Source organism: Vicugna pacos, chromosome 2, assembly GCF_048564905.1.
Source record: "Vicugna pacos chromosome 2, VicPac4, whole genome shotgun sequence".
Lineage (NCBI taxonomy): Eukaryota > Metazoa > Chordata > Mammalia > Artiodactyla > Camelidae > Vicugna > Vicugna pacos.
Genome location: NC_132988.1, coordinates 106,082,441 through 106,226,619, shown reverse-complemented (window position 1 = coordinate 106,226,619; position 144,179 = coordinate 106,082,441). Strand labels below are relative to the sequence as shown.

General features: G+C 40.7%; 1 protein-coding gene across 2 annotated transcripts; it reads right to left on the bottom strand.

Annotated features, from left to right (window-relative positions):
* Positions 1-41,822: 41,822 nt before the first annotated feature.
* Positions 41,823-140,951, bottom strand: ADGRA3 (adhesion G protein-coupled receptor A3). Of its 2 annotated transcripts, XM_006207017.4 has the most exons (19): positions 140,381-140,951; positions 118,661-118,732; positions 106,371-106,442; positions 101,501-101,572; positions 96,319-96,390; positions 93,829-93,989; positions 93,061-93,274; positions 88,767-88,931; positions 85,951-86,152; positions 84,868-85,023; positions 76,540-76,701; positions 73,978-74,181; positions 65,983-66,196; positions 65,566-65,774; positions 56,261-56,385; positions 54,855-54,978; positions 46,985-47,130; positions 43,550-43,645; positions 41,823-43,407 (listed from the first exon to the last, which is right to left on the bottom strand). In XM_006207017.4, the coding sequence occupies exons 1-19, from the start codon at positions 140,620-140,622 to the stop codon at positions 42,165-42,167; spliced, it is 3,951 nt and encodes a 1,316-aa protein (XP_006207079.2). In that variant the 5' UTR covers positions 140,623-140,951; the 3' UTR covers positions 41,823-42,164. The 2 variants fall into 2 exon arrangements, with proteins under 2 accessions (XP_006207079.2, XP_031542462.1); XM_031686602.2 differs by lacking the exons at positions 118,661-118,732; positions 140,381-140,951 and adding an exon at positions 107,744-107,856.
* Positions 140,952-144,179: the final 3,228 nt, after the last annotated feature.

Sequence of the window (144,179 nt, the reverse complement as noted above, 5' to 3'; positions counted from 1 at the left end):
CTATCATTTTTATGCTGCAAGTACTATTTTTGAAGATGTATCTGAATTTGAAGGGCAAAGAAATGAGAGGCAGGGAGACAGATGGGGACAGTAATGATTAGATTCAGGTGTGTTGATGTCTGTACAAATGTGTACCCAATGGGACTTGAAGAACTGAATCCAGGAGATAATATATAAGACTGTGCTACAGTCTGAACAGAAGGGACAAGGGAATGATGGATGGGAATACAGGGGAAGAAATGTGGGAGATGAGGGTGTAAAAGACAGGCACAAGTGGATGGCAGAGGAGTCTTGGTTAAGCTGGGTTTGTTGAATTTTATACAGTGGTTGAGCTTTTGCATTAACATGTCCTGTGATCATTTAAAGCCTGGTGCTTAAGTAAGAAGTGCAGCCTTGAAATCGGGGTGTCACTGGGACAGAAGTGATTGTGTCGCTCTGGAAACAGATGAGCTCTGTGTAGGGAGGGGATGCAGAGACAAACCTGAACTCTCAGAAACCAAAAAAGCTAGCAATAACTAATTATCTACCAGAAACAAGAAAATAGAATAATTAGACTTCAGATGATAAGAATGTCTATGCCATTAACATCAGACATTCGTTATGGTTATAAATTTCCTGGGAAAATGTAAATGGTAATTCGAAGAAAAAAAAAATCCCCTTCATTAAGTCTCCCACAATGCAATTTGTGGTTTCTAGAGAGGTCGACACTTCTGGCTTGGAAGAGGCCAGATCCCATAATTACCTGACAAATTCTCACAATTCCTGGGAAACCAGTAAACTCCCCATAAAGCCAATGAGAAGATGGGAGCGGATTTATTTCCAGTAGTTCCATAAATCATGAGAAAACTTGAAAGATTCAATTAAGGACAGAACTGACCCCCTGAAAATTTAATAAAAGTGTGGGTTTGTTTTTTTTTTTTTTGCAGATCCCTGTCCCCGTTGGCTCGGCTCCCTATGTTAACATAGACTCCGGTGGCAGATAATTAAATGAGCTTTTACTCCTGAGACTCTTGCTAACGGTTTGAGATTTCATCATCATCGAGTATGTTCCGTATATACCTTATTTGCCGGTGAACTCTCCTGACCCCTCTTCTCAGTCACACACAAGTGTGCACACACACATCCATAAAAGTATTTAAATTTTAAATTGCAATTTCACTTTAAAAAATATCAGACAGTGCAGGTTTAATTGGAAAGATGTAATCCGTGTGATAACTTCTGAGGGTGGACCCAAGCTCTGACGTCCAAAACTTTAAATAAAATGAAAACTTGTTCCAAGGGTTAGTACTTGGCTTAGTCTGGCTGCACTGAGTGAAGCATATTTCAATCCATACTCTGCCTGCTTATCAGGAAGTTAGTCCCATCAGAATATTAGCCGTGGTGTTTCCAGTTCCTTAGCTTTACATTTCTTCCCCATGAGAACATTTGGGAATAAACGATAGCTTATTGTTCTAAATTCTCACTCCACCCTCTTGGTCTAATAAGATCTTACCTAGTTCTAATGCCATCTTCTCTACAAAATCATTTATTCATTCATTCATTCATTCATTCATACAACAAATGTCCAACGATAAGCACTGGGTGGATCGAAATGAACAAGACAGAAGAGGTCCTTGATCTTGTGAAGCTTACATTTGCATGTGTGTAGAGAGGGCAAGGGTGAGGAGGGACTGGGAAGAAAAGAGAAACAAATGATAGAAGAAGATAATTTCAGATACTGGTAAGTGCTGTAAAGAACTAGAAAAAAATTAAAAAGAGCGCATTGATAGAGAGTGAGAAGGTGACTTCTGAGCTAAGATCTGTGAGAAAACAAGGAGCCATCCAGGGGCAGATTTGGGGGAAGAGAATTTCATTCAGGAAGTTTGAGGTGAGAACAAGGTGGACATATGTTAAAAACAGGAAGAAGGCTGATGTACACAGCTGCATTAAGATAACTTGTAGCAACTGAGACGGTGCTCTAATTGCACATTCCACAGCTAATTATAAAGTGGAACTGAGCAGAAAAGGGAAGTCAATGAGGAAGGGAAAGAAGGCTTGGGACAAATCATGTTGGACCTTGTAGGTCAAAGTCCGATGCTGGGTTTGATTTTAAGTGTAACAGGAAGCCACTGAAGCACTTGAGGCCGTAGAATGACAGAATTTATATTTTTCCAAATTTTCACAAGTCGTATTTTCTGTTGTGTGGAGAATGCACCATAGAGAAACAGAAAAACAGAAGCAGAGAGACCAGGGAACCTGGTTATTGAAGACGACCAGAGGAGACTGGGTGGGAGCTTGAATCCGAGGACTAACAGTGGGGAGAGAGAAGTCTTGGCAGGTTTAAAGCATAGCTTAGGGGAAGGGTTTGGCTGGACCAGCTGGTGGACTGAATGTGGGAGACCATGGAAAGGGCTGATTCATGGATGATGCCTCGATTTTTGGCTTCATCAACTGAGAATACCTGGGGAGGAGCAGATTATTTGGAGAAGTCACAGCAGGAAATCAAGAGATCCTTCCCAACTCTCTCTTGACCATCAGTAGCAGCCTCCTTAACACCTTAAACACAAATCTGTTGCTGTGTAGCCCATGATTTATTGTAATTTGTATGTTTAATGGATTTTGAGTCCCTAGAGATTACAGATCTTGGTTTACTCATATCCCAGATACTACCAAAGTGTCTGGCCCATAGTAGGTGCTCAAAATATACTTATTTACAACACATATGAATTGAAGTAAAATATTTCAAGTCCAACTGCTTGTATGTTTGGAAAAGTAGCATCTTGCATAATTGAGTATATTCTTCTACTTTGATTTATGAACTATTTTACTCACCCTGGAAAATACACAGCATATAAAATAAGAAGAGCTATGATTGCAATTTGGATTGCCATAATTAAAAGAAACCTCTATTTATATGTAAAGCAGATTGTACTTTATGTAGAGAAGAAAGCAAATAAGTTGTTTATGAACAGGGACTTTTTGGAGCCCTGTATGGGTGAGGTACATCCCTCCGAATTTAGTAGGGTTTCAATATTTTATTTAATAAATGGAACTGAATGCAATATTTTACCTAAAAGCTTTCATTGGTCTATAAAAATTACAAATGAGCAGAGTACTTTGGGATAAACTATTAAAGTTTGGGGAGGATTTGTATTTATTCTATTGAGAGAGAGAGCCATTGGTATGTAAAGGTCCTACTAAGGGATCAAACAGTCACTTTTCATGTGAATTGCCCACTGGGGACTGTACTTTCTGGGACTGACAGCATTTGCTATTTCAGTCCAGCGTTCATCCGTGTAACTTAACTGTTTTTGTTGTTGTTGCCTCACTACATCTCCTACTTAAAAGGGAAATGAAATGTTTAAACCACAAAATCCCAGGTGGTTCAGCCAACAGGTGTAAAAGGCAATGTGACACCGAAATAAAACATTAAGTCAGTTTTTGCTTAATGGGAGAAGTTCTGATGTAGCATGCAGCCTTGATGTTTTTTTTCCCCTTTCCCAAGCCAGAGTGTTCTATAAAATCCCCACCCACACAACTACTAGCAAAAAGCACAGAGAGAAACAATTCTCTGATTGCATTTGAGAACACATTTGGAAAAACACTGGTCTTCCTTCAGGGTCAGCATTGCAGCAGCTAATGGACAAGAAGAAACCCAAGAGCTAAGATGGAGAAACAGGGATGATGACAACTCTGTGGTTTCTACTTGGAAACGTGAACAAATGCAGGCTGTGGATTCCACCTTTCTTGTCTGTCAGGACCTGGCCAATCTGCCCCAGGGTCAGGTGGGCCACAGGAAAGGATGATGAAGGGACACCACCACCAACAACAGGCAACAGCAGTGTACACGCGGTCTCTCAGCAGCACGATCTCGGTCACACACGCACCATCGTAGCCTTCGCATTTCCCATCACCAGTTCTCACAAGCACCCCGCAAGGTAGATTTATCTCACCTGAAGAAACTGCAATTCAACACTAGTTGATAAACATACTCAAAACTGTATTTCTAGTAAGAAGCAGGCCAGAATCCAAACCCAAATACAGCCGGATCCAAATACACCGCCCTGAAGTAGTATTAATGCAGAAACAGGTGGCATCTGAGGACCAAACACCTCCCTTGCCCACATCTGTGAAAGGTTTTGCCAGTTCCTAAGGGAAAAGGAACTGATTTAACCCGAGAAGTACACAATGAGAATATAGCTGTGATGGAGTTTTCATTATGCTTCGTTTATTTATTTAGTAAATACAGCTTCTTTCTAAGTTTAGGTTCCGTTCTTCTCAATTAACCCTTGCAGTCTTTCTGATGGACCAAGTAAACTACAACGTGGGGTATTACTGAGAAATGCACCTGAACTGAACTAACCCATCGGATCTCATTCCCAGGGGGGCGGAGCAGGTAGGCATACCCCCCTCAATGTAACAGAGTCGATGGTTACCTGTGTGCCACATGTTAGAATAGTTACAATTATTCTACCCCACCCACCAAATAACCTTTAAAGTTCTGCAGCACGTAGCCTGGCTAGCTCCGGCCTCAGCGCACCTCCTTCGTAGGGCTTTGCTGAAATGAGCAACAAGAACACACACCAACATTCTGCATGTTCTCCTTTTCCTTAAAGCTGCTGGCTTGGCGTGTGGCCAGGTTTCCAAGGCATCACAAAGAAGATGACTGACCCTTGGCCACAGCATACAAGGGTCACCAGCTTTCCAGCCTGCACATCTGTGCCCTCGCCATCACTGCCTAACCACTAAGCCAACGTGGCATTTTAGGTTATGTCCAGGGATCCCATTTAAAGTGCGAAATTCTGGATAAGGGGAATGTTGAGGGGTAGAGAGGTAGGGAATATTGTGGAAATCAATTAATTAAAGTTTCTTACCTCAAATCTGTTTATTGTGAATAATCTAAATTTAAAGTGCTTATACAAAATAATCCTTAACAATAATGAAGATAACCACTCAGAATGTTTCCTCAGGATCTTCCAACACTTTTTTCCTCTCATATGATCCAAAGTCCTTCCATAGATTTTGTATATTTTCCCCAAATTGCCCTGAGTCGCAAACCCCAAGTTTGTTTCCCCCTAGCAGTTCACAGCACGCCCTGCATGACGGAGCTGTGAAGTGTCTTCGTTCATGGGTGCGGCCCTGGCTCCTCGGTGATGTCCCTCCAGCCCTCCGCTTAGCCTGGCTGGGCGCCTTGAGGTTAAAACCCAAATTAGGTAAAACTCTAACTTTTCACTTGGGTCTTGGGAGTGACATTGGGGCTTTATGAGCGTGTGTGTGTGTGTTCCTCTGACATGCAGCAGACACTCAATAAATACTTGTTGGAAGACTCATGAATCTCTTAATTCCAGCCTTGATGCCAAAGGAACAGATTTCAGAACGTGACCTACTTCATCTTAAATCACACAATGTGGGTTTATCATTCCCTTTTTCATAGGTAGATAGATAACTGATAGATAATAGAAAGGTGTGAGAGGTGTGTGTGTGTGTGTGTGTGTGTGTGTGTGTGTGAGTGAGATCCGCTGGACTCTAAATCTGGGCTGGGTCGTCCTGGATGAAAACCTGTTTTGGTGCCGGGGCTCCCAAGAATGCTCCTGTCTCCCCCCTCGCTCCCTGTGAGCCCTCTGACCCTTGTCCACGCTCTTTCTTTCCCTTCCAAGCAGCAGACAGCAGCGGGGCTCCTCTGGCAGCCGCGGCCTGCTGTTTCCAGGACTAACTGACCCTCTGTCTGCTTCACCCCAGCTGCTCCCCGCTCATGCGCCCTGACTCACTTCGCCCCGACAGCAGAGGCCCGGGACCTTCTGCACAGTCTTCTCGCGGGGGGCACCGAGCCCGGGACTCACCCAGGCCCTGCCTCTGGCTTGGTGAGGGCAGCGGTCCGCGAACTGCAGCTGCCAACTGACAAATGAGCTTTCTGTCCCAGGCTCGTCATCTTCTCCCCACCATCCAGGGCGAGCCATCACTTCCAGAAAACACCAGCCAGGAGTCCTGACGCTGCTGAGCCCGCGGGCTCCCGGGTCAACAACAGGAAAGCAAGGGGAACCACCAACACCGGCCCCTGATGGGAGTGGACCCCTGGATGAAGACCTCTGATGCTCCATCCACGAGACCTGTTCTTATGGGCAAGAACCTTAGTGAGAACTGTATTAGACTGGTTTCTTCCAACTCATGGCTACAGTCATCTTCATGGAATACTGTTTCTGGGGAGAGAAGGAAATATTTGGAGGACGTGGGTATTTGAGGAAGAAAGTTTAAGTCCTGGGTCAGACTAACATAGTACCTTCTCAAGGATGTGGGAAGCTGTTTTTTCTAGACCGTTTTAGTTCTTGGTGCCAGAGCTCCAGGACTTGGAGAGGCTGGAAGAGAAGGGATCACGTCCTTTCACTGCCTTCACAGGGTTTTCTTTCAAAATCAAATAAACCTCACTTTTCATTTCTCATGATTTCTACTCAGATTCTCCGTCACTCATCCGACTCAGGCCACTCCAGCCTCCCTGACATCCCTCCCCGTCCGAGACATGCCACCTGCCTTCGCAACAGATCACCACTTACCCTGGCCCTTACAGGTCTTTCCACAAATGTCACCTTGTCATGGGGACCTCTTCATCCTACCCCCATCTCCAAAAATTCCTGCGGCCCCCTTCCTAACTTGCTTTTCTCTTTCTCACGCAGTGTCACCTAACAGGTTCTTCACACGTTTCACTTAGTTATAAACAGACTCTCACCTGTTTTGCTCCCCCTCACCTCGCCCCAAGCCTAGAGGAGTGTCCGGCCAGAGCACTTTTTGTTTGTCTGACTGTTTGTTGACAGACTCCATGAAAGAATGAATAAATGGTGGCCTGGCTGTCAACAGGGAACCCATTTCAGATTGACCTGTCCCCTCTCCCTTCGAACACTGCGGTTTGACTTTTTTATGCTCATCAGAATCCAAAGTCAACATCTTGATCACCTGTTTCTAAAACCACAGAAGGTGTCGCTTTTACAAGACTCTCAGCATTCCACTAGGCAGAGCAAGGGAAGGGAAGGTTGTAGATGAGGGTTTGTCCATCTGGGATGTGAAAGGTTCCACAGCCAGCAAGGATGAGGTCTAATAGTCACCTGCACGCCGGAGGCCCCCTGAGCTGCCTGCTGCTCCTGCGGCCCTGGCTGACATCACAGGTGTGGAGGAGAGAGAACGGGGAACTGGAACGACCACGGTGCAGGTGTGTAACACTGCGGGGCCGCCAACTCACCTATGCAGCTTCTGCACCTGGCATCTACCTGCGCGATTCTGATTTCCTCCTTTGAAAGATGCTTAGGGGCAACTTCGATACCCAGACAGGATTGAGATCCAGTGGCTTAGGGAAACAATCTATTCCTGTTCTTTACCTGCAATTCCTCCCGAACAGCTGTTAAGAATCAGCATAACTTCCGTGTGCAGGTGTGCGTGTGTAGGCAGCCAGCGTGTGAAACAGAACCTGTGACGGGTAAAGGGACACTGCCAAGGTCGCTGTCAGACTTTCCAGCATTTTGCTTCAAGAGGGCCCAGTGCCCAGGAAAGTGGATGACACCATTTATAACATTGCTTTTATGTAAAAAGATACCCTCATTTCCAAACAATAAGATCACAAAATAAATTTTGAAATAAAATTGGTTTATAATTTGGGACTTTCCTGTAATACTAGAGATTTAAATTTTTAAACACAAGGCAAATCACAGATCACACTGACAGAGACGTGTTCTGACGGGTATACCAGACAATTTGTGAAATGTTTACATTAATTTTCTTGAAATACGGGCAGAAGGTGTGGTTAACAACTTGTGTTCCCCAGTGTGTAGTGAGAACTTAACTAATGGTAGCTATATCTCAGGAATGACAGGGGCCAAAGACTGTGGTTAATGCCTGACATGGAAAAGCTAAGACACCGCGGTGGTGATTTTAGAAACTGAGCTTCATAAAGATTTGCGAATTGTTACTCTATTAGTTACTTAGGTGTAAGTAGGTATTTTTTCCCTATGCTTTCAGCTTCTTTTCTGACTTTGAATGGGATCCCCTGTGAATCTGCCTTTCGCGTCCTCGTCTCTGAAGGAACTCCTTGCTAAGGGACTCTGAGGACGCCCATTCCTTCATTCCAAGGGGATTATTTGCACGAAAGGGCAGAGGTCTTCTCGGTGGTTTTCAAGTCTTCAACCATAATAAATACATCAGATTCTGGCCCTGCAGCCTAGACCTGGCGTGGGATGCACACCCACATTTTTTTTTTGAGGTCTAGTGGGGTAATGTTAACATCCAAAAGAGTAAATCAAATACTTACCTCTGCAGCAGCCCATTACCTGGGAAGTGGTTGGGTGCAGAATCGCTGAAGAAGAATCTGGATAATTACGGTAACAAGACCATCTTCTTCACTCCTCTTCCCTCCACAGCAGATACATAGACCTCACCAGCATCTCAGGTCTGCAAAGGCTTTTCTCAGTTTACAGATTTTCCCCTTCACCCCATTCCCTCCCCTTTCTTTGGTCCCTGCATCTCTAATGTGTATGTGAACTTAGGAACACATACATCCTTGGAAGGTTACAGGGGTTGTTTCATGTGAACATGTGGTCTCACTCTGCATGCATTGCACTGACCTATAAATCTGGTTCTCTTCATTAGTTTCCACTCAACAATGTACTCTCAAGATGTGTATAGTTAGCTACAGTTCGCACCTCGATCACTGCTGTTAAACGCCACAGAATAGGTCCCTGTGTGCATCAGCGTCACTTTACCTGTCCTTTCCCTGGTGACGGTGTCCTCCAGCATCTCGCCACCACAGACAGTGATGCAGCAAACGCTCTCAGACATGTCGAAGAGGAGTCTGTAACCGAGAGCGGGGTTGTGGGGGTTTTAGAGTATACACGTGTATTATTTCAGGAGGTATTGCCAGATTTCTTTCCCCAAGGTTTCTATCAGTATATACTTTTTCCAGCAGAATAGGATGGTCCCCATTTCATTGCCATCACCAGTGTGTGCTAGTGGCCTAATTTCTAGTCACCCATCTGAGGAGCTTAAAGGACTGCATCAGCATTATATGACCAATCTGAAAAATATAAAGTTTTACTTTTTAAATTTGTTATTATAAAATTTTTGAAATTTTATATTTCTCTGATCATTACTGAGGGTAAGAATCTCTTATAAGACATTTAGGTTTCCCTGTTTGTGAACTGCCAGTTCACATCCATTGATTATTTTCCATTTTATTTTATTTCAACTGCAGAGCAACAGACATTTCTGTATGCTCTAGACAGTAATCTCTTGGTTTTCAATGTTCCAAATACGATTCTTGGTTCCCAAATTGTCCTTTCTTTGTTGCCTTCAGTGTCCTTCACTGCCACAAAACCCTTAATTTAGATGTATTCACAATCCAACCCATTTTTTTCCTGAGGTCTTTAATTTTTTTCCATATGTATATATTGACATCCAGGAAATATGTTCACCACATATTATTAAAGAAGAAAGCAAGTTATAAAACAGCATGCATACTATGATCCATCCTATTTATATAAAATGATTCACAAGGTCAGTAACAAGTATGCCCTCTTCATTGATTTGGGCATAAAAGAGTCATATTTTTTTAATTGTTCAAATGATAATAACCCCAATCCTATTCTGCTCTGTTTAGTGGAAAGTACAATTCTCCTTCCTGGGTCTCCTGCCCCCAGATTCCTCAGTGACATTTCTCAATGTCGATTTTGTTGATCTTTTCACAGAACCGACTCTTGGTTTTGGTCATTTTTCTCCTATTGTTTTTCTATTCTCCATTTTATTTATCTCTGCTTTAATCTTTATTATTTCTTCCTTCTTCTAACTTTGCCAAATCCACTTTTGGCTTTTAGGGTGTGTGCTTCAGGGGTTTGTCTTTAAAAAATCATAGTTTTTAAATTTAGCTTTCTATTTGGTAGAGACTTTAAAAACACTAATGTTTATTTTTTTTCACCTAAAAGACCAATTTCTTCCAAATATCAACAATAAGTCATTCCATTTCCCATGATTAGTAGTGAAATTTGTATCATTTAATAAGGACTAGATTCTAGGATCTCCATTATATTTATTGGCCTTTTTGAATTCATTTATCCTATTATCCATTAATTCATTCAACAAACATTTATTGAGCACCTATTATAACCTGGACATTATTTTACCTGGGAAAACAGACAAAAGTTTCTGACTACCACAGAGTATATCTTAGAGTAGGTAGATAGTGTAGAACCTTAAAGGTCATTATAAGGATTTTGGCATTTACTAAAATAACAGTAACAGCTGACACACATCTTGCCTTCCTATTTGCCAGGCACTGTTCTAAGGGCTTTCCATGTATTAATTTATCTATTTCTCTTAACAATCCTATGAAATACTATTATTCCCCACCTTACAGGTGAAGAAACCATGGTACAGGTAGCTTAAGTAATTTGCCCAAAGTCATAGAGCTAGTGAGTGACAAAGCTGAAATTCCAACCCAATCAGTCTAATTCTGGAGCCCTTGCTCTTACACACGGCCCAGGCTGCCTTTGAGTGAGATTGGAAATCATTGGAGGAGGACCGTGATTGGCTCACGTGTTAGGTTTACTTAAGCTGATGTGTTGAAATCAGGCTATAGGTGAGTCAAGAATAGAAAAAAAGAGACCAATTAGGGACTATTTCAACAGTGTAAACAAGAGATGATGGTGATTTGGATGAATTAGTAGCAAAGAAGGAGGTAAGAAGGAGTCAGTTCTGGATTTATTGACAACTGGGCAGTGGAGTATGGAAGAGAGAGAAGGATCATGGATAATTTTAGAGTTTTTATCTTGAATGACTTGAAGGACAGAGTTGCCATTTCCTGAATGGAGAAGACTACCTAAAGAACAAATTAAAAAACTACCTTAGTCTTTTAGAAGTTATTAGACACTCAAGTGAGATTTAAATGGACAGTTATATATGTGAGTCCAGGGTTCAGAGGCAAAATCTGTCCATTAGATATAAATTTGAGAATGTCACCATATAAACTTAAAAGACTAGAATAAGTCACCAAGAAAGAGAGAATAGAGGGAAAAAGAAGTCTAAGGACTGATCCTGGTGTACTGCAACATTACTCCAGAGAGGCAGAGGAAATGGACAAAGAAGATTAAGAAGAGGGGCTAGAGAAGGTGGAGTAAAACTAAGAGGTTACAGTTTTGTAGAAGCCAAATGAACAGAGAGTTAGAGGAGGAAGTAATCCACTTTATCAAACACCAATGATAGGTCAAGTTAGAAAAGACCTGAGCATCAATTACTGGATTAGCTACATGGAAGGCATTAATCATCATGAAACAAATAGTGGAAGATTGTGGGTTCAAGAGATAAAGAAGGGAGAGCAAGTGGAGATAATAAGAACAACACAACTCTTTCAAAGAGCTTTGCTCTTGAGTGTCACAACAAAATGGAGTGGGTGGGAGTAATCAACACATGCAGGATTCTTTTTAAGGGGTGAGAACTTGAAGAATGTTTGAGTACCGATAGAAAATATTCTAGAGTGAATAAAAAATGGAGAATTGTAGTCTGTTTGAATAGGTGAGAGAGACTAGAAGTGACAAGAGGCACAAATATTTTATCCATAATAATAGGAGAGAAGGCAATGGACATGAGCACATGTGATGTTCAGTACTACTGTTTGTTTTTGTAAACTGATCACATATTCAGCAACATTGCTACAAGACCTTATTAGTTATAATTATTTGGCTGTAGGTTTTCTTGTATTTTTTGTTGGTTTAAGTACTACTCAGAAATCTACGAAAAAGGAGGGTTTTGTGTCTTGTCCTCTTTTTCAGTTAATATGCTTCTGTGGTAGTCCTATGTAATACCCACCAATATTTCCATAGCTTTCCTTTCTGGGTCTATACTAGGATTTTACTTCCTGGGTCCCTTGTTCTTGAGTGGGGCCATGTGACTATTTCTGGCCAACTCAGTGTTGAAACAATGTTATCACTTTGGAACCAGAGCATTTAATTGTGGATACGACTCTCCCAAGTAGTCATGTTCCCTTAGATACAATGACCAGAAATGTTTAAGATGATGGCTATTCCACCAGCCTGCATGTTTGAGTGTTAATGAGCCCAGCTCCCCTGCCAACCCAGGAAGAACATTTAACATGAGCAAGAAATAAGCTCTTGTGGTTTTTAAGCAACTAAAATGTTTGGGTTTTATGAACTGCAGCATAATCTAGCTCATCCTGATTGATATGTCTCTTATTTGTTTATCTTATCTGGTTACATCGGTCAAGCACTTCCAATACCATGATGAAGAGTAATGATGGAACTGGGAATCCTTGTATTATTAAATGGCAGTAAGTAATGTTTGTACTAGGTTTTTATTAAGTTAAGTAATCTTCCACTTATTTCTAGTTGTCCAGATCTTTTAATCACAAATAGTAATTGGGTGCTATCAAATACATTTTGTACTTCTATTCAAATAAATCATGATTTTCTTCTCTAATCCACTGGTGATGTAGACCTTTGCTACTAAATTATATTTAAATTCCAGGGATAAACCATGCTTCATCATGATATGCTATATTGTTGGATTTAATTAACATTTTATTTTGCATTTTAGCGCTTACATTTGTAAGCACAAAGGACTTAAAATTTTCTTTTCATATCATTTTTATATTTGAAAGAATGCTTTTTCTAGTCTCATACTATGAAGTTGGCATATGTATGTCTCTGTTTTCAGGAAAAAAATTAGGGTAGGAGTCATCTGTTTCTTGATAATTTGATAGAACTCAACAGAAAAAAATGTTTAATGTAATTTAATATTTTTACATAATTATTTAAATTTTTGGTTCGATTAATGTTCTCTACTATTTTACTCAATTTCATTAACTTCTGCATTTATCTTTATTATTGTGGATCAAGTGAGTTAAGCATTAATAACAATGTCTGGGTCAATAAATATTCCATATAAAAATTGGCATAATTTTAATTTTCTTCTTTATTTCTTACTTGGGCTTAACTATTTTGTACATTTTTAATTCTTTTCAAAGATGAACAATCAGTTCACTGGACTTTAGTTTTTATTGCAGTAAATGGTTTAAAGCTATAAGTTTTCCACTAAATACTGCCTTTAACTATATTCCATAAATTTTGTCATATAACAACTTCATATATCAGCTAGTTATTATTTCTAATAATTTATGAATAACACTTCATAATTATTCTAATTATGAAATATCTGCTCAATTCTAATTATGAAATATTCAATAGCATAATTTTAGTTTCCAAACATGGGCCAGTTTTCTAGCTTTCCTTTTGTTGTCAATTTCTAATTTGATTGAAATATTCTGTGTGGTGTTGGTTCTTTCATTTAGCAAAACTTCTTTGTCACATAGTATTTGTATAGTTTTGTGAATGTTTTATGGGCATTCAACAATATTAAAAATTTTCTATGCATATTTTACATTTCTGTATAAATCCATTATCCTGGGTATATTAATTATGCTATTCACATCTTCTCTTTTGCTTAATGTCTGTTTGATTAGTAAGTTTCTGAGAAACATGTGCTAAAACGCCACTCCACTGTCTTATATGCAGTGTTGCTGTTGGAACCAATCTCTTTGCCTGCTTCTGCTGTTCAATGCTCCCAACCTAAGCTGAATTTCAGCACCACTTACACAGTACTCCATGAACCCAGGCCAAAGATCAGCTGGACCTGTGGATTTGGGGCCTCACAATGGTTCAGGCATAAACAACAAGCCACCAAGTTAATAAGAGCACAAGTCAAAAGGATCCCCCAACCTCCTTCCCAAGCACCTTGTACCCTTGCTATGTCTCCCAGGAGACTCACAGTTTTTCCATTTGTTTTTCCAGTTCCTAATACAATGCACGTTCCACAAAGGTTCACATTCAGTGGGTGACAGTCAAACTCCAATAGGCATAGAAAGGCCTAGAAGGTGACTAAACAAAGTACTGAATCAATTTCTCTGAAATCTATTCACCTCAACAGCATGTCCAGATTTGAGTTCAGAGTAGGAAGCCATTGGCACACGTAAGTTCACCAATTTGTCATTTACAACACTTAGCAAGTTTCTTTTCACCTATTTCCGAGCAATAAGTGCCTTTATTGCAATACCATGTTATTTCTCCACTCTGAGGCCTTGTTCCATGAATCATGCTCTTTTTCTTTGCATCTTAATTCTCTCTACTGGCTTCCTCTTTTCAGCCTAAAAACATGTTCAATATCCTTCTGCCCACCTTTTTATTTCTTTCAGTCCCTTTCCTCTGGAACTTCATTAAATTATGTTTTAATGACTGACTCCACCACATCACTCCTAGTACCCTGTATTTGGGCTCAAGCAACAAGATGCGGCAATAACAAAACAAGAGTGGAATCAGCCTCTAATGAGATCCTGCACTAGTCCAGGTGGAAGTGAAAGGGAATTTGGATTCATCTGGTGGCGGTGAGGATGGAGGAAAGGCCTAAAGGGCAGAAGAAAGGATTATAGTTGAGACAGTGGAGGAAAAGGTGTGAAGTGCTCATCTCAAAAGTAAGCATTACTAATGAAAGCCAATAGGATTTTCCAGCAGTGTTGTGTATCCACTTGAGTTTGATGATCAAGAACTTATCAATTTATCAATCTACCCAATTGTGTGATTTCCTCTAACAGGTTTCAAATGATACTGCCAATCATGAAATTAGTAAGTGATTTGAGAACCCACGACTTGTTAGCCATCTCTTCTAGATTAAGCTTCTTAAATTAGAGTTGGATTTATTTACTCTCCACAGAAATATGTGCAATGATTAGCTATCCAATGCCTACAAAATGAAATTTACATATTTCTTAGCCTGACATTCAAGACCTCACCATCATCTAGCCAAGACTAAAACCTTGCAGCCTGACTTCATGTATAGTTAGCTGTGTCCTTGACTTGTTGGTTAGTCAACAGCACATGACAATACAAGTACAAAGGATCTGTTGTTTTGCTTTATTTTCTCCCAGAGTCCATCATCTCCCTTTCCTCTCATACCTACACTTAGATTTTCCTTTGGGAAACCACTTCTGCTAGGCTTTTAATCCATACAGTTTTGGGAGAGCACTCTTTTGATGCAAGGGATACATAAATAACCCAGGGCAACACACAGAAATTGGCTCAGGAAACAAATATGTCACTGAAGCCATGGTAATTAGAATACGTGAGCATCAATCTTGGAACTGTTTCTGGAAACACAGAAGAGGACAGCCTCCTTACTAGTGGTGGTAAGCGCGCAGACTGTAATTCTGAAGCTGCGAGCAGTCGGGCCCACATTCAGAGGAACTTACTGAGAATTAATCCAACAGCAGAAAGCAAATCCAGGATAAAGAAGGAAAAATATTCTTGATAACATCATTTGCATCCTGTTACAGACATGCCGGAAGATGAACTCTTGGGTTTTTCAGTTATATCACCAATGAAGTTGGTTTAGTTCACCTAAGTTTGAGTTTCATTTTTGAATCCGTTAAGCTCTGTAACCTCTACAAATAGCCATCCACAACATTCTGTCCCAGCTCCAGACCCCTGAGGCATCATTCACAGACCCTGAATCCAGACTTCCCGGGATTTAAATCATGGCTCTGCCTTTTACCTGCTGAGTGACAATGAGCAAAGTGTTTCACATTTTTGTGTTCCTGATTCATCATCCATAAGATGGGAATGAGAACAATGGCACCTGAAAAACAAAAACAAAACAAGCAAAGGAATGGAAACACCATTTAGGGTAGTTGTAAGGAGTTAATGCATGTAAAGCCCTTAGAAAAGTATCTGGCACATCACACACACCATACAAGGAAGCCCGATGGGAGTTCGAGCTATTTTTGTTACTATTAGTATCACAATGGTGATGATTATCATTATTATTATTTGTAATCCTGTTGCCTACTGCAGTGCCCCTCAATTATAAAGAGTGAATCACTTAATTATTATATAAGAGGATTTTAATATAGTACTTGTTTGTCTCATCCTGCAGTTTTAACATGGATCAAAAAACCAAGGCATTACAAGGCAGCCCTGTCATCTCAACTCAGAATACTGTGAAAGCCCCAAATCTTCCTGCCTCATTCCTGCTACTTCCTTCTCCTTCCCCTCCACACCTCCCTGTACTCAGTTCCTGCCCTGTTAGTGTCATCTTTCCTGCCCAGCATTCATCCAGCAGGCCCTAGAACTTGTTGACAGATTTCTCCTTGGTCATTTTTGGATGCCAACTTCTGTCTTTCCCCTACCTCTCCATCTTATGGTAGTTTCTCTGCATTACTGCCACTTACTAGAAGAATATCCACTCCACTTCAAGGCTTCAGAACACACTCTAATCAGGATCCAAAATGTAACCTCCGAGACACAGGAAGTTGCTAATACTATGTATTTCAAAGGGGTAAGAATATAAATCTATCTTCTCTTCAACTAAAAACTCTTCCCACGTCTCTCTTCCCTACAAGTTCAAGGAAAATCTCTAGATTGGGTAGGTCCATTCCATGTTAACAGCAGTCAGTCCCAAAGTAGGATTAGAATGACGATGGGGCCACATTAGTCACTTACTACCTAAGGAAGATGACGAGAGGGAAGAGGGGCCAGTTAGTTTGCAAATCGTGGGGATTATTCAGCTCTATTTAAAGAATGCAAGATGTGGTTATGACCTGGCCATTTTGAGAGCTCAGCACCATCACCAGCCTGGATACAGGAGAAACCACCATCACTCAGAATGCTACCTGAAGCAAAGTGGGGGATAAAGTAGCAAAAGGCTCAAAACCCACCCCCCCAAAAATCTATGATTTAAACATGAGACGTTTCCAATATACTAAATTTGGAATGATTTGCTTATCTGTGGTCCTGCTGGAGGAAATAAAATGTTCAGCTTGGGAAATGAAGAAAGGAAACATATCAGTGATTTGCTCATAATGCTGGAAGAAATGGAATTATCTCAACCATGTGGATTCAAAATGTTCCCACTCTAAAAAAGTGTACTTGCTATATTTGGAAGACAATTTAAGAACTTAGAATTTCAAACTCCTAGAAATTTAATAGTGAATTTTTAAGGCAATTTCTAGTTTTCATACAACAAATATCTATAAGCTGTACTTTTATACATGGACACACTCAGTAGGAAACTCTTTTTCTACATGGCTTGCTACAAAAATTCTCACAGGTCAAATAAAATCTTACGAAAAGTTACAGAACAGAAGGCATCCTAACATGACACTGCATGTAATGTTGGTCATTGATTTTTTTTCCCCACCTAAAACGAGGTAAGAAGGCACACACACCATGTTAAATATTGAAAAGAAACTAACGTGTACTTTGAAGGGAGACATTAGCATATTCATTAGATTTTATTGTCTCATTTTTCCTAGGTCAATTTCCCCAGAAGCAGATCCTGAGATGAAGGCGCATATGCAGTGATTTATCAAGGAAATCTCATTAGTGAAACCAATAAAAGGCTGAAGGAAGCAAGACAGTGAAGAGAATGAAGCTAAATAAGGGTGTGACCTCAAGCAACATCCCACACAGGGTAGCTCCAGCCTGATGCCACAGAAAACTGAAGAGGAAGTTACACCTTAGAATTATCTGAGTCAAAGGAACTCGGCTTACAAACTTCTGTACCCATAGGAAAGGGTCATTGGCAAAAAGGTCAACCCAGAAGAACATAAATTCCCATGTGTTCAGTCAAAGGCAGCTCTAGTAGACTGAAGAAAGTTCTCTCCAAGGTTGATAAAGTTTATGAATGATTTAATAAAAGCATATTAAAGTCTAGGGAAAAGGGATATTAGGGAATGTGGATATATTTTTGACATTATTTACTACTGGTTCTTTGATGATATTCATTTATTCATTCATATTATTCATTGTTAATGATATTCATTTATTTATATAACACCTTATACCATTATTTTTATATTTTAAAATACAGGATAGACACACTTTGTATAATTCAAACACACGGTGCCTTTCCAATATGAATGGATATTTAATTGCTTATATAAATGCTTAAATGAATGGATTTAATTGCTTACATAGATCAACTCAAAACAAGTCTGCATTCTGTGATCCATCATTTTTATTTATCTAGTCGTTCAAAATTATGCATTGATTGGCCACCGTGGAGAGTCCATTTAACGTTGTTGTTAATAACCTTGGAGTCATCAAGAACTCGTTTTAAATCCTGGCTCCACTGGTTACCAACTGCATGCTTTAGAGCAAATAATTTAGTTCTCTAAGTTCCTGTTTACAACTGTGTAAAATGGGGACAGTTATATTTAAGGATTAAGTGAGATAATGCATGTAACTGATTTTGCATAGTGTCTGGTACATGGTAAGTGCTCAATAAATGTTAGTTAATACAACAGTGAAAATTATGATGATAATGTACAAAGTGGGGCAGTAACGTCTGTGTATGAGACAGTATACTTGAAAGAAAAGCAAGATGTGGCTCCTGCCTTCCAGGGCTTAAGATCTCAGAAGGCAAAGCATGAATAAATATTTAGCATAGAAAAGATAATACAAGAGAGCAATGTGTGATTGATGCCGAATGAAATACTTAAAAAAGATACCCCACCTCTAGCCTTTCCTCCCCAGTACTGTTGTCCTCACTCTGACACTGCAGCTCTCTAACACATAGCTCTAACAGTGACACCTTTCTCCCCCTGAATTGTCAAAGACTCCCTTTTACCTGTGTAAAAACAGCCAGGTTCTGTAGCGCTCACCTATGGCATGTGGGCTCCCCATCCCCCACCACCTACTATAGTTCACATCTTCCACTTCATCCTAGTGATAGTTCATGCCAGGACTATGAAGAATATGTAATATTTTTCGACTTCTCTGTCAGTGCTCAAGTAGTTCCATCCATGTGGAGTATCTTTTTTCTACTTCTTACCGATGAAATTTCTCCATCTTTATATATCCCTCCCAAGAGTCACCCCCCGCATAAAATTCCCCGGCTCCTCCGTTCATATTACCTCTCTCCTGTCCATGCTCTTTTGGTACAGTTTTACTGAGTAGTAAGTACTGCCTGGTTTTACCCGGAGTCATGCAGTAGTAGGTGTATAAAGGAAAATGGCCAGGGAGAGGGGCTTGTGCAATGAGATTGCGTCCGCCATTCAGTAACGTCCACCAAAATGTGGGTCTTTACACTGGATTGGAAGTTTTTTTTTTTTTAATGGAGGTACTGGGGACTGAACCCAGGACCTTGTGCATACTAAGCATGTGCTCTACCACTAAGCTATACCTGTCCCAACTGTAAGTTTCTTGAGGCCAAGGATGACCCTAAGATAACACAAAGGAGTTATGAAGAAGTGAAGAAAAACATCACATTACAATATTATGGAAATTAAGGGAAGATAATTTAAAGAAAGTAGACCAGGTATCAAATCCTTCTGAGAAATCGAGGAAGATAATGGACAAAAGAGACCTGAACAGGTAAAGGCTTAGTTATTTCAGAAAATGTTATTTTCCAAACATACCATCCTTATATAGAAATATACTCCTACCTTAATGTCTATGTATAGATATTGGTGGGGATAGTAATAATATGAAACTAGCAGTGGTAAACCAGTCACTCACAGTGCAAACAAAGCTATGAGAAATGGTGGCTGGTGGTGGGAGGTTGAGGAGAATTATGTCATGAGAAAGTAATCTGCAAGGTTTTTCAAAAACCTATTTCTGTTAAAGGATAAAAGGAAATGATTCACTTAAGAGGGAAATATCAAAAGTGCTAGAGAGAAGAATTATTTGAGAAGGAACTGATTTTTTTTTAAAAACTCTGCTCAAAACTTTACCCTGTAATTAATCAGTGTAGCTCCCTAATTGTTATCATTCTAGAATATGGAAATTAAAACCACCCAAACTCCAGCCCGACCTGTCTGCAGTTTAGCGTTTCTCCATTACATAAGTAGATTCATGTATTGAATTACGACAGCAATGGTCTGTCCACTGCTCCATTCTGAGGGAAATCCCGTTTGCTCAATACGGAAAATGAACTGGGTCTGTAAGGCTGGGGCTCTCCCTTCAAGCTCCCACACCCACACAGGATGACCAGACTCCCCAGACGGTCAGCAAAAGCCTCCGGGTGTTGGGAGCTGATGGGGAGCAGCTTGTGTCTGTGGGAGGTGGTTGGCGGTTGTCCAGGCAGCATGGTGTGTTCATCAGGACTCATTTCCGACAAAGGAGCTTACCTTTCCCTCCCCACTTTGGGGATTCCTAGTCTTCTTCCAGTTCTTTCCCTCCAGAGTCATCACCCTGCCCTTGTTTTCCCTTTCCCCAGCCCCAAGCCCTCAATCCCCTCATCTATAAGAGAAAGAAAAAAATTGACCCAAGTATCTTGATTTAGCATTCAAGTCAGTGGTCACCTTTCATTTTGCTTTCAGTATTGGTGTGGGCTGAGGATAAGGAAGCAAGAATCCTTAAAAGACACAGAGAACAGATTGCTGGTTGCCAGAGGTGGGGGGTGAGGGTGGGGGTGGGCAGAGTGGGTGAAGGGGGTCAAAAGGTACAAATTTCCAGTTATCACATGAATAAGTCACGGTGACTATAGTTAATACTACTGTATCGCACACCTGAAACGAGTGTGGAGAGTGGCTCTGAGTGGTTCCCATCACAAGAAAATATTTTGCAACTGCATGAGGTGATGGGTGTGAACTGACCTTATTGGGGTGCTCTTTTTGCAATGTATACAAATATCAAATCATTACGTTATACATCTGAAATCAATATAATGTTATGTTAATTATACCTCAATAATTTTAAAAAATCCCTCAAGATACTAGTGAGAAGAAAAGGGGGTAGAAAAATACACTGAAAACAAACAGATTAATGAGCTGAGGCATTTATCAAATAGCTTAATAATATTACTAACAATGGATAACTTTATTGAGTGCTTAATATGAGCTAGACATTGGTCTCACCATGTATATATATACATGTGAGCCATATACACACACACACATACATATACACATATATGTGCTCTGTCTTTATATATAGAATTTATGTAATCATCACAGCAAATCAATGAGAGAAATGTGATTATTTTTGCTATTTTACAAATAATAAAACTGAAGCACAAAGAAGTTAAATATTTTGCCCAAGGTTACTCAGCTAAGAGGTGGTACACCTGGCATGTTTAGTCTAGACTATCCAGTGCCAGAAACTACACTCCTAATCATCACACCATACTTCAGGGGTATAATGTTCTTAGTTTTGCTGAAATACTGTTTCTCCTAACTAAAACAATACTTTTGGATTATATTTCAAAAAATATATATCATTTTATATTACCACCTTGTAGAGAAAGATTTCATACAAGTCAGTGAATTAAAAAATCAAGATCTTTATACAAAACAGAAATAGACTCATAGATATAGAATACAAACTTGTGGTTGCCAAGGGGGCAGAGGAAGGGAAAGGATAGACAGGATTTCAAAATTGTAGAATAGATAAACAAGATTATACTGTATAGCACAGGGAAATATATACAAGATCTTATGGTAGCTCACGGAGAAAAAAAATGTGACATTGAATATATATATGTTCACATATAACTGAAAAATTGTGCTCTACACTGGAATTTGATACAACATTGTAAAATGATTATAAATCAATAAAAAGTGTTTTAAAAAAATCAAGACCTTTTGTTCCTATACTGGTCCAGCTACAAGAATGCAAAATATAATTGCTGATGCTGAGTGAATGTAATCATATAGAGAATATTTTCTGTAAGATTCTTGAGTGGAACAACTCTAATTAGTACGTTAATTACTCTGATTTACACTGATAATTTATAAAAACACATATAACTTGCCATGGAATTGTGGAGGGAGTATTAAATATACAGAGAAATTTGTGAGCAGACAAAATAGATTTGTCTCGGTTGTATGATTTCAGTTTAGTTTTTAAGTAAGTGCTTTCCACATGGCTTGAGTAATTAGAAAATCATCTGCAGATATACAGCATGGTTCTGTCATACAGGTTCTCAGGTGGGTAATTAGAGTTTACCTCTATCAACATACTATGAGTATTCTCAACATCCAAGTGAAGCCTTCCTGAGGATCGTCTATGGATACAAATGGAAGAGTAATCAGCTTTTAATATTTCCTCAGTAATCACAGAAACAGTAAACACAAAAAATCTGTGTTTCCCACAGAATTTCTATATAGAATTCATTTCCCTTTATGTTGGCAGCATCTAAAACAGTAGTTCTCTGTCTCTTGTTTGCTCATTCAAAGTAGCTAACTGTGTCTTTAAAGTGTAGATTTCTAGGGGAAGGGCGCAGCTCAGGGGTAGAGCACATACCTAGCATGCAGGAGGTCCTGGATTCAATCCCTGGTACCTCCATTAAGATAAATAAATAAGTAAACCTAATTACTCCCCCCCCAGAAAATAAATTAAAATAAACATTAAAAAATTAAAATAAAATAAAGTAGATTTCTTGACTCTTAATTCATTAGACCTGCGGTGGCGGTGGAGGTGTGGGTGCTTAGAGTCTGTATGTGAAACAAGCCCCTCTGGGACTCTAGTGGTGATCAGTCCATCTCTCTCTCTGAGAAACAGATCAAAGGACATCAGGGCGCCGTCTGGCTGCGCCCTGACATGCATGCTTTGCTCACGGAGCTCCTGCACAGTTTATGTACCTGGTTCTGTCAGACCAGCCATTGGGTAAATGGTGAGTTTGTGGGTACACAGTTAAAGTACTTCCCTCAAACACTGCTGAGGGATCCAATGATGGGATTTAAAAACCAACACAAGGATTAGTTAAAGACTAAACCTGGAATACAGGACAAACTATCTGCCATTTATTCAACAGTTAACATAAGGAAACATGTATACAGCAGATGTTCAGGAGCTATCATTAATATCTAACCCCTCCTCATCCAAGGACTACTGAACTTGCATCCAGACGAGGCTGGAGTCATGTTTTTGTCCTGTTACTGCATGAACCATTTTCTTTCTTTTTCTTGCTTATTCCCATCTTGTCTCCTAGGTGTTAATGTTGATTCTGCCATTTGCTAATTTAAAAATACTTTTAGACTATCTTCATTGCTCATTAAGGTCTTAACCAGTTATGTATATATAACTCTGGTTATTCATATCTTTCTTGGCTACTGCACAGATCCGTGTAGAATGAAAATTTGTTTCTCTTCCAGCTTGTTGAACATGTTGACCATGTCCAGTTGTGACAGCCTGGAAACAGATATAACCTTTATTGTGACAAGGTGAGGAGGAGAGAGAGAGCCTTGCCTTGTCACAAGAGGAAAAGGGCTGCCAGACTGAGTGACGTCTGCAACAGTTTCCATCAGTGGGCAGAAGTTTTTATTATGTGCCACATAATTCAATGCACAATTGGATGCTGCTATTTTAACATACCATTCCCTCCCCTCGTAGGTTTTGTGATCTTAGTCAGTGTTACCCTGCTGGTTCTCGGGTGACACAATATTGCATCAAAATCCGCTTGTTGGGGGTGCAGTTTGTGGTGGGAAAGGTATTTTTAGTATTTGGGGAAGTTTGGGATTTTACAGATTTGATTTTTTAGGTGGGGATATATCATCATAGAGGTTAGGTTTTCAACATGCCGAGACCTGAGAGAGAGTTGACAATTTTTTTTCAATCACTTTTTCCAATGATAATCTCCTAGGAAAATAAATGAATCACAGGGTGAAATCTTTCTTTATATCCTTCATTGTATAGTTTTTAATGCTGAAAGTTCTTAATTCATAAATGGGGCTAAGGAGAAGAGCCAGATGGCTACTCCTGTGCTTCTGCAACAAGCGCCTCGGGTGTCTGCAGCATGTTGGGTCAGTGGTGCCCAGAGAAGGACCCTAAGTAACCTGTGTGGATGTGATCAGGCACAAGGTCAAATAACTGCCCAAAAAGTCTGTCCAGGAAGATTCTGCAGTTAACCAGAAAGAATTTCTGTATTTCAGCTCCTTTAAAAAGTGGGAGGAGAAATCTGTTACACTAAGCACAAAGAAAGCAAAATAAAACCTGGCTTTCCCATGAAGGTTATGTTGTTTTTTAACAAGCAAAAAAAGGAGAGGAGCAACTCCCTGCATTCTGCATTAATTCATTCTAGTTACACTCTGATAACAGAGCTTCAAAAGCAGCTGTGTTTTTTTTTTTTGGGGGGGGTTCCCCTCAGGTATATATCAGATTTCTCAAGTTCTCCACAGTCTCCCTTTTGAGGTATCTACCAATTCTCAAGATTCTAAAGCTTAGTTCCTGCCCACTTGTGTGAAATTCTGGGATTAAGTTCTTGCTTTTTGCTTGAAATTTCTTTGCTCTGTTAAAATTCTCAGAAACAACCAACAATTTGCGTTTGTTATCGTTGCTTACAAAGCAAAGAAATGCGTCACTTTGATTAAATAAAAGATAAAGGTAAATTTTTTTTCTAAAAAAAGAACATTTGAAAGGTCAATGGGATATCAGTTCATTAACTGTGACAAATACCATAGCAAAGTAAGGTAGTCACACAAGGAAGAACTGGGTGTGAGTATAAAGGAAGTCTCCATACTATCCTTGCAATGTGTATTAATCTAAAAGTATTTTATCAAAATATATCTTTTTGACAAATCTCAATGGGTACAAAGAGCAGAGAGAAGAGACGTAAGAACTGTGAGACTTTAGAGGTTACCTAGTCCAACCAGCCGCTGAGCACCGAAATCTTTTCATCAGCATCACCCAGAAAGGTTCATCCAAGCTAAACACACTTGAATTGTTTTAGGCAGAAATACCTCTAAGCCAGTAAGGACATTTTTCGAGAGCCCTTAGACAAAGTTCTCCCTTTTACCCAGTCCACAGCTGTCTCTCTGCAGATTCCATTCTGGAGCTCTCCTGGGGGTCCAGCCAGGTCACTAGGTAAAGGGCAGGGGCTCCTCTTACTGGTACTCTCCGCTCAGTACCTGATGAATATGAAACCAATCTTAGCCCTTGTCCTACTTTTCCAGTTACCATAACAGAATGCCACAGATAGGTGGCTGCAACAATATCAACGTATTTTCTCACAGCTCTGGAGGCTGAGGTTCACGATCAAGGTGTTGGCAGGTTTGGTTTCTCTTGAGGCCTCTCTCCTTGGCTTGTGATGTCCACCTCCTGGCTGTGTCCTCACACGGCCTCTTTTCTGTGTACACACCCCACAGAGTCTCTTCTTACAAGGACACCAGTGCTGTTGGATTAGAGCCCCGTCCTGTGACCTCACTTCACGTTAGTTTCCTCTTTAAAGGCCTATTTCCAAACGCAGTCACATTGCGGGTTAGGGCTTCAATGCACCAGTTTGGAGGAACACAAATCAGTTAACCTTCCTTTTAAGCATTAAAGCCGTTTAAATGTTGGGAAACTGCGTGAGATATCACAGGACACCAGTTAGGGGTGTGGACCTGGGGTTATTCTACCTGATTCAAATCCCAACTCCAGTCCTCGTCAGCAATGTGGCTGACCTCGGGCCGCCACTTAACCTCATGGAGTCCTCACTGTCTCACATGGAAACGAGGATAATAATGCTAATTACTTAACTAGTATTGGGAGGCCTCCGCTCACAATTCATGTAAAGTACTTAACGCAGTATCTAGCACATGGTAGGGCTTTGCTTAACACTCACCATGATGATCATCCCTCTTGAATCTCCTCTGGACTAAGAAATCCTTACTTTCTATTCGATGTGGTTTCAGCCCCCTCAGCCTAAACTGTGTGTCCTCCAAGTGACCGTCTAGGTGTGTCCTTGCACACAGGTCAGACGAAGCCTATTACGTCCCAGCACTAGAACCTAAGAGTTCATTTACTCTCTCCGCACTCAGACCACAACACCTTCATGTTAATTTGTCCAGTAAAATCCTCGAGTTTTGTTGACTCCTGAGTCTTTTTCTTTGGAGATTCCTGCTAAACCAGGTCTCATTCTCACCTATGGAAGGTCCATTCCCTGTAACAAAAGTCATAATTATACATTTAAGTTTTACCTTGTTAGCATCTCATCTTCAGCTCATTTGTTTCAAGTTCACAAGTCATTTCACTTCTTATCAATAATACACCTTAGATTTTTCTCTAGATCCATCCAAGTTTATCAATTTGCATAGAGGAACAGCTCTGTGCTGGTGACCCTGCAAATATCCGTGCGAATAAAGCTTGAACCACAGCTTACCTGAGTCCTGGCAGAACACCATCCTGGAATGGAGAGAGGATTGGAGGCCTCTAAGGAGCTGCTATGAAGCCATCTCCCTCTCACTCATCTCCCTGAAAGGATGCTGAGACAGATTCTCATCATCTCCTGGATTCTCATGAAGCACAGGCAACTTAGCAATGGGGTATCCCACAACTAGTGTTGCAATCATTGCCCCCTCCTGCTTTGGTATCATCCTGTTCGGTGTGTGGTACACGGACATGGGAACCAGCCCATCGACTCACTCTTCTTCCTGCTGTCTGTAAGTAATAGACTGTCTAAACCTAAAAGTGCCTCATTGTATCTTGACGAGTTGATCAGTGAGGTCTTGGCTGTGCCTTGTCTTCTAAGTCTGGGTGAGCTTGATGGTGTGTAGAAGTTCCTTTTTTAAAAAATTAGAAATAAACCTATCCTTCTCTGATTCTTCCTGAATTCTCTATTCCTTGGAATTTCTCAAACAGCAGTTTGATAGTTTCATTCTCAATTGCATTCAGTAGACTGCGTTGCAAGTCACTGCAACCAGGAACCAATAATTTATAGCAGCTGTTTGTCGCTAGTTGCTTTCTTATCTTTTCATCCATTTGAACTTCCTTTCACTCTCAACCAAGTTCATTTCACACTGGGTAGCCTTTGTTGCCTATGTAACCTTCATCCACCATTATCCCATCGGACAAATACTTTATCTCTGGAGTTTCCCAACCTCTGACTCCCGGACAAGCTTTTTTACACTGAGACGCACATTCATTCTTCTGTTCAAACACTTACCAAGTGGTGACTAATAAGGGGCACCAAGACACTAAGTAAGGATTAACGCTGATCTAAGGTCCTTAATAGGTGTCAGTTCTTTATATATGTGAACCTTTTGGATCCTCACACAGGCTTATTTGGTATGTTCCATTATTATTGGGTCCATTATAGAGATAAGTAAAATGACACTGCCAAAGGTCAAATACTTTCTAGTTGTCAAATCTGATTCTTAGGGTTCGCACCATGTTTCTGGAAAAACTTATACTAACAATTTATTCATTCCAACTATTTACAAATACTGGTTTCCTGTTTCCTAAACCAAGTTTTGCAATGAGTGCAACCTCATGTTTATTTAGGGAAAAAAGCCCTGGATGCCTCAGAGTAATAGCTCTACTCATTTCCTTCTATTGTTGGAGAAACCCACACTCCCACATGCACTCTCGTTTATGGATATTTGTATTCATTAGCTTTCGCTACGTAACAAATCACCCAAAACTTTATTATTCATGGTTCTCTAGGTTTGCTGGGGAGTTCCTCTGTTCTGTGCTGGCACTGATGGGGTTGGGTGGTTGAGGGTGGCCTCATTCATGTATCTAGTGGTTGGTAGGCTATTGGTATGGCAGGGGCCCCAACTGGGAAAGCCTGCCTCTGGTCCACATGATCTCTCCTTCTCCATATACTAGCCCATCCTTCTCTCCATGGTGGCCAGGGTTCCAAAGAAAAGCAAGAACAAGTAGCTTTTAGACTTCTGCTTGTGTCACTTTTGCTAATTTCCCATTGGCCAAAGCAGGTCACATGATTAAGCTTAACTTCAAGAGGTAAAAAGACTCCTTTTTGAAAATAAAGATGGAATTTCCTTTACAAAATGGCAGACTAAGCTGACATAGCAAATCCCCACTTCCACCTCATATAATTAGATACATTGTTTAAAATGTCTCTTTCATGAAGATTCCAGTCCCAGATAGTTTCAGAAAGGGGTTTAACAAATGTTCAAAGAACATCTGGTGGAACTTGTTTCTGTTTCTGATTCTGATTTTGTTCATTCTTGGATGACTGTGTCCTTACTACTCAAAGCAGCACAGAAAGTGGGTTTTAATAGTACAGTCAGTTCATTAAGAGTATGAGATGTCAGGAGTGGGTATGACAAGAAAGGTAAAATCTGATACACTCATTAGCTTTTTAATGTTTATATTTGTTTAGTATCTTCAGTAACATGTGCTCTCTTAACTCTAAGGATTTTACTCACTCCATCTAAAAACTCTAGTCTTTATATTTTCACTTATTAGAGGTCCAATATTGTCAGAATTTGTGAAAATACAATTGCCAAACTAAAGATGAAAAGAAATTAAATCTCTCACAGGCTTTCTTTGATTTCTCTAAATGAATGAATAATTCCAAATTAATGTCCCTTTGGGGTCTTTAAGTGAGGCTAAAGAAAAGAGAGAAGAAATTAATACTAATTCAAATTAGACAAATTTATCTAGAAAAACAAGTTTCTAAAGCCATGTAAACCAAGAATTACTGGGTCCCCAAAATACAACCAAGTCCAGCCTTTCTAAAATGATGAAAATCAACATTATTACAAGGTACATGGACAACAGAAAAAAATATTTTGCCAAATTCAGAAGAGCATAATGAAATTGCACAGATCCTCAACAACCATGCTTCTCTGACCAATCTAATGGTACTATTTTCTATGACTTTGTCTCATTAACTGAAAAATATTAACAGCTACTGAGACCTCCATTTCTACATTAAGAGCCATAGCTTTATTGCAATTAGTGCCTGTAATTTTTTTTTAAAGAGTTGATAAAATTTCCATTATAAATAGGAAATGCATTTTGGGCAAACAGTTTGATATACCTTGGTTACCTCTGGAGGAAATTAAAAAAGCATTATTTGTTGATAATGTCATTGTTCAATTAGTATCTTAAAATGTATGCTGCAGAAGTAACTACATTTCCTTTGCATATGAACTCTCATTAGATCTTTAACCATAGTCATTTGTGGTCCTTTGTCATTCACAGTTACTGTTTTACACTAATTCTTCTCTGAAAGCATTTATAATTAGCTACACATGAGAATGCTTCATAATGGCATCACTTCAGTAACTTTAAGACCATACCAAGGGACTAAAAGTTTCCAGAACTGATGAAGAAAGTGATGGATTCCTATAACTCCCAGCCCAAGATCAAGCAGAGTAAGAATTATTTACATGAGACTAAATGAACTGATAAGGATGATTAGAATTTTTACAATAGAACTTCTTGTTCGAAAAAAAAGAAATCTAATAGAGTGTGTCTTCACTTTTTGCTAAGCTAGAATTACTGGGACCAGACCTGTCCACCATCATAAAGAACTAGAAAAACAGACAAAATATGTGAAACAACTGTTTCTGGACTTTCGAGAAATGCAGCAAAGAACTAGGACCCCCCAAGAGAGAAACAATCAAAGTGAGCACCATAGTCACCCCAGCTTTCTGTCTGGAAGTACAGACGTGCTGGAAGGAAGCACAAGTAGAGCATGGGATTGCCATTGAGTTCATGAAGGGAAGACTGGAATTCAGGGAAGCTGAAGTGGTTGGAATTTGTGGGAAAGAACCAGAGATGAGGGCACCATACAAAGAGCGAGCTACAGGAATCTGCACAGGAATCTGCTCCAGACTCTTAACTGAACACTAAGCTGTGCACACATAGGGTGAATTTCACAGAATCAGGAAAGAACAACTGAGAAACTATCAGAGCTCATGTTGGACTGAGAGATATCTGAGTTTAATGGCCAGTGTGGACATGCCGCTTTGCCCCTTGAGAGCAGTGCCCACTATGAATAGAGATCTGAGAATATCACTGCTAAGGGGTAGGGGTTAACTAGTCTTACAGCGACGGCTACCCAGCACAAGCCTTTACAAACAAGCCTCCAAAGAATCGAACAAACCCACAAGTAATTTAACTAACTTCCAGGGGAAAAAATATGCTCCTTAAGACAAAAGAAACAAATACTCAAAGCAAAGAATCGCAATGAGCAGGCTTCAGTTAAAACTAGTAGACCAAGAAGCTGAAAAATGTGGTCCAATAACTAGGAAAAAAAATCAGTCAGTAGAAAAAATCACTAGAAATTACTTAAATGATGGAATTACAGAGACTTAACAGAGGTATTATAAATATCAATATTTTTATAAAAACATGCACATAATGAGAAATTACAAAGAAGGACTAAATAAAATCATGGAGATATAATATTCAATACCTGAAATGAATAACTCACTGGATGAACTTAAGAGAGATTAGAAATCTTAGAAGAGAAGATCAGTGAACTTGAAAATACAGCAATAGAAATTATCCAAACTGAAAAACAGTGAAAAAAAACAAAAACAAAACAAAAATAACAGACAAAAAATGAACAAAACTTCAATGATTTGGAGGCAACTGTGGGCTAAATTATGTGTAATACAAAAAAATTTCAAAGGAATAGGCTGTGGATTTTATAAATTTTGTGAAAATAAACACACAGATCCAAGAAATACATACACATTGAAAACCACACCAAACACATAATGACATTTCTGAAAATCAATGATTATAGAGGAAAATCTTAAAAGTAATAAGAAAGAAAAATATTTTACAATAAACTAATTCATCAAAGGACATAACAATCTTAAGTTTGTATGTACCTAATTACAGAATTTCAAATACATGAAAAGCAAAATGACAGAAAAGGAAAGAAGTAGACAAATCCAAAACTATGGCTAGAGACTTCAACATCCCTCTCTCAGTAAGTGACAGAATAATTAAAGAGAAACCAGTAATACAGACATCTCAAACACCACCATCAATCTAACCTAAATTACATTTATAGAATGCTCTATCCAGCAACACTAAAATGCACATTCTTTACAGATGCTCGTAAAACATTCAACAAGATAGATCACATGCTGAGTATAAATTAATTTTTAAAGGACTAAAGACATACAACGTGTGTTCTTTGATGAGAAAGGAATTAAATGGAATCAATAAAAGTAAAGATAACTGGAAAAATCTCCCAACGTCAAAGAATAAATGACGAGGAAAGTTTAAAATTATTTTTAAATGACTAAAAATGAAAAAAAAAAATGGAAGGAACAAGCTAAAGCAGAATTTAGAAGAAAATGTATAGCTCTAAAAGCTTACACTGGGAAAGAAGAAAAATCTAGTATCAATGGACAAAATTTCCATCTTAAGAACAGAGGGGAATAGCCTCAACTTGATGAAGGCATCTATAGAAGTTCTATACTTAACCCAGATTTAATGGTGAAAGACTGAACACTTTTTCCTTAATATTGGAAATGAGGCAAGAAAAAGAAAACATATGCAAATTAGGATGAAAACTGTCTTTATGTACAGGCAACATAATCAGGTAGATAGAAAATTCTAAAGAATCTCAAAAAAGTTACTATAAAAGTAAATTTAGCAAGTTTGCAGGAACATAGTTTTTCTATATACTACCAATAAACAGTTAGGAAGTGTTCCTTCTTTCCTTTCTTGTTAACCCTGTCTTGCTTTGTTCCACTGCCAGTTCTCAACTGTTAATTTGTTAACCAGCCTTAACATGTACTATATGTGGAACAAAACCCTCAGTTAACCATAGCTCAGGAAACGCCTGACATTATGATGGTAGGTTACAAAAATGGCCACAAACTCTTCCCAACTTGTATGTACGCTCCTTTGAAATACAGACATTGTAGCTCTTCCCATCAATAGAATCTATTCTCCACCCCTTGAATTTGGGCTTGGCCATGTGACTGACTTTAGGGGATGGGACATTAGTAAATGTATCAGAAGGAAAGGCTTAGGAAGTGCTTCTGCATGAGAGTTTACTTTCTCTTCATGCTCTTTGGAACTCTGGGACCACTCTATGAAGAATCCAAAGTTAGTGCACTGACCATCCCAGCTGAGGCCCTCCTACACCAGCCAGCCACACATACAGCTGCCAGCTGACCACAGAGATAAGCCAACCTGTCTCAAACCAGAGGAATGCCCACTCAACCCATAGAATTGTGAAAAATAGTGCTTTTTGTTAAGCCACTACATTCTGAGGTGGTTTGTTACACAGTAATAGCTACCTGATACATGTTACTTCTGTTTTCATTTCATTAGTAAAAACAAATCACACACTCACAACTCACTTCAACTACCAGCACATGCAGCAGGTTTGGAAAGAGAGATCCTAATGGATGGTAATTATACCTCAATGGTCAGTTTGTAAAAATCACATTTATTCTTTAGAGATGTATGTGGATATGTTTAGAAGTAAAAATCATATGTCTAAGTTTGACATGAAATAGTCGTCATAGATTGGGCAGAAGGGAGGAGAGTGAAGAAAAAGGGGAAAACAGATAAAGGAAGTGACATATTGAAGGTACCTGAGTACAGGAGAGGGACAGAGGGTGTATTCACCTGCTTGGGCTGTTGTAGTAACACACCACGGACTGGGGGGCTTCATGTGTCTTCTCACAGTTCTGGAGGCTGGAAGTCTGAGACCAGGGTGCCAGCATAGTTGATTTCTGGTGACAGCTATCTTCTGGGCCTGCAGGTGTCCAACTTCTGTGTCCTCCCACGACCTTCCTCAGTATGTGCATGTGTATGTGGTGGTGGTGAGGGGAGAGATTGCTTTCTCTTCCCATAAGTCTACTGATCCTAAGGGGTAAGACTTCATCCTTATTAAGGCCTCAGTTAGCCTTAATTACCTCCCCTATTTTTAAATGCAGTCACATTGGGGGTTAGGGCTTCAACATATGAATTTGGCAGGGATGGAGGAGACACAATTCAACCCACTGCAGAGGGGAATTCATACTCTTATTTCTAATTTTTTACATGTTTGGAAGCTTCCATAAAATTTAAAAGATTTAACAGTATTTTGTTCCCTATTGTCTGCTTAGACTTTATTTAGAGAGACACAAATACTCCCTGAAAGAAGATTCTGGAAGGTTCCACAGTCCCTTTGTACCATTGAAAATTCTTGACAAAGTGGTTAGAAAGTCCAGCGCAAGATAATCAAGCTGTGAATTTGCTTTGACGTCCAGTCTTCTGCTCTCTTCCAGGTGGTTCTAACGACAGTGGTTCCAAGCTGGCAACAGGAAAGGGAGGAGACTGGCTTCTCCATGTCTGCCCCTTATCTCCCCCATCTACCTGCTGGGGGCTGCTTTAGCTTCTATCAGAAGTGACATGCTGGGGGAAGGGCCAAGACTATATTTACTTGATTGGAACTGTTGTAAGCTGGCCTTGAGCTCTCTGGGTCTTACTCTGCTGCAGCTTTGTTGACAGACAGATGCACATGGTCACCTGTAATTCCTTCCTTGGTGACGGGAAGTCAGTGGCATACTGTAGACTCCTCCTGCTGGGACCTTCTTGCTCCTACAGAGGGCGCTACTGGGTAAGCCTAGTGAAAATCCCTTGCCAGTTCTCTCTCCTTTGAGGTGCATGTCTCCTCCGTGGGAAATGCTCACCCACCTTCTCCCCACATTCTGTGCCCGCTGTCCTCATAGCAGCAGCACTGTCTGAACTCTTGTCACCAAAGCATCAGCCGGTGTAGTAGTTTCCCATCACCACAGGAAAAACTTATCATACAGTTATGACTTCACAGTTCTGGATGTCAGATGTCCAATATCAATTTCACTGGGCTAATCCAGGTGCCGGTGGGGCTGCGTTACTCCTGAAGGCTCTCAAGAGAGAACTCGTTTCTTGCCTTTTCCAGCTGTGGAGGCTGCCTGCATTTCTTGGCTCATGCCACGGTGTTTCCATCATCACATCTCTTACCCTCCTGCCTTCCTTTCAAAAGGATCCTTTCGGTTACACATTATCTGGGATAACTTCTCCACCTCAAGTTCCTCAGCTCAACCACATCTGCAAAGACCTGTTTGCCAAGTAAGGTGGTAACATGTTCACTGGTTCAGGGGATTAGGATGTAGACATCTTTGGGGGGCCACTGTTTTGCTGTCTTCTACATTTTTGGGGGTAGGGGTGAGCTGGACCCTAATTCATTATGCCTCAACTTCAAAGGACACACAAGTAACACTGTAACTGACTAAACTTCAATTGAAAAAAAACCACACATACATATAAACAGTCTTTCCAGGTTTCCTCATGGAAATCCCTCCCACTAGGCTGGAGGTAAAGAAGGGAGTCCAACCCACTCCTTACCAAGAAAGACAACAGGTCCTCCAAAGATCTCTTCTCCAGTCTCTTCACAAATGCCTATCTGACCTTTTCTTTGGTCCATAAGCCCGTCAGGTGGATAGACTTGTGGAACACGGTCGTTCACAGTTCTTTAGTAAACCTGACATGTGATGCTTTTCCTCAGTTTGGTGTCCTCATGTTCACCAGATTGGCATCTTAGCTGAAACTGAGGCAGAGAATGCTCGAGTCTAACGTCCTGTACGGGACTACTGTCCTAAAGCAGAAACATGAAATTACAACTAGATCTTCATGAATTGTTAAATTCTGAAAGCATGTCTTATTCTGTGACAGAATGTATTTGATGAGTCAAAAGGAACTTCAGTACCCAAAGGTGAATATCAAATGAGCAACATTCTATAGAATGCAAAAATATTTTTAGAAGAGTGTTTTTGCTTCTGAATAGCTTTTCAGTCAGTTATACTGTTCCTTCTTGAATTAAGAACTATCACTCAACCAATCTTCTGTTCATATGAAAATAAGAATAACTTTAGCTGGAGAGCAAATCTCACCTGCAAAATATTAAATGTGATATGTGAGGCTGGCGTACTGTTTTGCCTGAAGAAATTTATTTTTTCATTTTTAAACCTCTTTCTATTAGCGTCATGGCTAAACTCATCTATAAAATCCACAAAATAATGGTGCCAATATTATGTTCACATTATTATGCATTTTTACTCAAATGATGAAAATGAATTAACATTTATCCAAAAATGGAATTGCAGCTTTTGCTTGTCAGATCTAGAGTATTTCTTTCATCAAACATCCCATCAAAAGAGATGTCTCATCTTTGGGAACATACCAAAAAATGAGATGGAGGATCTATTGCTATATCAGCTTGAACTCTTTTGGGGTGTCTGTCAACAGAAATCAACTATAGCTTCAAAAAGGAAAAAAAAAAGCTGGTGGGAAGGAACTCGGTGAGAGAGGATTCAGTGACAGAACGTACATCACAGAACTCACAGGTAGGGAACACAGCTAGACTCTAAGATAATTCTAAACCCAGGCACTCTAAAGCATCTGGGCCTCTCTTTTTGGTCTCCACCCTCTGGTCTTACGCATCATTCTTTCCGGCTGCAGGATTACGTGGCAGAATACACGACAGCCAAAGGATCCTCAGTCTTCTAATTATTAATCAAGTGGCTGGAAAAGACGTCTTAATTCAAATTCCCAGGGAAGAGACTGCCTGCTCTGGCTTGGGCCATGCACTTGTTCCTGGAATAATTAACTATGGCCTGATCACGCTGCACCAAGATGGTATCAACGTAAGGTGAGATGAGGGGTGCAAGAAAGACAACAACAGCAGGTCATTCCAATAGCATTTGGATAGAATGATGCAAAATACCTAAGAGACGGTTCACATCTGTGCACATAAATCCTGTAGGTCGTGGGAAGTGTGTACTTTCCACACTGTTATGCCTGCTTCCTGCTTCTGCACCTGCAGAAGTGGCACCTAGCAGGGCCGGGTTTTATGCTACCACCTCTGGCTGGCAATAACCATAGAAGGATGAAGGCAATAAAGATGTCAACACTAAACCCACATGGTTATAAACTTGCAGAGGCAACAAGCCAGAATTCAAGCCATGGCTGACATACTCCCTTGTTCTCTCTCCCTGCATGTGGGTGGGATTTATTTTTCTGTGGGTGTAGCACACTGAAGGGCTCAGCTTTACGTGGGTCATCTTGGCTGCAAACCCCTGTCCTCTAGGCACCAGGCTTTGCGTCCTGTCCCTATATGGATGGCAAGAGCCAGTCCTTTAGTCAACAAAACCAGCCAGACCTGCCAGGCCTGTCATGGCATCAGGCTGCCAATTTAACCCTGAAGGCAGTAAAATGTATGGAAACCTCATATAAACACGACTTATCAAACTGTTTGCATTCAATGTTAGGGACGCTTAAGGTGTAGTGAAAAACCCATGTATCTGACTCAAACTAGTCTTTCAAAGTTTCCTTTCATTGTTGATTATAAAATTCTGAAGTTACAGGATTTTCTTCAATTTTTCCTAAGGCTAAACTGTGTCGGGGAGTATCCTATGTGAGATGATCTAAATGTCTTCGGAAACATGGTTAGAATTGCTCTACAGCAAGATCCTCTTAGTGTCCTGTCTACTCAGGGACACTCATGGAATGTATCCTCGGAAGGAGCACGTTCAGACATCTTTACGCCCATGGAATTCACGCCCACAAAGTCCTAGTGGCATGGAAGGAAAACCACCAAAATAGGAGTCATGAAATTTAAGCAGGTAAGGGAATCCTTGGTGGGAGGGTTAAAAACAGAAGCAATGAATAAACTTCAAACAGTATAGTAAGCAGTTTCTCGCTACACTCTAGGATGGACAGAAATAGCATATGATTTCCTTCAAAATAAATAAAAAAGGTTTATATATATACCTTACAAGGTTTAGATGGATAATCTTACGGTCTTCATTGTTTCCAAACAACGTGCACAGAGAAACGTACAGCTCTCGATGTGTATTACATAAAAGGAAAAGGTTAACCCCATTTTAAAAGGCTACAGAAGGGACAGCAATGTAAACCTCCCAAAACATGGGAAGGAGTAAAGAATGAAGAGCAAAAGACAACAGCAGTAGACAGCAAGCACACAATGAAGAAAAGGGACGATGCCAACGCTGATTTTCTGAAAAGGTCAATACAAGTGACAAACCTCTGGGAATGCTGAATTTTTTTAAATAGAGAAAACACAAAACAGCATTATCAGGAATTCTGCCAGACCAAAACGTTCTGGAGATTGACTGCACAACTGTGTATGTATTTAACCTTTAGGAAATGAGCCTTCCACTCTAATCATTTTTAAATAGGAATATTAAGGATGTAGCTCAGCAGAATGGGCACTGAATTTCCATATATTCATTGAACTCTCTTCAAAAGCGACAATCACATAATTTGCAAACGGATATAAAACCTAGCATTTTTGTTGGGAGCCCACAATGGATCAGTACTTAAAAGTAAGAGTTTTTAAAAATGTAATGAAGATGAGGTGGGAATTAAGCTCACTATTGTATATACCAGGAACTTATCTGTGCGGTAGTCTGGCTAATTGTTCACCAAACCATCTACCTTTCCTCCCTGGGCACATACCTAGACTACATTTCCTAGATTCCTTGCAGTTAGGTGTGGCCAAAACTGTGTTTCGGCCAGTGGATTGTGGGTAGAAATAATTTACACCATCTCTGGGCCTGATCCATACAACGCTCCCATGAGCTTACCCTCCATCCCCCGAGGAAGTACCTAGAGAAGGGCGGAGTCACGGAACAGAAGGAAGCTGGGTGAGAACCCCTGGGGGGAGCTGCCACGCCAGGAATACACCCACCAGACCATCCCTTCAGCAAGAATCCTGTACTGTGTTGAGCCTCTAAAAGGTTGCATTTTTATAAAAGTTAAGTTTACCCAGACTCAACATGAAAGTTTAAAAACAAAAACAAACAAAAAACTAAGCAGTAAAAATTGTTAATCATGGTTAACTACCGAATTGACATTTTTGCTCAGTTTCATAAAGGAACAGACTCTGATAACAAAAACGCCTGTTTAGTACTGGAGCTCATTACTTTCTCGTGCAGTACACACTTTCACGAGACACACTCTTCAGCCTGAGTTGGTACGCATGATGACACCTGGCCTGGCAGGCAAGCATAGCTTGCATATGTGCTTGCTCATTCGAATGCTCTAAATTTGTCTGTACAAGCAAAACTTCATCAATATTATATGCCAAGACAGAATGAACACAATGATTGCAAAACTGAAAATGTGATTAGCTGGACTCTTTATATTGTTGGAATAACTCAGTTAAGGAATGTATCTGCAGGGCCCTCTGAAAATATTTTGAACTTTCTGAATAGACTTGGGATGCTCTGATCAGAGTCTTCATCAGTATCTTCTCCAACTAGGTGGCGGTAGCAGACAATGGAATTCAACACACTCTTTTTCTACACACTCTGTTTTATAAATATGACATGGTTAGAAGGACGATACGTGTTTCAAACAGAATAAAGCATAAGTCTGTGGGAAAAAAAAGTTTAACAAGATTCTGGCTAGGAGTTAATTCTAAGCATTCCAACTCTACAAGAGCAAAGGTAGCGGTCCATTGCAGACTACATAAATGAGGGTTTCTTAAATAATACGGTCCTCTCCTTCAGTATCCACCTGAGTCACTGATATCCCTGGTTAAAAGGTGCTGAAAAAAAGCTATCACCAAAGGCTGCCTGAGACTTCATCACACACAGAGCTGGGTACACCAAGGAAGACAGAAAGGACTCCTAAATCTACAATGATTACTCCACATGTATTTCTCAGTTGACGCCTCCAGTGTTCCAATATTACCACTGGCTAGGAGCTGCTTATGGCCAATGTAAGACATGGTTCTACACGGGAGACCCACAGGTAGGTGGGGAAGAAGATTTAAGACAATACCAAAACTAAAAAAAATAGAACCTTCTTACTGCCTGCAATCTCATCTTGGTCTAAAACCAAGCAACATTACAGTCAGATTTTTATTATTGACAGATTTATAAACAGTTACAAATTTCTCTTGAAGGGTTTGCTTTACTTATACAAATAAATCTACTGGTTTTATTATCACTTATATTTCAGTGGGGAGAAAAAAAGTGAGTTGATTCATATGACAGTATTAATATAAATTTAGGGACAATACGGCAAAATTAGCAGAAGTGATGAAATGACTTAAGTCCAGGAAACATCATAATACTTATAAATAATCAAGTTATCTCTCAAGCTAAGAGCATTGAAGTGAATATTAAAATAATTAAATGATTTGGGGAATCTGGAAAGAAAAACAGAATTAACATTTGTTTTAAGGGGGGAGGGTACAGCTCAAGTGGTAGAGCACATGCTTAGCATGCACAAGGTCCTGGGTTCAATTTCCAGTACCCTCTCTGAAAATAAATAATTGAGTAAACCTAATTACCCCCCCAAAATAAATAAATAGACGTTAAAAATAAATAAATAATAAAATTAAAAAAACATGTTTTAGATTTCAGATTGCTGTTGTATGCATCACTTTCCTTGATAATTTAATTTAATTCCTGCATTAAATGCATTCAATTAATTTTTTTTTTACTTCCTCATCTTTTATGCCCTCAATCAACTTCAGTCTGGGTATCTGAACTCAATGCCTGAAACATGCAAATCTAAATGCTTAAACACCTATGTCTCAATAATGAACACAATCTAAACGTTAGCATCTACACAGAAATTGCCGTCTGTTTATAAGATTATATTTATTCCTATAAATAGACTGAACATGGATGTAGAATATAAGTTACATGTGCAAAAAAGCCTGGGATTTAGAAATTAGCTGCCACCTACTAATGACCTGAAATAGTAACAAATGTTTACACATGTATATAAATCTAGTCAGAAAAATACTCATAAACCTAATTTCTATTTGTTACCTAAAAAATAGGTTAGCCTGTAACACTAGCACAAAACATCAAATTATATATATATATAAAATGTGTACAGTACACACATTACATATAATATATAACAGCTTGATTTTAAACAACTTTCATGGAATAAAATAAATCATGTGTGTTTCCTTAAGTAGAATATAACCAATTATACCTCATTATGAAATTAAAATTCAGATAACTGGGATGAGAATAAAGTTTGGTAAAATTAGAGGTAACAGTCACTGAAGAGCACAGGTGCTTACCTTTGGAGAAGCAACGCATGTACAAAGCACACTGGCCGTGGCGCCAGGTAACATGGTCCTGGTCCCAGATGTGCCATCACTTGCTGGTGTGTTCAGGTTCGGCAAGTCAGAGACTCTTTGAGCCTCAGTTGCCATAATTTTTAAATGAGGAAAATGAATGAGCTGATCTTTAAGAAAACTGAAACATATGCTAAGAATTTATGATTCTATGAGAAATAGAGAAACCTCAACTAGCAACAAGTCACACATTATAAAAGACAGATATGGGGAAGATGCAATGTTTTATTCACTTCCTAGACACAACATCAAGTTTCAATTCGATCAAATGCTAAGACTATAATTCATCACCTATGCTCTATGTTTCAAAACACTGAGAATATTTTCAGTGGATCTTCATTTTATTCCAAATATTTGATTTTATTCCACTCCCCCATTCTCCCAGCCCCAGGTTTCTCTTCTTTCTGTTACCTGTAAGGAGCTATATTTAAATTAATAAATGCTTACTGAATGGTGAACATTTTCAGGAATGGAAATCCCTCACTTCTTGTGGAGCTAGGAAAAAGTAGAAGAACAAAGTTCTTTTCCTACGTAGAGTTGACCTATGGGTCAAAGAAAACATATTAAATATGGGAATGATGTATTGCAAAAACACAGAGCAAAATTTAACAGCAATTTAAAAATAAGAGTTACTTACTTCGTATCTTACTAGCTTATATCTTGGTCATTTCTAAACATCCTTCTCCACAAACACTGACTAGGAGACCCTGGGCCAGGTGGTACTTAAATGCACACATGGCAAACCTATCTACTTACTTGCCTTGTTTCCCCAACTGTGCAGAATGCCTTTAAAACCAACACCTAACAGAAGGCTTAAATAGAACTACCAGTTTTATTACTGCAAAGTGAAATAATTTATTTATAAAGCACTAACCCAGTGAAAAGTGGACACTTACACCATCCTAGGTGATCAGCTGGTGTCGTCTGAGAAGTACTCGATGTTAAGGGGTGAATCTCAGGTTTTGAGGTTTATCAAGCTTGACTCCATCATCTCTTGAATCTGATCTGACTCAGACCTTGAGACGGCTGCCTGAAACAGATCTAAACTAAGCTGTACCCATCCTTTCCAGCATTGTCTTGTGTATCAGAAGAAACTGAATGCACAAAGCAGTCAGGGCAGACCCAATCTAACTGTCCCAGAAAAGACCCAGTGAGACTGGAGACAGGAGACAGGTGAGGACTGCACAGTGCGTCGATGACCAGTGATTACTTTTGGATCTGACCTGCTTTTGCCCTTAGAATAGAATTTTAAAATTAGTACTTTAGCACGAATCCTGAGCAATTTTATCTGTTTAAGAACAAAGCAACAGCCAACAATAGTAAAGAATCCCCCCCAAAATAAGGGAATGTGAACCTTATATGAACTCTTCATTTACATTCATATATGTGAAGGGGATTAAGAGGTACAGACTTCCAGTTATAAAGTAAGTCATGGGGATGTAATGTACAGCATAGGGAACAGAATTAGTAATATTTTAAGACCCGTGTATGAAGACAGATGGCAACTAGACTTACCGTGGTGATCAATTCATAATGTATAAAAATATCAAATCACTATGTGGCACACCTGAAACTAACAAAGTACTGTAAGTCAATTACACTTCCATTTAAAAAGAAATAACATATGGGCTGGGAAAAAAAAAAAAAGAATGAGTAAGAAAACTAAACCCAAATATAAACCACTGAAAAGCCACTCTAAAATAGTATTAGTAAGACAAAAGTGGTACGGCAAAAGCAGTGCAATTTAGGAAAAGCTTTTTAGGCATTTCCATTTTCAAAAAAAGAGTTCTGTGAGATCGTCTTAAAAATGCATAGCACTTAAAACCATACTTATAAAATACATCAATCCATAAGCCCTTTGGTGTATATGCCATAATCAGTGGAGCTAATCATGTAAAAAACTGGTAACTGATTTACGTATAATTCTCATTAAGCTGTCCCAATGCACAAACTTCATTAAAACAGAATCAAATGCTTCTATTGTAAAGTATAAAAATGTAACATTGACATAATGACAAACATCTGTTTATTGTATTAAATACAAGCCTGAAATGTTAAGCAGACGTTACAGATTCTGAGAAAATTACATTTCGGATTCCAAAAATGTCCTGCTGGTGCTTTGACCACTTAAAACAATGCTTTAGAGGTTTCTGTTTTTTTTTTTTCTTTTTTTCAAATTCATAAAAAAGCAACACTTAGGGGATATACAATACACAAAATCCCAAACTTAGAAGTTTATTCAAAATTCTTTTGAATCCCTAAGGCGGCTGTAAACTGTTTTCACACGTTCATAGCTGAAAGGAATGTGACTATCAGTTTGCACGGACTTCTGCCTTGCAAGCCCACCAGCGCTACACAGTCGTTTCGTGTTTCCATAATCCAGTCCTGACATTGCCAGTGCTGTCCGTACCCAGCAGGGGTCCGTCCTGCCCGTTGCTTTTGACTGGGCCGTTCTGAATGGCCAAGTTGAGGCCATAAGACTTCTGCTGACCTTCCAGCTCAACCACAGTTGGCTTCCTTGGCGCATCTTTTTTACTGCTAGTGGAAACGGGCTTGTCAAAATTCCTGCCGCTTTTGGGAAGCGTGCTACCAGCATCACTGCTGTCTTGCTGGGGTGGGTTGCACTGTCTCTCTCTGTAGGCCAAGTAAGCCCTTCGGCTCCGGGAGTGTCCTTCCCCGCCGGCCGGCCGGCTTTTGGGCAAGCCGTTCTGCACGCTGCCTTCCACGCTGGTGGGGACGTCGTAGGCGTACTCCCGCAGGACCGTCAGGCGGCTGGCCCGGTGCGCTTTGCTTCTGTTTTTATGGTGGCGGCCTGGGTGCACGTTCGTTCGAAACTGCACTTCTAGGGGCGCCACGTGCATTTTAATATCGTTGTCCATCGAGTGTTCCGTCAGACTGTTGTCCAGCTGAGGCGTGGCGTTCAAGGGCAGGGAGTTGGTTTGGCACTGAGCCGCAGCCGCCTGCAGGTTCGTTAGTTTGCAGCCCTGGGAGGAGTTTTTGAAGCTCGACGCACTCTTGTTGGTGCAGGAAGACTCCGCGCTGCTGTTGGTGCACTTGGGAGCCTCCCCGCTCGGCCCACTGGAGCTGGGGGGCTGCACGTTGACCTGGACTGAGTACGAGCTGCGGCCCGGGCAGCAAGTCATGATCCACGCGAGCCGGACGTCCTCGCGACTGACACAGTGGTGAACCACGACGAACGCACTGAGGCTCAGACACGTGGCTCCAAAGAAGAAGCTGAAAACCAGGTCCAAAGGGTAATACAGAGAGACAGCCAAGGCCCCAAACAGCCACAAAGCCACATACGAGAGCAAAGTAAGGCTGGCCCCCAAGAGTTGAGCATGGAAAGTGTGCTCATTTTCCAAGGCTGATGTCGAAATCAGGGACAGGGACATGGAGTCCTGATGACTGACTTCGCCATTCTCGTTGGCGGCCAGCCTCTGCTGCTCCTCCGTGGGCTCCTTCAGCTCGTATTTCCGCTCAGGGTGTCTTTTCAACTGAATAAATATGCTCAGAAAGTACATACAGTTCACGAAAGTGATGAAGCTGGCAGGGCCGTAGAAGGCTCCTAAGGAGGGTTCCCACGCCATCCAGCAACTAGGAAAAGAAAACAGGGAACCAGCTCAGATGCTACACATGTCAGCAAAGTGCTGAAGAAACTGCAGGAAACTTTAGTGCCTGGGAAACAGTTAAAAGAGAAGCAACTGACTCAGGTACACAGAGAACGCTGAATACTCACTAGGGCGCGTTTGGCCGACTGCCGTAATTCTTGATGTTCGCGGCCGCTGTAATGCCGCAGACTATGATGGGTATCCCGCCGCCGATCAGGTAAAACCTAGGTGGAGGAATGACGGAAGTAACAGCTCATCGTTCCAATTTATTAAGGTGTATACGTCGCAGTTTCTCAGTACTGCAAAAGCTATTTATTCCTGAAAGATTCATTACTATTTCTATTCAAATAACACAACAAAGGCTAACTTTTGGAGGCTGCTTTGCTAACTATAACATTTAAAACAATTTTTAAACTTACGTTGGATTTCTTTTTTAAAGCATAAAGTCTACAGTTTCTGAGTTTAGGAAAGCTGATCAGCTTCTGCCACCTTGTGGACAGGCGAAGGAACAGCTTCTGCAAGTAGGGGTTTTAGTTTAAACTTTTTTTCTGCTCAGGGAGGGGGGAAATGGGCTTCTTGCAGATGCAGCTGATAAACCAGAGAAGTAGTCCATTACAAAACGACTTTAAGCTCTCACTGTGCCACAGCTGAGACTAAATATGCAATGGCGTTATTTATGTATTAATGTCCGGCTACACCGGCTTATTCCAGGATGTCCTACCGCTGTTCTGTGTCTGTTTACCCTCAGGAACTGGGGGCTGGGTAGTGGGGAGAGAGGTTACCCGGATCCCAGCAGCTCCCTGCAGCTCCCAGGCCCTTCCTGACCCCTTTCCCCCAGACCAGCAGTGGGGTGGGACCTGAGGGAAACAGAGTGGTGGCTGGTCCTATGGGGGGGAAAAAAAAACCTTTTTTTTTTTTTTTTTTGGCTGCAGCTGCTTTGAGGTCTCTGGCAAGAGGAAAGGGGAACTTTCTACCCTGGCTAGTTACTATGGGGTAGAGTCCATCTTCATTCTGCATTTGCCAGTTACAGAGACAAAGTCCAAGTGCTGAATTGGCTGGATACAGGCAATATTCATAACACACCTTTCCACACATTTTTTTCTTAAGTCATGTTCACGGTACTAAAATCCTTTAATATGATGTTATTGCTTTAAAAGACAGCTAATGACCCTGTAACACCACAGGCCTGTCTTGTATCTCAGATTAACAGGAGGCCAACATACGTGATGCTTCCCTTCCTCCTGCTAGACTAATTCGTAGCTGCGTCCTACCTGGAAAGGTATCATTTCACCCAAATTCATCTTGGGCTCCGCACTCCTCCGTCACTCCTCCCCGGCCCCTCCTCCGGGACTGCCTGTTATTAACCCTTATTTTTCAGCTTTCATCTACTTCCCCACTGCTTCTGACTTTCAGCCTACAAATATGTTCCCATTCTCCCCATCTTCTGAAACCTTCCTTCAACTATCACCTACTTTCCTTCCCCTTCGGTGACAAACTCCTGGAAACACCAGCACCATCACCTGCCTCGCCTTTACCAGGTTATTGTGAGGTGAGGCTGCTTCCAGCTCCCGTGCTCCTGAAACTGCCCTCTCTGGGGCCAGCAGAGACTCAAGGAAGGGCCCCTGCCAACCCTCCAGGTATCCCTGATGCGAGAGGTTCCTTAAGCTCAGGGACACGGGGGAGGGAGGGCGCCCTAAAGGGCGAACCTGCACTGTCTAAAGCGGGTCACTGGGAACTGCATACGGTCTGGAGCCCAAGCTGACTTTCACTAATTTTGTGGTTTTAATCATCACCTAACAGAAAGGAACAGCTGCATGAGGGTTGGATTTCCAAGTCTCTAGGCCAAACCATCTCTTGGTTCCTTTCACCACTGACAGAGGTGTCATATCTCCTCCTGTAATCTGACTGTGGCCGAGTGCTCCAGGGAACCACTCTCCACTGAATCTCTAATGTTCTCTTTCAAATCTCTTTATTTGCTATGGCCCATCTATGCGACACTGGTATGGCCCAGGGATCACTCTTAAATAACTTCCCCCTGGGAGAGCTTGTTCATTATCATGGCTTCAAGGAACACAAGTGAAAAAGTCTCCTGTCTCGTCCAGAGAACGGGTAGCTCGCCCTCTCTGCTGAGCATCAGGCTGCCAACATGTAAACTTTCCACAACAAAGTACTGGCGAGCCTGCCTCCCCTGTGCTTACTCGCCCGGAGCCCACCCCGCCCCATCTTCTTTTCCTCTATGCTTTTCTCAGTGGATAGAAGCACCGTCTGCAGAGGGGCCCTAGCTAACTAGAGCAGACAGTCTGCAGCCGCCTTCGAATTCTCTCCCATGTCTCTTAAAGCCAGCAGGTCAGCCACCGGAGAGAAACCGTCTCAAGTCTCTGACCCTGTATCCCCTCTATTCTTTATGCCCCTGTTCTGCTTTCATTCCTCACAGGGGACCATCAGTGACCTCCACAGAATTATTCTTATATGCCCCCTACTCTTGGGTATTCCAATTTATAGCTCTCATTTTTTTAATTGATGTATAGTCAACTTACAATGTTGTGTCAATTTCTGGTGTACAGAATAGTGATTCAGTTTTTTATATATATATATATATATATCCCTTTTCATATTCTTTTTCATTATAGGCTATTACAAAGTACTGAATATAGTTCCCTGCACTATACAGTAGGACCTTCTTATGTATCTATTTTCTATATATATACAGCCCACATTATAATGCAGCCTCCCAAGGCCCAAAAATCACCTTTCACCCTGAATTTCTGCTACTCTTACTCTTAGGTTGTAGCCACAGCCAAAATGCATTTCTCCAAGCGCACTCAGCTCAGCACATAACCCCGTCCCTGGAGTGCTACCTCTGCCTTTTACACTGGTCATCAAGCAGTTCCTAGGAACCCCCCATCGCCCCCCCAGAATGGATGGCTCCTCCACTGGTGCTTTCACACAACGCAGCCGCACAACAGCTCGTACCCAGCTGCAGTCAGCTCTTCATACCCTGGCTTGTAAAGCCCTCAAGGACGCAGGTCTGCCTTCAGTCCCTGCCCTAGTGCCAGGTACACACCCAGCGTTCAACACAAGAGACACTGATCCATTTCTACTCATCCAGCACAATTATCCACTGACGACTGTTAAAATTATAATGCTAGGAACAGCATGACCCCAAAACTGTTTTGTCTTTTGTAGAGAATAACTACACTGAGCAGATTAGTATCTATCACATGACCTCAAGGAAATTACAGTTATTTTCACAGAGCCTATTCTATGGCCAGCACCATCTTAGCTGCTTTATACCCTATGTCACTTATTCCTCACCACAACTCTATGAAGAAGAATCATTCCCACTTTGTAGATGAGTCAGGCACCGAGAGGATACAAAACTTCAAGAACATTATCAGCCGGCAGGGTGCACAGCCAGTGGTCAAAACCAGGAGGCCCGGCTTACAAGCCCATTCTTTTGTTTTCTAAAATTCCCTCAGCAATTTTTTGTTACGACCATGCTTCATTAAATGTAATATCTGACGAACGTTTAACATAAGACAGTACATGATGGTATCAGATACCTGAGCATCGGTCTTGGTGGAGGTGGCAGTTCATCAGGATCCTGGCATCTCTTAGCCTTTTTAGTGACTTGTTTATAGATATTTCGAGCTGTCACTCCCACCCATAGTACTGTAGCAAGGGTGGAATAATGAAGAATTATTCCAACCTAGAAAGAAGATTGAAGAATATGTAAACTAAGAGGGGGAAAAACAATTACCCTTTACAGTCATCAAGTGTAGTAGCTGCCAGTAAGCTTTATCAGAAAGACTGGGAAGTTACTTTCAAAAATCTGATTCAAAAACAGTATGGAGGTGTATTCTCATGATCAACTCCTCCGCCTGCTAATGAAACACAGAAAGCCATCTAACAGGCGTGCAAACAGACAAGCAGGTCCTCTTAACAGACTAGCCGACAGCTGGATCCAGGAGGCCCACGGACTACAACTTACACCGAGATGACTCAATACACCACAGAATTCGCTTTGAAAAATAATAAACCAAAGGCATTTTTCTCCAAGATGCTATGCTATAAATTAGAGTTGAGTTCCTCCTTTTAAGGAGGAATGTAGAGGTCAAGGGTGACTGGGGTGTGAAAGTCACAGCACACAGAGGATAAGCTTTAGAGTCAAAGACCTGAACAGTTCTAATTCAGAGCTTTCACGTACTGAAATGGTAAGCGAGTCACATAACAGATTGGTGATTAAATGAGTGAGCTATGGAGTCAGCCATTTTGCCTGGTTTTAAAATTGGAATCCACCCCTTGTGATACCTGAGCAAACCTGCATAGCATCTCAGGCACTGCCTTCCTTAGGTGTAAACTGAGAAGAATGTGAAACCATCGTTGAGGTTTTCAATAAGATCGTCTATATAAAGTATTTAGCACATTGCCTGGTACGTGATAAGCAATTAATTGAAAAATATAGCAATACTTTTATTATTACTTATTAGGAGTATGGTTTTAAGGAAACAGTGTCAACCTTTCTGAAATTAATGTTCCTCATTTGCCTAGTGGATTATCAACCATCTCCTGTGATTTTTGTAGGGACTGAATGGACACAATACCTGGGACATAATAAGTGCTTGATTAACGATGGTTAACTGCAATACACATAAATGGTCACACCGAGTTTCCTCCTGGAGGGGTGATGGGGGCATGTTTATCATGTGATTTCTGTTTGAAGCAACACCAGTTAAAGATAAAATTCCAGATGAAGGCAAGCAGTGGGCAAAGAGACATTTAAAATTTATTTTAAGAAAAAATAAATACCTGTGTGTCATCAAGGGTATAACTTAGCTTTCTTATCTAATTATTATCTTCTTATTGTTTCTTATACAATTATCACAGGTAAACTCCTATTAATAGAAATGTCCAAGAAAAAAGAAATATCATTCTAAAAGGATGGCTCTCCAATCTCAAGAAAATGAAATGGACTGACATTATCAAACGTACGTCAGTCACAGAAGCATTCAGACTGCTGCCAGAGGTTCATCTTAATGAGAGCCAATCTGCAGTTCAACTTAGTGACATGAAGGCACAGGGATTACTTTGCAAGGCAAAAAAGCTAGGGTGGCCATGGTCCCTGCAATGACTGGAAGCGCTAGGAGGCTGGATCCAGCCTGGCCAAACCAGAGCAGTCAGTTTTCTTCTTCTTAGGAAGAAAAGTGGCTCCTTGGTTCCCGCTAGGTCTTGCTGACTGCACTAGAAAAGCAAAATTTACAGATGTTTAAGTGGAACAGAAAGCATAAAATAACCCTTTGAGCTATCCAGTGTCACACCGAATACTGTAAATAAAAATAGTATAATTGGATTTGGTGCACAGAAACCAAAACATTCAAAACAAATCACTGCTATTGACTCAAAATGGCAGGCTCTGCGGTTCCTGGAGTTCTCTCTAACGCAGAGGTCAAAAGTCAGAGGTCAAAAGAACAAGACGGGGTTGCAAATGAGTTTAAAAACAGAAGCTGAAAATACTCTGAACGCAGGAGGTGCAAGGTGGAGAATTTTCTTGTTTTGGATCCAAGTAAAATTCAACCTTTAGATTCTGAAGTGTTTTCCATGGCATTTCAAAACTCGCAGAGAAGTATTCACACTTGAAAAACACTGAAGCCCGCTAGTTAGACAATTATTACCAATCGTGGAATTTTAGGAGTCTGATGTCACCTGGTAACAGTCACCCAGGCAAGTCACCAAATATTCCACAAGAGCCAGAATAAAGGAGGCCCTGAGGTCTAGTAGTGAGGGTGCTCCTGTATTTTGGAATGAGGTTCTTCCTATTTTATTCTCCAGCAGACACTTGGGCTATACATGAAATACAGCCTCACTGTCACAATGTCTTCCAAATAAATCAGAAATACACGTGGGAAGTTTGTAAATAAGTAAGATAATTCCTAAGACAAGGAAATAATTTATTAAATGCAACGATTGTAACTTAAGAAAGTCACCTTACCTTAGACATCAATTTCCAAAGCTGCAAAATGGATTCAAAATAATGATCCTAAGGAGTTCTACTTACACGTTACCTAACCACACACAGTCACATACCAGAGACTAGGCATTATGACGATTGGATTTTTAACCACCAGTAAACCTACAATAGTGCAGCATTCACATCAAAGTGTTTAAAAAATGATCTTTAACACTCCCATAATCATATATGCATACAAAAATCATACAAAAGCTTCCACTGCTGAATGCCTGTGATGGACCCCAAAATGGATAACACAGTTTTGTACGTGCTTCCATTTTAGCCTCTTAGCATCACCATCTGGTTAGTGTTACAGTAGAGGAGACTTAAGCTGGAGGTCCACCAAAGGTCACATGGTCAGTGGCAGGGCTGCAACTCAAACCCAAAGCCTGTGACACTTCTATTATGCCCTGCTGGTCCTCGCTAAACAGCAAAGCACCGTTACTCGGGAGGGCTGGAGAGGAACACTTAAGAGTCAAAAGAGATTGGCATTTGAATCATGCATCTGCCACCCAAAGACCCGAGTGATTTGGGGCAAGTTATTTCAACTCTCTAAGACTCAATTTCTGTACTTATAAAATATATGAGTAAGAAATACCTCCTAGGGTTAATATGAAAGTTAACACACTTGCAGTAGTTGCCAAGTAGAAAGCTCTTCATATCCATGGATTGAATCTTTCCCAATGCATCTCACGTGCCCCTGCAGCAGGCCCCTGGATAACAGAGGACACCTGAGAAAGTCACCAGGCACTACATTTACTAGATTCAATCACGGAGTGGTAGAGCAACAAGGTAACTTAAGTAAGATGAGCCAAATCCCATCACTGCATAGCTAAGGAAACCAAGACCCAGAAAATTAACAATCAATTACTTGGCAGCACGTGACCTAGAATCCAGATCCCTTCCAACCTTGAGTCAACACCCCTTCTCCTCTGTCACCCAGCTTCTCAGTTCTCCTCTGGCTCCTTTTGCAAAAGGGAGTGAAAGGCTACAGAATGCAGCCATGGTACCACCTGGAACGGACGACGAAACAAGCACAGTGGGCAGGACCTGGCTGGTGGGGTCTTTAATAACCTCCACCAGTCACTGCAGGGTGGGAACCTGCTCACACTTTTCCTAAAATACGTGAGCCCTAACAGCAAGGTTATGTCACACCGATCATGTGCACTTAAAAACTGCATGTAAAATATGCACACTTCAAGGTTCAGTTTTAGAAATGGAAGAACAGCCCATCCCATTATTTATAAAAGAAACAGTAAGCCCCTAGTAGGTTAAATGGCTAGTCATATGGGCTGTTCCGGCAGACCCTGCTGGCTGCTAACTGAATTAAGTAAGAAGCAAGTTATGTCTGAGTCAGAGATAACAAGAATGATGTTATGTCTTCCATAGGGGAAGGAAAGAACACGGTCAAAAAAAAAAAAAACAAAAACAAAAACAGAAGAAAACAACATACAAAAACATCTAGAGACCTGCCCGCCCCACTCTCTGGGCAAATCTTTAACTAACAGATACTCGTTCTTGAGGTCCTGAAAACTCAGTGCAATTCTTGTCCTTTTCATTCTAGAAATGGCATAAAATACCATTCAGGATGATGAAAGGCAGTCATCTTTACTATGGCCTCTTTCTATTCATTTCCTTAGTGAAATAAATTTATGTGCCTACTCTAAGGAATCAATGAATATTTTTAGACAGAATTGAGACGATTACTACCATTGTGTCCTGGGTATGCTCTTAATAGTCTACGCTCAAAAAATGGCTCCAGGGTTGAATGATTTCTGCTATTTGCAACAGAGGCCTTTTTTGTTCATTTACCCAATATTTGCTGAGCACCTACTATGTGTCAGGCCTTGTACTGATCCCTGGATAAACATTGGTGAATCAGATCAATATAATTCCTGTCCTTGTGCAGAGTTCAGGGACAATAAACAGTAAATGACAGTCAATTACAAAGTTTTGAAGGTACCATGGAATTTTAATAAGCACCACAGGATAATGAGGGGAGGGGAGGGAAGGGGAGGAACTGTTTCTCTGAAACCGTAACAGTAAACTGAGACCATGTGAAGAAGGGGCGAAAGGCTGAGAAAAGAGAAGCAGTATCTTGTGTACATCTGTTAAGCTGATTTTGTAGACTCCAAACCAGTTTGTTTTCAGATGTATAGTAACGGCCTAAATATTCTGCACAGTTAAGAGGTAACTGTGTCAATAACAGTAGCAGAAATAGCTAACGTTGTTGAGCGCTTACTGTATGCCAGGTACCCTGGAGTCATTTAATCCTCTCAACAATTCTTAAATACACACACACGTATTTTAAACTGGATCTCCTGAATACAATATTGGATTGATCCTCAGCCTTAGGTTAATGACATACTGTAATGATTGGCCCAAGCACAGACTATCTTTATTTAGCTATTTAATAAGTTTTTGTTAACAATAAGTGTCCAAGAATCTATCGATAAGACAGAAGACCTTGACAAAAACCTTCATCAAACTTTAAGATCCCCGTCAGCCAAGATAATCATCATCCTATCTCCTGCACTGATCATCTCTCTGCTTTCCTTTTTTACAGTTTTATTGCACCTGTATATTTTTGTGAAAAGTGTGCTGCTTCATTTCAGTTACGTTTATCTTTATAAAAAAAGCTAGCGGGGCAGGGTGGGGGTGGGGGGTGAATGTAATTTACAAGACTTATTTTTTTCACTTATATTCCTGGGACTGACTCGTACCACTGTGTATGCCTTGTTGTAATTCATCAATTTTGACTCTTGTATAATGCCACAGTTTACTCATTCACTCTCTCAGTGATGGGCATCTGGGTTGCTTCCAGGTTTCCGCTACTGTGCAGAGTGCTGCTATGAATATTCATAGGCACACGTCTGCTCCAGATGGGTAAGCTTGCTCCGAGCCCATGAGCAGGGCTGTGGGTCCCAGGGTATGTGAATGTTCAACTTTAGAAGGTAAAGCTTTGCAGAACCATCCACTTACATTCCCACCCACTATGTATAAAACACGTGGCTCCTCATGTTCTTCAATACTTGGCATTGCCAGGCTTAATTTTTGCTGCCAGAAAAGGCATAAAATGGTAACTATCTTAGTCTGCGAGTCCATGACCACCAACGCTGAACATCTCTTCAGGGGTCTACAGGCCCCCTGGGTTTCCTCTGCTATGAAATGCTTGTCACCCTCACCACCAGAAGAAATTCTGGGCTGTCTGAGGCATTCTCACTGATTCTCACATGTTTTAATCTATGTGTTTATTCTAATGCTCTGTCAGTGGTATGTATCGAGAATAGCTTCTTCTAACTTGGAACTTGCCTTTTCATTTCCTTAGCAATCTTAATTTTTAAAAAAAGATCTTACCTTTAATTTAGTCAAATATATCTCCTTCCTTTTCTAGCCAGTGCCTTTTAGTGTCATATTTAAGAAATCCCTCCTTATCCCAAGGATTATGATATTTTCTAATAAAAATTTTAACACTTTGGTTTGGACATCTGTTTAATCTACCCAGAGTTGACTGTTTTAATATGGCATGTGGGAGAGATCCATTTTAATCTTTTTCCAAATGAATTTTCCCCAGTTCCCTTAGCTGTACAGTGGTCTCTCTCCACCCAGAGGATGAGACATGCGACCTCGGTCTTACACCAAATCTCTGCGAGAGTCTGCTTCCAGACACGCTATTCTGTTGTGTTGGTCAATTTACCTATCCCTACACCAAATGCCACACTTTTAATTACAACAGCTTCCAAAGTTTGGATGATTAGAAATCTTCCCACTCTATCATTTTTCAGAAGCATTCTAGCTATCTTCGGCCCTTCTTTGCTTTCATATAAATTTAAAGGCCATTTTATTGTGTTTCATGAAAAATTCCCTTACCTACAGATTAATTTAGGAAGAAATGGCCACCCTTCTGATTTTAATTCTTCCTATCCTTGGACACAGTGTATCTTTCCACTTATTTAGGTCTTCTTTAAGACATATTAAATTTTTACCTGCAAATCGTGAACATTTTAAAATTATTTCTAAGTACTGGGTATTCTCAGATACTACATAAATGAGATCTTTCCATTCATTATTTTTTCTCATAGTTGCACTTCTGCATATTAGCAGCAAACTTCTGCATCTTAAACTACAGTCTAAACAATGCTACATTCACTTTTGCTAAACTCTTCCTACTGTTTCTAACAATATATCTGTCAATTACTTCAGGTTTTTTAATATAATAATCACATCACCTGACAACTCAATTATTATTCCCAGTTTACAGGTAAGAAAACTGAGACACAGAACTGTTAAATATTGAAATCAAGATCTTGAAAGGATAATCGTCTTCCCATGTTCACTGCAGTGTTACAATAGCCAAAGGCTGGGAACAACGAGTGAATAAAGAAAATGTGGTGTACACACACAATAGAGTATTTATTCAGCCATAAATAAAAGAAGGAAATCCTGTCACATATTACAACGTGGATGACCCGTGAGGATATTACGCTAAATAAATACGTCAGTCGCAGAAGGACAAACACTGCATGATTCCACTTATACGAGGTATTTAAGGAGTCGGGCTCACAGAAGCAGGGAATGGAGGCTGCTGGGGGCTGGGGCAGAGGGAGATGGGAGAGGGTGTGGCTTCAGTCATGTGAGATGAAAATGTTCCAGAGATCTGCTGTGCAACATTATACTAGAGTTAACAACCATGCCACACACTTAAAACTTGGTGAAGGTAATTTCTTGTTATGTGTTCTTTTGCAATTAAAAAAAGTTAAATAAGTTGTCCATAAAAACACAGTAAATAAGACCGAGAGCCAAATCCATGCAGTCTGAACTCTTAATTACTGTGTGACACTGCCTGCTGTATGTGTGAGGAAAACAATATGCAAATGAAGAAATAAAACTTTACATATTCCCTATTCATATATGGAACAGTATTTGATTTTTTATAGTGCAAGAATACTGTTCACTAAGGCTACACGTGCAGTAACTTATTTGAAATTAAATAGTTGACATTTTTAATTCATATTTACCACAAAGTTTCTCATTTTTCTTACAGTTAAATTTTTTTCTAATTCCTGTTGTTTTTATAAAAGGATAAAAAAGTTTTTAATATCCTACTGTCAGAAAATGTCACTTCTCTTTCAGCCAAAGATTTCATAAATTTTTTAAAATTAATTATAATAGACATAACAAGTAGCACAAAATTCCCAAAAATAAAAAAAAAAAAAGCCCTATTAAGTCATATATTCAGTTGTGAAATGATAATTCAAAACTTGAAATATACTGGGTAAAGTGTTTAAGTGACATTCAGTTTAAATTTAATTAGCTAAAGAAAAAACTTTAAAGAAACATTGCTTCCTTTATAGCAAATGAAACATATGAAATTACTTTCTATCAATGTATTTTTTTTTTCATTCCAGTTCTTCACTTTGACTTACTGCTTGGCAGACGCTGGCATTTCTAGTTTGGGTTATTCCTCCCACAAAGACCACACAGGTCAGGAAAATATGAAAGCACAAGTTCACAAGCATGTGCCAGCCTTTGAGACTGATTCTAATCAAGCTGTTAAAAGAAAAAGAGAAAAAATTAATATGCAGGTTAGTAAGTATGAAGCTGGACACTACAATATTCATCTCCACATTGACATTTCCAACTCATAAAAGGCCAAATGTAAACGTCCACACATTTGATTTTAAAAACACACTATCAGACACACACACAGAGAACGTTTGAGAAATCACTCAACTCAATATAGTTTCTTAACATTTAACTTTATACAGTAAAAAAGACAAGTTAAAAGGAATGACTGGATGCACTAAAGGCAAAACAAATTCTCCATAATAAGAAATATGTGAGCTTTTGTTAGTTACAATGTCTTATGACAGATGGATTACTTGTTTGCTTTCTGGGAGGTTCTGTAAGATGCCAGTCTATATTTTTCCTGACCTACTAGGATAACGTGGTCTAAATGCCCAACATATTTCTCCCTGGCCTTTCACAGTGAAATGCTGAAGTCTGTCTTTTTTATATCAAAATCTCTGTTTCTTAACTAAATGCCAAGAAATGTCATGTATATCCAGCTTACAGAGGAAAATACATTCTAGCAAAACCTCTTGTACAGTGAGTTTCTGCTTAGCAAATGCTTTCAGTTCATTATTTCTTACCATAAAACAAAAGTTTCTCTAGCTTTCTTTGCCTCCAATTAACAAAAATCATATTCCACACTTAAATGCCACAAACTTTCTTTAATGCTGTCTATAAAAGAATATTACACACAACAGGCACAAATTCATGAAACAGGAATAATACCACAGTCTAGTTCTGGAAAACACCTCTGCAGGTAACAAGGCTCCACTTTACCTCACCCCTGGTGCCCCAGCCCCAGCCGCCAACACACACTCCCTAGATTCTTCCCCAGATACAAACCCAGCAAATTGAATGAATGCTGTAGAAGGTGAATTCACCATCACACGTACTAATTATTTACATCTTTTAAAAAAATATTTTTTAATATTTTATTTAGTTTTTGCTTGGGTTTTTTGTTTGTTTTTGTTTTGGGGAAGGTAATTAGGTCTATTTACTTACTTATTTTAATGCAGGTAATGGGGACTGAACCCAGGACCTCGTGCATGCTAAGAATGCGCTCTACCACTGAGCTATACCCTCCTGCCATCCACGTCTTGAGTTGCATGGAATGACGAAGGCTTGTAGGCTTTATGAAGTAATCGTCCTTACTTTGGAAGGGTAGCATGGTCTTAAACTCAGTTCTACCCTAATTAAATGTGACATAAACTCCTCTGAATCCAAGTCCACAGATCTCCATTTGCAAAGTTTTATTTCTCACCTGTGATGGAATATGTAACTGACAAGGACTACGGAGAGGCTCAAAAGAAGAATGACGGCAGTGGTGTAAACCACAGGGTGCAGGAGACTGGCTGCCTGCGTGTAGAGATCAGACCCCGTCAAATCCTGGGGGGGGGAGGGAAAGAAAGCGTTATTCTAGGAGCATGTTTCTGGACATATAACTACCAAGAGTTTCTTGGTAACTAAAACACACTGATAAACAGAGCTCTAGCCCTTAACACCTCTTCCTTTTGAAGACTGTGTTTCATGCTATTTTCCTCACCACAAGACTGCCTTCCTAACTTTCACTGTGTTAACTACTTATACACTGGGTACACACACACACACACACACACACACACACACAGTTTCACTGTGGACCATCTGCTTAACAAATGTCAATACTGCCTCTCCTATGAGGGTAACAGAGAGAGAGCAGCAGTGATTTAGAACAGCAACCATGGACTTTACCCTTTTTAATGCTGTTTCACCCCACTTACCACTTGGCACACTCTCCAGCTGATAAGGCTCAAGACAGCAGCATCTCCACGTCAGTAAACCCCAAACAGACCTCTCTAGCTGCCTGTGGTCAAGTCCAACAAATACGAATGGACCACACGCTGGGCAAGGCTCAGGGACATAATGGTAAAACTGTGGTTCTTGCCCTTGAAAGCTGTGAGTCACAGGGCACTCAGATGCACAGACCACAACGACGTGTGATGAACACAAGGGCAGCCTGGTGATGTGAGCAACGAGGTCAAAGATGAGTAACAGCAAACAGTAGCAGCCAGTCACTCACAGAGGTTGACCACAATCCTGGCACTGTGCCAGCACCTTACACGGAGGAACCCTATGAGCCAGGTGTATTATTAGCCCCATTTCATGGCCTGAAAAACTGAGGCACAAACACATTAAGTGCCGGAAGGATTAGCTCCAAAAGAGCTTGGCTGCCAAGGCTGCGCCTCAAAAAACGAGGCAGACAGTGCTTCCTAAAATGAAAGCAGTGGACATCTGCAGGCTTCCTTCCTTCCTAACGAGGGAGCCAAGTGGGCTGGGCAGACACCTCACCCGGGCCGCAGCCGCCATGCCAGGCAGGCACGGTTTAGGTGTCACGGCTACAGGTTTACCAGGTCCTATCACTGAACTGCCTTTCTAAACCAATTCCGAAAGCTGCACAGTGACAGCGGGATGTGGGAAGGCGTTCTCAGCGATGTGTGTCTAGTCAGGCAGCTCTTGAGACAATTCCTGAAACTTGAAACACTAGATGGAAGGAAGGAGGAAGTGGACGGGGGACAGACAGACGAGGACACGGGACACGGCCTCAACAGAGGATCGAAGGAGGCAGCACGTGTTCCCACAGAAGGACCAGAGGTTGACAATGTATGCTGACAGGTCTACAAAGACCACGCCGGGATGCCGACAAGCCCCTCGCCAGAACCAGTGATGAACAGAGGCCTGGAGCGCGACAACACTCAGACCTAACTCTGTTCCAGCCCCAGTGCTCACCACGCTGTGACGGATCCCACACCTGCAATGCACCTACTAAGCCAGTAAACGTAGCTGGGTGCCCGCCATGGCCAGGCGCTATGCCAGGCACTGGATAGTTAAGGGAATGCAGGGCCCCTCAAGCGCTGACAGCCTATAAGCTGAGATCCAGAAGGGAAAATACAAGACAAGAGCCTACCACCCCCAATTCCGAACCACCTGCCCGGGTGAGATGAGACGCCCACGGCATCTGTCTGTGGTACACGGCTTCAACGTACTTGCACTCGCTAAAAGTCAGGATGTCAGAGAGAAAATTCAAAAACTACTGGGGCCACGAGAAACAGTGGACACTCACAGGAGTGGACACATTTCCCCTTGTTTCTATGAAATTTACTCTTCCAATGCAGAGTCAATAGCTGAGGATAAACTTTCAGTGTCTAGGATGTGGTCTCTTGACTCTTTCCCTTCCTCTAGGAAATGTTCCAGAACACATCGCCACCTGCTTACAAGCTGTGTGGTTTGGGACAGTCACCTGACTGTACGCTGGAGACGCCACAATCATCTCATCCGGCAGGGTTTGGGGACGGAGCAGAACGGTGTCCCCACGCTTTCCACAGGCCTTTGCAAAGAATAACAAAACACAGGTAGCTGGATGTCATCTAATAAAACATCAAAGTGCCAACTCTGTTCTCAAAGTATGTCCTCTAAAATATTCACGTTTAAAGGAATCAGTTTTTTTCAAAAACCAAATAAATGCGACAGAGTATGAGAGAGAAGCTGGGTGTTGAAACAGAGGGCACTGACTCTAACGATTCCAAGTCAGGACTGGAGAAAGGAGCAAGGACTACTGACCGCTCACACAGGGCACTGCTTCCTGGGGGCATTTGTGGTTGTCACAACAAACTGACCTTCCCAAATGAAAGAGAACCCCTGCTGAGAAAACCTTGGGAAGGCATGAGGAGCCAGAGAGCAAACAGTGTAAGCTTCGCTGGCCAAGAGCAAAATTGACGCTGTTACGCAGGCACTTATTAACCACTTAAAACGGAACCATTAAATCATTTAAAAATCACTCTTAGCTTTCCAGCATTCAAAACATCAAACAAATAAATAATCAGCAGCTGCCTGGAACTGGCCCGTGAGTCAGGTGTTTGCCAGGGTTAGCAGACTGCCCCTTTTTAATAAAGGAAATAAATTCAGTTAAGGAAAACCTCCTAAAAAAAGTTTCTTCTGTATAGCACAGGGAACTCTGTTTAGTATCTTGTAATAACCTCTAATGGGAAAAAAAAAATACGTAAATGAATATATGCATGGCTGGGACATTGTGCTGTACACCAGAGACTGACACATTGTAACTGATGGTATTTCAATTTTAAAATAAAATAAAAGTAAAATAAAAATTCTATTGAATACTTGAAAAAAAAAAAGAAAGACCTTCTATCTTGATAACAAAATACAAGAGAATATAAGACTATTTAAGACAACTGAGAAGATTAGGATAAGAAAGAAGTTAAGAGAAGTTAAAGATTGAAACAAAAGAGGTAAAGCTGAAATCTGAATAAAAATTATTTTCAATTATATTAGTAAAAAACAGAGGCTTTGTGATACTATAACAAAAACATAGGTGAAGGGGTCAAAAGGTACAGGCTTCCAGTTATAAAATAAATAAAGTCCTGGCAATACAATGTGCTTTATTAATATTATACTGCGTATCTGAAGGTTGATGAAAGAGCAGATCTTAAAAGTTTTCATCACAAGAGAAAAAAATGGTAACTGTGTTTGGTGATACATGTTAACTAGATTTACTGTGGTGAACATTTTGCAATATACACATACACAAATATCGAATCATCACATTCTATGCCTGAATTAATACAATGTACGACACTTATACCTCTACTAAAAAACAAAACCTACCTGTACAGGGAGAGAAGGTGACCTCTCAAAAGCCCTCAAACCCTATAATTTCACTGCTACCCGTAATTCTGGCTTTCATTCTCTCTCTTTTTATAAATCAAATCACTTAGATTAAATAAAAAATTACTAAATAAATTGTCCATAAATGGCCACTAGGAGACACCCGTGAGAAAAAAAGTAAAAGTGTCATTCACGTTTGCAATATAGTAGTAAGAAAGGAAACGTCCCTGCCTCTGGCGCTTACTCGACCACGGGCTATCACTTAATGGTGACCTTAGTCATTCTTTCACATGGTGCAAAGTTTAAGAAAATACTAAGCTAGAAAATGAAAGTAAAGTTTTCCACCAATGCAGAGAACATCAGAACACCCAGAAGTATGTTAAAAAATTACAAAGATAATTGCTACTAAGAAACCAAATAAATGAAAGAAGTATTTGAAATTCTTTGTTTACTTGACAGAGGTTCATATATTTGCAAGAGTTATTTCTAGCCTGAGAATTACTAAATATAAAAATCACTGGCAGTTTTAAATAATCCATTATTATTGTATCAATAATAATTATAACTCAGTAATTGTTTAAACTCACCAGGATCTGAATAATGGAAGGAAGTCCAGAGAAAAACACCTCAGGGAGCCCTCTGTTTGTCAGAGTACAAAGTATTATAAAGAGTTTGCCAATAAAATAAAATTTTTAAATAGATCTTAAATCAAGAATGTAAAACAAAACAAAACAAAGCAAAGCAAAACAAAACAAAAACCCACGACATAAAAAACAAGCTGATGTCTATGTTGGTTTTTATTTTTCCCCTAAGAAACAAAGAATAATTTCAAGAATTTGCTCCTCCTACCACGTATCATACACAAAAGTCAAGTACAGTCACGTCACCGCATCATGGACCTAAATATGAAAGATAAAACACATTTAAAGCTTCTTTTAAAGAAAACAAAGGAGAATCTCTTCATGATCTTAGGGTAAGCAAAGATTTTTCTTTTTTTTTCTTTTTTAAAATTGAAGTATAGTTGATTTACAATGTTGTGCTAGTTTCTGGTGTATAGCATGGTGATTCACTTATACATATACATTCTTTTTCATGTTCTTCTCATTATATGCCATTGTAAGATACTGAATATAGTTCCCTGTGCTATACAGTAGGACCTAGTTGTTGCAAAGATTTCTTTAAAAGGACATAAATAGCACTATTTTAAAAAATTAGAAAAATTAGGAACTCTGTTCATAAAAAGGCAACATTAAGAGAAAAAGGAAAAAGGCTTGGCTTTAGACTGAATGTTTGTACCCCCCCCATCAAAATTCCTGAAATCAAATCTCCAATGCAATATTTGGAGGTGGTATTTTTGAGAGGTGATTAGGTTCTGAGGGTGGAGTCTTTGTGAACAGGATTAGTGTCCTTTTATAAAAGATACACCACAGAGCTGCCCTGCCCCTTCCATCAGGAGAGGACGCAGAGAGGAGACAGCACCTATGAAGCAGGAAACTGCTCCTCACTGGACACCAGGGCTGCCAGCACTTCGATCATGGACTTCCAGCCTCCAGAACTGTGAGAAATGAATGCCTGTTTGTAAACCACCTAGTCTGTGGCATTCTGTTACAGCAGCTTGAACTGATTAAAACAGGCATGAACTGGGAGAAGATATTTGCAAAACATAAATCCAACAAAGAGCTCCTATTCAGAACTCTTATCTAGAATTCCCATAAATCAATGAGAAAATAATGGACAACCAAATAAAAAACAGGCAAGATTCGAGCAGTAACTTCACCAAAGGGCACACCCAAAGTGCCAAAAAGGAAATGAAAGGAAAGCAAATCAAAGCCACAATGATACGTCACAGTACAGCCACAGGAAGACCAAAATTTAAGACTGACAACACCAAGCATCAGCAAGGAAGTGGAGCAACGAAAACTCATTACTGGTGAGACTATAAATCAAAAACAAAAAAAACAAAAACAACAGTCTGGTCAATTGTATTGCATTATCTACCAAAACACACGGATGCCTACAACCCAGCAGTTCCACTCCCAAACGCACATGTCCATCAAAACACATGTGCATGAGTATTCATTGTAGTTTTTTCTTCATATCCAGAAACTTCCAACAACCCAAATACCCATCAACAGTAGAATGAACAAATTTTGATATATCTGCACAATGGACTACTATGCAGCAATGAAAAGGAATAAACTGCTACTACACGCAGAAACAAAGATAAATTTCACAGATGCAGTGACAGGAAAGAAATCCGACACAAAATAGTGCATGCTACACAATTCCAACTACACAGAACTAAAGAGCAGACGAAACTTTTTTTATGGTGATAGACATCAAAGGGTATCTTTTGGGACAATGCTGGGAATTAACTAGAAAGAAACATACCAGAGCTTCTGAGTGCTCAAGTAAAAATCTTGATCTTAAAGGCAGCTAAATATGTGTATTCATAGCTATATATACTTATGATCTGTGCACATCACTCAATAGCTCAATTTAATGAAAAAGGGGAAAAGTGCCGGTCCCCCTCAGATCATCAATTCTACTTCAGAGAAGTTATCCTGCAGATTTTCCATTAAATACGCAAAATAATTTTGTACAAACTACAAAATGAAACAGAAGAATGCCCTAATAAATTATGGTGAGGACATAAAATAATATTCAGAGGTGAAAAAGAATAAGAAAGCTTTCTGACATTGATACGGAAGTTTTCAGGAAGGAGATTTAGCAGTAGAGAGATTAAGAAGACATTTCTGGAGTCCAAATTCAAATAATTCCAATTCCAACACTAACTACCTTTGTAAATGTGGTCATGGTGCTTAAGCTCTCTATGCCCTGGTTTCTCCATCTGTCAACTGGGGGTTATAGTAATAGCACTGTACTTCATGAGGTCGTTATGATGACCAAATGCATTAATGCACGTCATGACTTCAGAGCCACCACCATCACCACCATCATATCATCCTAAGAATATCACCTTATGTTGATGAGCATAATTCATATGTCATCAGCAGAAGATATATCACTCCACAGAAAAAAGCATGGTTTAGAACAATGTTTGTAGCATGCAGCCTTTGTGTAAAAATGGAAGAAAAGGGAACCATTTATTCATTCTGTTGTTAACATACATGAAAGTCTCTTCAATAATACATGAGAAACTAGTATTAGTGGTTACCTATTTTGTGAAGCATGATTGATAGGATGGAGGGGTGGGAGTTCAAGTTTTCCACTGTATACTAGTGTTAGAAATAATGGAAACATTAGACCCATGAGAATGTAGTACTTACTTAAGAATTTTATAAATAAAAATATTGCTAGCATTCATGTTCAATTATAATGTAAATGAAACCAAAGTTTGCTTTCATTCAGCATGTTTCATATAAACAAAATTTAAAAGCAATTCTAGAGATGTAAAAACAAACGTGTGCTCTGGTTTCATGTATTTCTAAGTGGATACAATAACAAAAGGGGAATCAAGGTACAGTGATTATTTTATCTTCACCACGATTACCAATTAAAGTAGCAAGTGCTATCGTAAATAGTTTGGCCCTACTCATTACCTACTTGCTATTCAGTTTTTTGTTTCCTACTGACCCCAGCTCCTAGGAAGCCCTCTGCCCCAATTGGCTATTTCTGATCACACAATTCAAACAAAACCACTCTCTGCTTCACTTTTTTTCTGGGTCCCATGGAGAACTCAGGGTATAAATGGTTATAGCAGGATGTTTACTGAACCAAACTATGGTATCTATTCAAGATTTACAAATATAATCTTTTTAGTATTATTTTTTAAATACAAAATTCTTTAAAACCAGAGCAGAAAAAGTTCTATGGGCTAGCTGCCAAAGTAGGAACTTATACTTGCTATAAATTCCTGCCTATCTTAAGGCAGTTTTCAAGAACAATAGGATTTTCTCTATTATTCAAAATAGTGCCAGGTAAGGGGAAAAAAAGATGTTGACTTTCAATTTTTTAAATTTCTTCTATCTTAGACATGACTTTATTTAAGGGTAAGTATGATTTCATTAACTTTGTCATCTTGCTTCACTAGCAACCCTAAAAATTCCATATATTAACCTTATTGTAATTTTGTCAACAATTTCAGACACATGTCACCTTGCTGCCTCTAGGTGGCACAGTTATATTTAAGAAAAGTGAAAGGATAATCTTTGAAAATAGAAAAAAACTTGGTGCTGTATTTTAGCTTTAAAGAATTGTGTATTACATTTTTAAAAAGATTAGAAGTATGAAAGATAAAAGAATAGCTTATTCCTTCAAGAAAAGGATTATACTAATTTAAATTTTGGGGAAGAACAGCTAGGAAGTTCGGAAATAGTTGTTTAAACTGGTATTAAATTAAATAAAAATAAAAGTTTCACCTGGTGCAGTATCATGTCCTTAACAGTGAAGCTTATAAAATGCCTTTTTTGTGTGTTCACATTTCATTTCTCTTGCCCAACTTTTTCTAGTTAATTTAGCTATTATAAAAATTTCAGATAATGCTGTACCTCTTTTATTTCTCCCTCAGTACTTCAGCATTTTATGTTATTTTATAATTAAAACCCGAATGAGAAAGCAGTTTCAAACTGAAACAGAAAAGGCTTCATATTTTAATTACCGCTTCAGGCTTTCTTTGAAAGGTGAGTACAAAACAATAAAATGTGAACTTACAGAAACCATACTCAGACCTACAGAAATCAAACATCTATTTGTGAAGAGAATGCTAAACTATCCAAAAGGCTAAACAACTTACACCAACAGCGGAATCGCAACTAGCGCAGATCCGCCCACTGTCAGCCCGGGTCGACTGACACACAGCAATCCTTCCGCCCTACCATACCATCTACTTACTCCTCCCGTCGGGTGCAGCCAGGGAAGGTATCCCAGGTTGGGGGGCAAAGAGAAAACCAAAACACAGGGTAGAGAAAAATCTATTCTAATTCAAGCCTGCTTCAAGATCATCTAGTGACAAATGCTCTTTTGTCTTTTTAAGAAAAGAATAATTCACTTAAAGTAAAATATATCATGTCACAAGATTATTTGGTTCTTTGATAAAATATTGTCTAGGTAGCATATTCAGAGCCGGAGGCAGAAATAAAAACGTAGGCGTCCTCACTCCTGGGCTAGCCTCAAGCCGCTTCTGGGAAGTGTCTTTCCTATTCATCAGTAATTTCTTCCACTATACTCCAGATGCACACATACATACTCTGGAATGTAAGTGTCTTATAATAACCACAATATGAAATAAAAACTAGCACGGTTAATTTCATAATTATCAACTCAGCAATCAGATGCACTTAAAATCACTAATTAAAAAATTCTGTTCCTATACATTAATAACTAGTTATTTTCCCAAAGATTAATAGACATGAACAATAGTAAATAACGAAAAACATTCACTTGATTAGCATTAAAGCTGAAAAAGACATTTGTGCAATACCATCACTTGCAGCAACTAGACTGAAATTATCTCCATTACTCTAAATTCAAAAAAGGAGTCTAAAAATTATGACATATAGTGGGAAAAGGCATTATATGGCAAAGAAGGAAAATCTCTCACTATTCATCCTGTATATTTGGACAAATGAGTCACTCTTCCTGGGTTGACAGTTGGACTGTATATACTCCCAAGATGTCTCCAGATTTTAAGGTCAAGGTTTAGTTGAACTGATTCACTTATAAAGTTTACTGGAAATTCCTATACCAAATTGAATCCCATACATTCACTTTGTAATAACTCAATTTCCCTTTAAAATCAGACTTACACTAAATGTCACCTCCTACTTAATTAAAGGGAACAATTTATGTTAAAAGTTTTTTTTTAATCTTCATTTGAGCTTAACTATGCATAGGGAAAAAATTAAAATACTTAGTGTTTATGCATAAATTTAACAACGGCCATACCATCAAAACCGCGTAGTTACTGAGAGAGTAGCACTGCATGGTAGTGATATTTTCATCCGAATAGAGTATATGGCACCCATCTGACTTCCAGCCTCCTTGTCCGTTCAGCAAATCGAAGTCCCACTGGGCGGCCACAGCATCTGCTCCGTGCGCAATTCGACGTAGCGTCACATTAACAGGGATGTGGTGGGTATCGACGTTCACACCATCTGGAGAAGATGGGAGATAAAAATATTTCCGAAACAAACTTCAGAAACAATTAAATGTCAACGTCGACACTAATGAGTACTCTGAGAGTATCTTCCTCACCACTGACTCGTTAAAACGAGAGGGAACAAAAATAAGCATTTTTAGGAACAGTGACTTATAAAGTCGTACTGTCCAGCGGCGGCGGGATGACATATGCCACGTACAGACCTATTTTGGTGAGGATCACAGGGGTAACCACTGTGCGCCGTTTCCCATCATCAGCCAACTTCGTCGAGTTCCCGGTGGCTGGGAAAAGCTTCCCGTTGCGGAAAGCGATGAGCTGAAGCTTACAGAGGGAGTCATCGCTGGGTCTGACTTCTCTCTTGTGCTTTGGTGAGAAGAGGGAAGGCGGCAGCTGAATAGAAGCTTCCACAATCGTGTTCTGAAAATGTATGCACAGAACAGACACAAGGAAAAGTCTCTGTGTTAGTAGGTAAAAACCAGAGATGTTTTAAGATAGGAATGTTTCCTAACTGTATGCTGAAGACATCTTTTTAAATGCATATATATGAAATGTAATAGTTACAACAATGTGTCAGGTAAGGGAAATGTCTTAACATCATGTAGCAGCACAGAACAAAAGAAGTACAAAGAGAAATGCAAACTCTATTTCAAAGAGTTAAAGTCATAAACAAGGGATAGTTTCAAACTGTAAAGTGAATTCTCCCCTGATAACATATAGAGCTGAAGCAGATAGCATTAAACAGAACAGGGATGTCAGTGATCACTCTTTACATGAATTTTACAATGACAAAACATGGTAAATGAGCACAAAGGGAGCAGATCGCAAATGTGAGTATCATTAATTTGGGCTTATGAAACTTTAAGGTGATTTATGATGGATTCCGACTGTCAAACAGAAAAAATTATACAAACATAATAAAAGTTCAGATTCTGCAAATTCTTATTTTAGCAGACAATTGAGACTAAGAAACACATTAGGTTTAGAAAAATGTAACAAAGAGGAACAATGGAAAATGCAGGCTGGGCACTGAATGCTCTTCAGATTTCTTTAGTAGGGATTTTTAAATTATAAATTATTCAGCATTCAATAAAAAATAAATGATACACCAAGGAGGCAAATGATTATCTAAAAAAATTTCTATTTTAAGAACTTATCACAAAACCTCTCTCTTGGCACCAACCTCTCTGCCCAATTTGATGTTCATGATGCTGACAGCATTTCTTCTTAAAAAAAAATCTGATGTTATTTCAATTCAAGTAACACCTTGGTTTCTAAATGTCAAGTCAAAAAAATCCTAAGTATGCCATATAATTTGGCAAAATTCTGTTTCAAATTCACTTTCTAACACTCTGTACATCACAACCTATAACCTGGCCACACTGAATTTACAACTTTTTGAGATCTCCTTTTTTTTTTTTTTTTAATGTCACCATGCACATGCCAGTATCTCCAGATGAAACAATCCACTCTTCTTATGTCTGGTAAACTCTTAAACTGGTCAGATTTGATTTTTCATAAGTTAATTACGCTGGCAATGCAAATGATTGGTCGGGATGAGGAAGGTTGGCAGCTGAGGACTTTGCAGAGTCCTGTGCACAGGGCTTTCGGGGGATGACTAATTATATGACCCCTGGGGATACTACTTTTACAGGTAGGTGGTCCCTCTTCCGGATTCACGCTGCACTCGGCACATGGCTCTGTCATGACGGATCTCTGCAGCATCACCATGTAATTCACTGCCTGTTCCACTAACTAGAGTAGGGGAATTTCTCAGGACAGCTAATCTCATTTCTTTTTGGACCTCCTAAGTTAATAACAGTTCCTGGCACTAGTATTTGATAAAAGTATCCCATTACTTATGAAATTAATGAAAATCTGTGTAGTATTTTTTTAAGGTTCTATTGAAGCAAATGATTGACTTTAGAATTTGTGTTTAACTGCTGTGCTTAGAACAGTGTTGTAACACAGCAGATAGCTATGAGTATCTGTTGAAAGTATTTTGGAAGTTTGAATATTGACACCTTGAATATTACTTTCAAATTGAAGACGCCAGGAAAATATTCAGTAGAACTATTCCACCTAAAAAAACCACATAAAAAGGTCCCTATTATTCTCGTAAATATAACCTGATAGGAAAACAAAGTTTATTAGAAATTCTTCCACTAATACAGTAAATTTCTATTAAGTATATAAATTTCTCCTAAGTATATAAGGATGCATGCAAAACAGGAAAGACATCAATAGATTGATTAAGCAGAAGGTCAAATATTTCCTGATGAAATATTACATACTGGACATTTATAAAAACTTAAGTATTTTAAAAATTCATAAAATAATGTTGTTGTGAACACAAAATAACTTAAAAATAAAGCATAATTCTCAGGGAAAGTATCACTTATAACAAACTGAATTCATTTTTTAAAAAAGCAGTCAAACTATACTTTCTAAAAGAGAGCTGAAAAGGAAATGACAACTATTAATTTCTACGAGTTCAAAATTTTCTCTACACAAATTTAAACTTGTAAAACCATCCCAACAACAAATAAAAAAACTCGGGTTTATGGACAGATTGCTGAGAGATGAGAGGTATGTGTTCAAGGCTGTTACATACTCAAGACTTCTAAACTATCCTCCAAAGTCTGATAAAGAAAATTACTAAATAATAATCACAGGTCTCCTACGGTGGCCTAGGGGTGCTGGAAAAGCCAACCTCACCTGTATCAATAATTTAATTTTTATAGTAAAAATGTAACATATGCATATTTCATCTCTTTAAAAGTGCTGATCATTCATTAGAGAAAGGTTATGAATCTAACAACAACAAAAAATCACCGAGGAACATATTTGTTTCATTCATTGTGTCTATACTTTCTGCCACTTGGCCTGAAGGCAAGAACACAAAGGTTATAATTTCACTTAACCATGTATTTATTTTTAAATGTATGGATTACAGCAACAGAAATAGGTATAGACATATGAATCATAGTTAATAAATTAGAAAAGTCTCTCTTAAAACCCTTCGGGAAATACTTGTTTCTGGTGTCTCGTATGTATTACTGAAGATCGTATGTCACCCACGGGGGTAAGGAACGCGGGGTCTGAAACCAGGAATCAGGATTTGGGTTCCCGCGTCACCATGGAGTAGCTGCTTCACCCTGTGTGACTTGTCTACCCTCTGAGTCCATCCGTCACGTGTAGCTAATGATCTTCCTAACAAATGGTCTGAAGACCAAATGGGATCAAGACTAAGACAAGCACAATAAGGCTATGGAACTGTGGGTGGCGTTTTTATTACTGTTTCAGGGAGACCCCAGGTTACTGCGCTTCACAGATAGCTGCTTTTTTAGGTTTTGGTTTTAACAAACTGAAGGTTTGTGGCAACTCTACATGGCTAGCACTTTTTAGCAATCAAGTGTGTTTTATTTAAGGAGTGCACATTGTTTTTAGGCACAATGCTATCTCACAGTTACTAGATTACAGTGTAGTGTAAATGTGACTTCTAGATGCACTGGGAAACCAAAAACTCAGTGACTCACTTTATTACAGCACTTGCTGTATTGTGGTTACGTGGAGCCGAATCCGCAGCATCTCCGAGGTCGGCCTGCATCGCCGCGGTGCGGCAGGTGGTTACCTGGAGGCTGGGCAGAGAGGAAACTGCCTAAACTGACTGACTGACCAGGCTTCATCTAGAACCTCATCATGTTTTGACTTCTACAGTTCAGCTTTAGTTTTAACCTCAATTCTAAATACTGACAAATTATAAACATGTGAAATTAGTGCCATCATGGAATTCACAAATTGATTTGCTAAATTCATATATATATTTCTGTATTTACTTGACATAAAACTAAGGAGAAAATGGTTAAGTACCATAAGGGATGTTAAAATCCAGTGGAAATACTTGAGTTAACACCATTTCTTATGAAACAATCTGGACTTCTGACACTACGTAATTAATACTTTAAAATTTTCTGAAATCCTAATTTGAAGTCTACAGAATTCAAACACTAAAATCAGAACCTGTCACTAAATCACTAAAAGAGCCACCTAATTTAAAACAGTAATTTTTTTCATGCTTTCTTAGCTATCTACTCGCTTGATTTTTAAACAGACTGATGTTATACATCCCAATTATTTTCTTGTGTATAATTAATTATTAACTACATACCATCTCTTGATTATCTCGCTGCTGAACTTAACAGGGATTATGTTTACTTTCAGAATTTTTTTTAACTTGCTTTGCTAATTAAGTTTGGCTTATTCAACAGCGTTTACCGGATGTTTCACTGCTCTATGCATGGCACTGTGTAGAATCTGGAAATACACAATGAAATAAGACATGGTCCCTGCCCTCAAACATTCAAAATCTAATAGGGGAGAGACAACAATAGCAAAACAACAATAATAAGAGATAAAATGTATTAAGTGCTTCCTCTGTACCAGACACTGTTGTAAATGTCTACGTACATGTCACATTAAACCCTCTCAATAACCCTTTGAGTTTAATACCATTTCATGACTCCTGTATAATGCAAAGGACTGACACATTCCGAGAGGTTAAGGAACTAGCCCAAGTTTGCACAGCTTTTAAGTTGGGGAGCAAAACATGAACACATTCTTAGTAACCATAGCCTCTGGCCTCTTAACTATAGCTCAACTCACCAGCATATCAGCTTCTAATTATTCTGCAAAATGAACAAAGCCCTATGGGACTAATAGGCAATGATGAATTCTGTCTGAGGAAGAGAAGGAAGCTGTCATCTGAATGCAGTCTTAGAAGAGAGAAGCAGGGATCTGGTGATCCCTGCACAGGTGAGGCTGAGGGCACAGAAAAGGGCAGAAGTGAAGGCAGGAAGCGTAAAGACACACACAGCTGACTTGGAAAATAAAAGGACTTCCACTGGGCAAAGCCCTAGATGGGATGAGAGAAATGCGGGATGTACAGAGGAAACTGGATTTCAAATTCCAGTCAAGAAAATTTTAAAGAACCAATTCTCTCTGGCCACATTAACAGCTGAATTCAGAACACCAAAAGCTGCTAAAAGCTCTCAGTAGTTAATGGAAAATAGATAATATTTTGTGATGCTATCAAATCTGAATTACAGTACCAAGAGTGGAAGGAAGCATTTGGTTAAGAAAAAAATTAGATTAGGTGCTGTAAGAGTCAGATGACGGATGATCCAATCCCAACTGGCCAGGCACTGGAACTCACCGGTGACTCAAGCACCAGCTCTGACCTCAGGCAACCCTCAGCCCAGCGCAGGGGTTCTAAGACAACCCTCTGGCTCCTGTGTGTAACACTCAAGGACAGGCAGATGAGCAGAGTGTTACGGGAAAGTGAGGGAGAGAACTGATGATGAGGATGGGAGAGGCAAGGACTGACCGACCGGTGGTATCAGGTAAGACTCCTGGAGGTGACCTTTCTGCTGGGTGTTATTATCAAACTAAGGAGCTGGGGAGTGGAGGGGAGGAGCAGGGATTCCAGGAGAATTAGCATGAGCCTGGCCTAAGAAGGCCAGTGGTCGGAAGAGACACCAAGGGAAGTTTTGTTACTAGAGGGCGGCAGTGGGGAGAGGGCAGGTAAACGGTAAACACCACATGATGAAGGTCACTGACAGCCAGCCTCCAGAGAGACACCAAGCATCTACCACCAGATGGGCAAGGTCAGTGTCCACGTTGGGTAGATCCGGGGATAACGTTCACAATCTGAACAGCCTCCCCAGAGGAAAGGCTCTGGCAGGTCCTCTGCTCTGCAGGTACCAGCCCTTCTTCTGCTGAAGGGTGGAGAGCCGGGGGATGATCCTAGGAGAAGGCCCAGGAGGTCAGCTGAGGAGGCACTCAGGGGACAGGGGCAGCAACTATCCACTAAGCGCTAAGGAAGCACTTCAGTATTTTACTAACTGGCATAGTTGCACTGCTGCGTGTTGGCTGAATACGAGCCCTGGGCAAACCAATCCATATGGGAAAGGATGGATTTTTAAGAAGAGCCTGAAGACAGAGAGACTATATATAGGAGCTCACAAAGGTTTGGGTAATAAAAATGGAGGTCCAATCCGGCTGTGACAGTCATAAAGACAGGACAACCGAGACTGAAGAAATTGTGCAGAAAGCAGCTCAGGTAAGGCTCCTACTGCTGAGAACTGCCTTTTTAGCGGTTTAACTTCATATGCTAGCACATTCTCCCACCCAAGGGTAATGCAATCAATTATGAGACGTTCAAGATGCCCAATTGGTATATTCAAGGCATTTTTTTAAAAGTAGAGGCAAAAAGAGTAAAAACTGCCGCAGTTTAAAATCTAAAACGTAAAGAAAGTAAAATGCTAATGCATCTTGCACTGACAACATCAAAAATTTTAACTACTTCTGTGCCACAAAGGAGATGTTCCTTTTCCCCTAGGTTTTAAGCATGACCATCGATGAAGCATGAATAATGGTGTGATGTGTCCTTGGTTTCTGGCCACGAGACGACCTTAAAATGATAGAACAGTATGAAACTGACAAATCTGGGAGTGCTCCTTTAAAGCTTCCTACTTTATTTAGCAGGTAGAAACTCTCCTTACCCTGAGGGGGTAGGTTGTGAAATTGATGAAATGTTGGGTTTCATCATTTTTAATCCCTTTCTACCAACTGTGATCATCGAAGACAGAAGGGTTCATCAATTTTAAGTGATCCTCAAAGACACGCACCTCTCTCTCTCGTGGGCTTGTGTGTGATGCTGTTTCGATGCCTTCTGTGGTATGATTTTACCAATAAAAAACTTGCTGAGGAAAGGAGCAGGCAATAAGGAGTAGCATTGCTAAGTGCATCAAATACTCTCATAGAGCCAAGAGTAACAGATAAATCTTTCCAGCATTCCTCTGAATATATGGTATCTAGTAAATATATTATCATTAGACATTTTGACACAGCTGGGATTATCTTGGGCAGTGGGGGAAGCTGGACGATTTCTAAATTTGGCAAACTGGTTTGGAGGTCAGTAGGATCAAGTATGGAGGTCACTAGCGTCAAGTATGACAAAATATATGAATTCTTCATGTATTCATTCACTCATTCATTACTTACTGAGCGTCCACAGTGTTCCAGCACACCTAACACCTGTTTGACTGATTACTATGCGGCCATTAAAATGACTGGAATACTGCTGGTGATGTAATTCAGGGACAACCCAGAAACAAAGAAAGTACTGTGAAGTGAAAAACCACGGAGAACACAGCTACACATGGCCACACAAAGTGAAATGAAAAAATGTGGTTCCATCAGGGTGCTGAAATTGTACTTTTACCATTTGCTTCGATGTAGTTTAATGAAATGCATCTAAACCCCAAATTTTAAAAGCGCCTTTAATTTTGCTTGCCGCCACAAAACACAAACTGGTGAACACACATCACGTGGTTGCACTTCTGTGCCCCAAATCTTGATATACAGCTTGCCTGGTTAAATGTCTGGACTGTCCCTTTAGGCCCAGAGCCAAGGGCACAGAAGACTTACAGGAGGTCTACAAAAATGTTTTCATGTCTTTAAAATCAGCAACATAAAAAATGAACTTTAAAGTCAAAGAACATGTCTTAATATGTAATATTCATCTTTTTTACCACTGCAGTCATAAGATATAACTTTGATGTATTTGTGTGGAGAAAGGGGTCCAGAGCAAAAAATTCCTTAGCCCAGGAAAGTCACGATGCATCCCTTTCTGGTCTGAATTTCTTTCAAACAACAGCAAAGGCAATACCAATACCACCCCCCTAAAAACTTTTCATAAGGTTTATTTCTGCAAAGCAAAATATTTTGAATACAGTCATCCCCCTACACACAGAGGACTGATTCCAGGACCCCCTTGGATACCAAAATCTGTGGATGTTCAAGTCTCCTACGTAACATGGTGTATGTAGTTTTTGCATGAAACCTAGGCACATGCTCCTGTACACTCACTTTCAGTCACCTCTAGGTTATTTACAATACCTAATACAAGGTAAATGCTATGTAAACGTTGTAAAGACGATGCAAATCCTATGTAAATAGTTGCCAGCGTGCAGCAAATTACGTTTTGCTTTTTGGAACTTTCTAGAATTCTTTTTTAACTGAATATCTTTCAGCCATGGTTGGTTGAATCAACAGATGTGGAACCTGCAAATACAGAGGGCCGAGGCTGTGTTCTAATCTAACTGTAAAGTCTTAAATGATTACAGAATGCAACATACCTTCAACGCCAGGCTTGAAAAAGTATTTGAAACATTGCACTTAAAGCTCAGTTGTTTATCCAGGTTTCCATCCAGATCCCGCCTCCCATAGTCAGAAAGGCCTGTGCGGTCAGCAGCTGCCACTTTCTGGAACACCGTACACGTCATCCCAGTGAAGCCAGTAGCCTTGATGACATAAGCTTCCAGAGCAATATTGGGTGAATACTTCAAAAGTCAATCAAACAGGAGTTATAAAAAGATTTATAATACAGGGAAAAAGCACTTTCAAAGAGTTTCAAACACTAAACACTATACCTAAGCTAGAAGAGAAAGCTCAGGTTCTTACTGAACAAAGACACTGTGTAGGTAACTAACAGAATAAAAAAAAAAGATCCTGGAAATAAAAGGACGTCCTAAAATGGAAAGACACCGATGAAGAGGAAAAGAACAAGTCAGGAAGTACAGAGGATCAGATATAAATGAGAAGTCAATTTAGAAGACTCTGAAGAGTGCTTTGCAGCTAACTTTAAGCTGAACATGGAAGAATCTTATTTAAAAAAAAAAAAACAACACAGCTAGAGAACTCCATGGAACCCCTCAATGATAATAAAGAAGAGGATCGGGGTTGGGAAATACATTGAAAAGTCACCCTGTTCAATGCTTCACACCATATTCAGTTTTTTCTTTCATGGGACCATCAAGTTAACTCATAGTATTAAGTTTCACTGATAAAATCTTTGTATAGAATCACTCCAAAGCTGTTTCCTCTAAAAAGGAAGGGAGGTGTTGGTCCAAATAGTAATAAATGAACAGATTTTAAAAGCAAATTAAGTCAGAAAAGCTACCTGAAAAAGACAGCACCTGCCCCAACAATTGTTTTAAATGCAAGCGTGAGACTGAACTCAGGGGGTCCACCAGAACTTCCAGCCCGTCGATACAAATAGCCAGTGCACCCACATCTAGGGGCTGCTGCGCCCCTCCCATCTTTCAGAACCACAATGGACAGGGCACGGGAGGTGACAGGCTGCCCAGTCTCTTTCATATCCAGCAAGAGAATAGGATTTGCTACAAAATCTCAGGACAAGATGGTATCTCCTCTTCCTTAAGGATGATAAATTCTACACCCACTATATAGCAAGGCACCATTCTCAGTACCCTATGTGGACAGTGTCCTCTTTTTAAATTTTCTTTAAAGCATAGGACTTTCATGCAAGGTATCTAAAATCTATTAGGAAGATAAAAAATTTAAAACAGAACAAGGCAGAATTTTCCAAGTACCATATATACAGTAGAAAAGAATTTGTGATCCTCCCAATTTTTAAGACTCAGAAATCTTTACATTAACTTTTGCCCAACAGATGACACACTCTGCAAAATCACTAAATGCAATTATACTTAAAAATTATATTTGAAATTTTTTGTTAATCAAAGATATGTAATTACTACAAACATGTGACTCTTCAGTTAAGAGAAAGAAAACTGCCCTCCTGAGGTGGCTTTGAAACTGTATCATAAGTGGAGTTTCCCAGAAACTTTTTTATACTTTGAAACAGTGTGTAAATTACCCACGACGCCCTTTAGTATATGCATCCCTGGGTTCTCAGAACAACCAAGGAAGTTCTATGCACTGAGGGATAAGCAAGGGTGAGGCATGGGATTCAAAAGGGGTCTGAATGACGGGGGAGGCCCAAGTGTGGCGCTTGGGCAAGCTGATTTCAAGGAAGGTCACAGGTCTGAGGGGCAACTACCTTGAACTATGCTGCCCAGACAGGAGCTGTGCTGGGCCTCCGTTTTTTATCATTCAGGAAAGTAATCCCAAACTGAACAGAGCAAAAGGAGCAATAAAACAGTTTTATCAAAAAGGACCCACTGGTCCATGGGAAGACGGTAATCTTGAATTGTATAAAATCACAGGAGGAGGTCTAGAACATTATTAGATGAACCCACTAAAATAGTTAGAAAGTGAAACTCAGGGGCCAGATCAGAATATGACGGCTATAAGAGAATAAAGCTTTATTAATTTACCACATGTTAAAACAAAAAAAGCTAGCAATACACCAAGAAATTTAGAACGGTTCAATTTAGCACCAATAAAATACGGTACTATTTAACAGAGTAATTATTAAGTATAAATAACTCATTATGCCAAGAGTGGGATCAACTGGAAAAATGCCAATAGGTTCACAAGGGCTGGGAGAATCCCAGTTCTCTTCTGAAACTGAAACCTGGACAAGCAATCAAGCACTGTCTCAAAATTTCCTTCGGGGCCGAGAGCACAATGGCGGCCAGGGCAGACGGCGGGTGGATGCCAGCAGGGCAGTTCTGCAGTGTTCTCATTTGTGTTGTAGAAAGTTTCAAAGGAGGAGATGGTGGTAACTGTTCAAATTACAAATTAAGAAAGTATTTTCCAGTTACCAAGCAAACAGACACAAAATTCCTTTATAAAATGTCTTGAGGAAATTCTCTAATAATCAGAAGTAAGAAAACACTCACCCCATTGTGGGGAGGAGACCTATCTCTTTTGAGTTAGCATTGCCTTGACTGAGTTTTTCCCTTAGAATGGTGGGATAAAGTCACACTTACTGTTGAATACACATGAGCTCCATTAGCGAGTCGGTACGTGGCGATGCGCTGTAGGCACTGGACGATCCTACTGCAGGCCCTCGCCTCCCTCTGGGCCAGCCCCAGGACGCGCTCATCAGCCAGCATGATGTTACTTGCGATGTCAACCATCACGTCACCAAGCTGGCAGGTGTGCAGGAGACAAAAGGAAGATCTTTAAAGCCAACACAGGCAGCTTTACAACAAAATCCACCAGGATTGGCCTTCAGTCTAAATTTTCCCATGAAAACCCAATAGGCACTTGACTTGTTTTTCATTAAAACATCTCCAGATACGATGAGCACAGTCAAATTACGACCAGCTGGTAACATTTAGCTCAAAGCAGTGCACGTAAGTAACCACCAAATTACAGGTGAGAAGACTGGCGTGTAGTACTCAAACCGATGGGGGCATGGAGGGAGGCAATTATATGAATCAGGGGAACGGAAGAGACATCACGTGACTCCCAGCATAAAAAGATCTCAACTCTGATGGAAAAACACTTACAAACACTTCTTTTTGCCTAAGTCTCACTTAATATTATTATTGAGAAATATGCACTGGCTACCTCTTCGGTACACCATCATGGTCAAATCCCTAGGCACGTCCAAGTACTGGGAGATCCCCGTACGCACTGGGCCATCACATGTGTCTCTGTACGTACAGTTCCCTCTACCTTGAATGAGCTTCCTCCCATCCTCCCAACTCAACGAATGCTCTAAGACCCGGCACCATGAAATAAATGGACCCTAAGAAGTGCTCACTTTCCCCCCTACCTTTTTATTTATCTCATTCACTGAATTCTTTTCAGTAGCTCAGTTCATCACTTACAGATGTAAACATCTGTCAGGCAACACTAGTGGAATGTCGATTTGCCACTGCTGATGGGGACCTGTCTGTCTTGTATCAGAGAAGTGCGCCCACAGTCCAGGCTGATGAGACATGTGGTTGTTGAGAGGGTCTGCTATCGAGCAAGCTGTTCCTGAGAGGGAGAGCCATGGCAGGAAGAACACAAGCACTCCAGAGGCATCTTTTAAGTCAGAGGATTTACAAGCTGGCTGGTTCTCTAACCAAGAAGTAAGCATCAAAGCCCCAAAGCCCAGCCAGAGAGCCAAGGCTGTTTCAGCAGATGCCTTTTGATCATCCCAGAAGATCCAGGCTGAGCTTTTCCACCCAGGGTGTATAATTATGAGGGCTGAGGAGGGTTTGGAAAAAGTTCAGTCCATTGCACCCATGGTTCTCTTCAGGAAGAAGACAAGCCTGCGGAAATCCACCAAATCCCAGCCCCGGAGCCGTGGAGTGAAGCAACCACAGGATGTGAGGGGAAAACACACAGCTGCACATCCTGACCACAAGCAGCGGTGGCCATGGACCCTCGCATCTTCCTTTATTTCAAAAATGGGGATGATAACCACCCTGTCTTTTCTGAATGTTTCAACAATTGGCTCGCACTAATAACTATAGGGTTCCTGAAACCATGCCTGAACATGGCAGGCACTCAAAGCATAGCTCTTTTCGTTATTTTATTGTTCCCCCCCCACTTCTTTTTTTTTTTTAAACCATTTCAATCCCAAAATAAGCCCTTCTTTGAGGATGACAGGCTCTAAAAGAAGTGTTAAGAGGAGTACATTTTTAAAGTCTTTATCTCACATATAAACAGGATCAAGGAATCCAGCAAAACTGCCTCTTCCCCCTCTGTCAAGCCCCACCACCTCATCCAATTAAAATACAGTTAACTGGCTACATACTGCCCTCACCATCGTGTGTCACAATTCTGTCCTTATTTTAACTCCAATGTAAACATATGGTGGGCAGGGACAGCACAATATGCTACTTATACTCATACCTTTATTCATTAGTGTAACTCCTCCTATAAAAGCCAACAGCTATACAATATCTATTTACTGACTAAATATTTATTGAGAACCAAGGTGAGCCAGACACCGTCCCAAGTGAAAAAAACATAAAAGGTCGTATTTGGACTTTGTGTTGAGTAAAGAAAATATGTAACCAATAAGTAAATACTTTTTTCTTTAAAGTGACTAGGTTGTGATACCTGCAATAAAAAAGTCATATATAACAGATAATAATGGAATTTAATCCAAACACCCTATTTTAATAGACTCACATATTCTCAAGAGGCATTGCACCCAAACCCAAAACATTAACAAGACCAACTGACAAAGAATTAGGAAGAGCCTATAATCAAACTTCGTAGAATCCTGTGTCTGCTCATTTGACACAATTCATGCAAACATCAGCACCCTGGAACACATTCCTAAAAACAAATAGGTAAGGGGGTAAATTTCATTTTAACAGAAGCCCTTAGGTGATAGAAAAGAACAAATCTGACTCCACATTAGATCTGTTCCTTTGGCTGTAACCTTGTGCTTTGTTTCCCAGGCTTAGTCTTGTTGGTTCTGAACCTTTTGTAAAACAATGTTGCCTAGAGCCTGAAATACACAGGACAGCCCGTTCTCAAGGCTCTGACTTTTAAGGGCATTAACATTTTCCCATTCACATAAAGAAAAAAGTTGCAGAGGAGAAAACAACAGTTGTTTTGTTGGAGGTTTACAGGGACACCGTTACCCGACCCACGTGGACAGCTGCAAGAACAAAGGATTCCGACACCAAGAAGTGCCCAACAAGCACAGCCCCTCCCCTTTTTAGTAGCATAAAAGGAGCCTGAATCCTAACTGGGGGGCAGATGGTTCTCTAGGACATTAGTCAGCCATCTTCTCGGTCTGCCGGCTTTCCGAATAAAGTCGCTATTCCTTGCCCCAACACCTCGTCTCCCGATTTACTGGCCTGTGGTGTGGCGAGCAGAACGAGTTCGGACTAGGTAGCAGTTACCTCTCAGTTATGGAGGCAGGCAGTGACCCCTGAAGGTGTCAATCAGCCACTTAGACACCAACTAGAATAATGACTGCCACTTCTTAACAGGAATCCAGAGCAGCTGGAATCACCTGGTTACATTTTCATCTCTTATTCTTACTGATTGTTATCTCAAGTTTATGTACAAAAATAAACAGGTGAAAGAGTGATGCAGTAAGACATGTTCTAAGGTATCAGAAAAGAGATGACCACTGGTTGCAAAAAGCTTAAAAGATAAACTACAGGAAGATACTGATTCTACTCTAAGGCACTACTGAAATATTTATGAAGTGTTTAAAAATGAGCACAGTTACACTAATATTTTTTGAAGTTTTACATGTACGGACTTTATGAAGACCCAACATGAGACCTGACTGACACATCACCTCTGCTGAAAAACTATGGTTATTTTTTGATAAAAGAATTATTGCTATGGGTCACTAGAGAATGCCAGTTATGGAATTTCACGTGTTAATAACCGTAAAGAAAAGAAGTGTCTCTAAGAAGGTAGAGAGCTAGCAAGAGTGATTGCCTTAGCTGAGAACAAGCTATTTTTCTCATTATTTCATTACAAATGGCTAAGAACCAAGGAAAGGGATTTTTGGCCAAAATATTCCCTAGAGCAGGTAATCGTGAAATATTACATGCTTCTGTGGCCTGGTTACGGAAGTTGTTCTGAATCCTTCACAGTGGCCAAAAAAAAAAAAAAGACACAAAAAGGATAACAGTGCATGAAAAATTACACTGGTTAAAAACGTATTCCTGAAATTTGACACACAAATATGGTTTAATAACTGCAACCAGCCTTAGGAAGCACCGTATTTCTCTCTGACTGCACACCCTGAAGGCCAGTCCAGCCACAGAAGGGTCACAAGGAGTGATGTACCTGCTCCTGCATCAGTCACGCTGAACGCTGAGTGATCAAATGAAAACACATGTGAATGCACTTTATCCGAGATAAAACAGGAAAGAAACGAAAATACCACGTTAACAACAATGAAACCATTAAATGTCATCTGTTGTAAGAGACAGAATATTTCATGTTCTTTTCAATATTTATGTTTGGAATTCAGGTCAAAATTAGATCAAAATCATCTGTAAATTTCATGAATTTCTGATGTGTCTATGAAATACACAAGATAATACATCAATTAAACTTGATATTTAATTTTAATGTAATAGGAGTATAATACAACACTGCAGACAGAATACTTCTGTGCCCTGGAGTTAAATACACCTGGGATAAGGTTTCTCCCCTCCCTTACAAGTTAGATGTCCATGGCAAATAATTTTCTCCAAGACTCAGTTTGCCCACTTGTAAAATGAGACCAAGAACTCTATGAGAAAGTGCTCCAAATATCTCACTTCATGGTAAATTACGGGGCAAAAAAATCAGAAGGCAAATATCTTAAGTAATTCATGCAGTTTTTGAGAAAAGCCAAGAGCTCTAGGCCCCTCCCCACATTATGTTTTCAAGCACAAATCATCAGAGGGTACCCTTGGCAATTCTAATCACCAGAAAAGCAAAAAACCCAAAAACAAACAAACAAAAAAACCCCTGAAAACCTCAGGCTGAGAACTAATTTCAAAGTGACCCCCTTACCCTGGTATTGTCCCTCAGCCCTTAGCAGAAGCACATAAATATCACATTTCTTGATGACATAATAGACCATGCTCACAAAGACCCTTCATCACCAACATTAACCAACGTTCTTCTGCAGGTCCTCCCCAAAGCAGAACTAAGAAATAAGGATATATTTCACACAGGAACAAACCAACTGTTATTTACTGGTGACATAATTGTCTGTCTGGAAAATCCCACATAACCAACTGCAAAATTATATGAATGAATTCCATAAGGTAACCAGACTCAAGGTCCACATTTTTTGAAAAAACTATAATCAAAGAAAACTGCATATGGACTAGGTATTTTATGTTATTAAGCACTTAGAGCTCATTTGGGTGATATAACAGTGTCATGGACCTATTTTAAAGTTCCTCATAATTTAAAAAAATTACAGATGAAATATGACATCTAAAATTTGCTATTCAATCAATGTTCCAGCATTGAAAAAGAGAGACAGAAAGACAGACATTCAGAAAGAGAGAGGAGGAGGGAGGGACAGAAGACAAAAGAAATAATAGGACAGGACAGATGAAACAAGACTGGGAAATACTGAAAACTGCTGAAGGCTGGTGAAAGATGGAACACAGGTATTACTAGTAACATTGCTTCCCCTATGCTTTTGGAATTTTCCAATTAAAAAAAAATTTTTTTTGAAAAGTTTTTAAAAAGTTAAACCCAAAGAGAACTTTTTTTAAAAAGCAAGATAAGGATAGAAAATGAAGATACTACCGTGGTTCTCAAAGCCTGTGCCAAAGACACGATGCCTAGTTACCACCTGGAACTTGGCAGAAATGCAAATTCTCAGACCCCAATACAGACCTACAGAATCCGAAACATGGGAGGGTGGGCAATCAATCTAACAAAACTTCCGGGTGACCCTGATGTACACAAGTTTGAGAAAATCATGTTCTAGAAAGGATACAATAACCAGAAGCTGAGTATTTTAAAAAGCGTAACAATAAGCTGACAAGTAAGATCAAGGAAGAAAAACATTAAGAATACTGAAAATAAAAAATGTAACTGTCAATACAGAAGTCATTATGTTTTAAAACAAGCAAATAAAAGAATTTTACATTAAAAAGAAAAAAAAACACTGTAGATAACAATGTAGTAAACTAGCCTGAAAGGTGCATGCCTCACTCACACGTTTAAAACCAAAGCACAGTAAGGAGACTGGAACACATAACCAACTCTAATCTTCATATACTTTCTCATCTTCTGAAATGGATATATGACTATTGTTTTCGTAAGAGAACTATCACAAACATGGAACAACACTTAAGGTGACTGACCAACAACCTTCAGCTTTTTTTTTTAAAGACCCCGGTAAACACATCACTTAGATCTGGCAGTTTGATGCCTTTCAGCACCCACCCTAAGACAACAGAGTACCAGCTTGTGTTGGCTCGATTCAATCACAGGTTATCTTAGTTATGAAAAAAATCCATAGCAGAGTAACTTTTTGGACATAATAAAACTCAATTTAATTATTTGTCCAATTAAGCTATACACATTTTAGGATACCTAAGCATAATTTTATGCAGTGGTAGTTAACTTAAAATGAAGCCCTTAAGTCTCAAGACGTCTTGATACAGCAATAAACAGTGAAAGCTACAGCCTGCAGTCCAAGTTTCCAAAGAAGTAGAGATGTCTAGTACTGCATCGTAGGTGATACTCCATTTATACCTCAATTGTTCAATTCCAGATAATTTTCCTCTGTTTCTCCAGTTTATACCTAATTAGTTGCCGTCATTTGTTTCCAAAGATAATTAAAACTTTATCTCCTATATCAGCCAGTGAAAGTGACCACAATCTCCTTCAAACTAAGTTTTTAGGTTAGTAACTAAATTACTCAGGTGATTTTTTGTTTTCTTTTTAAGGACCTCTTTCTTAGCTTCTGAGATCATAAGAATGTTACATTTCCTAGTCCTGTAACAGTATACCCTAGCTTTGCAATGATTCTGCAACAGTTTCATCTCTATTTTCTCACTTGTGCACACAAACTTTGCAAGTTCAACAGGGCAAGTATCATCCTCCAGTTTAATGATAAAGAGCCCGTGATTAATAACTCATGAACCATGTCCACTTCCAGTCCTCAACAAGATGCTCCCCCCTCAGAATATACCAAAGCGGCAGACCACTCCTCCCACATGGTGGCAAACACGGTGAAACGCACACCTCTGGGCACCACACTGCTCCTCCCAAGCCGAGACGTGTGCAGAAGTCCCTCACACAAAACAGAGCAGCATGGGAATAAAAACGAATTACATGGTGGCAAAATCTTTTTCAGTGTCCACATTCCAAACGTCATTGCAATTACTCCAGTGACCTGAAACATCCACCTTCCCTGAATGACTCCTAATCATGTGGGCAGCTAACCTGTGATTATAAATCAACAAGGGACAGCAGCATTACCACACAGCCGGGATTCAGACAGCCTCTCCCAGGGCTAGAAAAATTCACCATGGGAAGCAGGCTGTGGCCCAAAGACACAATCAAGCAGGAAGACAGTTCATTAGAAATTGTGGTCTGAAGTTCAGGTATCATCAGCTGCTCCGCTGACCTGAATCCCATACGTATATACACACAGCTGATTTGCTTTCTTTCAACAGCTACATCTTATCAAGTAAAGTACCTAATGTACAGGGCTGCAGTTTTAAAACTTATCACCAAAATGTAAGATATTAATAGATATTATACAAAAAAAAATCCCTTGGTTTAATGGTTTAGGAAAACAAGGCATATTATTTACCTTTTAGCACATTAATGTATCCGAGATGTCTCACATAAAGAAATATATTAGACTTTGTTTAATCCAGTCTTTCCCCCAGTTACATACTGAGTACTTTTGGAATAACCATGACTGGGCAACACTGTGCTGGAAAGTGAATGTGATAGAGCAGAAAACTTCTGGATTAGACACCCAAGGTGCTCGGGTTCTGTTTTCAGCCCTCCACTAACCCAATGAATAACCTTAGATTAAATCGCTTCATTCTCTCTTTGGGCTTCAGTTTAAGACCTGATCTAGGTTTCTTCTGACTTCTAAAGTTCATTTTTATGCAGCTGATTTTATCACAAGGGAAACTGTCTACATAAAGCTCTCACAAAGCTTGAAAATTAAAAGTTTAATAAGAACACAGTAATCTGCACTGAAAAGCTTATTCAAAACATTATTTGCTGCCTCATTCATTCTGAAAACTGTGGTTGTCAATGTTTTCCCCTAAAGGGTATCACGTGGATAAGCATAGCAGAATTTAATGTGGCCCCTTGTCGAAGTCACTAAATGTTGGTAACTTATATATGTTAATCATTTGGAAATTTTTTTAAAAAATTCCTAAAATAGTTATTTCCCTAGGACATTCCAAAAGCAATTAGGTAATTGAACATAAGATCTGGGTGGCTAAACTCTCATTAAGAAGGATGAGCATATGGTAGTGTGCAGAAGAGAAGTCCCAAGCAGTCTGAGGGAAGGGGCGAGCGAACCCTGGGGTATTGGGAGAATTTAACTAAAAATGTGCATGAATGCGATTTGGAAAAAAAAAAATGGATGCAGGAAGTTACATTCTCGTGGGCTGGCTCTGCCTTATCACAATCTCCGAGAACTGAGAGTTCACCCCCACTCCTCCCAACAACAAATCACTCTACTAGACGGAGCAGAGGTCTCCTTCTCATGACAACTTAGGAAATAAAAAGATACACTAAGTTCAAACGCAGCAAACACAAACTGCTTTTAACATAGAGTCAACCCTCACGTGACCATCGACTGACACCCCCCCAACCCCGCGCCACAAATCTGAACCAGAAAATACCTCTTTTGATTTTTCCTCTTTGGTAAATCTTCCAAATTTTTCTATCATTTCAGCCACAAAGATAACATCCATCTTGTCAGAAAAGTTGGCTGCTTCCACAGTGTAAGCCAGTAGTTGTCGGGCCGTGGCCACAGCATTGGTGAGGTTGAGGGGCATCTACGTACAAAAGAGGCAGAAAGAAGCACTCAGCAAAGTGATCGGCAAAACTGGGACATCTTACTTCCATTTCAAAACATGGCAAGAAATGGAAACTCCATCATTTACTCACCATGACCTTCTCAAAATGCTTTTCCAGAACTGAGAAAATGGGAAATTTACCGGAAACTAACCTGAAGGAATTTTTCTTTAACTTGGAATGAAATATAACAATACATAAAAACACATAGGGTAAACACACTGCACTGGCTCTTCCTCTCTACCTATCCAAATTCTAGACATACTCAATTCCAATTCCTTAGTACCGCCTTCCCTGAATATTCCAGCTGGGAGGAATCAATATCGCCCCTGGAGCTTCTGCCACACGAACCACTTTTTTACCACTTATCTGTACTGCCATGCAGTGCCAGTAATGTTTTACATTTGTTTCTATGTTGACTTAAACACGACTCAGCACCAACCATTACAAAAAGGGCGTGTCAGGTGCAAAGAAGCATTCAAAGATGGGTAACACAGAAACCACCTGCCAGCTGCTTATAATCTAGGGTTTAAAGAAGACACACAGAAGCAGAGATAAGAAAAGGCACGTGAACAGTACAACAAGGGATCACTGGTGACAGAGCCCTTATAAAAAAAAACCCAAGAGGAGGCTTCCCCAGTGCACTTGAAGGATGGCTGGGATTTTGTCTGGGACACAGATGATGAAACTATTCAAAGACAGAAAGTCCGGCAGTGACTAGAAAGAAAGAGTCATGCCACAGAGGGCCTGGAATATTGGTTAAAAAGAGCGGGTCTGGTCCCAAAGGCACGGTCAACTGAAGTATAAACACCAAATCCTCATGCTTAACTAGTATTAAAAAAATCTTATCTGATGTGAATACCATGTCTTATTGGCAACCTCAGCAGATCCGAAGACGTTCGAGTTACCTGATTAAACATGTAAAGAACTCTAGTGACGTCGTTGGCGTACTGGCAGCGAGAATAGTCGTCATCTGCCCAAAAGCCCCCTCTGTCGCAGCGGCGCCAGGCCTTCCTCTCGTCCTGAGCGTTCCCAGGATAGATCCCACTGCCGTGGCTGTTCCGCGCACACTGCACATACGCGGTGATGCCTGCCAGCGTCCGGGGCCACCTACAGGGACGACGACAAGAGAGCATAAGGAAACCCACACGGACACAGTAACAGCAGAGGAGAAGCAAGGGTCAGGACACGTCACTCACGCATAATCAGAGAAAAACCAAGGAGAAGAAACAAACTCCTTTAACAATAAAGGCCAAAAGTATTTTTCAAAAAGTTAAAATGGACTAAGCCATTTTAAGCTATCAGCCGAGTATATTTTAATACCATAATGGAATATTTTCATAATCTATTCTAAATATGAATTGACAGGGAAATTGTATCTTTATCCAGTGGGGGAAAAAAAAAACAGTGCAACAAATGGTTTTGTGTCTCTTTCTACCTCCTGTTACTATATTACTGGCTTATGTAACCATTAGGCATATAAGGTCAGAACCTTGTCCAATATAAGGAGAATTTGCCTTTTCCAGAAGCAGAGTTACTATACGTGCAGAAAAGAGTTAACCACAGCAGGTCCCAGGCGGCTATCCTTACAGAGGCCTGCTTGCAATGCTGGCCCCTCAGTGGCATCTAGGAATCTGGGACTTGGGGTGTGCCCAGTTAACTGGTACGGGCGAGTCACTGTATCGAGACTGTTTAGACAAGCAATATGGTTCATGCTGAACACCTGCTTTACCCCTGGGGGTCTGAAATGCTGATACGAGGTAGGCAGAGGATGTCTGTATGAACAGCTCCCAGTAAGAACTTTGGGTGCTGAGTCTCCAAAGGGCTTCCCTAGGCAGAAATGCTCCATCGAGGTTGCTGCCTTTTCAAGGCTGAAGGAGGAGCAGGCTCTGTGTGATCCTCTTGGGAGGGAGACACAATCAAGAACCTTGAACTTGGATCTCTCCAGAACCCACCTGTGTCTTTTCCCCTTATGATCCAGCTATGTATATTACTATATTGCTGTAACTACAAATATATGCTAAGTCCCATGAGCCCTTTTAGGAGCCTCTGCACTTGGGGTGGTCCTGCACACATCCAATACCACATACAACTGAATTTACCTGGGAGAAGCCCAGATAAATTGTACAGTCACTGTGCAAGTGACAATGCCAACCTGCTGGATGAAGCAGCACTAACTGGATTGGGAGAAATCTTTGTAATTTTAGTTCCATTTCTCCAAAACTAGGAATGAAAATGAACATATTTAATAAAAGTTATAGCTGACTCATAACATTTGAACTGCTAGATTATAGTGTCAGCCACATGAAAATAGAATGCATTATCAAAAACTATATAAATAGATCAAGCAACACAAAACTAAACCTTATTAATGCAGTGGAAGTTTAACTGTAAAATATCTTAAGCAGAGTCAAAAGATAAATAATTCATTCATCAGTTAAATAAATCAGATTCTCCTTCTATTTTTAAAAACAGAAAATACCCCAAAACTACAAGTAAAAACAGTAAGTTCACCATAAGCAAAAAACACACTATGATTATTTAATAAAGGTGTTAACATAATAAAATGAACAATTATTCATTTCACTTTGAAGTATACAATAAAATATTATAGATTAACAGTTAATCCACATAAAAGACTTATCCACTGGCAATAATAAATTGATTTCCATAGACTCATATCAAGGAGAATTTTTAAAAGAAGAAGGAGAGGACAAAAGACAAAAAAAAAATCAATGATGAACTAGCTGAGCTAAAGTTGTTATTGCTTCTCCACCTTGGACTTGAAAGATGAACACCAAAGGGTTTTTTTTTCTTATCCTGCACAATTGGGCTTAGAGCTACTAGGCAGTAATACCACCAGTCAGACAGTGTAAACTGGGCATCCCGTAATCTTTCCACTGCTTTAAAGAGCTACCAATTTCCCTTCATTTATATCAACTATTAACTCATTACTAAAACTCTGAACATAAAGAACTTTAGGTAAATAATATATTTAAAGATAGTGTTTAACAGCACCTTTGAAGTTTAAGGGGAATCTATGCTAAAAGGCGTTACTTCTCACAAACTCTAAACTCTCTACTAAAAAAAAAAAAAATTCACAGTATTTAACTCATTCTGCTGATCTTAACAGTGTCCAGCACCAATGGCTCCCCAACTTTCAGGCCACCCAACAGCTCTCATTTCCCAAAGTCCCCTTATTTAACTACCAGAAGAACCAGATGGGGGAGGAAAACTGGACATGTTTCTGCCAAGTGTGATGTCTACTCAACTGTCCAAGGTGAAAAGTGAACTGGCACTACAAATCCTTCCAAAGGTCACCCAAAAAAGCCCTTGAAAAAACAGGAAATGCCATTAGCCTGTCTGAATTTCACACTGTTTTAGTAGAATTTCCAAAGTGTTTCCCCAAAGTAGTGGTTCTTAACTTTTACAACAAAATCACTTGATAAAAGTCTGCACTTCTGGGTTCATTTTCAGAGACTCATGAATCAACAGATCTGAGATCAAGTTAAGGCACCTGTATTTATTTTTAATCTCCAAAACGATCCTGAAATCACTGTTCTAAAGGGTAGTCTTTAGATATATAAGGGTACCTATGTGAATAAACATACATTTCTTAGATTCTCTTACTGAGGACAGGAGACCAACTATATATGTCCATGCCTTTGAGAATAAAAAGACGTGGGGCCAATCAGCCCCTTTCAGCACACACCATGTCACTGACCTGAAATCCCCTTTATTATTTACCACCCTCTCAGGAGGACAGTACTGTGCAGAGCTTTCTAAGACCACAATATCGACCGTCCTGGTATTGTTCCCGCGTTTGGTCTGGACGTGACAGCCCCAATTTCCAGTCGATCCAGCCTGAATATTAGAAATGGTCAAGGCACTGCATGAAGAAAGAGTTCAAAGAGAGAGAAAAGATGGTTACGCATGAGGGGAGACAACATGGGCTTCGACCATTCATTTAGCAAACGTGTCTGAGCGTGTGCTGTGGGCCAAGCGCTTGCTAGATAAAAATGAATAAAAACATGACCCTCCATTTAAGTACTTCAGCGTCAAGTTAAGACAGGCAGGTAAAGAGAGACCTGAAATACCATGGTCAGAGCTGTGACAAGAGTGAACGAGGGGCACTGGGACTTCTCCAGAGAACCGGAGAGCAGGACACAGGAGGAAGGGGGACCAAGTGCCAAGGCATAAACATCATGGCACTTCCCTCAGCAAAACAAATGGAGACGTTTCCAACTTACACCTAGCTTTTCAGATTCTAGTGAAAACATTCAAGCATGAAGGAGATTAACGTTATGAAGTGCATAACTCATATTTAAGATGAAATATTTTGTGGAAAGGGGGTTATGCTAGTAACAACCTGTTAGGTCCCTCAAAAGATTTAGTAAATTGCCAATTAATGCTTTAACCAAAGTAGTTTTCCACTTCAACTTATAGCACAGCTGTATTTCTAAACAGCTGTCAGAAAATTCAACTTTCAAGATGAAACCGTAATTCTCCAATAGGAAACCTAGTAATTAAAGAGCAAATGTCAGAACCTTCAATTAACCTTTATTATCCTGACATAATCTACTATACTTTGCTTTTATGAAGATACAAATAAGAAATCATTAGACATAAAGCATGCATCATTTTAATTAACTTATAAAATTATGTCTTGAGGTCAATATACATATTTCCAGGTTCCTAAATCATTAATGGCTACACAACAATGTTCTGATAAAGACTCTGAGGCACTGCGATTCTGAATCAAAGAAAGTGTTCATCACTTTCACGAAGGCAGTCAATAAACTAATACATTGTAATAAATATATTCAAGATAAAATGACAAGAAGAGTTTGACGTTAGATTTAAATAACCAGAAAGACTGTCAAACATTCTACTTTATATGACTCTACTGAACTAGGAAGAAGTAGATAAAAAAATTTTGACAATAAAAACCATTTTCCAATCCAGGTCCCCACACTTTCTTGGTTCACAGGACCTTCCCTGACTAGATAAATTTTTCATGGTGCCCCAGGCCTAAAAATACCTATGGTAGGTCCACTGACTAAATGAAATCCCCAAACTGTGTATACATGTCCTAATGACTTATTAGTCAAAAAATAACACACATCAATGTAAAATTAAATACTTCATTCTTAACCATGACTACTTCTTAATGGGTTGTGTGTGCCTGTTGGGCACTCCAAAACTAATCAAGCATTGGGTACAGATCAGACGACAATATCCGTATTTCTTGCTTCACACTGATTTTCACAGTGCTCTGTACCACGGTAATTGCCAAAGTCCCATCACCATTAAGTATGGCACCAGCAAAAAGGATGTAGCATGATCTAACATCAACACTCTAACTGCCCGGAGCTGGGAGCTGTATGTTATCTGACCAATGTCAGTATCACACTCAAACACTTAAAGTACCCAACAGCACCTCTGTGTACTCCCAGTGGTGCCCTGGGGCACGTTAGCACACCCTTTGGGAAAAATAATCCTAATACATTTGGCAAATTTTTTTTAAAGATAACTTTAAGCAATACCTTCAATATCTAAAGCCAATTAGCCAAATAAAAATTTTTCAGGAATCTCCAACACAACATATTCGAAGATTTAAGAAGAAAAGACATTGCTCAGTTTTACCTTTTAGGAAAACTACAAACTTTGGTTCTTACTAATGTAGCATCAGTGACATAAAGAGACCAATGAGGAAACATGAGAAATATGTGGTCAACCAATTCAATAACAACGTATTTCCTTCTTCCACAACTTCTTTATTTTGGGGGGCTAACTCTGGTTAAAGAACTTCTCAGCTTTCCACATGAAAGATGCTCACTTTTGTTAAGTGTCCCTAACAACAACAACAAAACATATCAGCCAAAGTTGCTATCCTTAGAATTTTTTGTAATGCTAAAGAAATACAGGCTAAAAATGACTTACAGAAATAAATTCATAAAGTAAATTTAGTAACCTTATAGTTACAAAATTTAAGAGCTCTAAACTGAAGCTCATTTATTCAGAAAAGGGCTCTATTGTATTTTCAAAGCTTTACTGTTGTGTTCTATGGCATTTATTGTCTCCTTAGGCAATAAATTGCTTAAAGTGTACAATCTGGTAAGTTTTGACACTGTATACACTTGTGAAATTATCACCACAGTAAAAATAATGTAACAATTAGAATCTTCTCACTGGGACTTAAATGTCTTAAGTGCAAAAAGCATATAAAAAAATCTCTCCTAACAACCTTACCCCCTAAGAAAGGAACTCTGCTTCCCGTAACAGCAGAACAACTCCTATCAAACCACCCTCCCTGCAGTTAACAATTAGGAGCTGTGGACAAACTACAACATGACAACTATCCAAACACACAGAGAGTGATCCAAAGCAAGCAGGAACTAAAGAGGAGCTGACACTAAGAAGTGATTGGCACTGGGGAGTAACCAGGGAATTTTTTTAATGGCTTTTGCCCAAGGGCAGGAACTATTCAAACAGAAACTCACAGTCTTACTGGTTGAAAAATCAGAGGACAGAGGTAGAAAGGAACCTGGCTGGAAGCCTAAACTTCTGCATATAAAATTCACCCAGCTCTCTAACTGACCCCTGACCTACATGCAGACAGGGCAAACGCCAAGTAGACTTCAGCTGCTGCCTACTACAGACAAGCCAGATCTAGTAGCTAACTGCTTGATGAAACAAAAATCACCTCTCCTGAGGAGACTATAACAGAATCCAGAGTTAGGGGTCAGTAAACTTTTTCTCCAGAAGGCAGCTAGTAAATATTTCAGCCTTTGCTGACCAAGAAGCACCACTGAGAACACCATGTAGGTATTTATATAACCATTTGAAATCTAACCATTTAAAACTGCAAAGAGAACATTTACAGGCCAGATCTGGCCTGTAAGCTGATCTTTGCCAACTTCTCTACAGCAAGTCATTCACAATATCTAGGATACAGTCCAACATTAGCAGATATAGAAACAATATTTTTCTATATAGGAAAATATAAACCATACTCATAAGAAAATGATCAGGGTGATTGATCCCACAATCCCCCAGATACTGGAATAAGCAGGCAAGGATTTAAGGAGTACCTATTATAAATGTTCAAAGACATAAATGAAAACATGCTTATAATAAACAGATACGAAATCTCGAAAGAGAAAGAGAAATTATAAAACAGAATATTCAACCCCCCCAATTTCCAGGAACAAGTCTTAACTCAGAGGACTTTTCATTTCTTGGTAAATGTTTCCGTGCTGCTTTTGTGAGTCTGCTCTACTACCTCCCCAAGGTGCCCCAGCAGAGCTGGGAAACCACAGGTTTATTCTTAAATATTCCAGCTGAGGTGTATCTTTGAGAACTTGGTAAGAAGGAAAGAGAGAGACAGCCAGAGAAAGGTATGGAGACATACACAGAGGCAGAGAGAAGGAAAGAGAGAATTCAATGCCTATAAATTAAAATTTTACCAAAATTAAATATGGTGAATGACAACATCATATATGTGTGTATTAATCCTGTTCTCTGTACTTTAAGTTCATTTGAATTAACCATTTTGGTGCTCACACCAATCACGAAGTTGACAAACAGGTACTACTATATTCTTTTATACCAGTGGTGTGAATAAAGGAAGTAGCTTAAATTGTAACATTAATCACAAAACAGTGAAAATCAGGTGATTTTCCAAAAGTGAAATTCTGAGCTTATTAAGCAGCAGGAAGTTGTTAGAAATTAAGTCTGGCGCTAAACGTTTATGTTTTTTCCTCCTAAATCTTTAAACAAAGTCTCCAGTTGTTAACAGTGTTTCCCTCTTATCCTGTGGTTTTTTCCTTACAAAACTGGATATAAAAGAGCTATTTAATTTTAGAAAATAAGTAACACTCAGGAAAAGGAATGTAAGATGTCTGTTTTTTAAATGCAAGAAGATAAAATATTAATTCAAACTGCAGCTAAATATTACAATTCTGGGATGATAAATAAAATCCACAGAGACAATTCCTCATCTAAAAAAGATTTACCTTGCAATCAATGAGCAGTTGTGAATCATGTTCTTTTCAACAAAGATACCTTGAGATTCATCAGTTTCAACTATTCGCCCATCCTGATACCATAGCACTTGCATGTCTTGATCAATATATGAAGCCATGCACTGGAAAGGAAGGCTGTCTCCTTCAAACACAACTTGACGATGAGATGGAGTCATATAGAAAGATGGTAATTCAAGGGGAGGATCTAGAGGCAGTAAAACAAAGACTCGGTCAACAAACATAATACTATATTCACACTCTAGAATTAAAAGTTACAAGAATTCTAATTACAATTTTTTAAATGGAAAAACAAATTCCTCAGTCACCAGCATTACCAGCATCTACAAAACTGTTACTGAACTAAGTGGGTCCAAGATGAAAACAAAATTGAGTAAAACTAAAACGAAACCATTTCATATCATTTCTGACACTCAGCTGGCCCCTTCTGGTGGTGTCATAAGACTATCAGATGATCACAGAAGCAACACTTGAAGAACAAATTGTAAAATGATACTTACATCTGGGGAAAGCAACTGGTGATATGTAATTGCTGAACTATTTACAACTTTAAATTACATTTTGGAGACTTTTTTTTATTCCAGCTGACTTAACTGTTGGCAGCACTAAATATTATCAACTCCATGAAGACGGACAGTTGTCACTGGTGTCAGTGTATAGAGAATTCTAAAGGTGGTCAGGAGAAACACGGCAGCAAAGTAAACACAGTTAACGCTTTCTCGGTTTTTCCTTCTCCCTTACCGCATGTCAGCAACTCCTGCTTCACACCTGTGACCGGTTGGGCCTGAAGAGACTTAGGGTAAACACACCGTGTGTCCCGCACTGTGATGTTTCTCTCCTTCACCCAGCGATGCATCCACAGTATGTTACAATCACACAACAGATACTCAGTCTGAAACTCTCTGCAGCATACAAAATACAACGTAGAGGTTATGGTGAATGAAGTAACCAGCATTTTCACCTTACACTGGTTTTCCCTTTGTGGGGCAAGCGTACTGCTGCTCACCCTCACCATGCTAGGGCACGTCCTGCACCATCAGCTGGTTACGTCTCCTTTGCAATGAGATGATGTGGCATGTCTGACTCCAGGACTCTTCCCCATTGATCCTGGGACTGACTCTGCTTTCAATCAAAGTTGGTATGTGAACAAATCTGTTTATCATCCCTCTTCTATGCCACAAACTCCTGATGCCCAGGGTACGGGAAAACCAAATCTCCACCTTTTTGTCTGTCAAAGGTCTACCTATTCATCATAAAGTCCGTGGCACTAACAGTGGATCCTGAAACCTTCCCAATTTTTCCAGCCTTACTGCCATGTTCTTGGCTTAAATGCCTGCAAGCTCTATTAACTGTGGCAACATAAGGAAACGTATGACTGTTTCGCATGGTTATAGTCTGTCTGTCTGAGTAGAGGATAAATTCCTTAGGGTGGGGACTATTTCTGACACTTCTACTATGCAACACGGGATAACCATAAATGTTAACTAACTTAAGGGACACAGACTCAATCAAAATATAAACATAAGAATACCTTACACTTGATATGAAAGAAAATAGAGAATTATCTTTACATGAGGCAGGAGGTTTTAAGATGTGGCATTCAGATGTAAGAAACAGCAAGGATACATACAATTTCTTGAATACTTGTTTTACGAAGCACTAGCTATTCATGTGCCATGTCACCCTAAATCCAGCTAATACAAATAAATGCAGACGCTGTTCTCTGTCAACCTGGAGGCCATTACGTAATAGGAGGAACAAAATGTAAATACAACCAAAATAGAATGCAATGCATTCTATATAAATAAATAAACCAAGTGCAAAGAGTATATATAACCACGTGTGCTTCTGACACAAACTGTGCTTCATCTAACGCAGGCTCCATCTCATCAGCTTGGGCAAGAAAGGTCAAGTGGGGATCCCAGTGGGACACAACAAGGAGAAAGTAAATTTCAAAACCAGTACCAGGAGGATGACTGATTGACTCCTCGTCCCTAAGCAACAGCTTCTGGTCAGTTTCCAGCACTATCCATCATAAACACTAGCAATTTTGCCCAATTTGGGGATGAAAATAGTTCCTATGTTCCTGCTACCCAAAGTCTCAAAAGCCAGATAATTTCTTACAGTCTTAACTTCCTAAACTTCACAGAAACGGCTGACTTGAGCCCACTAAATATGCCAAAGGGAGACGTTTTCACTAAAAAGCAGCCTTCTGGATAACAGTGGTAGATGCACCAAAAAGACCAGAAAGAGTCTGATGCAGTGTGACTCTCAACGTGTGTATATTGTATCTGCCACGATGGTGAGGAGCCAGACGAACGCCTAACCTATCAACTACATCCCAGTGAGAACTGCTCAAGGAGACTGAAATGATCGGTTTAGAAAAGGAAAAGTGAGGAGGTAGGGAGGGAAGGGGAAAATGAAAGGGGAGGGGAAGGGAGGAGAGGAAAGAAGTCAGCATACATCAAACACAGGCATCTGGCAGAGAAGACATTTTTCACTGGAAAAGGAGACTCAAGCCCTTAAGTTATACTCAATAAAAATTTGAAAAACATTATCCTTAACTGTAATTCCAATAGGAATTAGTGTAACTTATACTCAGAAATAGATGAAAGTTTACCTGAGAATACAGTAACCTTCAACAGGAACTCCTATACAATCTCTTACATAACAAAACCGTGTTTTGAGGTCGGGTTAGGGGTGGGGAGCATATTAGCCAATTCTAAAGCTAAAGAGAACTGTGTAAATACGACCTTACACTGACTTCATAAAGCAGGCATTCTACATTGGCATGCCTAGAAATGTCAGTAATAAGTTGTGAATTCAGTTTGGGGAAGGGGTTGCAGGATTAAAATTAAATACCTAAAGCATAACATAGTCTTAACTATAAATTCTTCACAAGGAGAATGCTCTGGTGATTTAATTAGGCAAACAAAATATTTTCTAACTTGTAAACACAGTCGAAGAGAAAGAATTTCCAATTGATTTACTCTAAATAAAAATCAAGGAGAGACAGTATTCTAAGGAGAAAACGGTAGTCCCAGTCTGAGAAGCATCATTAAGGGTTACAGTATGTTTCTCAGTGTGCATGCAAGCTCTCCAGGGAGATTCTAATTTTTGCAGAATCACAAGATTTTCCCCATGAGGTCTCTTAAGCCACATAATAACTGTTTTTAATTTTCAAAAACTAAGATATATTTATCAAAACAAGAGGAAAAAAATCTTACTTACAAAGACCGTAATGAACCAAGATAATCAAAAGTTCCTTGAGATAATGAAGAAAACAAATTGCCCGAAAGGTTTCTGGAAAAAAAGGAAATCATTTCACTTTAAGAGATACTAACAATTATATATCATTTTATGCTTTTTCTTATATCCTAAAATGTCCTACCATTAAACACTGTTATAAAAAATTTATGTAAGTTGTTTGAAATCTTATGAAGAGAAACCAGTAAATATTTTCTCCAGAGTTGAAGGAAACTGTTCTTAACCTTATTTAAAGCAGTAAACAAAATTATCTAAAGTTGCTGCCAGGTAAGGATTTTTCTATAAAGTATCATGTGAAACTCAAAGTTACCTTCCTGAACTCGATCTTTAGTCATGCTGTGATTGCAACTAGAATTACCCTACATGTGTTCACTGTATCATTTATTTTTAATTTTTTAAACTTTTTTATTGAGTAACAGTCATTTTACAATGTTGTGTCAAATTCCAGTGTCACTCCATCATTTAAGAAAGCAAAAACTAAAAAACAAGGAAAAGGATGGTCTGAATGACCAGCAGCACCCAACAGTAACCCGATAAGATATGTAGGCAGTGAAATGAGTTCAGCATTTAAAATCAAAGACTTGGGATATAATTTAGCATTGGCCTTGGGCAAATTACCTACCTTCTCTCATTTCCCCTTGTATCACGGCTTTAATCAGTATCTAAACCCATGCAGAGTTTTGTATGAGTCAAACCCTGAACACTACACTACCATTTGAGTAGTCGGTCACACCCACTGTGATATGATCAAATCATTTTTTGTGATTTTCTTCCATGCCTGACTATAAGCTCCAGGAGGAGAGGCACTTGTGTGTCTTTTTACTGGGGTACCTCTGGTAGCTAATAACAAGCTGGGGTGTACAGTAGGTGCTCAACCATTGTAGCTGATTATTCAGGATGTGGACTCCACCTTTATAGCTTCTCACACTAAAACAGGGCCAAGGGCTCCCGGAAGATGGCAGCATGATCAGAGCACCACTGTGTCTGTTGTAGGATCAAAAATAGGTATCATTTGGACCTAGAATTCTCAAGGAAGAAGTCCTGAGACCTGCAAGGAGGCCTGCCTCTCCTCCAGAGCTGGAGCAAAATCCTTCAAAGTGCGGAAGAAAGCGACAGGCAGGTGGATGGACTCCCCGGTGCAGAGAGGAGGAGAACTGATCTGGGAGAGGTCAGTCAGCTGTTCCTCTGACACCTGGAGCAACATATTCCTTGGTGGGAAGACTTACTACACAAATACCAACTCCTCACAAATTAATATATAATGAACTTCAGAAAGGACATCTCTGGATTCATTTTTATCTGTCTTGGGATTTTTTTTTTGATAGAGTGCAAAAAGGGTGCAAAAAATAATTATGAACTTCATGAAAGAATTGCCTAGGAACTTAATAAACAAAAGGAACACTCTGCAAATTAAAACAACCATGAAAGCAATGCCCTTTTCTTTTTTGGCCTATCAGAATGAAACCTGAATGTGGATTTTGAAAAGGGTACTGCTGATGGAGTGTAAACCATAGTAACACTGTAAGAAAGTAACTGAGACACAATTAAAATGAACAACCATACTTGTAAGAAGCTATCCTATGTGGAATTATATGATTACCGGGATTTGTTTAAAATAATGTAGGCAGGAAGACAAGAGATGTGGGGTATAACTAAAACAAGACCAGCTATGACTGCTAAGTGTTGAAACTAAGTGATGGCTACATGGAGATTCCTTAAATACACTTATCTCTAACTTATTTTTTAGATGTTTGAAAGAGTCCGTAAATAGTAAGTTGTAAATAAAAATCTATCCTACATATTTAGGATTATATAAACAAAATAACTGCATCTTACAAGGACCATTCGATTCTAATTATTAGGTAACTTTATTTTCATTATTAGGCATTATTATTTTCTTCCCCTTGGAAATCACAGAAGAAATCACACTGGAGACAGACGTGCCTTCCTCCCCGTAAGTCCCAACACAGGCCAACTTCTCTTCCAGTGCTGGAACACATTGCTACTTGTTTGGCTGAATACCAAACGAAGTAATTGGCTTCGGCTGATGGCCATAAAAACTTACACATATTTTAAAACATTAAAATCACATTCCAGTTTTGAGATGCTTACACAGAAAAAGCACAGAGGAACTGAGCGTGACTACAGACACAGCCAAGTCCCTGCTCTCATGTCCTGACACGGTTCACTGAATGCCCTGGCTGGTGAATCAGCCACCCACTCCCACTCGTGGTGTTTCTTACTCTCTCAGTTTCTCTTCCTTTACTTGCTTTTTGCTAAACAGACATATCTGTATTCCTGTGAGTTAAATGTGCGCTGTGAAGCATCTGTGTACACAAGGGGTGTTTTCCAGGGCAAATGTGTTAAAAGAGGGGAAATGAATCAAACTATCTCCTTCAAGAGAGTGAATAATTGACTCAATTATGACCTGTTCTAGACTTTGAATACTCTGTAGCTATTTACAAGCATGAACTAAATCGTTATGTATTCTCTTGAAAAGATATTAATGGCATGTCGGTATTTTTTAAGTAAATTGTTGAGTAGAGCACATTTTTAAAGCCCCGAGTGGATGCCTATACGTTTGTGGAGGTAATAGAACATCTGAGAATTTACACCAGGCAGAATTAGTACCTGCTGTCTCAGAAGGATGTGTCTGAAGTGATGAAAGGGAGATTTAGCTTTCCCTTCATCTCTCTATATGGTTTTATTACTTAATAGCACAAATAGTTTTTAATTGTAAAAAGGAGGTTCTTATAAACATCACTCAACTATTATTTCTGATAGAAAAATATTAAAGGTATTATTCCTAGAGGAAAAATACAGGGTTATAACTGATCAAAATTCATAAAGGAAAAAAAAGGGAAAGCTTTGGTTTCTTGACCTCCTGACAGTTTCTGGGTAAATTAACGTCCTAAGTGTAGGACAGAGACTTCACTGAAGCCCACGACTGGTCCTCATCTCTGCTTCACCAGTTACTTCTGGAGTTAGGGTGGTTTGGGGTGGGGGCCTCTGGAAGTACGGCTTCACTTCGCAGAACTTTCCCATCAGTAAAGGCAGAGATCAATACACGGCGTTAATCAATTTTACCCACCACACGCTGCCTCCTCTGACATATTTTTAATGTTATTTTTGAATTCCGACACTAAGCCTCCAAAGCCAAGACTTGTTTCAAGATGATGAGAAGTCTGGTTGCAAATGCGACAGGTTGTCTGCAAGGTGCAGGTCCAGGGTGGGGGCAGGGAGGTGGGGAGCCTCAATTCTAGCCTCTGTGGCTAAAAGACCAAGTCAGTCCAAGATCCCAAGTTCCAGGGTAAGTCAGGGAGTTCAGCTAAAGAGCTAGCAGAGGAAGGAGCTATCTCCTCTAAACACACACTATTTGGGGTGGGAATTAGAATTGGGAGCTCTCTGAGTTCTAATCTAAGAAACGTACTGCATGTCCCACTACTAGTCAGATTCCCTTTTTCACTCGTTAGATTGTGAAAATGCTCTTCTCTGTGTCTGAAACACAAATGGCTACCAGTCTTCAGAATCAGCATACAGCCTGGCTCAGGGAGCCCAGAGATCTGGGGACTGCAGAAGCCCACACAGAACACATACCCAAAGTTTCCTGAGCCACAGCTCCAGAACTATGTCAACCCAAATTATCAAAAGCAACTCAACTGCAGTGCATTCCTGAATGTTAAGAGGCTACCTTAACTGTCAACGTTTCTTAGACCAGTATTTAAAGAATACATATACGTCAGGTATAGTTCTGTATACGTCATAGACTGTTGCATTAAAAGAGTCACAATCGTCTATTATTACATGGGTTACGAAACCATCTCAATCAAATCTCAAAGCAGGAAACCTGGTAGTGCTCTTTGTGTTTTCATGATTCACCTGGATATATATCCATTGTGTTCCATGACCTGTAAAGTCTCACAACAGGTATCAGAGAATTGGTAAAAACATAGGAGGAGACAATTCAAGCTCTAAAACTTCCAAAAATGTTAGCTTTAGAGGCAGGAGGCAAAAAAAAAAAAAAAAAAAAAAACCTTAAGAAAATAGTAACTTGCCTTATTGTATGCACTGGCCCACACAACTCTTTTCCTAAAGAACACCTGCTATTGGGTCAAAAATCCCTAGGCCAAAGCTATAAATCCACTGGAACTAAAGTCAGGAAAATGGTAGACTCCAGGCTCTATTTTTCTTTACTAGATTCACAGCTATCCAAAAATGTAACAATTTTTTTCCTTCACAAATGCCCCATTTTGCCAATTCTTATGCATCCCTCAAAACCAAAAATACAGAAGTCTCAATAAAAGCGCTGAAATAAAATTGTTAGTAATCCAGTTATAAAAAAGAAAAACACAACTGATTTTAATTAATTTCCAGTTATGAGTAAAGCTATATACCAAGTCAATCTTTTGTTTAAAAACATAAACGTGGCCATCTATCTTTCCCCCCAAGTTAAAGGGCACACTGAAAAATACAAGTGCGCTAAGAAGCAGGAGTACTTTGCCCTATTCTGCCAGGTAATTTGGAGACCCTCTCTTCCTGTACAGAGGAAATAATCTCACAATTTAAGCCCCTGTAGCTTTTTCAAAGTTAACTTGAACGAAACAGAAGAAACATTCTAAAAAGCTACAAAGATAAAGAACCAGGCATAGATGATCTCTATACTAGACCTTCTGCCCCTAAATCCTGCATTTCATCCTGCATCCTATTTCCAAATTGCTCTCCTCTACGTGAGTCAAAAACGGTCATCTTACTCATAAGACTCCCGGCTTTCCCCTTGAAACTGGCCTCGCTCTTATGTCTACCTCCATGCATCATCTGCTCAACTTCTCTTCCTTTCTAATGACCTAAATCTTTGCAATCTTCCAGACCATCAGCTCAAGTATCACCTCTTCCAAGATATTTTCCCAAACTGGCAAAGCTTCTGATCATGTCTCCCAATATGGACATGAGCACACATGAGTTTTGGGTGGGGGATGTAATGCAACATTATGTTCTCATGACACTGTATCTCCATGCTTAAATTTCCAGCTCCTTATCCCCTACCACTTCTATCAACTCTACAGTTGCTACCTAAATATTGAACACATAGGTTCATAGGATACTCGTCCAAATGCTTCCTTATAATATGAAAGAAAGAGGTACTTACAGCCTAACCAGATTGGTGAGTCCTCGGAATATGTCTGCATTCAGACACCCTATTCGATTGTTTGTCAGATCCCTAAGAAGAAAGGGAAAAGTATCTTCAATTAGTGGTCTTCATTGACGAAGCTTTCATATGTTCAACATTCAAGAATGGCACCCAGGTATCATACAAGACCCTTTTTTTTAAGCATCTCTGAAATATTCACCTACTTCAAGTGCATCACTGAGAGAAGAAATAATCCTTGCTTTCACTTACCTCTGGCTCATACAGACTAAATGCTGTTTAATTACAGGGCCCTCTATATTGCAAGCATTTACTCCTGTAAAGTGACTCAACATAAAACCAGAGTAGTAAAACCAAGACTCCATCTATCTTACTGTTTGTGATAAAATTCCTTAGATGGTCTACACAGTTAGTCACGCTGGGGAAGTCAGCAAACAGATCCTGATCTCAGCCAACATCCAACAGACAATGGGTAAAAGGGCAAGTTACCAAAATGCTGCAACTTTTATTTCCTCAAGAACATCTGAAACTTAATGCTTCCTAACTTCATTCCTTAAATACTCAGAAGTTTTGACTGTAATGAAAAAACAACTGAGTTAGCTTTTACTTTACAGATCTGTCATCTAGTCTCCAAGCCAAATTTCTTTATAACAATATCTAGGTAATGGCCCATTTCTCCCAGTCACCCCTAACTTCTTATAATTCCTAAGAAAATTTTCCTTCTCCTCAATTCATGCAACTTTTCCCCTTTTATCTATGTGATAAGTTCAGTAGGTATTTTGTTCTATCTTTCTACACTATTTTTCACTGGCACAGTGGGGGGCGGGCTTCACTTCAGAAACAGGGGCTGGGGGCTTGTTCCTCCCTGGGCACCAAGGTTGAAGGTCTGTGTCTGAACCCATGCCAACACACACTATTTTTCTTCACACCAAGCACAGTGTTACATTTCCATCACGGGGATCACATTTTAATCGGGAGATAATTGACAATTTCTGTAACCTTCAAGTGGGAGAGCATGGCTTCCACCATTTTTCAAGAGTGGATTTGGTAAACTATACAGAAGAAAGCCCTAAAACAATGAATCTTAATTTTTCTCAGTTGTTAGATTTGCGATTATCGATCACTTTGAATTTCAACACAAGAATCAGAACAAGCTTTCTAAACCAAACTTTAATATTTTTATCACATTTTCTTTAATTTCCAAATTATTTTCTGTAATAGAGAAGCACATATTCTTTTTTTTTTAAACTTTAAAACAACACTATTCCAAACAGAATTACCAAAAGCAGCATGTTAATTCTGAAACATTGAACAGATATCATTTAAACTCATACAGTTATAATAAACTCAAAACATCAAACAAAAACAGCTTTGTGAAGAAGCACATATTCTTGAATTTCACTCCGAGTCACTCTTTAGAGAACAGATTTGTACCATTCATTTCTAAAAAGACTGTCGGATTCTAAATTGTACATTTGGTAATGGTAAAAAAAAAAGAAAAAATGTATTAGTCTGTTAGAAATTACCAAGAGTCCACATTTGAATCGGTACCTACTCACAAGTATTTCCTTGAGATATTTCAAAAGCTAGTTTAGGTAATCCTGGTGTGCAAAAATTTCACAGCTTTGCCTTCCCTTTCTTACAGCGACTTTCGATTAAAAAAAAAAAATCTTAAGCTATACAAGTCTTTATCTGCACTCTCTGTGCTCCAGCACCAGCTCCTCAGAATATTAAAGCTAAGTATTTAATCGTGCAGGACTTTTTTTTCTATTCCAGTTGATTTTCCTTCTATTTCTGGGTTTTACTGTGTAAGAAAATTAGGCATCATCTTGTGAAGTGTTGCTTAAACAAGCATTTCTGGTCTCTATTCATTATCTTGTCTCAATTCTGAGCTTTAAATGGTGTAATTACCATTGATTCTTTGGGAAACAATTTCATTACAGCTATACCTATTTAAAATGGTATTTAGGTATTGATAATGGGTTTTCATTTGAATTGAGAATCAGCTCGAATTTGTTGATAAAGCAAAAGAGAAACTAAATGGGTCTAGGTTTTACCTACTTCTGGTACTTTATTCTTCAGAAAGCCACTTAATCTTCCTGATTCAAATTATCTATAAAATAAAGGCAAAGGCATGGTATGCTCACAAAAACACTTTACGTGTGGCTGTTGAGTGAGATGAACAATTGAAACGAATGATTTAAGGCCTTGTAAGAAAAAGTGCCTGTATCCAGGAGCAATTAGCAAACATTACTCCCACAAAGTATCTTTATATCTCACTGAGTTTACATACAGGACCCTCTCAGCTTGCAAGCATACTGTAAGTTCAATTACAAGTTAGCCGTTTGGAATTAAGAATGAATTTTCAGGGTTGGGGGGGAAGGGACAGACTGGGATTTCAAAATTTGTAGATACTGACAGGCATATGCAGAATAGATAAACAAGATTATACTGTATAGCACAGGGAAATATGTACAAGATCTTATGGTAGCTCACAGTGAAAAAAAATGTGACAATGAATATATGTATGTTCATGTAAAACTGAAAAATTGTGCTCTGCACTGGAATTTGACACAACATTGTAAAATGACTATGACTCAATAAAAAATGTTAAAAATAAAAATTAAAAATTAAAAATAATTTTTAAAAAATCCATGTAAACCAAAAAATAAAAAAAGAATGAATTTTCTAGTGGGAAGAACGTTATAAATGACAATTACCTTCCTCAGCAAGAACACACGAGACTGATGCAATGAAAAAAATGCCAAGGCAACATCTGGGACCATAGCAGTAATTACATTAAGTGCTACTGAACAAAATATTTATTTATTTATTTATTTATTTATTTATTTATTTATTTTTTATTTATTTTGGATAGTAGTACTTGAAAAATTATTTACTGAATGATAAAGAACTAGATGGAGAACCTAAGACAGTCTGCAGTGCCCCTGAGACATCCTGAATTTTTGTGTAGCTGAATTGATGCTGATCTCTGTCTTCTCAGTTCGATTATGTTGCTACTACCTTTACTGAATCCTAAACCCAGCTTCATCCACTGCAACTCTGATGCCACAAGTTTGATCACATCAACTCCACACTGAAGAAGTTCGGCCAGTCCCCTCCTTGACTAAAGAACAGATTCGGAATTCTTCAAGGTGGCAGGAAGTGATCAAAAGCCTAGTTCCTCCCTGACCGGCCTTATCTCCCAAAATTCTTCTCCCACTTTCTACTGGACGCTCTGGCCAAAGACCTAAACTACTGTTCCAAGAGACCTGTTCTTTCATACCTACTCCACTCTGCTTAGAACGCTCTGTTATTCTTCAGTATGTATTCACCTCTCAGGAGCAAGGTCCAATCTAAAGACTGGTCGCTCTCACGGCAAGCCATCCCCTCCCAAGTGGCCCTTCCTCTCCTGGCGGATTCCTATCATTATTATTGGGTGCATTTTCACTATCTATTTGCCCCCAAGAGTCTGAGCTCTTCCAGAGAAGCCAGAGTATAGTAAGCAGCCAGCAATTAATAAATACATTTAGAAGGAGTAAAAGGTGGTGTCACAGTCCACATGGCCTGAGCACAGGGTTCCCTCTCACACAGGAGCATACCCTCACAGCACCAATGACAAGAGCACAGCAAGGGGAGCAGGGCTGTTTAGCTTCAGAGGTCATAAAAACTGGGCTTTTAAGTTTTGAAATAATAGATAGACATGCACCCCAATGTTCATAGCAGCGTTATATACAATAGCCAAGACATGGAAACAACCTACATGTCCACCGACAGCTGACTGGATAAAGACGTTGTGATATATTTATATAATGGAATACTACTTAGCCATAAAAAAGAATAAAATAATGTCATTTGCTGCAACATGGATGGACTTGGAAAATGTCATTCTAAGTGAAGTAAGCCAAAAAGAGAAAGAAAAATACCACATGATATCACTTATATGCAGAATGTAAAGAAAGAAAAGAAAAGAAAAGAAAAGAAAAGAAAAGAAAAGAAAAGAAAAGAAAAGAAAGAAAAGGAAGGAAGGAAGGAAAGAAAGAAAGAAGAGGGAGGGAGGAAAGGGAAGGAAGGAAGGAAGGAAGGAAGGAAGGAAGGAAGGAAAGAAAGAAAGAAAGAAAGAAAGAAAGAAAGAACGAACCAAACTTACTTATAAAACAGAAACAGACTCACAGACTTAGAAAACAAACTTATAGTTACCGGAGGAGGGGAAGATGTGGGAAGGGATAAACTGGGAACTCAAGATTTGCAGATACTAATACATACATAATAGATAAACAACAAGTTTATACTATATAGCACAGGGAACTGTATAAAATATCTTGTAGCAACCTCTAATGAAGAATATGAAAAGGAATATATATATGTATATGTATGACTGAAACATTAATGTTGTACACCAGAAAGTGACACAACATTGTTAACTGACTATACTTCAATTAAAAAAAAAAAAGAAAAAATGAAAAAAAATTGTTTAAATACACAGATAAGACAGGAAAATGGCAAGATTTTAAATCATTCATAGAAAGGGGCCTCAATTTTTAGGGTATTTATAATACATAGTGTGAACGTATTCATAACTTGGAAATCATCTATAGATTATGACAGCTGGCAAAGCCAACAGTACTGATGTTATTAACATAAGAGGGTTGCAACCATCTACTACTAAGCAAATCAAATTACTCTACGATATACTGCCTTCTAAGTCATTTACATTAAATATTCTATTTTTCTACCATGGACCTGGCTAGATAAACTTCTGATAGTTATTAGAAAGCCAATTTTTTATCGTGTTAAATTTTAAAGTAGGTTAACAGTTGCTTATAAAAGGAATAGTGCAAACTCATAAGCCAGGAATTCAAATACTTACAATCTTTTTAGTGATGACAGTCCCCAAAAGGCACCTGGATCTATACTACTAATAAGATTGTTTCGGAGGTCCCTGTTAAAAATTAAATAAAAGTTATCTGCATGTCAACACTGTAAGAAATATTTAGGTATACTGCACTTACCTGCTATATAGAAAACAACACAGTAATAATGGGAGACTGGAGACAAAAGGTTAAGTCAAAATCACCCCAGCAGTTAAGAGGCAGAGCAAGAATTCAAAATCAAGAAATCTGGTTCCAAAGTCACTTGTTTTGGTCAACATAAGAATACAGATAAAAAGCAACAAGGTCCTACTGTACAGCACAGGGAACTATATTCAATACCTTCTAATTGCCTTCTTTAATAGCCATTCTTTAATGAAAAAGAATATAAAAATGAATATGTATGCATACAACTGAATCACCACGCTGTACACCAGAAATAAACATTGTAAACTGACTGTACTTCAATTAAAAAAAGTGAAATAAAGATATGTCAAAAAAGATATGTATCCTAGTATTACTCCAATTCAAAGTTATGACTAAGCTACAATCTTATAGATTATTTCTACAATCTCTTCCTTAGTTTGCTATACTTTCACTTATCAAAAAAAATCAGACACAGTGTAACTGACTATAGACACATTATAACTGACTATACATCAATAAAAAAATAACAAAACATAAATGACCAACTGGAAAAAAAAATCAGACTGTATTTGTTACAGGCATAATGAAACTGAGTTTTTTAAACCATTTTCAAAAATACACACTCAAAAATTCATGGCACTTGATTGTTCATATTTTTTCCTCCCTGAGCTTCTACAGCTAGGTTTTCTATATAACAACAACATGATAATTCACTATATAGCTCAAAGCAAAGATCCACCAGCCCCCTATGCAGTGGCATCTGATAGTGGTCACAACCGACAGCAGCCCCCTTTATCTACCGGGGATACATTCCAAGATCCCCAGTGGATGCCTGAAACGGAAAATAGTACCAAACCCTATACGTACTGTTTTTCCCAATACATACGTACCAATGATAAAGTGTAATCTATAAATGAGGCACAGTAAGAGACCATCAACAGTGACTAGTTAAACAGAACAATTATAACAATATACTGTAATAAAAGTTATATAAAATTGGTCTCTCTCAAAGTATCTTATTGTACAAATGTAATGCCTTTTCCATCTTAACTAAGCGCTTATCACCCACTGTGGCCATAACTTTTGCAGTCCGAGGTACGACAGCAAAACTAGCACAGATTTTTTTCATTTTTCGCAATTTCACGGAGAGAAGATTCATTGTTACCATGGGTCTTAGCAACCTCAGCACACATTTTTTTTTTCTATCCTTATTAAGAACGTTCACCTTTTTATTAAAGGAGGCACCTCGCACAGCTTCTCTTCAGCATATCCGAATTGCCGGCATCTTGTCTGGTGCTTTGGGGCCATTATCAAGTAAAATGAGGGTGACTTGAACACAAGCACTTCACTCCCTGGACGGTCAATCTGATAACCGGCTTGGCTACTAAGTGACTAACAGGCAGAAGACGCTGGACAAAGGACTGACTCATGTCCTGGCTGGGCTGACGTCAGATTCCCTCACACTATTCAGAATGGTGTGTAATTTTAAATGTATCAATTTTCCACTTCTGGAATTTTCCATTTAATATTTTCCGACTGCCGCTGACCACGGGTAAACGAAACCGTGGACAGGGTGGCGCGATGACTGTTCTCATTCTTCCCGTGTGCAGCCCTTCCATGTTAGCACACCGCCACTGGGGGCAGCAGTGAGCACCACAGTCAGGTCCCTCCATCAGCAGGGACCAGGGCCACCTGCAAAGAGGCTGCTGTCCTCTGGGCACCTGGGCTCAGCTGAGGACTCTCAAGTCGCCCCATGCCAAGTGTCCAGCTGACCTCTGTAGAGAGCTGACCATCAGCCACAAGAGCGCTTAGAAGCACAACAGGGGCTCCCTTTCCACATTCCTGGCCCACACTTCAGCTCTGCTAGACACCCAGGGTGGGCCCGTGTGTCAGGACTCACTCACAGCCTTGCCCACTGAAGGCCTGAGTGGGCTCTGGTCATCTCTCAGAGAGAGTCAGGTCAGACTCTGAACAGAAGCTGCTTCCAGCTTCCCTTCTCCTGGGAGTCCTTCCTGAACCGGGGAAACATTGCCCCTTCCACGTGTGAGCTTGTGGAGCCAATCCTCTTAATTATCCATCATTATCCTCATAATTATTCGGCTTAGGGATACACTCCAAGTTGGTAAAACAACAGAGAAACGCAGAGCAGTGCAATACAAGCCCGAGGTAGCAGGTACTTCACAGGGTCCTTCCGTCGCTCACTTACTTTGGCTGAGAATTACAAGGCCCTCCTGAAAGTAGATCCTGGACCAGTGGGGCGCCTGTTACCACAACACGAGGGGACATGTCTCTGGGGTCTTTTATAACTGCTGCCCCATCATGGGCATTCTAGTCCGTGAGAAGCAACCTGAATTACTGAAGAGAAAAATCCTCAGTTCACTTTCTCAAGCATCCAACTTGCCTACTTGTGCTTAAGAAAAGGACCCAGAGGAAGCCTCACTGCCGTGAGCACAGGCCCACACGCGTTTCCCTCCCATCGAGTTAGGGAGGCGGGTTCAACTCTACCGACCACCGGCTAATGAAAACGAGCTGCTTGCTGTTCGGCCTGCTCTGCCACATGCTATTTTTTTCTCACAGCTCATTTTGTCAAAATAGACAAGCTGCAACGTTGGGGTTGGTTTCTGGACAGTTTCCTGGCAATTTCACAAGCACATCCTGATGAAACTGGCCCTCTGCTCATCACAGTGCCCATCAGTCACTGCCTGGAAACCCAGCCCTCCTGATGTCCCACTGCCACGGGCTTCCCACACCATCCACGCCGCTTCACACAGGGTGATAGAGGCTGATCAGAAATTCTCGTCTCTGGAGGTGCAGCCACTGAATCCTGTGCACGTAAACGTCACACCTGGCAGCAAATCCTGTTCTGCCTTCTTCATGTCTCGCTCTCATCCTAATATGTCAGGCATTCTTCATTAACTAGTGGTGGAATTCCACCCCCGCCCCCCAAATCAGTCAGGTTCTTCTACATAAAACTGAACCCCCTGGTACCTTGCAATTCTTTAAACAAAGGAAATGATCATTAAACACAGTATAAAGTCTATGCTCCGATTATCATGACTAAAGAGGTATTTCATTGATCAGAACTCAGATTTTATATTCCACACAGAAGATGTGTGTGGCGCCTTTGGGAGGTGATCAGGTCCTGAGAGCAGAGACTTAATGGATGAGCTTAATGCCCCTGTAAAAGAGACCCCAGAGAGCCCCGCCTCCCCACCCCTTCCACCACATAAGTGAAGTTGCAGCAAAAACACTGCCAACTAGGTGGGCCCTCACCAGACACCAAATCTGCCGGAGCCTTGACTTAGCACTTCCCAGCCTCCAGAACTGTGAGAAATAAATGTCCCTTGTTTATAAGCCACTCAGCTTATAGTATCTTGTTATAGCAGCCAGAATGGGCTTAGACAGATGATAAATGCATGAAAAAGTCAACCGTGGCTGAGAGGCAGAATTACATTACCTGACCTTTACTATAAAAATCTTTTTAGTAAATTATAGTTAACAAAATCATTAGGATATTCATAGCCAGACAGTGTAGAGACTGCTGCATCTCATTCATAACCACTTACATTTCTCAGTAAAGACAGAGGGTCATGATGTCTGCGACTGACCTTCAAATGATGCAGCAAACATGTGTATGTGTAAGCTTATTCCAATGTAAATAATAATGGCAAATTGCTACAAATTATTAGGTAAGTAAATTGTTTTTTCCATTTTTCTGTATGCTGAAATTTTTAATAAAAATTATTTTTGTTCCCAACTTTTTTAAGTCCCAGGAATTACAACTAATCACCAGGCCCAATTTATTAATTCCCATCTCCTCTCCCCAAGTGACCCCAATCCTATCCCTCAAAGAGATAAGATGATTTAAGGAGAAAATTCAATGTGTCTTTGATTGATATTACGTAAGCAAAAAAGTTTCGCAAAAAGAAATATATAATGTCAGTTTCATTTTTTAAAAATATATGTTTCCCTTTTCAGATTTTAAACAGAATCTACAAGAAGTGATTTAGCTAAAACAGTACATAAATTTGTGGTCAATGATGTACTGCATGTGTTTCTACAAAATACCTCTTATGAATAACCGAGGACTGTAGTATGATTTAAAGATACACTTTTCCTTCAGGAATAAAACATCCTTGACATATTATATAATATTTAATAATAGCCATATTAATCAGGCATTGCCAAAAGATATTTATAGTCAGATTCTCTCATTTAACATCCCCTCCGCCTTCCCTTCACCAACCCAAAGCTTCCCTAGTGAACATGAGTCTAATGTCAGGATATATAGCTAAATCTGAATATGCTGCCTCATTAAAATACAAATGAACTGCTTAAACAAAATTAAAGGACTATCTTAACAGTTGATGAAAAGGGCTAAGTTCTTCAGGAAAGAATGCAAAGTCTATCAGCTAAGATGCTCTTTAACTGCAAGTATCAGAAATCTTTACTTCAAAGGGCTTTAACAATAAAGAACTAGTCTCAGGCATTAGACAAAATTGAGACGCTTAAGTGGGTGGTTCCATCCATCTCTCAGATCCACCCTCTCAGATCCACCTTTCTCAGAATGCCAAATCTGCCTTCAGGCTGACCCTTAATCACGCTATGACATCCCAGGTTCAAAAATCACCTCGAAGCACAAAGTCATGAAAAAGAACGGACACTCTCTTTGTATCTCCTGAGGAGCTAAGAAATCTTTCTCTGAGCCTCACAGCTAACTACTGCCCATCTCTTCTTGGCAATAACTCTGTCAATCGCTAAAGAGATACTGCGGTGACCGAGACCCACCATTTGGAGAGGAATGAAGATTGAGAAATCAAACACATTAACCACGATGCAATTCTAGTGTCAGGAATTAGAGCATGTAACAGGGGAGATGCATCACTAAATACTGACAAATACATAACACAAGCCAAGAACGACAATAAAAAATGAAGAGGGAGGAAGGATAAATGGGTGGATGGATTCATGAACAAGGCTGAGGACTGGAAACCCCATGTCTGGCTTCCTGAACAATGCCTAAGAGACAGCCACTTTTAAAGGCTATTTGTTAGATAAAGGATCCTCCCCTTATTTATCCAAGCAGTAACATGTGATGCTCAGCCCAAACCCACCTCTTCTCCTTCTCACACTACACGTGCTCTGAGGCAGCCTTATCACCACCCAGTCTCTAGGCTCAAAATTGTATCTCTAGCCCAAACTGACCACTCCTCTGAGCTCCCTATTGCACACACAGCTGTCTAACTCAACATCTACATCTGGACGTCTCACAGCCACCTCAAAAATCAACACAGTCCAAGTTCAATGCAGTATCAGAAACTCTCATCTGTGCTTCATCAACAGCCCCCCGCCTCCACCCCCAGCCAGTGATACTGACGCACATCAAGTTGGATAACTGCCCGTCCAGGCGAGGACACTCTGGTTTCCTAGACAGAAGTTACGGATTTTAATCTTAGATGTGGCACATACATGTACAATGGAATACTACTCTGTCAGAAAAAATGAAAATTTGGCATTTGCAGCAACATGGATGGACTTGGAAGGTATTATGCTAGTGAAATAAGTCAGACAGAGAAAGACAAATACTGTATGATGTCACTTATATGGAATGTGAAAAATACAACAAATTAGTCAATATAACAACAACAACAACAAAAACAGACTCACGGGTAAAGAGAACAAACCAATGGTTGCCACTGGGGAGAGGGGAGTCGGAGGGGCAAGACGGGGTGTGCGAGTAGGAGGTACAAACTGCTGAGTATAAGACGGGCTCACGGATGCATGTACAACACAGGGAACAGAGCCAGTATCTTAGAATAACTGTCAGTGGAGGGTGACCTTTAAAAGTTATATAAAAATAAACAGACAAACCATCTTAGATTTAACACATCTCCCTACTTCTCCTTGTCCCAGCACCTCATGTCAGCAGCCAGAGTGCCTTCTGCTCACAGAGGCTCAGAGTAAAAGCCCAGGTCCTTACGATGACCTGCTGCCTGCCTGCCTCACTCCGGCCTCCTTGCTGTTTCTCAAACACAAGGAGCATGAGTCACAGCACAGGCTTTGCACCTGCTACCCCCTCTGCCTGTAATGTTCTCCCCCCAGATAACTCGCTCAAGGCTCAACCATCTGCTCCAAGTTTTTGCAGGATCACCCTACACAGCTCACATACACACGCAGTGTGGACACCCCCAAGCCCCACTCCCTGCTGGACATTTTCTTTATCCAGAGTACGGTCATCCCTCAGTCGCACGGGAGGATGGTTCCAGGACTCCCAACAAATACCAAAATCCAGATGCTCAAGCTGTTTACTTGAAATGGCCCAGTACAGTGGGTCCTCCATACCCACTGTACGGAGGGTGGAACCAGCAGAGGGGTGGGGTGAAGGGGCTGCACGGCTGTACTTGTGTTATTAACTTGCCTGCTATGTTTAGTGTGTTTCTCCCCATTACAACATAAGCTCCATGAAGACAGGACCTTTGTTGTGTTCATTAATAAATCCCAAGCCTAGGACAACGTGGGCAATTAATAATTACCTGCTGAACAAATTTAAATTAGCTACTCAGCAAAGCATTAATAACAGCTGAGGCAATATTTGTACCAAGCCTTGATATTAGGCCAATTATCTTTCTAATGGTTTTAATTAACATGACACAATAAATCTACATCAGTTACCTGCCCCATGCACTTCTAAAAGAACGCAAACTCATCTTTCAAAAAGGTGGACCATAACTAGGAAACTGGTTTCCAAAATGTCATAAAGATTTAGGTATTATATCCTAAAAATAAAAATTCCAAATCCTAAATTAAAGAAAAATTAAATCTAAATATTCCAATTTAAAAAAAAGCGCACACACTCTGCTAGTTTCTTATAAGGGACAAAAGCAAATACAAATGATGGAAAACAAGGCAGCTCCCCAATGAAAACCAAACATTTAGGAGAACAAATTGGTAAGCCTAAGGAAAAAGGATCCTTGGAGGGGTGGAGGGGACAGCTCAGTGGGAGAACACGTGCTTAGCGTGCACAAGGTCTTGGGTTCAACCCCCAGTGCCTCCGTCAAGGGGGGAAAAGAAAGAAAGAAAGAACAAGGATCCATTCTACACGGAGTCTGTAGGAGTGTGTGCACCCAGATCTGTTTCACTTTGTGAAACAATGGATTCAGAAAAAGAGAGAAAGAGAAAATTAATCCTGTTAAGAAGTTTATTTTTCAACCCAGAAGAACAGGAGGCAGCCTGGCCTACGGACTTCCTCCATCTCTGGGGCATGTTTGCTGGCCGGCTCAAGCCAGCCCTTACCGTTCTGCCCGGTCCCCATTTTCCACTACTAAGCCCACCCCGTATTCTGCATGGCCTGGCTACAGTCATTGTAAGTCCAGGGCTCTAAAGTTTGAATAATTCCTTGATCTACCACTCACTTTTTACACCCTATCCCATTCCGCTGTATTTTGAAGTTGTTTGCTTTGTTCATTCCCGCTTTCAGGAGTCTCTGACTAGCCAAAGCTGGGCTGCAAACATCTAGCTGGTCGTGTCTCTTAGGTGGAATTCTCCCAGACAGGGTGTCAATGCAAGTGGCTTTATTTGGGAGGGGACCTTGGGACGCATCAGTGGGAAAGTGAGGAAGGGCGACCAGACAGAGAAGGGGACCGACTAAGGGGGATCTGTTGAGGCGATCTCCACGGTGGTCAGCTGTGACTCAGCCCCCGGGGACCTGTGGCAGGCAGCCTAGAACTCGCTCTGGGGCGCCCCTCCTGAGAGGTGAGGGAGTCGGGGTGGGGACCCGCCATCTGCTCTCAGTCACCGTCTGAGGGCTGCCGAGGCCGGGCTGGGGGAGCGGGGCGGCCTTCATTCCAGTGCTGGAGCGGAGAAAGCGCTCAGGTTTCACATTTGGAAGATTTAAGGAGAGACACACAGGAACGGCGAGTGTGGAAGGAATACCGTCTGCTACGCTGTTTTCAAGTAATTTTGAAAAATTTGAAAATGATGTCATTTAAAACAACATTAAGTCATTTATTTGGCTAGCTATGTCTTGAGCTGGGTTCCCCACAAGCAGCCCAGGTCACTTCTCAGGCACCCACTGGCCACCAGCAGGCTCCTGGAGAAGGAGCCCTGTCCCCGCTGACAACCCAGGGGCTGTCCTGCTGCTCCCCTGGGAAACTGCACCAGACGGTCCTCACCCTACGCCTCAACAGCTACATGGCCAGTTCTTCTCCTCTGTATCATGCTGGGTCTTGAAAAATTTGATTTTTGTTCCCTAGGAAAGAGGCCTCAGATGGTCCTTGTCCTTGGATCGAGAACCTTACATGGGCTCTATATGGTCTTCTCCCTGTCTCCCCCTCATCCCGCGCAGGGATGGGAAGGCGGGCAAAGACAGAGCCCGTTGCTGGGGACCCACCATCTTGTAAGCTCTTCCTACGCTGCCTCCGACCCTGCAGTGAGCCCACAGAACGTGCATCTAGGTGGGCAGGAATCCTCTTTTTTTTTTCAAACCTCCTTTCTACACTTGGACTAGGACTTGAGGAACTCACTCATCAAAAAAAAACCTGAGTGCTTTTCTTCTGTTCTTCCATCCCTTCTCCTGAGGCAGAGTAATCAGAGAACAGGCAGGGAAAACTCACATCGGTTCATCAAAATGCTACAGCAGGCACAGGAATCGTGTCCCTCCCCAAATTCCCACGTTGAAGTCCTCGCCTCCTACACCCCAAAACGTGACTGTATTTGGAGCCAGAGGCTTTTAAGAGGTAATTAAGTTAGAATGAAGTCATATGGGTGGGCCCTCATCCAGTAGGACCAGTGTCCTTACAAGAAGAGGAGATTAGGACACAGACACACAGACTCAGTGAAGACACCAGGGGAAGACAGATGGCAATCCTATAAGCCAAGGAGGGAAGCCTGAAACAGATCCTTCTCTCACATTCCTCGGAAGACACCAGCCCTGCTAGAGCCCTGACCCTGAACTTTTAGCCTCCAGAAGGGCGAGGAAACGAACGTTTGTTACGTAAGCCAGCCAGTCTGTGGTCCTCTTTACAGCAGCCCAAGCAGACCAGCACAACCCCTGGACTCACACAGACTGTGCCTGAAACAGACAGCGCCCCACACGGTCCTCAACTCCCTGCAGTCCTGGAAGAGAAGCCACCTGGGTACAGCATGGATGGTGTGAGATCCAGAAGCAAACGAGAGCCCACGAGGAGACCTTTTTGTGACGAAGATCACAGAAGAGTACACTGCAGGGTCGACACAAGGAAGAGAGATTCTCCGGGTTCAGTCACAGGACGAGGACAGCAGTGCCCGGAGGCAGAGCAGGTCAGATAGCGTGGTAACCAGGGAGGGAGGGAAGATGAAACGCACGACGAAAACAGAAGCAGGAGCTGAGAGACTATTCAAGGAGCTGGCGTGGGAAGCACTAAACCCACAGAGGCTTTAAAATGACCAAACCAAATCAGAGCGCGGCAGCACGGTAGAAACTACAAATGTGAGAAAGCGGTGCTGGGCCCGAGGGGAAGGAAAGCCCCGGCCCCCTCCACCCCTTCCTCTCCAACACCCCACTTCCACGCCCAGGAGGGAGAATGGGGCAGTGCCAGGGAAGGGCTAGAGGCCGTTAACCAGCCCTTGGCAGTGAGCTCCCAGCAAAAGGGTCAAGCAACTGGTTACGGGATCTCTTGGGCCCATCTGTGCTCTGAGAATGAAGTGAAGCAAAGACCAGGGGCATTTCCACGCGAGGCCGCTGGGACCTTTCGAGCCTCTGGTCCCAGCAGGAACCCGGGGGAGTAAGGCTCATGCCCACAGAGGAGGGCTCTACCGAGAAGGTGCGTCCTCTGTGACACCTGCCCCCTCTCCTTCCTTCTTGGGGCCAAGTCTTCCAAGACCGCAGTAAGAGCCTCACCGTTTCATCCCTTTTCCTTCTTTGTGGCATGTGCTGTTCTCCTGCGGAGACAGTGTGGGAGGCAGCTCCCCCCGGGCGTGCACGGCCTCCCTCACGCTGCAGGAGTCAGGCGGAGATTCAGGTCTGGGCTTTGAAGTGGACTTGGAAACTGCTGAGCTTAGGGCCTGCTTAGGTGAAGATGTTCCCCAACAGAGGAGGCCCAGTCCCAGGGTCATCACTGGGGTTTTAGGCTGAAGCCCCTATTAATACAGTCGTCTTTCAAAGTCCCCTGTGTGTGTGAATATATTACGTACGTGCACATATACACACTCTGTACCTGTATGTGTGTCTCTCTCTAGTCCTACAGAAGAGAGAGGTGGTGTTCTGGGATTCAGGTCTAAACAGGCCCCTGGCTTAAGAACAACGGCAGCATCTTAGTGTCATCTAACATGTTTGTGGCAACTTCGTATGTTACTAACACGTGCAGGGATTTATTTTCAACAAACGGCTAAAAATCAGGTCAAAGACAAAGGAAATCAAAAAGAAAACGTAAAAGGACACTAACTCCCACCACGACACAGAACGTTAGCCATGCTGTCCACACTTTTGATGAACGTGAACCACCATGGCAATCCTAGTGCCCAAGCAGCTCGTGTTTCTAAACACAGAGCAGGTGCCATTCAACCCCTTGGAGTGCTTGTCATCCTGCCTTTGGAAAGTGAACCCCCTAGTGATCCTGCAATTATTCTGAGCACCTCCTCTAGGCCTGACAATGTGCTCCATCCTAAGGATACCCGTTAGGCAGGATGACTTTTCCTACAAGGAACAGAACCCCGAATGGGAACGGGCTGCCTCAGTCAACTCTAACAGTCCAGAGGGGGTCGTGCCTCAGCCAGGTCCTCCCAGGGGCCTGCCCCACTCTCCTTCCTCAGTGTGTCAGCTCCCGTCCAAGCCAGAAGCAGGGTGGCTTCTGTATCAGAAGTGCAACCATCTTTTCTGATGATGGAGAGGCAATTCCTCTCCCCAAAGCCCCAAGCAAGTCTCGACTCAGTTAAATGGGGTCAAATGCCCATGCCTGAACCAGTGACCATGGAATGTGTGGACGGTCCTATCAAGGTAAGGTCTGACAATGAGGTGTAGCCAGCAACCTGGACTGTGCAGAACACAACAGGAATACTTGAATGAAAACAGGAAAATAAATCTGAGAGTTAAGCACTGCTGTGCCAAGATCATTTTATCTGTGTGTGCATATATATGTGTGGGTATACATACAAATACACAAATGTGAATGTACTGCTGTATGTGCAAATGCATATATATAATCTAACTTAAAGACATTTGATCCCAACGAAAAGAACGGAGACATGTACAAAAGCATGAAGAACTCTACATGCTAAATGCTTAAATAACACCTCTGTGATCAAAGCAATCAAGTCCTGTGGGAGTTGAACTGTGGGCGAAGATACTAAGTGAAATGGTCAAGGAAAGGCCACAGAGGAGTAGAGAAAGCAAAGCAGAGCAAAGGGAAATAAGGAAATGAGGAAATTCTGTCATTCAACAGAAATGAAGATGTGCACTGTGTGGGCTGGCTCCCTGATGTATCTGAAATGTTATCCTCAATGCGTGAGTAATACGGGAAGTGGAAACATGATCTTAGAACAGCATTCAGAATACAGCCAAATTAAATATCCAGCGTGTAAAATTCACCAAGGCAAAAAGTAAGTGCTACTTGTCACCCATCTGATCAGAAGCAGAACCAGACCTCACTGCTAAGCAAAACAAAACTATCACATTCAAAGACGGCTGAATAAAATACCAAAGTTTATCTAGAAGTTTCCCCCGGACATGTTTTTTAAATTCTACTTGACTATCTTATAAGGCATACACATTTCACAACACAATTTCAAAACAGCATTGAGGTTTTAAAAGCCACTGGTCACCAAAGTATGGAGCATGGCCTGTTTTGTAAATGAAGTCACATCCACACTGATTCTTTTACGTATTGTCTATGGCTGCTTTCTCAAGACAACATAATTGAGTCACTATGACAAAGACCATATGGCCCACAAAGCCTAAATTATTTCATATCTAGCCCTTTACAGAAAAGTCTGCTGATGACTGCTTTAACAAATTATTTTTTTAAATTCAACTCTTGAGATGTTTCACAATAAAACATTGGGAAAAAATCAATTTTTATTTTGAAAAGTTGGGGGTTTATTAAAAGACTTACAATGAAAATTCATTAAATAAAATAACAGTAAGAGATGATAACAAAAGGATACTCACAATCTTTCAAGGAGACTTAACCCAGAAAATGAGCCATTCTTCAGCTCAGATATTTTATTGTTACTCAGAATCCTAAAAAAGACAAAAAAAAAATAGTAAGTTACCTAATATATGTACACCGTTGATATCAAAGTAATATAGCTTGTTATGTTTATTCCTATGAGGTATTCTAAGATGTCATTTATTACCCTAAGAATTTTTGAGATGCCCTACGAAAAAGGGAGCTTCTTTCTCTGAGAAACAACCCGAAACAGCTAACTCGCACATCTTGTCACATCTTAAATCGTCCCTGTCACAATGAACCAAAATTTTTGAAATTAATAGGGAGAGAAGTCAACGCACAATAGCTCTAAGTTCTGTGTCAGAATAAGAAAATGCCATGTACATTTATGTAATTAATCAACTTACATAAGTTGAATGTTTAAAAACTAGAAACTTAAAAGAAAAAGTGCAAAACAAGTACCTTACAAAAAACTGACTTTTAAAGAAATACAGTATCTTCTAGATACCATTTCAATAATGCTGAATACTATTTGTAATTTACACAAATCTCTATGTGTGAAAATATGCTTTTTGCACACACAGACAGACACAGTATTACTGAGGTGGGAAGCCCCTTAAAGACCAGCAGGACCCTGATGCAGGGCCACTACTTTCCCACCGGCACCATCTGGTTCCCTGGCCTGGCAGCATTATCTCACTTTTGTGCTTCTGAAAAACAGCTTGCTTCTAGGAAAGTGGAACTTACCCCTAAGATTCTATTGGTTCTCAAAGCTCACTCCTGATTGGTCCATTTGTAACACCTACTCTGCATATGGCATGAACCTAGCTCACTCCTGATTGGTCCATCTGTAACACCTTATTTGTGTAAAGCTCACTCCTGATGGGTCCAATTGAAACACCTCATTTGCATAAAGCTCACTCCTGATTGGTCCATTTCTAACACCTACTCTGCATATGATGTTGCAAAATGTTGCAAAGTCTTGACCGGTAGCCTATAAAAGTTTGTGTAAACCTACAAACCAGGTCCAGAGCTTGGAGTGTTAACTCCTCTGGGCCTGTCGGTGTAAAAAACCTGAGTTCTCCAACCCTCAGAGTATTGTTTGGTCTCTCGCCTGGATCCAGGTTGCTGTAACACTGAGCTGTAACACACCTTGCTGTAACATTACAATATTGTACCTCATGTATTAGGATGACATTCTTAAAAAAAAAAATGAACTGGAAACAAACAAAAATGATTTTAAAAGCGTCCTAGTCAAGTCACCCGCATAAAGACTTGCCTAAGAGAGCATGGGTACTAGATCTTGCTTTCTCTCTAGGCTTTGTAACTATGCTCCTTTTGCAGCTTGAATGCCAATAAAAAATTTCCACACAGAAGACAAAAATGCTAAAGTTCCCTAATTTGGGGGAATGAGATCAAGACAAGGTAAATGAAAAAACCAAGGCATAGAAAGTTAAATGAATGGCCTGAGATTACACTAGCAAATAGCAGAGCCAGATGTGAACCCAGGCCCTCTCCACTCCAACCCCCTATTTCTCAACACACACCAGCACTAGTCAAGAGACACACTTACTGGCAATTTAGATAGAAAATTCTCCATCACACAGGGTATCGCACAAGTTCAGGGGCCCTCTTCACACTGGGTATAAGGCTGAGTGCTGCTCCCCTGCCCCCACTGGGAGGGTGCAACACTGCATATACAAATGTTATCAGAGGATACCTCTGAGTCTTAAGATTTCAGGTATTCATTATCACTTTGTCTACTCACATCTTTCTTTTTTAAAAAGTCCATTATGTGTATGAAAACAATCAAGAAATAGCCATCTGATTGATTTCCTTTGGCTATAAGTGGATTTTTTTTTAATTGCAGTAATATAGATTAACATTTCACAACATTTTTGCTGGATGAATAGGACCTTCTAAAGTCAAGCATCCTTGCGCTTGGAGCCCAGCTCTTATCACTTTTAAGTTACACTGATCTTGGGCAAGTCCCCCCACCTCTCTATGACAGAGCTCCTCATTCGTAACACGGGAACGAGAGCATACAACATCAGCAGGAGAGCACAAATGCCTAACGCGCTCAGTGGGTATTAAGCTTCAGATTCTATTCTAGGACACACACCTTCCCTCATTTTAATGTTTCTAAAGACAACATGTATTTGCAATCAAAGTATACTACTCTGCAGTATTTTGTCTCTCCTCCAAGCTGTTGCTAAGGCAAGGATGAGTCTTCAACTGTCGGGACCAAGAAAACATGGTGATCAAGAACATTCCAATTAAAATATCATTTTCTCTAGTCAAAATTGCAAAAGGTTTTTTTTTTTTTTTTAAGTGAGGCAGCAGACACAGGCAAAAGCAAACCTTGACTTGGACATGGCCGCAAAGGTCACTAGAACCCTATTTCCCCAGCAGCCCAGCAATCTGCAATCCAGAGCCACCATACTTGCTTTCCTAAGTTAACAAGTTACCAAATCTGACAAGAAATATATTCAATGACCTTATTTAAGCATGATTTATAACAGACAAAATTGGAAGCTACTATAGAGGTCAGTTTTTGTAAGGTACGCCGAACAACAAAATTTTATGCATCTATTAAAAAAGGATGCTTTGAAAGAAAACGTGATAAAGGAAAATGCTTACAATCAGTTAAAAAGCCAACAGTAAAACTGATACCACTGACTGAAAAGAATCTATGTAGAGACAAAAAAAAAAGACTTAGAAGAAATATATCATAATGATCACTATCTTAGTAATGAGGTTTCTATGTCTCTGTTCTTCTTTTTTTTTTCTTTAATTTTTTTCCTTAATGGAGGCACTAGTGATTGAACCCAGGACCTCATGCATACCAAGTATGTGCTCTACCACTGAGCTATACCCACCGCCCTCTCTTTCCTTCTTTATAATCTTGCAGTATCTTTTCAAATATCTAGAATAAGATTCACTTTTAAAATATACTTTCTGATAATAAACATAAGAATTTTAACTACTAAGTATAGCTTGAAATTGAGTTAATTGTGATATAATTATATCTTAGAAATAGACAATGAAGAATATCTTATTTATACTTTAAGACACTTATTTACATCCAAAGATTTATGTAGTGACTGTAACTTAACAGACACCAAAAGTAGCTCAAAGAATAGTGTTGATATCTAGAGCCCAAGGTTTTCACTGAGACCCCACCAGTAACAAATGATTTAATTTCTGACAGTCACTTCACTCTTCTAGGCAGACTTCTGTTTCACCATTTTTAAGACGGAAGAGATTAGGCCAGAATGACCACCAAGATCCTTCTAGCTTCTTTTAATTTTCTATAATTATTCATGTTTTAATGAGCAAAGCTGACAAACTTTATGATGGAGAATTTACAACCAATAAACCAAAAATAAGGAAATAAAGGAAGACTACACAAGCTACCAAGCTCCATGACATTATCTCGTTTTTGAATAAAGAATGAAACCCAAATAGGGAAGTAGCTTGGGGAAAAACTGCCAGGCTGGTGACTGAGTTACATTCACTGAGACTCGGTATTGCTTCAGCAAAAGGACTGTCATTTGCTCAGTCATAAAGGCTTTAGTACAATAAATGATAGATTTTATTGAGGCGAGTAAAAGGGAAGGCATTTCATCACACTTAAAAAGTTATAACTGTAACCTTAAAAATACTGTTTACAACCTCATGTTAATATATTCAGTCTACATATTACTTGATGTGTTTAAGTTAGATTTTGTGCAAGAAAACAGGATCAGTATGAATAAATCTACTCTGCAGACAGCTTTTATACTCAATTTTGAGACGTGGGCACTGTGGAACTAGCAAATGCATAATATCATGTATCATCATAAACCGAAAACCCATTCATAATCAATATTTTTGCTGACATCTTTGAAATTTCCAACTTTCTAGGAGGTAACTAAATGAAAAATGTAAAACCTGACCAAAGTTATAAAGCTTATATATACCCATTTCTGTTCCATACTAATGATGTTACCACCCCATGATCTATAGACAATGCTTAGGAATGCTGTTAGGGGCTCATGCCTCTTGAATTTAAACACGAGAAGAGTCTGATGTCCACTGCTACCATTTAGCACAGCACCAAGTTAAGTTCAGCACATCATTTGTGCTGAAACATGGAAAAAGGAGTAAGACTTAATGTAGACATGTTTAAAAAAAATCAAAAGTTTATGGAGCAGAAAGAAATAAAAATTTAGCATTACGATTTCTCAGTTGTTTGCCATTCCAGCTCCCAGAACGGAATGCTGTTAACATCACCCGCACCCTGCAAGGCAGAAGGCAGGGGACAATATTCCTCCTGAGAGGAACTGAAAATATATTTCAAGAGTATTAAATATTCAGAGCAAACTTAGGAACATAATTCTTGAACTCACTATCATTTCCTGAAGGAAAAAAAAAGTCAGATAAGCAATCAAATAAGGTTACAGTGGGATGAATGGTGCCCCTTAAAAAGATATGCCCCCCAGAACCTGCGAATGTGACCTTAACTAGAAAAAGGTGTGTGTGATAGAAAGGTTTTGAGATGAGATCCTCCTGGATTAGGGTGGGCTCTAAACCCACGTGTCCTAGAAGAGAAGGGAATCCTCAGAGGATCAGGTGAAAACAAGGACAGTCTCAGAAAAAGAGAAAGAGAAAATGGAAAGCAGGCAGATTAGAACCATAGCTAGAGGGGAGGGTATAGCTCAGGGGTAGAGCACATGCCTAGAAAGCATGGGGTCCCAGGTTCAATCCCCCGCACCTCCATTAAAATAACTAAATCAATGAATAAACCTTATTACTTGCCCCCACAAAAAAGAAGCATAATAACCAAAGATTTTCCAGAACTAGGGAAAGGCGCAAATGGGACTAAAATTTTAAAATGTTATGTATTTTAAAAGATTCCTTTTGATTTTTTAAAATCTGCCACAATGTTAAAAGATAAACAACAAATATTTACAACGACTATCAAAGACAAAGGACTGATTTCCCAAATATATCAAGAGCTCTCAAAAAAAAAATCCAGCAAAGGCCACGAACAGATAGTTCAACAAAAGTAAACACTAATGGATCACAATCACATGAAGGGGTATACAACTTCAGTCACAAGAGAGATGTAAGTTACTAAAATAAGACCATAAATCACTTACCAGAATGGAGGAAAATGTGATAACACATTTTCTATTCAGAGAGAAACAGCCACTCATACTTTGCTGTCAATTAGTACAAACACCGTGGAGGGCAAAAGTACAAGTGCAGGTATAATAACTGATCCAGTAATTCCTCTTCTGGAAATTTCTCTAAAAGGCATACTTGTACTTGTGCAGAATATAGTACATGTTACATAATTATATATTTATATAACACAACTATCCATTGCATTATTGTTTATAAGAGCTAATTACCGGATGTTTAGATTGGTTCCAGGATTACAGGTTTGGGTCAAGTCATCCATAAAATGGTACCATGCAGAATGGGGGGGAAGGAAGCTCTTCAGGTATTCACACAGAAGGACCAGAGGCATACTTGAGGGCATGCATTTACATCTTAAAAGTGTCTATCCCCTGACACTTCTGATTTGCTCAAATAATACTGCAAACTGATTCTGTACTGTATTTCTCATGTAGAATAAAACCTGTTATTGCTACATCTTTATCGGGTACAAAAAAATAAGACAATACAGCGAGGCTATGCTTTTGAGTCACTAACGTCAACGGGCACACAGCCTAAATCTTTAGGGCCACCCGTTAGAAGCGACAACCAGAAACGTCAGCCCCTCAGAAGTGAATGTTTAGTGCTTTGCCTCATTTATCCCACTAATGAAAACTGGTTCCTCCCCCATGTTCCCTGGGAGCAGCCAAATCCCACCCACCACCTGTCCTCCTGACAGCCCATGGGCTCTAAGAATGGTTTTTATGTTCCTTGATGGTTGATAGAAAACCAAAAGAATAATATTTTATGACACATGAAAAGTCTATGAAATTCAAATTTCAACATTCCTGAAGTTTCACTGGAACACAACCATGCCCATTTGTTCCCACATTATCTACGACGGCTTTGATGCTCTGATGGCAGACGTGAGCAGCGCCAACGCAGACTGTCTGGCCGAGGAAGTCTAAAATATTTACTATCTGGCTCTTTATAGAAAAAGTTGGCTGACTCCTATGTTACTATACTCTGCCCCAGCCTGTTCTCTGTTTTCAGACAAATGAAAATCAAGTGCTAATTTCTAAATTAATTCTTCCCAGCAAGAAAGAGCTAAGAGTTATCTAGAGGGTTTCAGAACACCCTGTCGGTTTGAATCATCTTTATTTTAAAATCACATTTAATTCCGCATGCCGTCAGCAATGACACACATCAGCAAGTCCCAAGTATTACCAGGCTGTTCGCCAATGTGCCCTTCTGTTCATGGGATGCATTCATTCATTCCTGCAGAAAAAATTCTGGATGATATGCTTCAGTCCGTGTGTGTCAAAAAAAATGTGCCCTCACTCTGTCTGCTGCATTTTGTTTTAACAGCACTTTTCATTATCTGAAATTACTGTGCTATCTGTCTATTTACCGTGTCTCCCATGACCAGGTACAACCCATAAGGTGTGGAGATCTTTTCCATCTTTACTGCCACTGCATTGCCACAAAAAAAGAACGTGGTGGTGAATGTGTGAGCCGTTCTTCATGTGGATAGACACTCGTTCACTGCTCACAAGAACACTGTGAAACTGGTACTACTACTTTCTCTAAAACAATAACAACAAAAATTTACAAGTTCGGTAACTTGCCCAGGTTCACGCTGGAACCAGGGAGCGAGTGAGGATTCAAACAGCACCTGATGCATGAGTGACCCCTGTGGCTGCGGAGGTGCGCCACGCCACTCACATCTCCCTTCCAGAGAGACCCTGCGCAGGAGAGCAGGGAGCTGAACGCTCCAGCTGCAGCTGTCCAGAGGACCAGCCTCAGTTTCCAAACAAAGGCCACCCACTTTCCAGGGAATGCCAGCCCATGACTGAGCACAGCAGGGATGAGGGGGTTCTCCTTTCCCGGCCAGGACAGACTCCCCAATGATCTGTCTCTGCACCAGAGCTTCCTGCTGGGCTGGCCAAGACTTTCATACAGCTTTGCCACAGTCTGAGGCCTGTCCTACCCTCAGCGTCCTTCCTCCACCCGCCTCTTTCACAGGCACCACACCTGCATCCCAACCGAAATGCTCTCCACATCCCCTTCTGCTTTGTCTCCCTTTATTTTTCACAGCTGTTTCCCCAAATAAACATCTTACTAAACTCCACTCTGGCATGTGCTTCCCAGACGATCCAGCTGACAAGATGCCCACATATCTGTTCAACAAACGAAATAAATAAAAATACAGCTGGGTTGAAAGTTCTATGTTCAAAGATCCCTCCCTCAGGAATTAATGATACAGCATCTCCAGTGTCCTGGCATCCAGTGGTTCACATGAGAAGTATAAATCTCAGTTTCACACTCATTTCTTCTTCTTTCTGAGGCTTGTAGGGGGGCAACAAAAAAGAAGCTGGGGGGAATCAAAAAATTTACCAGAATATGTCTAGTTTTCTTCACTATTGTAATAAAAGTTGTCTTAAGATATTTTTTCCACACTTTAACCCTTCTAAAATTAGGACCATCTTAAAATGGATCTCAAAAGACAAGTCCAGCTGCTAAGAAAAGGAATAAGTCATGAATTTGTCAGTAGTTGTCACTGCTGGCAAATACACAAACTGTGGATGAATGTTAAATCTGGATCCTTAATTACGGCTTAATGTTTATACATTAAGGTTCACTACGATACAGCACTGAAATAAAAAGTTGTGTAATAGAAGACTGCATATTATATGGCAGTCAGCGGAATTCAAAGCAGTAGAAATGTTAAATCTCTCAGAAGTTAACATTTAGGAGAGGCTGGTGGGATTCATTCACGTGTCATGGAGAATTATCACTGAAGCAGCTCTCATCTCATAAGCTGCCAGCTAATTTATAAGAGAGGCTGTTAAACTTCCAGTGACAAGCGATGAAATGGGGGGGGGGCGGTACGGGATTGTTAAGTTAACCAAGTAAAATTCTAATATTCTTTATAGAGATCCAAACCATATTGCCAAGACTAAAGATGCAAAAGAAAAACTCAAGTTCACTTTTATAAAAAGCTCAGTGGTTTATATGCATCACGCTGTTAAATGTCTTAAAATACATTTATCGTACACACACAGAAAAACTGATAAAGGGGTAAAATGTTATTAATAGCAAAATCTGGCAAATCCTGGTATAAAATATATGAGAGTTCCACCCATTATTCTTATTCTTTTAACTGTCATGTAAGTTTGAAACTATATTCCAATAAAAAGCTTTGTATTACAATGACACTCTGCCTAACAAGACCAGTCAAGTGGTTCAGAAGAGCTCCAAAGGAGAGGCTGGGTGTTGATTTAAAAGGAAGTGATACTTCATGGAGTGGGAAAAATAAATGGGCATTTTTAGAGACACCAGCACCCTCACTGAAAAGCTGTTTAGAAACAGGCATCTGACCCTTGATGGCATCGAAGAATCAAACACCCGGCTTTTTCCTTCTCCATCCACTTCTTAGTTGGATACTCGGTCTCCACCATCTCTTAATTATGCTTCAAAATTCTTAAACCTTTTGCTTTCAATTTTGGAAGAACTCCTCGGCTCCATTTTCTAGACCACGAATTTTCTCGGTCCGTAGCGTTCCCATTTTGCTGTGGACCCCAAGCTCAAAGAGCCCTTGGCCGGCACAGTCCACCGGACTGCCTCCTCTGCTCACCAGCTCCTTCCCCTCGCCAGCCCCCGCTTTGTGGATTTGCTGTGTTCTTGGGTCTGAGACCAGGAATGAGCTGTTTCCTGTATTACCTTTCCTTCATCATTCTGTGGATCTCCTCTCACACACTGGCGACCCACGGCTGCCTGCTCATACTGACAGACGGGGGTCTGGACTGATGAAGAAGGTTTCTCTTGCCCACATGAAAATGATAGGGAATGGGTAGGAAAGGGAGGCGAACAAAGTGCCCTTATTTTGAGGTACAGAGCCCCATATCCTCAGAAGGTAGGGACACGAGAGAAACCTCCAGTCCCCGACAACTTCTCCTTCCGGCTACAGTCGCCCACTGGTATTCTGCCTGACAAATCCCCCAACATATTTAAAACTAAGCTAAGGGCTTTGTCGCAGAGGCAGCCCTACCACCAAGCCCTCTGAGCCCAACTCAAGGGAAGCGGAGCTGCAGCAGCTGTTCCAGGGCTATTGGTCCCTGCGGAGCGCTCTCTCACCCGCCCCCTGCCTCTCCCTATAGTTTCAATTCTTGGGACGCTTCCAGGACCCTGTTAAGAAAACGCATTAGCTGAGTTATCCCTGCTCTTGTCTCTATGGAGTTGTAAGTTCCTTTGCTGGGCAGTTTCCCCATCAACCTGATCCCATCTGTTTTATTTATTCCACAGCAACCTCCATGCTTCTGGAACACGGCAGCACCTTTGTCATTTTCCAGCCCCATTAGTTACGGGTCTGTTCATATTTTTATGCTTCTTCTGTCGTTTTTCCGCAGAAATTTGGCAGGGAAGGAGAAAAAGTAAACAAGTGTGGTTCAATGTATAACCACTGAGGGGGTTGCAAAGGAGCCATTTCCTAAAAGTGGAGGCCTCCTTCCTCTCCTGCCTCCCCTCTGGATGCTGAATGCCTGGGGGGGCCGGGTTTGGTGTCTAGCCCACCCCATCCCTCACGCAGGGAGGCTAGCCTTTCCCTTGACGAAGTTGCCAAAACCCAGAGAAAAGTCTCAAACCACCTCTCACTTAACAGGATGATGATGTCTAACCACAAGGGTACCTGCTGAAACAGAATGCGTCATAGGTCAACCCAAGTTAAAGCTGCAGGCTCCCTGTAAAACAATCAGGTGTCCCCGAGCACACCCATTCCTAAGTGCCGTAGTCATCCTGGCCCAACATCCAGCCCCCAAATGCAAAACAAGGGATGCACGCCGGGCCTGCCGCAGGAAGCTGTAGTTCTGTTCTCTGGCCTGGGGCTATAAAAACAACAAAATCCAACTGACAACATTTTAAAGATCTTAACTGGCTTTATTCAATAATGCATGGATTTGGTGAATTGGGGGAGAGTTCAGTATACTTAGCCTGCCTTCGTGAAGCTGTAAGCGAGAGTACTTCCAACTTCAATCTCTGCACAGTGTACAGTTTTTTTTAAATTAGACAGCAAGCCAAAGATATCAACAGCTAACACACTATTACACGGTCACAATATAATTTGTCACCAGACACTTGATGTTTACATTTGCATTAATAATTACACCAAGACAACAGGTGTCAACCTGGGCATATGGTCACCCTTAGCTACTCAAATTGTTCATTAAATAATCATTCAAGTTCCCAGGCATTTTTATCAAAGACCTGACTTTTTGTTAGAAGGTCTGCTTTTTTGTATAATTATTTCAGATTCTTTATTCAGTAGCTTTATAAATAAAAAGGAAATTATCTACTTTTCTGCTTTAGAATTAGTTCACATATAATCAAATAGCATTTGGTTAATTAAGAAAAGCTAAATTTTTTTTTAATGTCATACTATCTTTTGAAAACACCTAAAAACGAAAAACTGTGTATTAATGAACACTTTATGTTATCTAATGAACACATCAGCTCAATGAGAAAAGGGAGCCCCTTTTTCAAGGTGTCTGTAAGATCATAAAGAACACTGGACACTTAATATTTATGAATACAATTAAAGCAAGTTTATTTGGTTTTTTAATCAAATAGAGAGCTTTCTCCTGGGACCATACTGAGGTTCTTCTAGGACTCTGAGTCTGATTTTTAAGCTGATATTCATGACAAACCTACTACGCATTAATTGAGAATATATCTGAACATCTACTATGTCCTGAGAGTGCCATTAAAGGACACAAAAATAGACCTTAAGAACTAATACAACAGACGGCTCTGAGTATGAAGTGCTACAAGACGGATGCATAACTGATTCCAAGGGAGCACAGAGTTTTAAATGTTGCTAAAATAAGGGTGATGAAGGGAAACATTTCTAATCTTTGTTAAAAAAAAAAAGAATAGGAATTTAAAGGGCAGACAGGAAGGGGAAATCCTTTAAACAGAGATAATCTCTCAAAGGTCTGTATTAGTTTTCTTTTGCTGCATAACAAAGTACCACAATCTGAGTGCTTTAAATCAACATCAATTCACACCATTCTGCAGGTCAGAAATCCAGGCACCCAGTGAGCGGGTCCTCTGCTCAGGGTGCTAGCTGGCTGCAGAGAACTTGGATACCAATAGTGGGGATGCTCCTAAGTTCACGAATGGGGTGGACAGAGGAGGGGAGTGAGCAGACACATCACCAGTGAGGTATTTCTGCCAGAGTCACGCTGGAATCTGAGCAGTGAAAAGTGGTATCCGTGATTTTAGTTTGCATTCCCCATTGTGAATTTGTGCTCCCTTCCTGTGAAGGTCTGGAATGCCCTTTGACCATTACAACACACCGGTTTTAAGTCTGAGTTCTCAAGCCAGACTGCCTCAGCTCAAACCCTGGTTCCATCACTTACTGCCAGGGTGACCTCAGGGAAATTAACGAGCTCTCTGCCCCACCTGCTCAGGCACAAAAGAGGGATCATAATAATAATGGCCTCATCAGGGAGCTACAACAATCAGCTAACACCTAAGCCACTTACAACAGGACTTGGCACATTCAGCAAACATTACCTATTACTGTTGGCCCCTATTTCTAATACATCACCTGTCTTTTCTCACCAAGTCGTAGGAGGTTCTTACTACATGGGAACCAGCATTTTCCAATACAATCTCCCCCAAATCCTTAGGCAGCTGGTCCAAGTGCTAGGTGCCAGTGCTATCAAAAGATACTCAGCACATTCTGGAAATTATCACCGAAGAGTGAAATCATTACTTCTGACAAGGATTGTGCTTACTACTAAGCACAGAATTGAAATAATCCTACTGGTAAGAAATCTCCTGAGACCTTTGTAAATGCAGGTGACTGAGCCACTCTTTTAAAGTATATCGCCCAGAGAAGAACCCTGATACGTACAAAAAGCCACGTAACCCTAAGATTGTAAGAAACCAAACAATTAATCCAGTGATTAACAGAATTTCGGGCTTCCAGGGCTGTTGGCATATAGCAGCCTGTGTGCCCCCGCCTCCCCATCCCATGCCAGGTCAGGAGTCAGTTCTGGTACTTTCCTGATAAGCTCAGGCAACACTCCTGTGGCTCCTCCCCATTCATAGGTGCCATCATTCAGGAAATCTATTTGCCACGCTGGTTCTATTGCAGAAATTCTCTCATAGGCAGTTACTACTTCAATGTACTTTTTAACAGCTGATGGAGGAATCATGACCAGGAACTGGCTTGCCCACTAGAGTGTGTTATGTGTAGAGAGTCAACAGGGAAGTGCTGTGAAACAGAATCAGCCAGAACAGTGGCGCCAAGGATTTGTAATAAACATGTGGTCAGATGGTCAAAGCAGTCAAGGGTGGGGGAGCACGTAGGCAGCCGAAATGATTGCACAACACAGAATCCGTAGGGTATCTGTAAAGTCACGAAAGGCAACTTCACTTTGCTAAAAAAAAAAAAAGTCTATGTTCCTAAACTTTATGAACACCCTGTACATTCCTTTGATAACTCAGATAAGCAGGCTGGTGGCCTCACTGAGCTGGGGTCTAATACTCTATACTCTTGGGACAGAGGAAAAGAATGGGCTATTCAAAGAGACAACCAGGGTTTAGTACAAGAGCTCGTCAAGGGGTCAGATCTCACACAGGAACTCAGGGACCAAAAAAAAAAAAAAAAAAAAAAAAATCCAGTTAACAGGATGAAAGCACAAGGTCCTGCGGATGCTGGGAGGAGCCCTAGGGAATGAGGGCAGGTCCCAGCCAGTAACTGAGGGGCAGTTAGCCTAAGATGGGTGGGAAGAGGTCTGCGGGCTGGAGAACCAGGCAGGCCAGGTGCTAAGGACTGAACAGACCCAACACCCACCCAGCAAACAGCCCTGGCACTTAGTCACTATTATATTGCGACGAGTGCCCTCTAATACAACAATCTGAGCTTCATTGAATGTGCATACAAGCTCTGGATTTTTAAAAATTATCTCAGTAACCTTGAATTTCAGCAGCTAAAAAAACCTTAAAGATAATTTAATGCAAAGCCCTATTTTACTCTTCAGGAAAGCAAGAGCCATAAAAATTATGATTTGCTAAGGGTCACCATTCTACTTGGCAGCAAAGCCGATGTGAGCCTCCGTATCCATTCAGACTCGTTGCTGTTTCCCCTGTATCCTCCTTTCCAGTCATCGGTATCAAATAAGGGGTAGGAATGCCAGTTCCCTGCCTACCCAGACTCAGCTTTGACAGGCAGGTGTCAGTGGTCCCTAAAAAGAGCTTTATGGGTTCTTTCCACTTCCCATGCAGACCTACCAAAAACGCACCTGCGCCCTATGATGTCCTTATTCCTTTCATCTTAATATGGCAGCTATGACTGAGACAGGTCATTGATTACTCCAGGACCAAAATTTCAATCTCAAGAATGCAGGTAAGAGGACTCCAGAATAATCAATAATACCACACTGAGGTCCTAAGTATGATGCCCGGGTCACCTGGTAACAGCAAAACAAGATGTTAAACTTCCTCCCTGAGTTAGCTGAACAGCAAAACAAGTACCAGGTAAAAATTCAAAGTTCCTTTGTTTTCACATCAGTCAGCCAGCTCTAAAGAAATGGTTTAAACAAGTCTCCTGTATCTTTTGTTCTACAAAGTCTTACCCCCACCCCTACTGCCAAAATGAGCATTCACGTTGTGACTTTTATGGACCTAGTAACAGTGAGACTTACAGGCCTAAAGGCCACAGTCCTGGGCCAGAAGTCTCAAGTGTGCAACTGGAGAGGACCAATTTACCTGTCCACACTCAGTTGGCACACCTGAAAAATGGGGACACCACCAACCTGGAGAAGTTGTTTTAACAACTGAGACGCGTATGCAGAGCACTTGGCACAGTATGGCACATGATATATGTCACAACGCTGGTTGCCATCAGAACTTGTAGATCAGTTAAGGGCACTTATATACAGTTGACCGCTGAACAACATGGGGGTTAGAACCCTCCACCAAGTCGAGAATCCGAGCATAATTTATAGTCAGCCTTTAGCATTCAAGTTAATCCAGATTTACGATTCACCAACCTCAGTCTATAGCATTTACCATTGATAAAATTCCATGCATAAGTGCACCCCTGCACATGACTCAAATCCATGTTGTTCAAGGGTCAACTCTATCAAGTTGTGAAGGCTTTATGGGCATCTTAGTTTGTACTACTCATGGTAGTTTAAGATAATTACCAAACTAGTTTTAGCAGAAAGTCGAACTAGCATTAGAAAGAAAGTTTTTAACCACGTACATTAGCCAACTCAATCACGGACCCTCTAAGGTTACATCAGAAGTAGAAACAGCAGATTTACCAAATTAACTTCAGCAGAAAGCTAAGGAGTGTTTTGTGAAACCCCGTTCTCTTCAAAGAACAATGAGAAGACCAGGATCTTCACGTTGACTTTACTATCGACACCCCAACAGAAAAATGAACACTTTCCTTTCCACTTACAAGCTGCTACCATCCACTCTCACTCTGGATATACTAAGGCTTGGTGTAGAAGGTCTTCACAATTCCTCTCTCATCTCTGCTGCATGCAGTGACAATGGGCACCTGCAATTTTAAAGTTTCTTTCAACACTAAAATGAAAAATGATGGAAACACTAACACAAGGACCTGAGAACATAAAGCTTAAAAAGGGGAAGTCTGACAAAATTCTTACATCACGGCCCCCGTCTATGGTTGCTAAGCTATTTTAGCTAAGTTGATGGACAAGTTTTTCAACTTTATCCCTGAGGGAAGAACTTAAATACTTTTTTTTCCCCAGCAAGGAGCTCTGAAAAATCAAGTCATAGTAGACAGTTAACTAGGGTTCTCTAAGTCAGCAGTAATCTCAAGTAGACAATCTGTGTTTATCCTGGTTCAGAGTGGACGACACCCATTCCTTAGGGCTTTGCCTTAAAAAGCACACCACGCCCCTGGAGGCACTGTTCTTCATGGTCTATTTTGGCAGGAGATCATGCAGCCAAGCTAGCCATTTCCTCACAGGAGTTTCTGAGCCCAAACCATGTGAAACTGCCTAAATTGAGTAATTAAGTGAGCATGATAACTGATGTGGTGACCACCAAGCTGAAGGACCAGAAGACAACCACACATGCAGTGGAGGAATGGAAGATCTTTGAATCCAGGCAGATTCCAGGCAAGGCACAGTGCAAAAACCAGACAACAATGGACTGAAACTGAAATAAGAGATAAGGAAATGCAGAGGATGGAGTCACACTACTTTCTAAGAAGCTTAATTGTGAAGGAAGAGCAGCTGCTCCCAAGTGCTGCTGCTACAGGGTGGTTTGGGGAAGGGGAGTTTTTTTGTTTTTGTTTTTGTTTTTGTTTCTAAACAGAGGCTAAATACACCAAGGAGAAATATCACAAATTAGGGGAGAAACTTAGAACACTGAAAAGGTAAGTGACAGTTTCTCAAGAAGGAGGAGGGAAGTGGATCAAGAAATGAGGAAGAAAAAAACAAATTAATCTGGGAAAGACAGAGATACTTTTCACTACCAAATGCAGAGTGGGAACTTAGGCCTTCACCTTGTAGACTGGATATTCTTCTTCGAAGGCTCTCAAAGCTTATCGATAATACAGTCACCATCCCATGTTAAAAATAATGCAAGATTCTTCCCCTAGCCCTACTGGAGGGGAAAAAAGAATAATGGGGAAAATGGGACTTCTTTGTCCAAAATTTACTGAGTGTTCATGTGATAAACACTGAGGATACAGACATAAATGTCACCATCAAGAGTTCACAATCTGGTGCAACCACTATGGAAAACAGTATGGAGGTTCCTCAGAAAACTAAAAATAGAACTACCATATGATCCAGAAATTCCACTGCTAGGTATATACCTGAAGAAAACAAAAATGTATCTGAAGAAAATGAAAACACTAATTCAAAAAGATGCATGCATTGCAATGTTCATAGCAGCACTATTTACAGTAGCCTAGATATGGAAGCAACCTAAGCGCCCATCAACAGATGAATGAACAAAGAAAATGTAGTACATATTTACAATGGAATATTACTCAGCCATAAAAAAGAATGAAATTTTGCCTTTGCAATAAGGTGGATGGACCTACAGAGTATTATGCTTAGAGAAATGTCAGACAGAGAAAGACAAATACTGTTATCACTTAATATGTGGATCTAAAAAACAAAACAAAGGAATGTAAATAAAATAAAAAAAGACTCTCAGATACAGAGAACAAACTAGTGGCTATGGGTGGGGAGAGGGAATGGGGAGATGCGCAAGATAAGGTTAGGGGATTGGGAGATACAAACTACTGTGTAAAAAATAAGCAAGCAACAAAGATATATGACACATCACAGAGAAATATAGCCATTCTTTTGTTATAGATTATACTCCATTTAAAGTTATAAAAATATTGAATCACTGTGTTGTATATCCAACTAAATCAACTATACTTCAATTTTTAAAAAAAGTTTACAATCTGGTAAGAGTGAGGACTATCAATTAAATAATTCCAAACAGTAAGACAGCTGCAGTAATGTAAGCAAACATGAAGTGGGATGCGGTCACAAGAAACGGGGGAATCAGCCTAGCACTGATCGCCAAGGTGGACTGCAAGTTCCACGGTATCTGAAAGACTTTATCTTTGAATCCCTTGTACTCAGCACTGTGCTTACAATATTAACAGTGCCTCAATCGACGTGCATAGGGAAGGAAAGTTGTGCTGAGTATTGGGAAATACGGCCCCAGAGGAAAAGAAGACCTTGAATTCAAAGATAAAAACCTTACCCTTGACCCACAGGAATTCAGGCCAACTTTCAAGTCTATTCATTAAAATCACCTCGCTCCTTCTCTCCCTCTGTTGCGCTCACCTGGCAATGAAGCCAACTGGCTAATCCCACCCGTTCTCATCTCGAAACTGAAAGCGGCGGGAGAGAAATCACTGCGCCAACCATCTCCCTTTGGATTTGATCACAAGCAAAAATGGACACAACTCCACCCCAGTGACATTCTGCAATCCCCAGGATGGTCACTCACCCGCTCCTCCTTTCCAAAAGGACTTCACTCCTCTTTTACCTTGCTCTTCACACCACTTACGCACCTACCCCACCCCCGACTCTGCCTCCAGGTCTTTGAGAAAATAAAAGCCATGGGGCAGGAAGGCCATCTTCACCCCAACTGCCTGCCTGTCTGCCCACGCTCCCTCCTATCACCACGTGGGGATGGAATGTCCCTGCTCTGTCAAAAGCCAGACCCCTCACTGTGCTCCCGCTCCCATCCCATCTCGCCTTCTAGCATCTATTTCTCCCTCCCCCCAGCTATCCCCAACCACATTCAGGTGTGACTAATAGTCTCTTCCCTTCACACCAAACTTCCTCCTCATGAGGGTGTTACCACCATCCTCACCCTGTTCCCTATTCAATCCACCCCAACCTGCCTTCTGTGGCCTCTGGTCCCCGGAGGGTACCAAAGTGGCAGGCTGTCAGGTCCAGCTTGGTCTTACTGTTCCTGATGTCTCAGCATCTCTCAACTGAGGCGCCCATTCCTGTCTTCAGACCTGAACTTCTCTTGGCTTTATGACGACCAGATACTGCCCAGCTGCTGCCCCCACCTCACCAGAAGCTTCCTCCTTCTCAGGCTCCGCCACTGCTCCAGGGAGCTTCAGTCTGGCCCCCTCCTGCTCCCATCGGTATACTCTTCCCTCCCTGACTTCGGCGAGACCCGTGCTTTAAATACTGTGGACAGACCAGTGGTTCCGAAAATCCTCTCTCCACTGCAGTAGGGCTAGTCTATCACCACCCATCACTGTAACTCTGGAATGCCCTCTCCCCCAACTCAACCCCATCTTTTCCTCCCCTCAGGCCATGCTCAAGTCTTAACTTCTTCAGGAAAATTTTAAAATCTTCCAATGCGCCCCCAGCCCCACTGCTCTTTTCAGACTTCCTAAAGTATTTAAATAATCAGCAGTACAGGATTTATTACTTAATTACAGAATTCTTTAATTGTTCCCTAGATGTCTGCTTCGCTTAGGTGCAAATCTCTCCAACCAAGTTTAGGTTTCGAAATCATATAAGCACTTCTTTTTGTGTGCTTGGCGCTGAGCTGGTAATATCCAATTATCAGTTCTCTGCTATCAGCAATATTTTATAAAGTAAAAACCAAAACTCATACATATTTTAGTTTGTTAAATAGTCTGAGAAAAATCTGGACTTTGTCCCAAAGTTACTTAACAAATCAAAAAATTATTTTTAAAACCCTTTATCTGGAATCACCACGTAGCATCGAAGGGTAAACACTAACATCTGGAAAAGCAGGACTAAACCTGTGAAACTTTCTACCACTGATGTCCTCAGAATTTTTAAAACTTCATATTGAGCATTTCATATAAAACACAGGAATAGAGTAAATTTATTTCCAAGAAAAACATTAAATACAGTTCAATTTCTATTCAATTTGTGCATAAAAATAATAAATGGAATTTAATCCTTTAATACAAAAGGCTACACGAGATTCAAAGACCAAGAGTGGCCAAGCTGTGGGTTTCTGCCAGACCTCTCTAGAAATATGGCTATGGAAATACGTGCTGTTCACTAAAATAGTTGAAGGATCTAAGCTTTAAGCTACATTGAAGTCCAGTTCATCTACTAAGTAAAACAGGCTTATTTTTCATTATTAAAGAAAGGAAAAAGAAAAAAGAAAAGGAAATGCTTGGCCACAACTAAGGAATTACAACTCAAACCACCAGAGAGCCTGCCTGTCCTTGACCTGCCCGCATAGCTCCGTCCCCACTCCAGGCACTGGACACATGCCCTTGACTCTCCAGCCACATTACCTACACCGCAAGGCAATCATCTTCATGCCCGTGGGCTTGCTGGGGGCTCCCAGCTTCCATCCCCTGACTTCTTCACCACTTCCTTCACCATTATCTTTCTCATTCTTCTCAGATTGGCTCTGGACCCTCTGATCCTCGAGGCCAACAACTATGCCCCCAAAGAAGCTAACCCTCTTCTGGGTTCCTGTTGCTATTTGTGCCTCTGATACTTGAGCGTTTACCATACTGTTCTGAGACGTATTCACGAATCTTTCTCCCCAAATACCTGTTAGTTCCTGGAGAAGACAGACCATGTCTTTAACCTATATTCTGTAGTGAAAATTGAGTGTCTCCCCAAACTGTATGTCCAAGTTCTAAACCCTAGTATCTCTGAAACTGACCTTGTTTGGAACGAGTGTCTTTGCAGATGTAACTAAATTACAAATCTTTAGATGAGATCATCCTGGACTTCAGGTGGATCCTAAACTCAATGACTGGTGTCTTCTACAAGAAAGGAGAGTATCTGAAAGACATACAGGGAAGGCCATGTGAAGGCAGAGGCAGAGACTGGAGATGGGCTGCCACAAGCCAAGAATGTCAGAAGCAGAAAAAAGCAAGGATTCTGCGTTTAGAGGGAGCGTGGCCCTGCTGAAACCCTTGATTTCAGACTTCTTGCCTCCAGAATTGTGAGAGAAATCTGTTGCTTGAAGCCATCAGATTCGTGGTCATTTGCCACAGTCCTAGGAAACTAATACCCAGTCCAAACCTCAGCGTGCTGCCTACGACCTCGGAACCACGCAACAAAAACTGGGTTGAACTAAGACGGAAGATGAAGGCAAGGGTTAAGGATGAGAAAGCATCTGAATCACAGGGCAGGAATCTGAGACATAGGCCCTCCTCATGCCTTCACTATGGGAACTTGGGCAAATCTCTTATCCATCATGACCCTCTGATTTATTCCCTAGCAAAATGAGGAAACTGGCCCAGAACACCCTCCAACAGGACTGATATCCTTGAACTCACTTCATCTAGAACATCAGCTTTACTTGATCCTTAAATTATAATTTCTTCTCCTTTACTAAATAAATTTTATCAATTTTACTTTTATCTAAAGAGCTTTTAAGTGCAAAAAAAACCTGGATTAAAATGACATTTCAAAGGCACTTAAAATTTAAATAGCTCTTGAAAATTCAGAGATAGTTTGATAATATGCTGAAAAGTAATTTTCTACAATATCAACTCTTCCCCCTCCATAAAACCAACAATTTACAAATAGTTGGTTTAATCCAGCTAGAACTGTTGACAATTCAGAAAAACTCGACCTAAACTTGAATCAGCTGAACCGCCACTGGTCCAGAACCCAAATGTATGATGACTAATTTCTTCAGAGTTACGAGGGATATTGCCAACACAAAGGTTGTCTCCACTTGACTCCAGGCTGTAATTAAGGTCCCAAACCCAAAATTTCCACTTCAAAGAACCTGGCTAAGAAATAAATACAGCTGCTGCCACTACCAAATGGTCAAGTGCTGGTAAAGGAGTCAAAGGAAACAAAAACTCTTTTACCATTTTCAGGCCTCCATAAACAGAAACACATAATTTTCCTGTGTCAAACCTTTCCTAATTCAAACAAATGGAAATAAAGAACAAAGGTGTTAGTAATTAAATGTATACTTATTTACCATTAAGTCCTGCTTAATTAGGGTTAAATTAAAAACCATATTTTAAGTTTTTTCACAGGTCATGCTGCCGCCCTGACTTTCATGTTTTCATAGCGGCAGCCTTGATTCTTTTTTAGGAAACCAACCAAAACATCACAGAGCAACACGGCGCCGAGGGGCTCATATTTCAGATCGACAAAATATCCACTAGAAACACTTTCAAACTTTTCCAAACCAATTCATCGTTCAGAGAATAAAATCAAGAGTCACTAGGGCCAAAGATTTAGCTGCAGTTGGGAGAACCACGCTTGCAAAACTGGACGGTGAATCGTAGCAGAGTTAGAAGACCAAAAACTTTTTCTTCCAGGTGGAAACTCAACCCGCAAATTAAGTCCCTTGAGTTGGACGGCTCAACAAACTCCCAGTTTCCAATTCCGAGGTTCCCGAGTTCTAAAGACGAGCGCTCACACACAAGAACACAGGGCTAGGAGGTGCACGACTACGTCTCAAATGTATTTCTGCCCCTTAAAAATAACTCGATTTTAAAAGGTGCTCTATAACTGTCATAAAACTAAGAGTGCAAAAGCAAAGGAAACAGCCTTGGGGAATCGGGGATCCCACACAGGGCCGTTCAAGGTCCTCGTGTAGTATTCTGCAAACTAGCGCCTAAGTAACTTAACGCGCACGAAGCTGAAGCACTGGTGCTTCTAGCAGAGCACTGTTTCTGGACGCCCAAGCACGGGATGAATGAGCTTTAACTCCGCCGAGAGCATGTTTACTTGCATCCTCACGTGGCACCGCGCTGCGACCACAACGCTGCGCCGGGACCGCACCAGGAAACCCTAAAACTTTTACTTTGCAAACTGACGGAGCTGGGAGGGGGTTCGAGGGCACACTCGCTGGCCCGCCCCAAAAGTCCGCCCAGGCCGAGCCCACCGGGACTTCCCCCCCACCATCCCCCGCCTGCAGCTTCCTTCCCACAAAGGCGCGGGGATGCCGGCGGGACCCTCTTCCAAGCGGCTCACAGGGAGAAGCGGTGCGACGGGAAAGCGCCAGGAGGGAGGAAGGGGGACCGGGCGCGAGGGCAGAGTGGCGCCCCGCGTGCTACTCACAGGGTGACCGTGCGGTTGGGCAGCGTGTCCGGGGGCAGGACCTGCGCGAGCTCCAAGCTGCTGCACACCACCTTGCCCTCGGCGGCGCCCGCCGCCCTGCCGGCCCCTCGGGGCCGCCCGTCGTGCTTGCAGCCCGGGGGCAGCGCCGCGGCCCCGCCGCCTCCTCCCAGCAGCGCGAGCAGCGCCAGCGGCAGCAGCAGAGGCGGCGGCGCGCGGCCCCGCGGGCGCCCGGGCGGCTCCATGCTGCGGGCCGGGGCCTGCGGGCCGAGGGCGCAGCGCTGGCCTAGCGGGCCGCCCCGGCGCCCGGGCGGACGGGAGCGCGGTGCGGGCCCGGCGGCGCCCGGAGCCTCATGGCGGCCAGAGGACGCGCCCTCTTCGGCGCCGACATGCTCCTTTGTCCGCTGTGGCTGCGCTCGGCCACCGGGGAGTCGCGGGGTCACGGCCGCGCAGGTCCCAGCGCCGGTCTACGGACAGGCGGGAGCACCGCCTCCTCCTCCTCCTCCTCCGTCGCCGCCGCCGCCTCCCCCGGCCACTGCCCGCGGCGGTTCCTCCCAGCCCGCCGCTGCCGCCCGCCCCCGCCCCTTCCCTTCCCTTTCCTTCCCCTCCTCCTCCTCCTCCTCCACCTCGGCGTCTCCTCTCCCCTCGCTGCCCGCGGCTCCGGGAAGGAGGCGCGCGCTCCCAGCCCTGCGCCGCCCGCCAGCCCAGGGACCCGACCCCCGACCCCCGACCCCTTGAGCGTCCCGCCTCCCGGCAGGAGTTGTGGGGACCGCGGGGGTACGGTAACTCGTGCGGAGGGCGGAAGAAAGTTCTAGTCCAAACTCCAGCCACGGTGGCCACTATCCCGCACGCCAACCGCCCTCCAGACAAAGCCGTACTATGCGCCCCTGAGAGCCGCCCTAAGAGCCCTGGCCCCGGGCTTGGAGTGCGGGAGCAGAGCAGGGCTGAATTTCCTCGGAGAAAGGAAAGGAGAGGGAGAATGCCCCGACCAGCTACCTTGAAAGGACGCGCCCTCTTTCCCACCTGTCTTTCCCCGGCAGGGTTATCGCGCCTCCTCTTGGCACACCGTCGTCTGATTTGTCCCTAATACAGCAGAACTAGGGAGAGGTGACTCTCCATAGCTGTTTCTGGCCTTCAGTGACTCCAGCTATGATCCCTGCAAAAGATGCACGGGGCTTCGATGGACCGGCAGGCTTTGGAGAAAGAAATTTCCCTCTGGGGTCCAAAGATACCCCAGATGTAACCAGTTAGAGCAATCGTGAGCAAACCAGCCAAGAAACCCCAGGTAAATGGATTATTCTATGTAAGGCTGCCAGCCCCAACATAACATTTCCGAGACCAGGGTTCACATACCCAATGTTTAAATATTTACAAGGAATACATCAAACTTGCAAATAAAATATATTCTATGCTCCCACCTTGAGAAATAGAACACCAGGTGTGTGGACAGAGCTCTCCGATACCTTGGAGTTCCACCCCATACATGGCAGGGAGGGAAGAGGCAGACCCCAGCCCTTGGTGTCCACACTTTCATCACTTTTGCTTCTAGTGCCAGCTCCATTCATGAACAAGGGGGTCTTCCTGCTCATGTGTGGACACCCCAGCCCCTTGGTTGGACACACTCAACCAAGCTCCGTGCACACCCTGAAACAGCCACGCCTTGGCAGCCCCTCAGTCTTAGGAATGTACACACGGGTGGTTTGGTCCTCCCTTGGGAGGACAGCTCTGGGAAGAGGCCTGCTCAGGCCCTGGAATTAGCCTTGGAAATTTTCAATCAGCGAATTCCAGGGTCCTGGGCTCCTTAGACAAGGTCTAGAAGTACAAAGGGGATGCAAGCTCTTGGGGACACATCCCTTGGCCCTTGGGGAGAAGAGCTAAGATGGTGCCCTCTAAAATGCAGAGCCAGGACAGGGTTTTTCTTGCCTAGGTCTAAGGTCATTATTGCCTAGGGCCCCTACAGAGTCTATCTTACGGGCCAATTCCTAGGATCCTCTTTATATGACTAGAACTGTCTCAGTAGTAAATAAATTTCCTCTCCTTAACATACACTATTGCGTTAAATTGAGTAGCACGTCATATGACCAACATTTTCTGAAATTGAACTATGTGAATCCAGCCATGTCCATAGTACATTCTGTGATAGAAATGTTCTGGATCTGTGCTATCCAGTGGTGGCCACAGAGGGCTCTTTGACACTTGACATGTAGCTAGTGTGAGGTTAGAAGATACTTTCTCATTTTATTTACTTTTAATTAATTTAAATTCAAACTTAGTCCAAGGTGCCTAGTGGCTACCCCACTGAACAGTGCAGTTCTTGACACTGATGGATAGAAAAAGTAGGAGATGAATTATCATCACCATTAAATAGCTTTATAAATGAGCTTAAGTGGATGAAACTGATCATATTTCTCTTGAATTTATTTAAAGAATTCTTATTCCCTAACAAAATCATCATCATCATCATCATCATCATGTTTTCTTTATAAAAACTTCTTACTAGAGCAAAATAGTTTATTAGCCATATGACTGTTTTCATAGCTACAAACTAATGTGAACTCAGAATCTGAATATTTTCACATACTTTGTTTCAGCCTATAGTTGAAATGACTATGCATGTCTACTTTGAAATTTGTTTACCACAAGTACTAACATCAGCTTGATTATGTAACCTCTTTTTACTTCACTGTAGTTGAGAACATTTTATAAAGTACACAATCATCAAAGAGACAAGTAGTACAATGAATCCAAGAAGAAATATGGAGGAAGTGTTTTATTACATGGATAATTTCAGCCATTCTTGCACAGAAATCACTCATTCTATCTTTGAAAATAAGAATCATTACAGATTACAAAATAGTAATACGGTATATTAAGGCTGGAAAGGGCTTGGGAAAGTGTATCTTTCAACCCTGTAGTCCTTAGTATGCAGACAACCTTGAGTTATCATCACTCATAAGGACACAGCAAGTGGTCCTTTCCCCACTTAACAAATATCTCTGAGGATGATACTGTCTGAAACTTAACATCGTTTACCTTCAGTCACACCAAAAGCTTCACTTTAATTAAGCTACCCCAGCCTGACAGCCTCTTGTCAGACAGGTCTACCCACTGCTGATCCCCCCTCAGGCATCAAGAACATCATTTGAAGTTATAGGTCTTAATAAGTCCTTTCCAAGTTCTCACTGTGTTTGTGAGTATCACACTTTAGAACATCCTATAGGAACTGTTTGAGAAACCACTCATTAACCATATTCCTGTACACGTAGTCCTGTAAAGCTGTATTGCATCAACTGTTGCTTTAAGGATGGTAGATGGACCACATTCCAAGGCTTCTATTCTGCGAATCCTGTCTTGCTGTTATGTAAGTCTTGTAGGAGACACCAGAGAAACACTCAAAGATGCTTTGTTTTTCCTCCTCATATAGACACTGTATTAAATGTTTAAGCTTAAATACATATGTAATAAACATGTGGATGTATATACATATATACCATCCTATTTATTAAGTTTATTTTACCTGCCTGTCTTCTTCCCTCTCTACCAGACTATGAGCTCCTAATTTCCCCTAATTTAATCTTAAATTACTCCCTTCCACCTTCAGTCACTCCCTATTGTATTACTCTAGAATCTAGAACCGTCATCTAGACTGACTGACATAACATGTCTTGTCCAAACCTGAAGATGGCTACCATTTTTAAATTTGTTTATAGTTTTATGTTGTTAGCCTCCCCCATTACAGTAACAGTTGTATGACACTTTAAGCAGTTTTTTTTTTTCTGGCAGACACTTAGTTGCTGCCAGA

Bases quoted from the DNA above. Each gene is read 5' to 3' on its own strand.
- ADGRA3 (XM_006207017.4), bottom strand. From the start codon at position 140,622: ATGGAGCCGCCCGGGCGCCCGCGGGGCCGCGCGCCGCCGCCTCTGCTG. The intron at 76,702-84,867 runs GTATTTTCTGGT...CACACCTGCCAG, and splicing joins AAGAGGAAAAATCAAAAGAG to CTTGGTGACGTGATGGTTGA. The intron at 47,131-54,854 runs GTAAGTCAAAGT...TCTTCTTTCTAG, and splicing joins ATGCCAGCGTCTGCCAAGCA to GTTGGAATAATTCTTCATTA.